The sequence below is a fragment of the Oryctolagus cuniculus genome, chromosome 1 (assembly GCF_964237555.1).
Source record: "Oryctolagus cuniculus chromosome 1, mOryCun1.1, whole genome shotgun sequence".
NCBI classification, from domain to species: Eukaryota; Metazoa; Chordata; class Mammalia; order Lagomorpha; family Leporidae; genus Oryctolagus; species Oryctolagus cuniculus.
The window spans coordinates 180,535,266-180,679,444 of NC_091432.1; the positions used below are offsets into that span (position 1 = coordinate 180,535,266).

The 144,179-nt window shown below is 41.3% G+C and overlaps 1 protein-coding gene and 1 non-coding gene across 2 annotated transcripts; one reads left to right on the forward strand and one right to left on the reverse strand.

The window, feature by feature from the left end:
* Nucleotides 1–39,409: 39,409 nt before the first annotated feature.
* On the forward strand, nucleotides 39,410–99,273 carry SH3GL2 (SH3 domain containing GRB2 like 2, endophilin A1; the record flags this gene model as incomplete). The annotated part of the gene is given in 10 exon segments (NM_001329079.1): nucleotides 39,410–39,478; nucleotides 52,362–52,434; nucleotides 89,296–89,345; nucleotides 89,347–89,394; nucleotides 89,397–89,439; nucleotides 89,993–90,126; nucleotides 91,489–91,647; nucleotides 94,555–94,658; nucleotides 97,029–97,159; nucleotides 99,074–99,273. Coding segments are annotated over 10 exon segments (1,011 nt in total), but the record flags the coding sequence as incomplete, so codon positions are not given.
* LOC127484986 (U6 spliceosomal RNA) lies at nucleotides 87,144–87,250 on the reverse strand. The gene has a single exon (XR_007912196.1). It is a non-coding gene; the product is annotated as a U6 spliceosomal RNA (small nuclear RNA).
* Nucleotides 99,274–144,179: the final 44,906 nt, after the last annotated feature.

Sequence of the window (144,179 nt, forward strand, 5' to 3'; positions counted from 1 at the left end):
GACATGCTGTTCCTCTCTTTTTAATGTCTAAAACTGATCTCATTTCATTTAAATGAATAACACTTAACAAATTAGAATTCTGCTTGTATAGGAGAGTGTGAATTTTCCAGGAGGGCTAGAGAAAACTGCCGTGGGGTTTTGCCTCAACACAGTGCTAAGGTGCTGAAAGGAAGTTAAGGCAGTGTTACTTGATAAGAGAATTGTAGCATCGTGAGGCAGTGTAGTGAATATGCATTTGACATCTGAAGTCCCTGCACTGCTAACCAGTGATCAGCCATCCCCGGCTGCACCCTGAAGACAATGTACTTAGGAGAGCAGCCTGGTGAGGCAGAGGGAACTTGCTCTTTTGAAACTGGCAAATCTCTGTGTCCTGGCTGTAACACAGGTATTGTGCGGTGTTGGGCAAGAACCTTGATTGTCTTTATCCTCTGTTTCCTTACTCTAATCTCATTCTGCTGTCATGAGAATTCAATGAGGCAGCAACAGATATTCCCATCCAACCCATCCCACTACTTACTGCTTGGAAGTTGATCTGAAATGTTATCTCCCACTGGTTCTCATCGCTTGCTTCTCAGTCCACCTGAGTGCGTCCTCTCACCAGCTATCCTGTAGTTGAGGGCATTTCGCTTCAGGTCTCAGCTGTTTGCCTAGGACTTAAACAGTCTAGGACAGTTGGTTGTCTTTTGGTGTTTCCTGTCATCTGCCTGTACTTGATGGTGTTATGCTGAGTTGTGCTACACAGTCGCATTTGTGAGCTTGATGTATTTATACAGAGAAGTTCCAATGAAATCTCAGTATTTAATTTCCATCATGATGTGGAAAATTCACTTCTGGTTTCAACAAAGGAAAATGAAACTTAACATTGTTGTCTGACATTGACTTTACAGCTGTTTACCCTCAAATTCTGCCTTCTAAGCTATAAAGCACAGGCTGTGCATAAGCCCACTGCTCTTGCTATTGATAATAAATACCCTGACCTAACACAAACAGGTAACAAAGTCACCTCACAGGCTTACATTATTTTACTCATACTCATCAGCTGCATTTACTCTTCAGATTACTCTAAAGTACAAGCCGAGAACCGGAAAGACACATTTTCATACTTGTCCTCTTGGATGCTTTTGATTTGTGCATGGCATTCCTGTGGTATGAAGTATACAGGTCCTTCTCTCTCAGCGTCCTCATTATGAATAGTCTGTGATTCCATGCTGCCCTTGCAGCCTCTGGGAGGGGTGGGGAATGCACAGTCACTGAGTGGGGACTCATACTGCTGCCTTAGCTTCTTTCTTTCCTTTCTGGTCCCTCTTGATCTACACAGCTGCTGTGCCTGATTTCTGGCGTTTATTACTCCTTCCATGCTTTTCTAATTCTTTTTTTCACCCTCATTTTTCTACCATTTCAATTTCACTTGTATTTGAGTTTGGTTTACATAGTGACTGGTGCTTCAGGTTAACCGACAGTCACATTTCAAAATAGACATTTTATATTATGTAATTTAGGAACCATAGAGTTCTGGAACAACTCCAGTTTGGAAATATAGTAACTTGGGCTCTTACATGAGGAATTTGAGGATGGAACCACAAGGGCTTGACTTCACTAGGAGTTTTTCACCAAGTGTAAGGATAGAAAATAGATACCAGCATTGTGATGCAGTGGTTAAGCTTCTACATGGGGGGCTGGCGCTGTGGCGCAGCAGGTTAATACCCTGGCCTGAAGTGCCAGCATCCCATATGGGCATCGGTTCTAGTCCCGGCTGCTCTGCTTCCAATCCAGCTCTCTGCTGTGGCCTGGGAAAGCAGTAGAAGATGGCCCAAGTCCTTGGGCCCCTGCACCCGCGTGGAAGACCCGGAAGAAGCTCCTGGCTCCTGGCTCCAGATCAGCGCAGCTCTGTCTGTTGCGGCCATCTGGGGAGTGAATCATCAGATGGAAGATCTCTTTCTCTGCTTCTCCTCTCTGTGTGTAACTCTGACTTTCAAATAAAAAAATAAATCTTTAAAAAAAGAAAATAGATACAATTATCTTGTATTCTGCTCATAAAGCAAATGTTCTTTAACTGTGAGCCTGGGGTCAGGTCTCTCTGGAGGCTTTTACAGCCTACTTAACCCCAGGTGACTTCAGATAATTCCCTTTGTTGTGCTTTAAATTCGCTATGTGAAGGAGGTCCACTTCTGAGAGCTTAGAGTAGCTATTTAGAGACTGCATGGCCTCATTTAAGAAATTCGGCTATGCAAATGAAACCTGATTACAAGATTCAGGTTTAAGGAAACCGAAGTCATTTGAGGTTCTTTGTTACCACACATCTTAGTTTTTACCTGGACTAAAATACTGAATTTTAGTCTTTTTATATTTTAGGTCAAAAGAGTTCCATTTCAGTTCTGCTTTAATTTGCTTTCCTGGGTGACCTAACTATTATTTTTTTCCATGTTCAGAAACTTTGTTGCTTTGATACACTATTATTTAACAGTTCATTTCCTGCTGTCATGATTATTACTCTTAGCAAAGCATTGGGTTTGTTTCTAATGTGAGTAAAATATTTAGCTGACAGGTCCTGATTACCTATAATGTTCCTCATTGTGCAGGTTGAGCTGTTGCAAGGGCTTGTTAATTTGGGGACCAGGCAAAATGCTTCAGGAGAAGCCTGTTTCATTTACCTGCAAGAGACAGCATTCTTTACATCCACCTGTTGTGACCTAGTGACCATTGGAGAATAAAAAGCCCAATAATAACAAATGAGAGTGTTTATCCAGCACCAGTAGAGTCTAGAAAGACAGTACATTTTTGGAAAATCTGACATTTTCTTTACTGAGAAGACTGGTGAAGTTTAAAAGAAAAGTAAAAGCTCAGCCATCACATAACTTCTACGCACGGTTAAGAGAATGCCATTAAGTTTAGTTAGCTTTCTTCCTGAAGCGTATCCATGATCTTTCATCAGGTTTGCTTGTACACTGAGGTAACCTTCCAACATCTTGTCCTTAGACAATAAAGTCATTTTTGGTTTATGTATGAGTGTAAACAGAAGCTTATTAAAAACATGTAATAAACAAGTCTTATAAAATTCATAAGCCACCTTGGAAGAACTTGTTTCTTGTGTGGCACGTCCAAAGCCCAATCCACTCACAAGTGCATGATACTCCTAAGCAGAGAGAATGCCCTTGGCATTGGCCTGTTTCTGGGACAGTGTCTGACAAGCAGATAGACTGTGTGCCTTTTGGCTTCTTTTACTCCTGTGTTCTTATCAGGTTTGATGTCTGGATATGAAAACTAACATGGGAATGACTACAGGCTACCTGTAAAGAAGAGAGGTTTTCTCTGTATCTGCACAAACACGGGCATGCACAGTCTCTCTCTACACATACCCTGCCATTGTTGTCTCCACCAGATTCCAAACTAGTGGGGTAGTCTAGTGTTATGATTGTGAACTTCCAAGCTATCAACTGAAGTAAACCTCCTTCCATCCTACATTGCTCTTCCCAGGTATTTCAGTTAAAAGTCATGAAAAGTTGACTGACAGAGACATGTCCTGTAATATGAAGACACTGTGCCTAGCAAAATCAGGCAGTCTTCATCTTTGCAGTGTGGTAGTAATAATAATAGCTACTGCATGATATGGGATGGTGGTCCTGAGTAATAAAGCAGTTAATTCTTGTAAGGTACTTTGAAAGATGCCTGGTACATGGTAACTTCTTAGTAATTGTCAGCTGCTGCTGCTCATTTGTTGTTATAAATATTATTACTATTTGAAGCAATACCTTAAGGCTATAGCATATTTTTTTCCTGATAAACATTTTATTTAAGGAATATAAACTTCATACATTTCATAATTACAACTTCAGGAACATGGTGATTCTTCCTACCTTACCTGCCCTCCCACCTACTCTCCCACCCCTCTTCCTCCTCCCTTTCCTATCCCAATTCTTATTTTTTACTAAGATCTATTTTCAATTAACTTTTACACATATGATTAACCCTATGTTAAGTAAAGAGTTCAACAAACAGTATGAAAAAGCTGTTCCTCAAAAGTTGAGATATGAGCTGTTCAAAGTTGTTGCTTCTCAAAGTGTCAATTTCACTTCTATAGATTGCCTTTTAGGTGCTCTGTTATCACAGGACAGGGAATACATACGGTATTTGTCCTTTTGGGACTGGATTATTTTACTAAGTATGATGTTTCCAAGTTTCATCCATTTTGTTGCACATGACAAGATTTCATGTTTCTTTTTCTAAACTGTTGTGTAGTATTCCATGGTGTACATATCCCATAAGTTCTTTATCCAGTTTTCAGTTCATGGGCATTTCTGTTGATTCCATATTTTAGCTATTGGGAATTGAGCTACAATAAACATGGGGGGGGGACAGATAACTCCTTAATATGCTAATTTCATTTCCTTTGGGTAAATTCCCAGGAGTAGGATGGCTGGGTCATATGGTAGATTTCTGAGGAATCTCCATACCATCTTCCATAGTGGCTTTACCAGTTTACATTCCCACCAACAGTGGATTAATATACTTTTTTCCCCACATCCTTGCCAGCATTTGTTGTTTGTTGATTTCTGTATGAAAGCCATTCTAACTGAGGTGAGGTGAAACCTCATTGTGCTTTTGATTCGCATTTGCCTGAGGGCTAGTGATCTCGAGCATTTTTTATGTGTCGGCCATTTGGATTTCTTATTTTGAAAGATGTCTATTTAAGTAAGTCCCTTGCCCATTTCTTAACTGGGTTGTTTTGTTGTTGTTGAGTTTCTTGATCTCTTTATATATTCTGGTTATTAATCTTTTTATCACTTGCATAGTTACAAAAAATTTCTCCCATTCTTTCAGTTTTCTCTTCACTTTATTGAGTGTTTCTTTTGCAGTACAGAAGCTTCTCAATTTCATGTAATCCCATTTGTCAGTTTTGGCTTTGATTGCCTGTACTTCTGGGAGTCTTTTTCTAAGAACTCTTTGCCTATGCCAATGTCTTGCAGGGTTTCCCCAATGCTGTCTAGTAATTCGATGGTATCAGATCATATATTTAAGTTTTTAAACCATTTTGAGTATAGTTTTGTGTAAGGTAGTGGTAGTGGTCTTGTTTCATACTTCTGCATATGGAGATCCAGTTTTCCCAGCACCATTTGATGAAGACACTGTCTGACTTTAGCTCCTTTGTCAAAGATAAGTTTGTTGTAGATACATGGATTGATTTCTAAAATTTCTACTCTGTTCCACTGGTGTATCCATCTGTTTTTGTATCAGTACCAGGCTGTTTTGATTATAACTGCCCAGTAGTATGTCTTAAAATCTGGTATTGTGATGCCTCTGGCTTGTTTTTGTTGTGTAAGATTGTTTTAGCTGTTTGGGTTCTCTTGTGTTTCCATATGAATTTCAGCATCATTTTTTTCTATACCCGTTAATAATGTCCAGGGTATTTTCTTTGGTATCACATTGAAACTGTAAAATGCTTTTGGTAACATGGACATTTTGATGATGTTGATTCTTCCAATTCATGAACATAGAAGATTTTTCCTTTTTTTATCTTCTTTATTTCTTTCTTTAATGTTTTGTAATTCTCATTTTAGAGATCTTTAACATCATTGGTTAATATTATTCCAAAGTATTTGATTTTTTTGGTAGCTATTGTCAATGGGATTGATCTTAGAAGTTCTTTCTCAGCCTTGGCATTGTCTGTGTATACAAAGGCTGTTGATTTTCTTGTGTTGATTTTATATCCTGCTACTTTACCAAACTCTTCTATGAGTTTCAATAGTGTCTTAGTAGAGTTCTTGGGATCCCCTGTCAAACCATATCATCTGCAAAATAAGGATAGTTTGACTTCCTCCTTCCCAAGTTGTATTCCTTTAATTTTTTTCTCTTGCCTAATGGCTCTAGCTAAAACTTTGAGGACTATATTGAATAGCTATGGTGAGATTGGGCATCCTTGTCTGTTTCTAGATCTTAGTGGGAGTGCTTCCAACTTTTTTCCATTCAATTGGATGCTAGCTGTGAGTTTATTGTACATTGCTTTGATTGCATTGGGGAATGTTCTTTCTATACCTAATTGGTTTTGAGTTTTCATCATGAAAGGGTGTTGTATTTTATCAGATACTTTCTCTGAATCTAATGAGATAAACATATGTTTTTTGTCTTTAGTTTGTTGAATGTTGAAGTGTCCCTGCATACCAAGGATAAATCCTACTTGCCTGGGTGAATGATCTCTCTGATAATTTGTATTCAGATGGCTAGTATTTTGTTGAGGATTTTTGTGTCTGTGTTCATCTGGGAAATTGATGTGTAGTTTTCTTTCTCTGTTGTATCTTTTTCAGGTTTAGGAATTAAGGTGATGCTGGCTGCATGGAAAGAGTTTCAGAGGATTCTCTCCCTTGCAATGGTTTTGAATAGCATTAGAAGTTTTGGAGTTAGTTTTTCTTATTCTTGCTTCCTTTACTTTGATGGGATGTCTTATTTTTAGCTATTTTAGGTATAGTTTTTATATGTCAGATATACCATAGTAAAGTTCATCTGCTGGTTCACTGCATCCTGGTCTCTGCAGTGTGGGTTGTGAGCATCACAAGCAGTGACTTCATTGCAACATGGTGCTGGCCACAAAACTGTGTTTCCAATAAGAAAATATTTTTGGGTCTTGGTCTGTCTGGTCTCAAAATCGCTGACCCTTAATTGTGAGTGTTTTAGATGTTTATATTTAATGGGTAATTTATGTCTTTAGGTTTAAATCTGTCATCTTGCTGTTTACTTTCAACTTAGTCCATATCTTCTTTATCTTTTCCTGTTTACCCCACCTTTTTTGCCTTGAGTATTTTGGTGAGTGATTTGTCTCAGTTGTTGTTATACTGGTCGTACTTGTTATGTTATTCTGATAATTTCTTTAGGCGATGGATAGTAAGTACCTGCAGTTTAGCACAGTCTATCTTCAAGTGATATTTACTACTTCACAGCTAGCATAAGAAACTTAGAGGAGCATACTCTGCTTCTCCCTTGGTTGGCCTTTATGTTTAGTCTTTAGATAAAGCCGCTTACTTGACACTATGGAGTTAGGACCTCTGTGAATTCTCTACTGAATTTACAGGTCAGTTATGAGGTTTTCCAATATGTCTGGAGGGAGTAGGCTCTGTTCCTTCATCTGTGGGAGTGCTGGGTACTGTTTTCTTCTTTCTGCTTGGGTGATTATGCGTTCTCTGTTAGTTTCATCGCATATGCTGATTGGTATGATGCTAGATGGCCCAGGTGCACTCTGCAGATTGCCATTGTTCTCTGTGATACTCTTCACTTTGCTTTTCTGCCCTACAGATTCTGACTCCCTTGGTCTCCTTGGATGCTAATCTCCAAGGCTTTACTTGTGTTCTTTCTTCTTGCGGCTTGGAAAATCTCTCAAAGTAGTAAGTTGGGAAAGTTGTAATCTCATTTGTTTTCTGTCATTCAGGCTTTTTTTTTTTTTTTTGACAGGCAGAGTGGACAGTGAGAGAGAGAGACAGAGAGAAAGGTCTTCCTTTGCCGTTGGTTCACCTTCCAATGGCCGCCGCGGCCAGTGCGCTGCGGCCGGCGCACTGCGCTGATCCGATGGCAGGAGCCAGGAGCCAGGTGCTTTTCCTGGTCTCCCATGGGGTGCAGGGCCCAAGCACCTGGGCCATCCTCCACTGCACTCCCTGGCCACAGCAGAGGACTGGCCTGGAAGAGAGGCAACCGGGACAGAATCCGGCGCCCCGACCGGGACTAGAACCCGGTGTGCCGGCGCCGCTAGGCGGAGGATTAGCCTAGTGAGCCGCGGCGCCGGCTCTCTGCTACACAATCTTGAAAGTGGTTGCTTGCGTGCTCTCTCTCTCTCTCTCTCGCGCACGCGCTCACACATTCTCTCTCTCACACACACACACACCCACCTTATTTGTTGATTTCAGGCAGGAAGATAAATCCAGTTACTCTCTGTCTTGCCTTGGCGTGAAGTCTGATGACATGCTTTTGAATCATTAGAACCTGTTAGCTAAGTGATCCTCTGATGTATCGATTGTGATCCAAAAGGAATCACCATTAAGGCTGAAAGTCTCATGCTGTGTACATCAGTTTCCAGCAGTGTAGGCTCTCTCGAGAGACAGATTCAGAAATGGTTTCATAAGTTCTTTCATAGAAAGAACCTTTTAAGTCATATGGCAGATTATTAACACGGCATGCAATTCTGTGCAGTTTCTCTTCTACTTTCTCATGTTGGGCAGTTCTCTCTTTTGAAGAATACATTTGCTATTTTAGATGTTTCTCATGGTTAGAAACTTCATTTCTTATATTAGTTGAAATCAGTCTTTCACTGACTTCCATTCAAATTTGTCTAGTGAAGTCAAGTGAAATTAGCCTAATCCCCTCCCCAAACAGAATCCCCACTCATATCTCATACTTTATCCTACCCCTTGATTCTTTTGAGTCCTGTCTCTCTCTAGAATTTGATGTTTATTGGAAAGCAATTTCTGTATCTGTGACATCTTTAGTGAATCATTCACCATGCTGGAGACCAAAGAACTAGTGTCTGCCTTCCAGAAATTCACATATGCACTGAAGGAAAAAAATTCAATGATGCAGCTCCGAGACAAAAATGCTAATAAAATTTCACAGAGCATGCTGGGCACTTCACAGGATTTTAGAGAAGATCAATTAATGCAGGTACACTCTGTATGCAATAAAGAACTATCAGAGGGTTTCATATTATTATTAGTTTTAGTCAAACTGTGTCAGTAGCTGAACCATTGTTATATTTTCTGAAGCTTGTTAGGCTTCTGACCTTTTCAGGTTTAAGGTTTTGTTTGAAACCACTGGGTTCCACATAATTAATGAGTTCAGCATGTGATGGTTTCCACAAGAGTGGAAACAGGCCAATAAGTTCATTTTCCCTCCTGTTTTTGCAGGTTATCTGGACTTGCTGTTGTAGGAGGCAATTTAAGACCCAGTAAATTTTTACATGAATGCAAATCTTGTAAGCTCGGGGCACTGTAAATCTCTCCTGATGCTTTGTTGCTTAATGCTGTACAGCTACAGATGGCAATGGTAAAATTTTAGTATTTACCATATGGAGAAATAGAAAACAACTTTCAAAAGGAAGTAGCCACAAAATTCAGATATCATATTTTTTTTTAATAACAGTAGCTCATGCTCTGCCTTCCTCACAGGACGTTAGAGCTTTGTCCTGTTTTTTTTAACATCTTGTTGCATTGTCAACAGTATAATAAATGAAGGAGAAAGGAGTGTGTATTCTTATGATGTTCTACTACTGAGGTCTGGCTTTGGGAGGACACGGCATGGTAGCATTTCTTACGCTTAGGGACCATGGAAAAATACACGTTCCCAGACCCCATCAACCAAATATTTTTATTTAGAAGTTCAGCATGGTGGGAGCCACAGTGAACATTTAAGGAGTTTCTGGATGATTCTGGTACATGTGAATCCCACTTTGAAAAATGCTGGTCTTGTATTTAGTGGTACTGACATGTATTAGGCTGCGATGTGGGAGCCACATTGGCTTTCTTGTTCTACTTGGGACTCTATATCTGTCCTTCCTTATAACTCTGGGGGGTCTGCTTTTTTTGCCAGTTATTTAAATCTTGAGGCATGAAAAAGATGTGTTAGACATTTTGCTTCTCAGTTTTTAATATTGCCTCTCTGGTTTAGCTATACGACCTAGAGTGTTAATCTTAAATCCTGGGTGTAGTTGACCAAATACATCTTACATATTCATTGGGATTATCAGGAAAACCAAATGCTTTCCCACAGTTATGGAAAATATTGCCTTAAATCTTCTCTAGCAGGATTTGTGCCAAATAGTTACTTTCTTTCAAAGTGATAAAGCTAAATAAGTAAGATTATAAACTCTAAAAATGAAAACATTACACATATAACTTTACTATTTCTAGACTGCCTCTAGAAATTGTCTCAGGCTAATTCTACTCATTATTTTCATGATTTGTCTAATTCAGGGTTTTATATATATGTATATGTTTATATATATATATATGATCAGAATCTTACCTTTGTTATAAAATTATACCTTTGGAATCAGACACATCATGTATTTCTTAGTCATTTGAAAGTTTCTATGTTTTTGTCATCATGAATATATTAGGTATAGTACATTGAGTATTCCTTCCTTAACTGAAATGCTTAGAATAAAAAATATTTCAGATTTTGTAACATTCACATAGACTTTACCTATTAAACATCTGTAAACCAAAAACCAAATCTGAAATATTCCAAAATCCAAACGTTTTTGAGCATGTTGATGTTTAATCTCTGTGAAGAATCATTTCCACATTTGATGTTGTGTTTCACCTGCATATAATAAACTATAAATTATCTTTTTTTGATATGTAGAATTCTTATTTCCATTTACTTGTGTACAAATGCTATCATATATTTTTGATACTTTGAGTACCCTGTTTGTAGATTTGTAGTTGGCCAAAACAAATGTACAAATGCACAAAACTATCAATGACAATTTGTAATATTGTAGTTTATCAATAGAAAAAAGTTTTAATTCTGTTTTCATTTCAATAGCGTCTCCTCTCACAAAGAAACTAAGTGGATACCAGGACAAAATACAGCAAAGAAATTACCCTGAAAGTGAATTTACTGTGTGCTCATCTGTCTCTTTAAAGGGCAAAAGGAGCAATTTAGTTGCCTGCATGCTTTTTATACTTTAGGTGAATTAAGATAGGAGAAATGGGAGGAATTAAGGGTGTACTGCCCAGTTTTCCAGATGTAGCTTTTGAAAAGAGGAATCGTCTCAGGGATTTAAGATGCACAGCTTTGTAAATGGGCAGTTCTTGGCTAGAGAACCTTGGTGTGCTTTGTACCATGGCCTCCTCAGAGACGAAGTATCGTTATGATTAGCAGGTACAGTAGGGGGTATTATCATCACTGCACTCTCCAGAAGAAGCATGTTGAACAGATTGAGTGGCAGTGTGTTGTGGACCAGGGTACAATTTATGGCAAATAAAAGAGGGGATACTTTGTTGGGGGATCAGCCTGATAAAAAAGGGCATCTGTATTTCAGGTAGTATCTGCTCTCTTTTTCGGAACCCTTTTGGTCCTGTGTGGCCCTTTCTTGCTAATGTGCTGAGTTTCCAAGTCTCTGTGTGACCTTCTGAGATTGAAAGTTGGTTCAGTTCACTGCGTTACCTTTCATGTTTGGGTTTGCTTGATGCAAGCCCACCCACCCCCTTACCTGGCTTAGGAAATTAATATGGAAATGACCATGTCCAGGGGTTCCCATGAAATATGATCTTTTCAGGATAAGTTTTAGGATTATGAAAGTAATATATGTTTATTATGAAAGAAAAGCAAGCCAAAGAAGAATATTTAAATAATAATTATCAGCAGAGGTAGTTTTGATATATTGAGAACTTACTGTTTTAATATATATTTTTTAACAGGGCTGTACTATTTTAAGGCTGATTTCTTCTTACTTTAAAACATAATAATGGCCGGCGCCGCGGCTTAATAGGCTAATCCTCCGCCTGCGTTGCTGGCACACCGGGTTCTAGTCCCGGTCGGGGCGCCAGATTCTGTCCCGGTTGCTCTTCTTCCTGTCCAGCTCTCTGCAGTGGCCTGGGAGTGCAGTGGAGGATGGCCCAGGTCCTTGGGCCCTGCACCCACATGGGAGACCAGGAGAAGCAACTGGCTCCTGGCTTCGGATCAGCATGGTGCGCCGGCCGCAGCAGCCATTGGAAGGTGAACCAACGGCAAAGGAAGACCTTTCTCTCTGTCTCTACCTCTCTCACTGTCCACTCTGCCTGTCAATAAATACCTTTTTTCTATGTGTTCCAATATGTGAATGAATCAGATTTGCTTAACCATTCTGTTTGTTGTTTTGTTATGTGTTGGTTTTTTGTTTGCTTATTTAATTTTTTAATAGCAGGGATTAGTGGATAACTGGTTTTCTCCCAAGAGCCATTTGAATATTTATAACATTGTTCACAGACTACACAAATTTATCAACTTAAAAATTCACCTGCCTAAATACTTGGGCCATCTTCTGCTGCCTTCCTAGGTGCATTATCAGCCAGCTGGATGGGAAACAGAGCAGCTGGGACTCAAAACAGTGGTCTGATTTGGGACTCTCATGTTGAAAATAGTGGCTTAACCCATTGTGTCCATTGTTTACAATGATACATTCTACTGTGCACAAAAGAATATTTGCGTGAGAGGTTGAAACTAATAAACTCATTATCTTACTGTTAAAAAAAATTAGCCTGCTACAGATTTATTGAATTTTGAGTCCTACCTATAGTAACCTTGGCAGGGCCAGACCACATGATTTGGCCAGCCTCGTACAACCTGCTGGCTGGACTTTGCCCATGCCTGGTTTATTGGGAAAGTTACTCTTAAATTATTACCATTCTAGCTGAACTGAAAAAAAAGGAGGCATATCTTCATGGGTTATTACATGCACCTTCATTCAACATACATGTTCCTTGGTGTATTTTGGTAGCTTTGACCAGTGTGGTAGTGAACCTCAGGTGTCAGCTGGACTGGATTGAGGGTTACCGGGAGAGTCGGGATGGGTGTGCCTGTTAGCTTGTTTCGGGAGAGATTCCTATTTGATCAGTAGACTGAGTGGAGAAGGCCTGCACTCACCAGTCATGGTCATGAGTGTGACCACTGTTCACTTGCCTCAAGGCCCAGATCAAAGAGAAAGGCAAAGGAGAAAAGTAAAACTGTGTCTTCTCGCTCTGTTCTGGAGCTGGAGTATCCATCTTCTCCTGCCTTTAGACGTCAGAGCCTCGGGTTCATGGGCCTTGGGATTGTTGTCTTGCACCAGAAGTTCCTCAAGTTCTCAGGCTTTTAGCCTTAGATTGAAAACTACACCATTGGCTCCCTAGTCCTGAGGCCTTTGAACTTGGACTTAGCCATGTTAATGGCTTACCTGGTTCTCTAGTTCTCAGATGGCCTAATGTGGGGGCTCAATCTCCATTTCCCCTAATAAGTCCCCTGTCATATTTTTCTCTGTGACTTAGTATCTCCTGTTGTTTCTGTCTGTAATACCCTGACTCATATAACCAGTAATAAGGAAAATTAGTACAGTGAGATTGGGGTAGTCCTGGAGAGAATCCAGTAGTGATGTCAGTAGTAATGATGGTACTTCCTGCATATCCCAGACGGTGTCTTACCAGAGAAAGAAGGAACTCTGCAGGCTAAGAGCCAGAGACTCTTCACTGTGTCTTTCTGCATTAATAAAATAAGGTGATTACAACAATGATATTAAATAATATGATAAATAATGGTATTATCACAATTGTAACAACTATATAAAGCATGTTTTGCGACCCAGGCACTATTCAAAGCATTTTTGTATTACCTTATTTGATCTAATGAAGGCATGGATCCTCAAATGTAGCAATATAAATTATATTTAGAATTACTAAACCATAAGTCAGTCTTGGGAAAAGACAAGGCAAAATTTTACACATTTTAAAAGTGTATACTATTAAAAAATGAAGATATCCTGAGTTAGTAGACATTTCTGCATTGGTCTATCTTAGCACTAATTATTACATCAGTGAACCCAGCAGTGAGGTAAGCAGTAGAGGCAACAACTAGAAGAAAGTACTGGGAAGTAGAAATGCCTCACTAATAGTTATTTTTAAATGTCCTCTTCAAGGAGAGCAAGATTTCCCAACTCTTTAAAGAGTAGCATCAAAGTTCCTATCCACTTGGAAGTGCAATCTGTAGACTGTATTTTTTTTTTTTTTTTTGACAGGCAGAGTGAACAGTGAGAGAGACAGAGAGAAAGGTCTTCCTTTTTCCGTTGGTTCACCCAACAATGGCCGCTATGGCCAGTGTGCTGCAACCGGCGCACCGCACTGATCCGAAGCCAGGAGCCAGGTGCTTCTCCTGGTCTCCCATGCGAGTGCAGAGCCCAAGCACTTGGGTCATCCTCCACTGTCCCCCTGGCCACAGCAGAGAGCTGGACAGGAAGAGGAGCAGACAGAATCCGGCGCCCTGACCGGAACTAGAACCTGGGGTGCTGGTGGAGTATTAGCCTATTGAGCCGTGGTGCCAGCCAGTGTAAACTGTATCTTACAGATGAGGAATCAGAGGTATTGAGAAAGAAAAATGCCTGCCCAACATAAACAGGAAGAGGCAGGATTAGTACCCATGGTGTGTGACTTTTGGGGCTTACTTTTTAAATTCAAGCTGTCTTCAGAGCTGGTATGTACTTGCAGAGAAAAAACAAACATGAACATGAAAATCTCTTTTGTGAGGTTTATTAGTCTCCACTTTTAGATTAAATGTTATTTTTTCATGTATGCAGTTCCAACTCATGGCTTCTCAAGGGTATGTGCCTGTTATTTCCTTGTTGAATCTAGTTAACATCCCAGTACTCAAGAGAAAACATTTCCTCAATGCAATCATGAAAATTCATTTACTCTTGAAGACATTCACTGCATATTTGTAATCAAACCCTTTGGCTACTGAGTATGCAGTAAATGTTAATTTACAAAAATTTCTGTTTAGCAAATGCCTCATTAGCATCTACACACCTCTGGGTCACTTCCCTTTACGAATGGACAGGACTGCTACCATTACCACCTGTTCTCTTTGTAAATTAGCCATGATCTTCTGTCAGTAATTATGTCCATATCCAACCATAAAGATTAGGATTCCAGTAGGATGTGGCAGGTGGGGGAGCAGTGCTTATCCAGGGCACTCTAAATAGAACAAGCTGGTTCTTTGTGTTAGCTTGACATGTCAGCTTCCAGAGGCACTGTGCCCCTTGCTCTCACAGATGTCTGTTCTCTAAATCACTAGTGCATGGTAATGTAATTTTGCTTAAGTAGTAACACATAAACATACTCTATAGTTAAGGCACCCTTAAAACATGCTCACAGCAAGCAAGACAAAAAAAAAATTGTTTCCTGGGATGTCAAGGCAAGCTTATTTGTTTAAACAAACAATCTCTGTGGATTTTGTATTATTTCTAAATCAGAGTTTCATAACATACCTTCCAATTCTCACCTTATAAATTTTTTATATTCTTTAGTGCTCAAGGAACCTTTTTTTTTTAAAGAAAAGATTATTTATTTGAAACACACAGTTACAGGAAGAGAGAGAGGGAGAGGGAGGGAAAGAGAGAGGTGGGGGCAGGAGAGAGAGAGAGAGAGAGAGAGAGAGAGAGAGAGAGAGGAACCAGCACTCATATGGGATGCTGGCATTGTAGGGAGTGGTTTAACCCACTGTGCCATAGTACCAGTCCCTCAGGGAGCCATCTCACATTTCTTTTCTGTTTACTATTTTTACCAAACTTTGATATATTTTTCAATAATACAGAACATTTAAATGAATTAATTTTTTGGGGATTTCTTATATAATTAGTATCACTTAAATTCTACTTTCAATATCACCTACATGCTACATGCTTATAAGCCTTTATTAATGATATATTAACCTTTTTTTTGCAAAAACAGCATGATATTGTGCATCAACTGGAGTATAGGATGATTTACTGGCAAATCAGTTTGAGAAATATATTGCAACAGTCTGTTGAGTTGAAAGAGCTGTTAAATCCTCATAGCATTCAAACACTGTATGTGAGGCATTTTCTCTGATTAACCTGTAATAGAAATACAGGGTTCAAATGAAATCTTTAGGCAAGGGACATTGTCTTTTCCCTCATTATGCTGTCTCAACATTTCCTTGCTGCCACTTTGCTATCCTTTCTCTCTTTGCCTAAGAATTCCTACTATTCACAAAGACTCCTCTCAGATATTTTTTCCGATATATTTTTCCAATAATAAAAGTTGATGTTCTTCCCTGATGTCCTCAGCACTTTAAATATGTCACCCACTCCCTGATAGCTCCCATTGTTTTTGACGAGAAACCAGCTGTTACTCTTATTTTGATTCCATTGAACCATAATGAATAAATAATTTTTCTCTTGTTGGTTTCAGTAGTTGTCAACATTTTGATATGCCTGTTGTGATTCTCTTTGTGTTTTTCCTAGTTCTGGCTTCTTGGAAATGTAAATTAGTATTTTTCATAACTTGCCAAGTATCCAAGTATGATTTATTTGAATAAGTCTTTCTTTGCTTTTCAAAACTATCTTTCCTCTACTTGTACTTTCATTATGAATGTATCGATATGCTAATTGGTGCCCCATATTTCTCAGGCCCTGGGTTTTTTTCTGTCTCTGTTCTTTGAATTGCTTAATCTTCACCCTTCTGTTTATTATTAGTTTCACTGATTTTTCTTCTGCTACTTCAAGTCAACTGTTCACCACTGTAGTAAATTTTTCATTTTGGTGATTGTGCTTTTCAAATTCAGATTTTTCCATTTGGTTCTTTTTTTATAATTTGTCTCTACTCATGCTCTCTATTTGATGAAACATGGTCATCGTGCTTTACTGCTGTTAGTATGGTTTTCCCTTAGTTCTTAGAAGATATTTATAATGGATATTTAAGTCTTTCTTAGCTAATTTCAATGCCTAAGTCCTGCAAATAAGTATATGTTGCCTACTTATTCCCTGTTTCTGTGTGGATCACATTTTCTTGGTGTTCTGTGTAGGCATCTGTGTGTATTTACATATCTCATATTTTTTACTGAAAATTGTATCTCTAGATTATGTAATATCTCTGAATACTGATCTCCTTTCTCTTCTGGAAGAAGTTCATTGAAGATGTTCAGTAATTTGCTTACTTGTTTAGTGACCTTACTAAATATTTGGAGTCTATTTTTCCCTTTAGTATGTAGCCTGTCTTCCCTGCCCAGTTATTTTTGTTCTTATTTTTATCTGTTAGTTTTACATCCTGAAAGTGACCCGCAGGTCTGCCTAAGCTATGTATTGGCCAAAATTTGTACTTGAGCTGCCTTATGCAGTTGGATATGCAGTCTTTTTCATAGTTCAGTTTGTCCTGAGTTCAGCCAGGGTCTGGTAGCTTTGAGGTTCTCTCTGTAGTCTTCCGTGGGAGGGGGGGCGTGTGAGTGGGCATAATATCTTCCAGACCACAAGAGATGAATTTGATTTTATTTTTAAGCCTGACATCGTAGGAGTCACCCCTGTGTTAGAGTAGCTTAGTGTTCTGCCAGTGTTGTCAGAAGTTGTGCTTAAGCCCTGAGGGTCTGTAAGGCTTCTGCATTTTGCTGATGGGTCTGTGTATAGCTTAGGGAATAATTTCAGGTCTGCCCTATTTCACACTCGTTTACTCCTGAATAAAAAACCAAAGGGATGCACCTTCTAGGGCAAGTGCTCAGTCTTCTGAACCCCTGGGGTGAATGTGATCCCAGGAGCACCTTCCTTGGATGTCTTTCAGGTAATCTGTGTTAAATTTATAGCTGGGCCACCTTTTAGCTTCCTGGTACTGATAACACGAAGCTGGCTACCAATCCCTTCATAATTGCTTCACATCAAAATCTCCCTCGTGTTTGATAGTCCCTGCTGACGTGATCTTCTTGCCTGTCTATTCTGAATAAAGTCAGTCCTCTCCCGTGCAAATGGAGCTCGCTGTGTTTCTGGTGTGCAGTCCTCCTGGACAGAACTTCATGCCACTGGACCAGAAAGAACAGAGACCTGTGTCACCCATAGTGTCAACTATATGGCATGCTCAGATGCTGGGGAGAGGGCAGATGGTGGCTTTGGTCTTTACAGCCTGCCTTTCTACGTAGAGCGAGCCAGAGTTGGGATGACCAGGAACTCACTATCCTCGGCCTTTGTTTCCAGGGCAAAACCTCTTTCTGCAGATGGGACCTGAGTGGAGAAAGGGAAATGGAGTCTTCCTAGTGGCACCCAGCAATAATGGTGCTTCTGTGGTACACAGTTGGCAGTGCGCGGCAGTGGCAGCCTTCCCCACTCAGGTGACTCTCTAGCCCTAGACTAGGAGCTGGGAGCGCAGGTGCCCCTGTGTCCTTCCAGCATCTGCTCCTGTCAACAGAGTCAGCAGGGGCATGGGAGAAGTCCTGGCTCCCATGCTACAGCCTCACCATTCCTACCATGGTTTAGTACATTATTTGAAGAGATGTTCTCCGGTTGCTGTTTCTTACTAAGAAAATTTCCAGAAACTTTTTTTTTTTACTTCCCCAGTTAAATATATATTTTGTGCCAGAAAGAGTGTATGCTAACATCTTCACACAGCTTTCTAGAAGATCGTGATTCTTAGATTTTCAATGCTGTTCTCCAGGCTAAGTGACGTTTAGCCTTTCAAGTATACTAATCATGGTACCAGAATGTGCTCATAGGGTTGTGAAACCCCTTTACCGTGATTCCCTGTCGCTAATATTGGAAGCAGGTAGCTAGAATCGGGAACCAATGCCAGGAGTCAAACACAAGCATTTTGTGATATGGGTTGTAAGTGTCCTAACTGGTGTATGAACCAATAGGTGAAATGCCTACTCCGGATACCATGGTTTCCAAGTAATGCGTTCATTTTTACTTACAGGGAGCGATACAAACGGGGGCTTTCACATGCAGTGGGGTTTTGCCAGATTTTTCAATATAAAAGAACTATGAAGAAGTACTACACGAGAAACAAATAGGAAAAAATAGCCCATGGTAGAGAAAACAGCAGTGGCAGTAACAAAAACTAGGCACTTGATCTGCATAGGCAACTTGTCTAAGGGTGACGGAAGGTCATCTAGCATGAAAAGAGACTCAGGCTCTTGAGGAGTATGACACATAAAGCAATGATATCATATGGATGAACAGCCATCAGCTTTGCAAACATTAACAAGTAGGACCAAATTAAGTGTTGGGGAATATGTGCAGACACAGGAATTTTGGTATACTGCAAGTGGGGCTATGAATTGGCTTAACAGCTTGGAAGAGTAATGTGACAGTAATGAGGTAAGTTGAAGATTACGTCCTCATGTACTTTACAACACTTTGCTTTGAAGCATGTACTTTTAGCAGAAACTCCCTTTTCCACACAGCAGGAGACAATTGTGGAAGCATGCTTATTGCTGAAATTTTTGTAAATCAAAGATGTAAAACAATGCAGATGACATCAGTAAGGGAATGGAGAGCCAGTGCAGTGCCACACACAAGCTAAAATGAATGGTTTATCCCTATGTATAGCAGCATGTGCAGGTTTGTGTGACAAGTTACAGAAAGGTATATACAGTGTAGTACTGTTTGTGTAGATTGACAAACAGAAAGTAAATCTTGGTTGTTTATATTCTGTAGCACAAGTATCAGCAACTACCTCTGCACCAAAATCTGACGCATGGGCTGTTTTTGACTTGCTTATGATATTTACTTTAAAAAAAAAAGATTTCTTTATTTGAAAGGCAGAGTTACAGAGATGCAGAGGCAGAGAGAGAGAGAGGTCTTCCATCCTCTGGTTCACTCCTCAGATGACCGCAATGGCCAGAGCTGAACAGATCTGAAGCCAGGAGCCTTTTCTGGGTCTCCCACTCGGGTGCAAGGGCCCAAGCATTTGGGCCACCCTCTACTGCTTTCTCAGGCCACAGCAGAGAGCTGGTTCAGAAATAGAGCACCTGGAGTCGAACCAGCACCCACATGGGATGCCAACACTGCAAGTGGTGGCTCCACCTGCCCTGCCACAGTACCAGTCCCAGTAGTTACATTTTTAAAAGATTTATTTCTTTATTTGAAAGGCATAGGTACAGAGACAAAGGGAAAGACAAAAATCTTCCATCTGCTTGTTCTATCCCTAAAATGGCCACAACAGCCTGGCCCTGCCCTGGTTGAATCCCAGAGCCTGAAACTCTACCTGGATCTCCCACATGGGGGTAGTCGCCCAAGAATTTTGGCCATCTTCCACTGCTTTCCCAGGCACATTTGCAGGGAACTGGATTGAAAGTGGAATATCCAGGACTTGAACCAGTGCTCCTAGCTGATGCCGGCATCCAGTGAAGGTGGCTGCACCACAACTCTGATCCCAAAACTTGTATTTCTTTAGTAGTTAAAAACACACACACACACAAAAAGAACATGTGAAATGAGCTGCATCTGACCATCAGATCCTGAAATATTTTTGTCTGTCCTTTTGCCATCCCCTGCTGTGATGCCAGCATCCCATCCGAGTTTGTGTCCCAGCTGCTCCCCTTCCGATGCAGCTCTCTGCTAGTGGCCTGGGAGAGCAATGGAAGATGGCCCAAGTGTTTGGGCCCCTGCCACCCATGTGGGAGACTGGGAGAAGCTCCTGGCCTTGGCCTGACCCAGCCCTGGCCATTGTGGCCATCTGGGGAGTGACCAATGGATGGGAAATCTCTCTCTCTCTACCACATCCTACCTCTCTCTCTGTATCTTTGACTTCAAATAAAGTAAAAAAAAAAAGTCTTACAAAGATACAGAATGCCTGGATTTGCTGCCTGGCTCTCCTCATGCCTCTTGCTTTCTACTGATGTGCATTCTGGAAAGTGGCAGTGATATCTCAAGTAATTGGGTTCCTGCTACCCACGTGCGAGAACTTGGTTGTATCCCAGGGCCTGATTCAGTAAAAACAAAAAACAAAAAACAAAAACAAAAAAAACTGCTGCAGGTGTTTGAGGATGAACCATCAGAGTTCTGTACCCATCCCTGTCCCTATCCCTATCCCTATCCATATCCTTATCTCCATCTCTCTCAGTACCCCCATCTCTGTCCCTATCCCTATCCTTATCCCTCTCTCTGTATCCCCATCCCTATCCCAATCCCACTCTATCTGTATCCCATCGCTATCTGTATCCCGTCCCTATCTCTCATCTCTCATCTCTATCCCTGTCCCTGTCACTCTATCCTATCATCTCTATCTCTGTCATCTCTATCTCTGTCTCTATCATCTCTCTCTCTATCTCTATCTCTCCCCCTCCCCCTCCCCATCCCTACCCCTATCCCCATCCCCATTCCTATCCCTATCCCTATCCCTTTCCCTCTCCCTCTCTATCTGCATCCCATCTCTATCTCTATCCTTATCCTTATCACTCTCTCTCTGTACCACCCCCTCTCTCTCTGTATCCCCATCCCCATCCTTATCCCTATCTCTATCTGTGTCCCCGTCCCTATCTCTCATCTCTCTGTTTCTATCTCTCCCCCTCTCCCTCCCCATCCCTATCCCCATCCATCTTCCTCTCTATCTGTATCCCCATCTCTATCCCTATCCTTATCCCTATCCCTGTCTCTCTGTTTGTATCTCTCTCTGTCAAAGGAAATCTGTAACATATAAACTTAGCTTTTTGAATTTGAAATAATGTGTCAGGTTTCTTTGTGACACTTCTCCCTGCTTGATTTCTACCGCTTCTTGAGGAACCTGATTCTTGTGAATAAAGTTTGTTTTCTGTCTTTATATGCTTATCATAACTTTAATAAAATTAATAAGAATAAAAATGCTTGTATTTAACTAGAAGAACAGGTAGTACACCACAGTATTCTAAAAGAGGCGTTTCTTCTATTTTATTTTTGTACTTCACAGTGTAACTTTCTCTTCTAGCAGTCTTGTGGTACTTAAAACTTTGTACTTTAGCAAGCATATTCTCCTGGGTTTTAAAAGACAGGTTAAGCATACTGATCCTTGGGAAATATTGCCTAAGAATAGATGATAATTCACTCAAGAAACACATTTTGCTGGGAACCATAAAATAATTTGCTGAGAAAATTTCTCTTAAATTATAGAAAATTAAATCCCATTGAGATATTTCATATGCTGTATAAGAAGGGGAACCAAATCAAAAAGGAAAAAAATAAAGTTAAAAAAAAAACAAAGGACAATGGCAATAAAAAAATGTTCACTGAACTTCCTTAGAGAACAGGATGTTTTTATTAGCAAATTTGGGACTTGAGGCATGCACGATTTTTTACAGAAAGAAGCCATATGTTCTTTCGTGCCTGCCAGCCCTGTGACAGTCACGACTCTGTGGTCCTGCAAGTGAAAGTAGGTGTGAGTAGCCCTTGTGGTGGGAGGGAAACCTTTTCTGAGAGCAGCCTCCTGCTGTGATGCCAGGCTCTCTGTTAGCCCAGTGGCTTTGCACTAAGTGTATCCAGAGTGATGTTGCAAAATTACAAATCCTAGGGTGTTTCTCCCTGCGGTGCACTGAGTGTTGTACACCCTGAAAGTCATACCCCGCAGTGTGAGGGCAATTGGGGAGGTGGTCAGGCTAGATGAGGTCGTATGGGTGGAGCCCTTGTGATCAGGAAGACGGAGGTAGTCGAGTTGTATGCTGGTGCTTGTATGGGTGAGCGGGATGGAGAGATGGATCTGCATCTCCACACCAGCACAGAGCAAAGGCTGTATATGGATGTGGTGAGAAGATAATCTATTTATAAATACAGGGCAGGAAGAGAGCTGCCGTCTTGGACTTTGAGCCTCCGTGATGGCGAGACCTGCATTTCTGTTGTTTAAGCCACCTGGTGTATGCTTTGTGAAGTGGCATCCTGAGCTGACTATCACACTCCCTCACTGCTCCTAGGATGGAGGGCTTTATGAACTTCAGAAGGGCTTGTAGGTTCTGACTCCTGCCAGCATGCCCAGCTTCATTTTGAGGGTTCTCCTGCTCCCTCTCTGAACTTCATCCATCATGGCTCCTTTGTGGAGCTATGCTACCCTCATGTGCCTCAGGGCCTTTGCACATCCTCCTCATAGTATCTTCAGAACCTGGAACAGAAAAAGGCATTCAGTAAACATTTTTTAAGTGAGTGAATCGCAGAGACTAGAAGGCAGTCAGGTTCTAACATGCTGGTGGTGGAGGAAGAGGAAGGGGAAGGGAGGTTGTGGTAAGGAAATGAGCATATAAAAAAGGCAACATAAGGTGGGCCACCGCCGTATCTGATTGTTGCTGTTTCAACTGGGTGCTGAGTGGGTATTCTTGCATTCACCCCTCCTTCTCTTAACTTCTTTTCATTGTATTCCTAATGATAGCCCTGCCAACATATTTTCCTTTCAAAAGAAAAAAAAAAGATACTACTATTAGAGAATGTGACCAGAAGGGCTGCTAATTACTCAATTTTCTGTAAAGGACTTTTGGTTATTGATGGAAAATAAGAGGCAGGTGCAGTGATGTTCAGTGGAGCACAATCAGATAGAATTGAGTAGAAAAAGGAAGTCGAAGGAAAAATAAGAAGACCAAATTAGTGCAGAGGTTCCTATACTGTTCCGTCTCTGCCTTGTCTGTGCACACACTGCAGGCTAACCACGCACCAGGGGTTACACTGGGCCTTGGGAATTAGGGAGGACCAAGGTTGAAACCACTGCCTTCCAGGAGCTCAGAAGAGCTGGAGAGGCCGGCCTTCAGATAAACCATGTATTACAGAGCACAGTCTAACAAGTGCTGAACACAGGTAGGCCCAAGGACTGTGGGAGTGGAAATCTTCACAGGGAATGGTACGATTGACTTACTGACAGGTGATCCAGGAGACATATAGGCAGTAGAAGGGAGCTGTGGGTTTATTATGAAGGATAGAATGACTTAATTGATACTAATCAATTCTTGTTCGTTACTAAGAAAATGTTTGCCAACAACTTGTAGCAGTATAAACTGTGTAGTTATGGAGAGCAAGTTAAAGAAACTTGAATTTTTGCATATTAAAGGTTTATGTTGGTTATAGCCAAACCAAAGGGTCCTTTTCCTGGGTAACATGGGATTTTATTGGGTGTGGACTCGGGGCCCTAGGTTTCAGTCCTGTGGTACTGACCATCACACATCTGTAAGACATCACGCATCTCACCCTCTTAGTGCTGCTCATCCTGCCTGCTCTTCCCATTCTCAGCACACACAGGCACCCATGCAATGGTGCATTTCCGTCAGAAATACAAATTCACTTTGGCAGTAATTCTCCTTGATGGGTGGCCTGATTCCTTCCTTCCGATAACCCCCACCAGAAATCAGAATTGGAATCCTCCTTTTGGTTAAACAGAGAACCTGTAGTGTATAGTTTACTACATCCATGAGCCTCTCATTTTCTCCTATTTAACCTCCATTTTTTCACCCAGTGAACCAGTATAACAGAATTCTGGTAATATGAGATATTTTTATAAGAAAATTTAATAAACCACTTCTGAAAAATGCACCGTCAGTGTAGCATTGCATTCTGAAATGGTAATCTTTAACAACTGTCTGTAGATACATCATTTTGTTCTTCAAGGTTCTCGTTTGGAATGGTGTCATACAGATTCATAGCTCTGACACCTTTAATTACCATGGATTTTGGGAAATGTCTATATATTTTTCTTCAACCACAGGTTAGTCCTGGATGAAAGAATTTTGGAAGCTTACAAACACCCTATTCTTGAGTTTCCCTATGATTTCACCTGCTTACTTTCAGATAACTGGGCATGTCTTGGGGCCCATAGGTTAATGACACTAATCTCTTACACTGGTGATAATGTTGCAATTGACAAAGCACTTTATTATCTTATATAATCTTCCTATAATTTAATATATAATTTCCATGTGTGAGGTAGCTTTTAATTATTTACATGTCAGGAAGTTTAGAATATAATTGCCCTGTGTGAGTTAGCTCTTAATTATTTACATGTCAGGAAGTTTAAAATGTACAGTAACTTGCCTGAGGTTCCCAACCTAATAAGTAGCACAGAATATCCATCAATTTATGAATGGATAATCAAAGCATGCTATATCCATATAATGTAATATAAAATAATATAATGTTTTGGTGTGATGAATCTTGCAAATATGCTAGGTGAAACAAGCCAGAAATAGAAGATCACATAATTATATGAGGTACCTATAATAGGTAGATCCATAGAGACAGTGGTGGCCAGGGGTGGAACATAGAGTGGAGTTGAGGGCAGAGGACTGGGAAGTGGATATTAATGGGTTTAAAGTTTCCTTGTGGTGTGATAAAAACTGTTTTAAACCTGTTAACTGGTGATGGTTTAAAGTAGAAGCTTGGTGCTTCCCAAATGCACTTTTCCTCTGGGTAGCTGCTCCAGAGGTCCTTGTTTCCTCCTAAGAAAGAATTTAGAAGAGAGACAGGATGGTGGTGAGCAAGCTGGTAAAATTTAATGAACGTGTGCTGGTGCTGTGGCATAGTGGGTAAAGCCACAGTCTACAGCACCAGCAGCCTATATGGGTGCAGATTCGAATCCTGACTGTTCCACTTCTAATCTACCTCCTTGTCAATGCTCCTAGAAAAGAAGCACAGAGCCGTGAGCCCCTGAATCCACATGGGAGACCTGGAAGAAGCTCCTGGCTCCTAGCTTCGGCCTGACCCAGTCCCAGTCACTGCAGACATTTAGCGAGTAAACCAGCAGATGGAAGATCTTTTTCCCTCTCTGTAACTCTGCATTTCAAATAAATAAATAAATAAATAAAGATAAATAAGTAAATCTTTTTTAAAAAACAGAAATTTAATGAGAATACACTGGACAGGCCAGGTGGGCAGCTTAGCAAAGAACCGAGTGCCCTATGTGTGCATAGACTGGAGTTTTCATGGGTACGGAGCCAACGTGTTCCCATTGTTCCCTCTCCCCACCGCCAGTGTTACTGGACAGAAAACTTCCTTGTGTGAGATGCCCTCTGGGTGTTAGGTTGTTACAAGGTAGAAAGCTTCTGGTAGCTAGACTCCCTACATTTCTTATAAGGTCATTGGACAGGACCTTGGATCTGCAAATGCTGGGTTGTTTAGGGTTTTTTCTACTTCTCATGCATGTAGGCTAACATCTGTCTTATTAACAGAATGGTGATGATCGTACAATTCTGTAAATATACTAGAACTCAGTGAATTATATACTTTAAGTGGGTGAACGTTGTGATATGGAAAGTACATCTTAATGGAGTTTAGGAAGAATCATTTCATTCTTTTCCCTACATCATAGAGCTTACAGACAGAAAATTAAAAGCAGTTGCCCGGGGGCCCCCTCTTGGTACGTATTCAGCATCACTGGCTGTATCATGGAAAAGGTCATTTGTTTCTAAACGTGCTGTCCCTTCCTCATACCCAGCTGCAGCACATAAGAAGACAGCATCATAGACTTCTGTACTCACTACTGACTGCTCGCTGGCAGAAGATGATGTTAGCACATTAGTAAGTTTGAGGAGCATTAAAAGAATATCCTCCCCTATGTGCTTTTAGCAGTCTCTGTTAATCCCTAGGAGATCTGTTCCAGGGTCCCCAGTGCGTGCCTGAACCAGGGGATAGTATGGAACACACTAAACACTGCTTTTTCTGTAAACCTGCATACATGCACACACACAAATTTAATGTCTCTTCCCCTCTTCATTAAGCCCCATCACACATGGTGGAAGTATGACAGGTGTATTGACCTTCTTCACAATTTTATGGGTAGAGCATTCCTGTTTACCATAGATAGCGTCCTCGGCATATGATATTTTTTCTTTCACTAATTCAGGAACTTTGACCTTTTCACTTTAAGGAAGTGGTTCATGGCTTCTCTCTGGCATCTCTGAATGGCCAGCATCACTAGTCTTGCACTTTGGGATCATCTCTACCTTAAAGAAAGGTTCCTTAAGCAGACCTATAAGCAATAGCTTGACAGTTGGTCTGATCTGATAATTCAGATGGCTAAATGACTAACGGGCAGGTAATATACACAGCATGGGTATGCTGGAAAAAGAGATGATTCACGATTTGAGTGGGACAGCGTGAGATTTCATCAGAAGTGGAAACTAGCTGAAAACTTAAGAATTGTATATTTCTGAAATTTTCCATTTAATACCTTCAGACCACAGATGATTAAAAGCATAGAAAGTGAAAACACAGATAAGGGGGAGGGGCTACTGGATGTTTTCTTTGGGAGCATAATTTCATCAGAGCTCTGCAAGTGATCATTTCAAGATCAAGCCTTCAATAAGAAGATTCATCAGAATCTTAAAAGCCACGGGGGCCATTAGAGCCAGTTTAGAATTCTAGAAAAGTATTTGTCATCTGCTCCCAAAGTTTAAATTAATTTTTGATTAAAATTTTTTTTGAGAGGTAGAGACCGAGAACAAGCTCTCATCAACTGTTTCACTCTCTTCAGTGGCTGGGGCTGCGCCAGGCCAAAGCTGGGGTCTAGGAACTCAGTCTGGGTCTCTAATGTGGGTGGCAGGTTCCAAGTAGAAAGAGCTTACCTGCTGCTTCCCAGTATGCTCCTAAAGAGGAAACCGGAATTGGGAACAGAAGCAGGACTCAAACCCAAGCACATTCTCATGTGACCCTTTCCCAAATTAAAGTAGGACTTTGAGCAACTCTGGCTCTACAGAAATGCCAGACATGTCACTGTTGTTTATAAAACACTATAAATGAAACATAAATATTGGTACCTGCTAGATGGAGGCAGTAGGAACTGGGGAGTTAAAGCTGGTAGCTTCCTTCTTTGCATTGCAAGCCTATTGGGAAAAAGCAGTCAACTTAGCTCCTTGGTGGTGAGAGATGCAGTGACACTACTCTGAATATTTATATTCCTTCTATTGCAGCAGCCTTTTCTGTCACATACATGTGCCACACAGGGGCAGAGGATACCTCATACCAGAGACTGGGTAAAAAACAAACCAGGAATTTCTGTGACCAAGGAGCTATACCATTTCTCTTTGTCTGATTCCACTGAGCCTGCAGAGTGTGATTCTGCACAGTTTGTCTTCTACAGTGTAGGCAGCAGAAATTGGAGCATGAGTAGAAGCTGAATGGCACACCTGTAGTACATAGCCTTATCAGGCAGGGGAGGGCTGTTTGGCATTTAAAAGTTCTATCAACAGTTATAAGCTTATAAGTTATATATATGTACATATATATATTATATATATATATATATATACATATGATTGACTACCCTGTCATTTGTTATACATATGAGTGTGTGTGTGTGTGTATGATGTGACTATCCTGCCAGTAAGATGCCTTTTGATTTCTAACTTCTTCAAATTTATGTATTGAAAGAGACAGAACAGATATGAGCTATCAAATTTGATGCCTTAGGGACTCCACATTTTGAGTTTTTTGGGTTAATCTTTTTGTCCCATATTCCGTTGTCAGTGAATAGAGCTTTTATGTCCTCCATGATAAGGTCAGTGTTTTTTTTTTTTTAATGAGGAGTGGGTCGGGGGTCTGTTTCTTGCATGCAGATTTGTTGTCCTTTCACTTTCATGACTATCTCTGAAGTCTCTTCGTATCTCTTCCTTATTAGTAGTTAAGGTAAAGCTTATGTTTATTACTGCAGCTCTGAGCACCGTGCTAGCTTCCTTTGGCTTAGGAAGAGAAGAACGCATATTCATAGCAGCATTCTCCTAAGAGCCCCATACTGGAAGCAATATAAATATCTGAACCGGCAAAGGGATAAGCACAGTGTGGCACAATCGGCAATAGAATCCTATTCAGACATAAAAAGGAACTGAGCTACTGAAACAGGTAACAGTACAGATGAATCTCCATTGCATTATGCCGAGTGAAAGAAGCCAGATGCTTGAAACTGTAGATTGGATGATTCTACTTCAGGGATAAGTCTAGAAAACCTAAAACTATGTATAAGGCTGGAAAGCAGATCAGTGCTTACCTGAAGGTAGTAGCGGGCATTGACTACAAATGGGCTCAAGAAGGAAACAAGAGCCTAAGGATTTTACTCTATCACAGAAGGCCTTTCTCGGCCAGCAGCCTCCGTCCTCACCATTGTCTGCCTTCTGTTCTGAGCTTGGTCACCACTGGAAGATACACACTTCCAGATGCGCGCATTGTGTTTGGTGCATGTTTGCTTTTCGTCGTGGGAAGGCTTCAGTCTAATCTTCCTATACCCTGTGGTTATTCTTCTAGCTCACTCCTTTAAGAATCAGCCCCGCCTACTAGAAGCTTTCTTCAACTTTGTCTTCTCGTCCAGTGCAAATCAAATTGTCCATCCTAGGTTCTGGAGGTGCTCTCTACTTCTTTTTCAAGATTTATTCATTTATTTCAAAGTCAAAACTACCGAGAGAGGGAGAGAGACAAAAGGGAGGGAGGAAGCGGGGGAGGTGGAGAGTGTGAGCAAGAGAGGTGTCTTCTATCCCCTGGTTCACTCTCAAAATGGCTGCAACTGCCAGTACAAAGACAGGAGCCAGGAGCTTCCTCCGGGTCTCCCACCTGCGTGGAAGAGGCCCAAGAACTTGAGCCATCTTCAGCTGCCTTTCCCAGGCCATTAGCAGGCAGCTGGATTGGAAGTAGAGCAACTGGGACATGTATTGGGATGCTGGCATGGCTGGCAGTGGCTATAGCTGCTATTCCATAACACCAGTGACGACTCTGCACTTCTAAAACTGTGCTTTCCTCATTGTACTTCAGTGGTTTGATGGTGTGTTCTTCTATCCTACCAAAGTCTTATTTGCGTGTGAAACTTCTAGGAGTAACAAAGTCTGTGGTACCTTAGTAGGCCTTCAGTTTTTGTTCCATTGTAATTGTCCCACTTTATGAATTTCATCTAAAGATGCTTTGTTGTCCTTTTTTGTTTAAGAATGACATTCATACCAAAATAAACCTAATCTGAACAAAAGTGCTATAGGATTTTCCTTTCAAGCACTTTGCATAATATTTTCTATTTTTCTCTCTTTCTTAATTTATGGCCTGCCTTTGTTGTACTATAAATAGCACTGCAGAAGGTAGGAATTGTACTATTAGTATTGTGCTTAGAAATAGAACCTTTAGGTTATTGATAGCTCTCAATGGCAGGGGGAGAGGAGAGAGGAGGTAGGAGGGGAATGAGGGAGCCTTATTTTAAGGAACTGACTGAGTGTGATTGTGATTGTGGACCTGACAAATCCACACCTTGTGGAACAGGCCAGTGGGCCCAGGAACTCAGGCAGAACATGACGGTATGGATTGCAGCAGAATTCTTCCTCAGATGAACCTCAGGTTTGCTCTTACGGCTTTTCCACTGGTTGAATAAAACCCACCCTTGATAGCAAGGCTAGTTTCTTTCAGTCAGCTAATCATAGATGTTAACCTTATCTACAGAATACCTTCATCAGAGCACCTAAGTGTTTAACGTTATAATTGAGTGCTTGGTAAAGTTGACATAAAAACAGTTAGTGGAAAAGAAATTTCCAAGAAGTTTTCTCTTTAATAAAGGAAAGCCCGGATCACACTCCTTATTACTTCATCAACCAAGTCATCAGATATTCGGATCTAAACCATTTGTTGACCAGGTCTGAAATTTCAGTTATTATCATATCCCTCCCCCTCCTTGCCTCAACTCAACTTCGTAAGTTCTGTTGTTTTACTAAATGATGCCATTTATGTCTGTACATTTTTTAAAAGTGTTTTTTTATCTATTTATTTGAGAAAGTTACTGACAGTGAGAGGGAGAGACAGAGAGAAAGGTCTTCCTTCTGTTGGTTCATCCCACAAATGGCCACAATGGTCGGAGCTGTGCCGATCCGAAGACTGGAGCTAGGTGCTTCTTCCTGGTCTCCCATGTGGGTGCAGGGCCCAAGGACTTGGGCCATCTTCTACTGCTTTCCCAGACCACAGCAGAGAGCTGGATTGGAAGAGGTGCAGCCGGGAACCAGTGCCCATATGGGATGCTGGTGCCCAGGCAGAGGATTAACCTACTGTGCCATGGCGCCGGCCCCTATGTCTGTAGTTTTGATAGAATTTTAAAAACTTCTACATGACATAAATCTAGCCTCAGTAGATACTGCCTTCTTGTATTTTCTTTATCCTGAGTGACTTATTGCAGTAGGCTATGAAAAAATATAAATTTTTCATATTTCCAGATATGGGAAACTGCATGGAAATATCAGCCCCTTAGCTAATCCACCCTCTTAAGTCACCCCTTATTTGATGTGTAACTTGATTATTTCAAGGTGTCAAAATATAGAAGAGTATTATTTTTTATTCTGAGCAATATACATCTAAAATTTTTCCATGAGACAAAAATAAGATCACTTTCAAATGAATGAATAGGTTAGTTATAAACAATCTTTCCAGGAAGGAAACGAAAGCAATGCATGGTGCTTCTGTAATAGATTTTACCAACTCCATTGAGGTGTGTATTTAAGCAGTTAACACATAGTCTATAGGAAATTCTCACTTCAGTGAGACAGAGCTTAGAAAGTTTTGACTATTAACCATAATTAACCACATCAGGAACAATTGGATTACCATACAAATGTATTTTTTTTTCATGTAAAAAGGGAGGAAGAATGCCTGGAAGATAGGATAAATGCCAAATTCTTAGCTCACCAGACTCATTTTAAAATTTTTAGCTCTAGATATACAAAAAACCAAGTCTTCATCCTGTTGAATTCTTGGTATGTGCTGGGGGTGGGGAGGAAATTACTGATTTTTATATTATATAAGAGGATCCTTTCCAACTTCCTTCAACATGCAATTTCTACTTGATAGTGAATTAGCTGAATTTACATAGCCAAACTAGGTTCACTCATTTTATAAGAAAATCTTAAGTTCTGGATGGGAAAAAATAAGTGTATTTTTTTTTTAGATCCATTTTTCAAAACATCATGACATTTAAGGTTTCCAATTTAATGACAGCTGAGAAAAGCTGGTGTGAGACTTGTATCCCATAAAGTAAATCCATCCTTTCTTTCATACATGGGAATACCACCATCTGGAAAAACAAGATCTACATGTATTTAGACAAAATGCAAGAAAATACTGCAGAAATTCTGACTCTGGTGTTATCTCTAAGTATTTGATACAGGATCAAGTATTTTACATTTTTTTAGTATTTCATTAATGAATAATAATTAAAGAACTTGAAGAATCAGAGGATGAGCTTCTATTGTTGATTGATAGAGATAATACCTTTATAAATATGAGGAAACAGTAAAATGTTATGCAGGAGCAGTTATTACAACTTCTTTCTAAAGAGCTTGTACATTAAGTTGTTAACAATGTATTTAAATTAAAAATTTGCTGAATGTAAGACACCAGCTTAAAATTCCACCTTTCATGTAAGTAATACTTCCTGATAAGACGTAATAATTTTTATTTATTTGTAAGCATATATTTTTTGAAAGGCAGAGAGGGAGAGACATGTTCCCCAAATGCCTGCCATGGGGGTGGCAGCAGCCAAAGTACTTGGGCCATCATCTGTTGCCTTACAGAAAGGTGGATTAGAAGTGGAGGCAGGACTCAATCCCAGGCACTCAGATACAGGATGCAGGCATCCCAACAGAAAGGTGGATTAGAAGTGCAGGCAGGACTCAATCCCAGGCACTCAGATACAGGATGCAGGCATCGCAACTAGTGTCTTAACCTGCTGGGCCTCAATGTCCACCCCAGTCTGTTTACAAAGTCCTCTTACACGTATTTTTTTTTTTTCTTGACAGAGTGGACAGTGAGAGAGAGACAGAGAGAAAGGTCTTCCTTTGCTGTTGGTTCACCCTCCATTGGCCGCCCTGGCCAGCGTGCTGCTGCTGGCGCACCGTGCTGATCCGATGGCAGGAGCCAGGTGTTTCTCCTGGTCTCCCATGGGGTGAAGGGCCCAAGTACTTGGGCCATCCTCCACTGCACTCCCTGGCCACAGCAGAGAGCTGGCCTGGAAGAGGGGCAACCGGGAAAGAATCCGGCTCCCCGACCGGGACTAGAACCCGGTGTGCCGGCACCGCAAGGCGGAGGATTAGCCTAGTGAGCCGCGACGCCGGACCCTCTTACATGTATTTTACAAAGCAATTCTCAGATGGAGAAATTGAGGCACTATGAGGTTATGTATTTTCTCTTTCATACAGCGATTCACTAACACTATCAGGACTGGAATTCGTGTCTAACTCTTCAATTTTTTAAAAACCTGGCCTCAAATGGCTCTCATTTACTAAATAAATTGTTAATAAGACTTCTTTTTACATGTAAAAGTATTTTTGGACTTTGCCATAATGCAAATTGGGCCTTTGCTGCAGTTTGTTCCCTGAAGATTTGTGAGTTGGAATCTTGGTCCCCAGTTGTGATCATGTTAAGAGGCGATGTGACCATGATGGGGCCCAATGGGAGTTGGTATGGTCATTAGAGGCACTGCCCCCCAGTTAGTGCTCATGAGGGCACTTTATTATAGAAATGCAAGACTGGCCCTTCCCTCTCTGATTTCCTTACTCCCCTCCCGTGGACACACCCACCATTGTGATGATAGCTGCCATGAGACCTTCACCAGGGCTGAGCTCCTGCCCTTGAACCATCAGAATTGTAAGCTAAGGAAACTTCTTTTCTATATGAAGTTCTCTTGCCCCAGGTGTAGTATTATAGTAACAGAAAATGGACTTATATGGGTAGGCTAATGTATGCATTCTGATTTTTGGTCTTAAAAGGTGACTATACTTTATGGAATGTTTTATTTTAGTATGAGTAAACATGTAGTGCAGTGCCTGATAATTATGTTTTTTTAAAAGAAAGCATTTTGAAAAGGAATACTTAGATTCTGTCATGTGTATAAGTATATCCACAAATACAGTTGCCGATACATGTGTGTATGTACACACATACATGCATATACATCCAAACTAAAACTTAGATGGTACCAAGATTAAAGAATGCATATCATTGGCCAGCGCTGCGGCTCGCTAGGCGAATCCTCTGCCTGCAGCACCGGCACCCTGGGTTCTAGTCCCGGTCGGGGCGCCGGGTTCTGTCCCGGTTGCTCCCCTTCCAGTCCAGCTCTCCGCTGTCGTCCGGGACTGCAGTGGAGGATGGCCCAGGTCCTTGGGCCCTGCACCCCATGGGAGACCAGGAGAAGCACCTGGCTCATGGCTTCGTATCAGTGCAGCATGCCGGCCGCAGCGTGCCAGCTGTAGCGGCCATTAGGGGGGTGAACCAACAGAAAGGAAGACCTTTCTCTCTGTCTCTCTCTTTCTCTCACTGTCTAACTCTGCCTGTCAAAAAAAAAATGCATATTATTAATACTAATAGTACCAAAAGTAATATTTGGATGAATGTGGAATAGTTACAATAAAGGTAGTTGAATTGTTTCTAGCCATAACTATAAATAAAATACCATATATCATATAGTTTACTGAGTTTTCTAAATTTTACCTATTGCTAATAGACAAAAAGATAAAATTTAGAAGACAGACTAAATTCTCAGCAAGGGGATCTAAAACCAGTGCTAACTCATAGTCAAGGGTCTTCTTTTCACCTATGTGCAGTTTTTGGTCTCGTTAAGTTGTTGATATAATTTTCTTTCTGCAAGCACAATGTTGGGCACCTCAGTTTCACACATTCAAAAAAGAGAGCTTGCAATATGATTTCTGCCTTTCTCATCTAACAGTGTAGAAGAACAAAGATCCTCAGCAGTTTACTCATCAAGTACTTGGTTTCAGGTAGTCCAACGGATGAGTATCATTAAGGGTGCTCAGTAAGGCTGATAATTTTCAGCTAGGATAAGCAGTCACGGATGGTGGAGAAGGTGAAATCTGGGTGGGCATTATAAATAATTCACTCAACTGGAAGAGTACACAAGGAAACTAGGTCCAGGTACAAAGCAGAGGAAATAAACAGCACATTTAGTGGATGGTAAAGAAACCTGACTCTGTATTATAAATAGTGGGTGATAAAGCTGAGCAACACCAAAAAAGTCAGGAGGTAAAGAGCTTTATTGGTGCAGGAGTGTGAATGAATTTGGTCTTAAGTGTATTGAATTTCACTGATGATGGAATTTTCAAGGAGACCTTTCGTTAGAGATATGTTGTTGGCTCTGTAAGTGTGCAGTAAATGAAATGCAATGCTGGGAAGCATCAGAGCTGCAGCCAGGATGAAGTGTCTTCTGGCTGGAGGTGACAGTTAGCCTGGGGGTGGATGAGTCATTGGGAAGCAGGCAAGCATCCTTTGGGCTGGAAACAGTGGTCATTTATTTAAGCTGTCTCTTGCTGCTGGTTCCCTTTGACATTTTTCTCATTTGGTATATGGAGAAAAATTGCATGAGGCAGACATTACTGCAGACTCTCAAACTTTATGTTGCTAGTTGATTGTATTGTTTATTTTCTTTTTAATGAAGTAGTGCTTTTTGAAAGAACACCCCAGAATCAGGTGTCAGTCTTATTTGCCTTAGTTTATGCCACCTCTCACTCATCTTAACCTTGATAATCACAAAAGTACATTGCACCTCTGTCTCTTCATCAAGTTTTTACCAAGTATCTATTGTGAAGAACACAATGAAGAATAATGTAGGGGAAGGCGAGATTTTTGTTTTTTTTTTTTGGATACAGAAGGTTGGAAGGATAATGGCAGATGAGAAGTATAAGCGTTCAGTGTTGTTCTCAATGGTCACTCACTGTAGGGCTTTGTACCCTTAGTGATTTTATGTTTCAGATGGTATAGGAGGGCTGTTTGTAGATTTCTAGATGGTATGGAGGACATAATGTCTAACTTTTACTATATTCCATTTGGTTCATGTAGCATTTGCTGGTTTGTTTCAATAAGTGATCAGTTTCTCAAGTGGGAAGCATTTAGTTAAAGTATGCTAAACAGTATCAGAAAGTATTCAATACTCTGAAATCTCACTAGGAAATAATAGCACAAAATAAATGGTACCAGTTAAGAAAGCAAAACTCTTCATTATTGGCCAGGTGGACTTGTGGGGCCTGTATTCCTCATGTTGATTCTTATGCATCAAACAAAAGGAAGTTCTAGTCATGCTATTTGAAAACAAGGAGAGGGGAATTTTGCCATATTCTAAGGAATGACTCAGTTGTTGTTTAGCTTACTATTTAATTCAGTTTCTTGATATATTTAGTTCCTTTGTGACTTAGAAAAATATATCAGAGAACAGTGTAGATGTCATTATGAACATTATTATCCATAAGAATCTAATTAGAATAAAATTTTTATATCAACCAATCAGGCCCATGTCATTAACTGCTAGCATTGTTCACTGTGTTTGGTGAATGTTTGTCTCAGCAGCTCTAACGTGATCTTTTGTATAGAAGAGAGTTCTCTTTTTCTGTCATTGATGCATCCTCTCTCACCTCGCAGTAATCAATCTCTCTCTCTCTCTCTCTCTGTCTCTCTGTCTCATGCACATTGCAAGCTTGAAAACCAAATATTTAAGGCCAGTGGACTGATGAATTGGTCTCAGTATTATTTATCAGGTATCAGGGCTAGTTCTAAGTTATTAATGGCCAGTGTGATTCCGTCTAGTATCCCATGTGCTTCAAGAGTCAGACACAAGAGGCCACTGTCTTGTGAGAGGGAAGGTATCAGTGTGACAGACTAACAAACTGTTCAGTTACAAGGAAAATTTGAAATTAGTAACCTATGAGACCCTTATTTCTAATTTCATGTAACTTAAACCTGAACATGCAGGTCAAATCACCTGCATTTGGAATTTTATTAGGAGCTACTCAACCAAATTTTATTTATCAACTCTTCCAATTTTTGTTTGGATAATAGTCAGTAAAAATGCAGGTAAGGGAGCTGACAGGTCATGGTATACACTTTGGATTAGGTGGTATTGATGCGAGGCAAAGCCTGGATCGGTGAAGATTGCTTAAGGGCACATGAGTGATAGCATCACTCAGAGCACAGGATAAATGAGAGCGCTGCTGTCAAAGATCAAGAGTTTATGCAGTGAATTCACCCTAAGACAGCTGAATTTAATGGCTCTACAGGCAGAGATGGCCAGCACCATGGACAGCTCCTGAAAACTTGGTTGCCCCTGCAAAGCCTGGGGGTTGGCTTTCAGGTATTTGTTTCACCTCTTCCTAGTTAAATGTGTCTACTATGGACAGGTAATTTAATATATGGAACCCTCAGTTTTCTCATCTACAACATAGTAATATCTGTTCTACATAGTTCTCAGCATACCCTATTGAATGATAATTTGCAAGTGAAAGTATGTCAGTGATAAAAATTAAAGATGTTAATATTGTTTTGTTTTATCAGCATTTCACTTTACAGTGTTGGTCTTTATCTACCTAAGATTATATTATGTAAAGGAAAGTTGGCAGCCACTTTTTAATTATGAAAGTACACTTAAATGGATGGGAGGATATAGGCTACTCAAAGTAGTTGCATGCTTTATTGATAAGAGAAGGGAGTGTTTTAGTTCTTTTTGTGTTGTAAGATTGCCTAATGCTGGTTAATGTGTAAATAAAATAGTTTATTTGGTGCACATTGCTGGTGACTGTAAAGTACAAAAACCATATGGCATTGTAGTGAGGCCTCCCGGCTGCATCATAACATGGGAAGTGGCATGCATCACTTGGCAGGAGCCTGCAGGAGGGCGATGATATCATGGTGAGAAGGTGGCAAGAGAGACCAGGATGGCTCCTTTGTAACAATCTGCTCTTGTGGGAGGTGATCTACTCCTGTGAGACCAGCATTAATTACTTCACTAGTGTAGCCATGACCCTGTCACCTCCTCTTTTCCCACCACTTATATGTCCTGCTACTCTTAATGCTGTTATATTGGGGATAAAGCTGCAACATGAGTTTTGGGAAGGATAGATCATATCCAAACCATAGCAGGGAACCAGGATTTGTTGCCTCCTTTGTAAATTCCTTTCCCCTGTAATTTTTGTAATGGCTCTTTGTACCTGGCCAAGAGTACAAGAATCAATACATGCCATGCTCTTCCACTGTTATTCTGTTCCTTCTGTAATGACTGATGGGTTGCACTGGATGACATGTAGTATGGTGGGCCAGAGTGGTGATAACAATCTGACTCTTGGCTTTTCTGGGTGTCAGAAAACAAGAGTAAAGAACAGAGAGAAAGAGAGGGTTGGGAACACAGGTCAGGACCTAGCAAGGAAGTAGCAGCGCTTCCATGGCCAGGAGACAGAGCAAGGTCTCCAGGGCCCCTTTAGCGTGAAGTGCACTAAGCCACTCAGGATGACACGGGTCATTGCAGAGATCGCTGTGAGTTCGCCGTGCTGCTGCTCCTCCGTGAATATTTTCAACCCAGCAGCTAGTGAGGGGAACTAAAATTATACATTGGTATTTTGAGATAATTCTAATGTGCCATGGTATATCTTAGGGAAAAGACTCTATCTATCTTAGCAGTTAGGGCATTTTAAGGGAACGAAAGTCTTGTGTCAGTAACACTTAGCCTTCCTGTCATTGATGAAATCAGAGCATTTTTGTGTGATCCCTTCATCTTATGTTTTAGTGCTTGTGTTTGAGTCTCCGCTTTTGTCCTGATTCTTGCTTCCTGCTAATGCAGATCCTGGGAGGCAGTGGTGAAGGCCAAAGTAGTTGAGTTACTGTCACCCATGTGGGAGACCTGATTAATTTCCTGGCTCCTGACTTCAGCCCTTTTCCCAGCCCAGCCCCAAGCATTGCAGGTATTTGTGGAATGAATCAATGGATCAATGGATGGAGCTCTGCTTGTCTGTCTCTCTCTGTACCCCTGCCTATTATAAATAAATAACTATTTTTTTTTCAAAAAAGAATGGAAGCATTCATGCATTTTCATTAGACTTAAATTTGAATCTGTTTCAAAATGAAATAGGATCTCTAATTTCTTATGAACATCAATTTTACATGTGAAAAATGATAATTGAGAATACTTTTTAAAGTTTGTGGATAATTGAATTTAAAGATGTTTATTTTTAGTGCAAAAGTTTTTGAAAGCCACACAGTTTTTTTTTTTTAAGATTTATGTATTTATTTGAAAGTCAGAATTACACAGAGAGAGAAGGAGAGGCAGAGAGAGAGAGAGGTCTTCCATCCATTGGTTCACTCCCCAGTTGGCTGCAATGGCCAGAGCTGAGCTGATCCAAAGCCAAGAGCCAGGAGCTTCTTCTGGGTCTCCTACGTGGGTGAAGAGGCCCAAAGACTTGGGACATCTTCTACTGCTTTCCCAAGCCATAGCAGAGAGCTGGATCGAAAGTGGAGCAGTCAGGACTCGAACCGGCACCCATATGGGATGCTGGCACTGCAGGAGGCAGCTTTACCCACTACACCACAGCGCTGGCCTCCATACATAGGTTTTTTTTTTTTTTTTAAAGTACACATTTTCTGTGTACTTCTTGAAGACCCTCTCATATATGTTAATTGATAAATACAAAATGCATGGTCATGGAATTGATTGGGTAGCAAAGAACTGCCCTGCAGATCTTTTCATTTGGTTTGTCACACATCTGCAGGGAACTTTGTAAGACCCAAATCGTTTCAGCTAAAGATCAGCTTGGCTGCTTTTTTTCTTAGCAAGTTTGATAGATGCTTGTGATTATCTGTTCAATAACCCATTGAGGAATAAATAGGTTGATGAAGTAGCAATCTTCTAGCTAGGTAGCATTTTAGATCCATTATCAACGGGAAATGATTATTGTGTGATGTTATTGTCCCTTAGAACTTTCAAAAGGAAAATGTTAGTGATTGGGTAGTTATAAAATGATTTATATAATAGAAAAAGCACTGAGGTTGAAATTAGATTGGATTCTTGCATCAGTACTCCCCAGGTACATGGCCTTTGGTAAGTTGTCTGACTCTTCTGAGCCACAATTTCTCCTTTGAAAATGAGACCCTACATGTCAGAGAATGAATATGAAATTACATTAGATGATTGTGAAAATGCTTAGAACCTGTAATAGACCTTTTTAAAGGAAGCTATAATAATTCTGCCTTTGTGGTTATTTTCTGCAGAAAGTGAGTGAGAAGGTTGGAGGAGCAGAAGGAACCAAGCTAGATGACGACTTCAAGGAGATGGAGAGGGTGAGTCCTCACTGCTTTGAACTTCACTGTGATGTAACACCGCACTGTAAGAAGACAACAGGGAGGGAGGGGGCATGGGAATTCCCCACTGGCATTTGGGACTATGTTTTGTTACTTTAAAAAGTGGTCTCCATTTATATTTATATATATATATATATACACACACACACACACACACACACGTATAATATGCAGATATAATATGCATCTTTTTGTGAAAAAGCTATATAGATAGATAGAGCTTAAAATAGCAAATGGAAAATGTCCTATCTTTCCTTTTTGCTATTGTGAAAATGAAGACTCTGGATGAATTGCCGTTATGCATTTTTCCTGGGGCTTTTAACCCAGTTCTCCAAAGAAGGGAAGCCTAGAGCTCTTGGACTTGAAGTAAGGTGGAAAGAAAGAGGAGAAGTTAGACAATGATGTCCTGAATTTTTTCTGGAGAGTTGGAGTCACTGTCTGGCTTTGGAGGGCATGCTGACAGGACAGTGCCAACCAGAGGCAAAAGCTATTGAGAAAAGAATGCCATTTTGGAGCCTAACTCTAGCCCAAACTCCTCTTTTACCACTTGTTGCCCAAGTCCATTTATTTCATGGGATTGGCGCTGTGGCATGGTAGGCTAAGACTCTGCTTGTGGCACCACTATCCCATATAATCATCGTGTCCTGGCTGCTCCTCTTCCAATCCACACCTCTGCTGTTGCCTGGGAAAGCAGTGGAAGATGGACCAAGTGCTTAGGCCCCTGAATTCATATGACCTGGAAGAAGCTCCTGGCTTCAGATTGGCTCAGCTCCAGCCATTGCAGCCATATGGGGAGTGAACCAGAGGATGGAGGATCTCTCTCTCTGTCTCTTCCTCTCTCTCTCTCTCTAATGCTACCTCTCAAATAAATAAATAAAATATTTCTTAAAACCAGTCCATTTATTTCTTAGAGACTGACTTTTTTAAATGTAAAATAATTATATTAATACTTGGGAAATTTTTTTATCAGGGCTTACAAATAATGTAAATCTAATATTCAGCTATGAAGAGTAAAGATTTTTAACAAGAGTGGAAGTGATGAACAAAATATCTTGTTTCATTTCTCTTGAGACAGAAGCAATTTCTCTTTTGCTTTTCTTTCACTTTGAGGCTGTAGGCTTATGATGAAGAATGTGCACTGAGTTGTGCAGAGAAATATTTTAGGTGTCAAATTGCTGGTGGGTAATGGATTTGGAGTTGAAATCCTACACTTGAATAGAAGGAGCTGTTGTGAACCTAGAAAACATATTTAAGCATTAATAAGAGTGTTGCTTTTTATATGTAATTATTCAATGCAATTTCTTCTTTATATTTTGATTTGGTACCACCAGAAATTTTTTAGGGACCTTATATTTTTGCTTGGTCCATAGCCATTCCTATGGGCTGCCTCCTTTTTGCTATGACAGTGTGAAAAGCCAAACAAAGAAAATTCCTAGATGTTTTCTGCCTTGTTTAAAATTTTTTTCTTCTACTGAGTTTGTTGATGAATAAATATTTGCTCTGTGCCTTCTATGAGTCAGGCATGTAGGATTCAAGCAAGTTTCCTGAGTATGTGAAGTTCTGGTCTAATGGGGATGACAGGGTGGCAGAGCTAACCAAGAATGATGCCTGGAGCAAAGGGAGATTAACACCCCTCTCCCCTGCCACCACACACACCATACACCAGCACCACCATCAGGGTAGCCAGGGAAAACCTTCCTGGTATTTAAGTGCAGATGTGGAGGAACAATAACAGCAGAAAATGGTTGGTTTCTGTTCCAGGAAACAGCATGCAAGCAGGCTACAGAAAATACTTGAGCCCCTGAGAAAAAAGATGAGTTGCCAGGAAGCAGGGGTCTTGTGAAATGAGACTGCGTAACATTGATCAAGGTGGTCACTGGTTAAGTTCTTGATGTTAGCCTTGCCGCGATTCTCAGTGGTGAGGAGATTTGATACTGGAGCCCTGAGTCCCAGCCAGAAATCTTAGAAGCCAGCCTATTACAACCTAATGCCCAACAGCCACTTGCCCCAGCCGGACTGAAATGTATGTTGGTCCTTAACTTCTCATCTCTGAATGTTTCTGAGTGCCACCTGATCTTCAGCCAAAACTGGTATCCACTGATCATGATTGTGAAAGTAATATTCGGCCCATCTGTCTTCTATAGCGTCGGCATCTGAGTCTCCAGACTTGGTGCTGACAACCACAGTCCTCATGATACTGCAGCTCCTCACTCCTCATTACCAGCAGCCCTATGGGGCTGTTAATTTGTACCAGCTGCTGTCTATGCCCAGGCCACCTTGGTCCTCGCTCATCCTTTGATGTCACCTGTCCCTTCCGCTTGTCCTCAGGGGCATGTATAGTGTGCTGTCCAGCCATTGCCATGTCAGTGATGATAGGTTAGGCAGGTATTAGGAATTTGAAACTGAGTACGAGGAGTCAGAATTTTCAACTTGCTTTTAACGTCCATGGGTTTTAAAGCAATAAGCTAGGAAGCTTACTGTCTAAGCAAAGACAAACTATGTTTCTTAAATGAGACTTTAAAAGTAGGAATTTCATAGAACATAGAATTTATCAGTGAGCAGCTAATTAGAACTTTGGAGACCCATTTCACTATAAAATCCATGTTAATCTCATTTTGCAGAATGATTGAAATAAAAGAGGATCTTGCATCTACTCTGCTTTGAGGAAATGGCCACAAACATCCCCCTGAGCCTTAAGCTAGAGCTTATTTTTCCTGTTTTGTAAAACAGTTTTCCGCAGTTGAATTCTGATTGTTTGAAGAGCATATTCATGATTCTGTATTTGGGTTTATATCTAAGTAAATTGAGAGATTTCAGTGCAATGTGGAAATTGTTTTATTCCATACATCTTTTTTTTTTATCTGTGTCTCTACTGCCAATTTTACTCTCTCCACCTGTGCTAAATTTTCATGAAAGGTCAGAGATTTCTGTGGTGTTTGCAAACTACTTTCTCTGGGTTTAGAATTGCAAATACTTTGTTTCCTGTTAATTTGTTGATATTTGTGTTCAGTTTCCTAATCCTGTAGAATAATCACCTTCATAGTTGTCTTTCTGTTCATCTGGTGTTTAGTGAAGACAGATCTTTGTTCAGCTGGAGTCTCATGGATGCAAGTAGACAACAAAATGAAATCAAGTAGTGTTTTTCCTCAAGCAGGAGACTGAAAGAGAGCGGTAGTTTCCTCTGGGGATTCCGAGTCAGCCAGTCTCCTGCTGAGCGACAGGGAAATTGTGTCTGCCTCCTGGCCCTCAGAGCCCACCTCTCTCAAAGCAGATTTGGTAGAATTCTGTGGCTGTAGGGTCCCTGGAGGAACCCTGCCCATGATGACATCTCTCCTTCTCTTAAGTGCCTTGCGTAGAATGGTTTTTGGTTTTATTTATTTGTTTGTTTATTTGTCTGTTTATTTCAAGAGGCAGAAACACAGAGAGAGCTCCCATCTACTAGCTCATTCCCAAAATATCCTCAACAGCCAACAGTGAGGCTGGTCAGAGCTGGGAGCGGCAAACTCAATCCAGGTCTCCCATGTAGCTGGTTGGGATCCAGCTATTTGAGCCATCATTGCAACCTCCCAGGTTGTGCGTTATTAGGAAACTGTTGTCAAGAGATGGAGCTGGGAATTGATCTCAGGTATTGTGATGTGGGACATGGACACCCTCACATGTATCTTAACTGCTGGACTAAATGCCATTGCTGGTTTTAGTTTTAGATGCTATTGCCTGGCTTATGGACTTCATTAAACATGGGCTAAATATCTTACAGACGGTGCAGACACTGGGTGAATTTGTTATTTTAAAAGTAAAGTTTGTTTGCTTTTTTTTTAATTAATAAGAAGTTCTGGAATTTAAGGGATATCTGGTTTCTTTTGAAATTTTTTCAGTTGCTGAAATGATTGTGTATAAACACACATACACACACAGAGAAACTGTGTATTTTCCTGGTGTGTGTATAGTGATTATTCATTCATTCACTTGGTAAACTTGTAAATGCTTCCAGTTCCAGGCTCTGTGCTGGTATCGGGAATGCAAGGTTGATTAAGTCCCAGTACCTGGATCATGGGGCTTCTGGAAGTCCCTGTTCCTGCCTCCAAGGAGCTTCTCTTTTTGATGGAAAAAACAGGCACATAAATGAACTTATAGGAAATGGTGCTTGGTGCCCTGGGGAGGATTCTTGCAGAGTACCTGGAAGAGATGCCTAACTCAGGCTGGGCAGATCATCAGTGAAGCCTCCTAGAGGAGAAAGTGCCTGAACTGAATCCTGAAATCTTCTCTCATCCCTGTGTTCATGGATAATCTGGAATTCAAGTTAAGGCGTACAGGATCTCTTTTTGCAGGCCAAAAAGTATCCCGAGAAATCTCTGTGTGTATAAGAAGGGGTCTTAGTTTCTAGAAGAAAGGGTCCATGGAAACATGCATATAGGCTTTTTAATGAAAACAGAATTATTCTCAAGGAACAGCATACAGTTTTAAGAAAAGTAAGATGTTAAGAGGACAGAATGACGGTCCACGTGAAAGTGAGAGAGAACATCGCTGGCACAGTCAGGTGTGGGAAAGCGTCCATGGTGTTGTTATTGTCATGTGCCTGATTAGTCATTGGTGGACAGGATTCATCCTTCTATCCAACCCCAAGTGTTTGATCCAGAATTAATAGTAGAAACCACGGAGAGAGAGATTGCAGCTCAGTATAAGAAGGAACATCAGGCTGTCAGAGTTTGTGTGTGTGTGTGTGTGTGTGTGTGTGTGTGTGTGTTTAAACATCAGGAATAATTGAATTCCCTGTCAGTGCTCACGTTCAGATGGAGGCTAAACGTCACATGAAGTCTGCTAGTTGTCTTATTTCCTGGCACGTACTTTGTTACTAATGATGTTGCTTTTTAGTGATGTCACTCTTTCCTGGGTTCCAGTGATCTCCCTGGGGAGAAGAGTACATTTCCAGCCTGCATGCTCGGAGTAACACACATACAGTGTGTGCCCAAGGATGTCTGCTATGTCTGTGGATGTCTTCTTCATGGTGTGGTGGTGAAGGAGATGTGGGTCACTGTGCTGAGACCCTTACCTGCTGGGTAGAGCAGTTAGAAGAGCCAGAGTCCCAGACAAGATGAGCTTTAAAGATATCTTTCTGCTTGGCTTCAGATCCTGTGAAGCCACACTTTCTCTTAGTTAAATGCTTATAGTGTGTTTCCCCAAATGGGCAGTGGCCGGAACTGAGCCAGATTGAAGTCAGGAGCCAGGAGGTTCTTCCAGGTCTCCCACGTGGGCCCAGCCCCTTGGGCAATCTTCAGCTGCTTTCCGAGGCACATTAACAGAGAGCTGGATCAGAACTGGAGCAGCCAGGAATCAAACTGGCACCCATATGGGATGCTGGCGCTCCAGGCAGTGGCTTAACCCACTGTGCCACAGCTCCAGCACTCAGGTGTGCATTCTTTTTTTTTTTCTTTCTTTTACAGGCAGAGTGGACAGTGAGAGAGAGAGACAGAGAGAAAGGTCTTCCTTTGGCATTGGTTCACCCTCCAGTGGCCACCACAGCCGGCACACTGTGGCCGGCACACCGCGCTGATCCGCAGCCAGGAGCCAGGTGCTTCTCTTGGTCTCCCATGGGGTGCAGGGCCCAAGCAGTTGGGCCATCCTCCACTGCACTCCCTGGCCACAGCAGAGAGCTGGCCTGGAAGAGGGGCAACCGGGACAGAATCTGGCGCCCCGACCGGACTAGAACCTGGTGTGCTGACGCCGCAGGCGGAGGATTAGCCTATTGAGCCGTGGCGCCGGCCAGGTGTGCATTCTTAATAGTTATATTTACTTAACTTTGGTGGTAGAAAGATTAAGAATTAGCAAGGAGTTTAGACATACGATATTTTAGTACATTTTTGTCATGTAACTACTAGGAGTTACTCCAGATCCAAGTAAACGATTCATTAATGTACCATTGACTACTCAGTCTGTAAACTGTGTTCCCTTTGTGGTATCTAATGTGTTCTTAAACTTATTCTATTTTCCCATGACAGCATATGTACAGGAGGTATATAGTGCAGTATCAGATAGAAATACACTGTTCAGCCCTGTCGCTACTGCACAAAGCGTGCCATGTGGCTTACATGCGCTTCCACCTAAGTTCAGGAAACACTGACTTAGACCTTCTCTAGTTCAGGTGCCTCTGGGACACTCACTCCCTTTCTGGTCTATTCACTGCCTTGGGATTCTCCAGTACATTTTCTCTGGAGAATGAGACAGTTGGTAACCCAAAGAGTATCATTTGTGGATTCAGCCTGGAACACCTTACAAAGCTAGCACCTTAGCACAGACATAGACACACTTTTCGGTCAGTATTTTGGGCTTTTAATGACTGAGGGCCTCTGAGGTTTTTGTTTCAACTCCTTGCCCATGCTGTTGAATCAAAAAAGCAACCACTGACGTTGCTTAAATGAATGAACATGGCTGTATTCCAATTAAACTTAAGGAAAATGAGTTTCATATAATTTGTATGTGTTATGAAACAGTAAAATTTTTGTGGACATTTTCAAGCACTTAAAAATGTAAGGCCGGCGCCGCGGCTCACTAGGCTAATCCTCCGCCTAGCGGCACCGGCACACCGGGTTCTAGTCCCGGTCGGGGCGCTGGATTCTGTCCCGGTTGCCTCTCTTCCAGGCCAGTCCTCTGCTGTGGCCAGGGAGTGCAGTGGAGGATGGCCCAGGTGCTTGGGCCCTGCACCCCATGGGAGACCAGGAAAAGCACATGGCTCCTGTCTCCTGCTATCAGATCAGCGCCTTGCATGGGCCGCAGCGCGCCGGCTGTGGTGGCCATTGGAGGGTGAACCAACGGCAAAGGAAGACCTTTCTCTCTGTCTCTCTCTCACTGTCCACTCTGCCTGTAAAAAAAAAAAATGTAAAAGTAGGTAGTGGCCCAGAATTGGTCTATAGTTTGCCAACTTCTGACTTAGCATGAAGGGAAAAATGTTACAAGTAAAGCAGGTTGAATAAGCTGCTTTTCTCCCATACAAAGAGATACATTTGACCAAATTCCTCTGACTCTAAAGTATTGAGAGCTATTAAAATCTTGGTATTGAGAAAATTGAAGCAAAATGATGAGCATATGTGCTTAAATTTTTTTCTCAATGCCGAGGCAGAGCAATAGAGTTGGGCTTAGTGGTGAAGTGAGAGATCTTCCAACTGCTGATTCAGTCCCCTTATGGCCACAGCAGCCAGGACTGGGCCAGGAACTGCATCTGGGTCTCCCACCTGTGTAGCAAGGACGTAAGCACTTTGGTCATCATCTGCTGCCTTCACAGGCAGTTTTCAGGAAGCTGGATGGGAAGCAGGGCATCTAGGACAAGAGTCAGATTTCTGATAAAAGATGCCAGCATCTCTTCTCGCAGCTTAACCTGCTGCATCACAACTCCAGCTCCTACAATTTTGCTTTCAGAAAAATTGTTAATTCTCATGGAAATGTTTATTTCCTAAACAATGGCTGTATTTATGTACAAGGTGTGTTAGCCAACTTTTTGTTACTTTAACAAATACACCAAGAGGATCCTCTTGGGAAGGAAAAGATATATTTTGGCTTGCAGATGAGAGATTCACAGTTCAAGGTTGGTGGCCCAGTCATAAGGGCATTTGGTGGAGGCTGACAGTTGCAGACCGTGTGCAGAGGAACAACACATGTTAAGCCAAGTAGCAGGACACACAGGAAAATGCCTTCGAAGGGCAGACCCTTCCAGAGGCCATAATTAGATCAAGTCTTCACCTTTAATTTTTCCACCCTTAACATAGACTGCATGGTTTAACATGTGCATGAGCTTGTGGAACCATGTCCTATTCAATCATAACATCAAATAGTTCATTCAAAATTCATATTATTAACAAAAAGTAGGGGTAGTTTTTTTTTTTTTTTAAGTTGCCAAAATATGGGGCGGGGTGGGATGGACGAAAGATAGTGGATTAGGAAGTGGCATGCTTTGCTGGGTTAGGGATAAACAGTGAAGAGAAAAGCATATGAGGTGCATTCTCAGTGGAGAATTGGAAAGAAAACTGCCTGGAAAGCCCCACAGGAGGTGGTGTAATGGCGTGAAGCTGTGTGGAGGGTGCAGACACATGCAGAACAAGGGCCAGTGCAGGGGGCAGAGAGTCAGAGTGGGAAGCAGTTTGGAGATGAAGGTGAAGCCAGACTGTAACAACGTGTGGTGATAGAGCCAGAGGGAGAGCATGGTGTGGGTCTGGACTGGAGCTCTGGAGGCTGGTGGTTGCTGGTGGTTGCCCATGGACCCAGCAGAAGTTAAAGCTTGATGTTTGATTCCCCCAGTCTCTCTAAAACAGAGCCCACTGTCTGGCTGAGAGAGGGTGGCTACCATTTTGGAGTAGGGCAGCGGCTATGGAAGCCTCTGGGCATGTGCATAGCAGTTGACTGAGATGGGAAACCTGATTGGCAATTGGCAGTGGTGAGCAGGCAGCAATGTTCTGCTAGTAGCATTAGCTCTAGCTTTAGTGTGTGTGTGTGTGTGTGTGTGCACGCGTGCGCGTGCCTATGTGAGATCCAGAGATTCTAGAGGAGGAAACGGTCTGTAGTCTCCACTGACTTTGAGCTTGGCTGGGAGGTGGCTGGATAGCTACATGGGATGGAGGGGCAACTGCACCCGAAGCCTCTCAGAGTCAAAACACCTAGGCGAAGCTGTCTCAGGGGATATCCACCTCTCTGTTGATGGACAGACTGGCAGGGTGAAAAGAAACTTCTAGATCTGGTGACTGTGGGAGCCTTGTGTGCTGAGACCTTGGGAATCAGTGGTTACATGAGAAAGTGTAGGTGAAGCTGGGTATTGAATTCTACCATACCCAACTTGGGTGTTACCCTGGAAACTTGCCCCACCCTAGACATTGACTAAAGATCCCTGGCCACACCCATCACATACCTCTTGGTATTCACTTAAAGAGCAGACATTCCACTAAGCCACAGAAAACATAGCCCAAAGACAAAAGCCATCAGAAGAAAAAAAAAATCTATTCCACAAATGTCTACAAATAAGTGCAGAAATTCAAGAACCAAGAATAAGGAAGACACTATGACCCCCCTCCCAAAGGAACACAACAAAATTTTAATGTTAGAATGTAAAGATGAAGAGATTGAGGAAATGCCAGAAATAGAATTCAAAAAATTAATCATAGGATTACTGAAAAGCAGTCAGAAGCAAATCCACAAACTAAAGGAAACCATATAAGACATGAATTAAATTTTTGCCATGAAATTGAGATTTTAAAGAAAAATCAAAAGGAAATATTAGAAATGAAGAATTCAATACATCGAATAAAAAATGCAGTGAAAAGTCTACACAGCAGCCTTGGTGAAGCAGAAGAAAGAATAACTTAACTAGAAGACAAATCTTTGGAAATCTTAGACAGAAAAAAAAAGGCAAGAAGAAAATACAAAACTTAAAAACAGTGTTGGAGATCTATAGGACACTATCAACACAACATGAGGATCTTAGGAGTTCCTCAAGGTGTGGAAATAGAGAATAGACTAGAAAGCCTACTTAGTGAAATAATTACAGAAAACTTTTCTAATTTGGAGAAAGAAAGGGACATCCAAGTATAGGAAGCACATAAAACTCCTATTAGACATGACCAGAAAAGATGTTCACCATGACACATTGTTGTTAAACTTTGCACAGTTAAACATAAAGAAAAGATTCTAAAATGTTAACAAGAGAAATGCCAGATTACTTTCAGAGAATCTGCAATCAGAATCACAGCAGACTTCTCATCAGAAACCTTACAGGCTAGAAGGGAATGGTGAGATATAGTCCAAGTCTTTAAAGTTGCTAAAAGGGCCGGCACTGTGGCGTAGTGGGTAAAGCCACTTCGTGCAGTGCCAGCATCCCATGTTGGTGCCGGTTCGAGTCCCAGTTGCGCCACTTCCTATCCAGCGTTCTGCTAGAGCTTGGGAAAGCAGTGGAAGATGGACCAAGTCTTTGGGCCCCTGCACCCATGTGGGAGACCTGGAAGAAGCTCCTGGCTCCGGATCAGCGCAGCTCTAGCCATTGCAGTCATTTGGGGAGTGAACCAGTCCATGAAAGACCTCTCTCTCTCTGCCTCTCCTTCTCTCTGTGTGTAACTTTGACTTTCAAATAAATCTTTAAAAAAGGTTGCTAAAATAACCATTAATTCCATTTTTTTCTCAACTTTTTTGTACCCATGTATATTTTTAGTTTTTGTCTCCTCTAGACAGCTTTCTCTGAGGGTTCCCATCCCAACACCAAGCGAGTTTAGTTGAAGATGGATGCCCAGGAATGCACAGAAATAGAATTTGTAATTTAGGATGCATCAAAAATTTGTTTTCAAGTTATTAGAAAATTTGAGCATTGAGGAAATCAACAGCTATGTGTTGTAAGTTTAATCTTAAACTGTTCTCAAATTGGAATAACCTTTTGCCGGGTATAATAAATTATTTCGGTGGAAATCATCTTCATGTTAATTTTACCAGTCCTGTTAATAAGAGAATATGTACTTGGATACTTCCAGGTTAGGTATATATACAATTTTCCTAGGAAGTGCCCAACAAGAGGCATTAAGGGTCCTCAGAGCACGACAGAGCATAGTTTAATAAGGAGCATCCTGGACATTGTTACTGAGGACAAAGATGGAGAGAAATGGAGACATTGATCAGTCTCTCACTGGCATGTGACTTCAGAGTGACAAATGGTCTGGGACAATGCAAATTGTTCCTCTGGCACTCTTTCCTAGAAACCCTTTGATCTGTGACCTTAGTTCAAAACTCAGTTATCTGATTTCAGGGAGCTCATTTTCCTTTTCATATTCCTTAATCCCTGTAACACAGTCAGCATGAGACCCGTGCCATCCTCTTGTCACACACAGACAATGGATTTTCACAGTGTTTGTTCTGTGCAAAACTCTAAATCCATTTCCCATGACTTGAGTGCATAGTGGTTGACTGACATTTTGATAATATAGGAGAATCTCCATTATCCACAGGAGATATATTCCATGACTCACCGTGGATGTCTGAGACCATGGATAGCACCAAACTCCATATGTACTGTTTTATTCCTAAGCATAAATACCTACTGTAAATTTTTCTTTATAAATAGGCACAGTAAAAGATTAACAACAATAACTAATAATTAAATGGAACCATTATAACAAGTGCTATAATAAAAATTATGTGAATATTATCTCTAGCAAAAATATCTTAATACACTATGTTCACCCATCCTCTTGTGATTATGTGAGATGACACAATACCTGTCTGATGATATGAAGGGAACTGAGTGATGTAGGCATTGTGACATGACATAATGACCTTTTAACAGTTGAGTTAGAATGAGCTGTAGGGGCAGGCATTGTTCTGCAGCTTGGGAAGCTTGTGTCCCACATCAGAGTGCCAGTTCAAGTCCCAGCTGCTCTACTTCCAGTCAAGCTTCCTGCTAAGGTGCCTGGGAAGGCGGTATATGATGGCCCAAGTAATTGTGTCCCTGCCACCCATGTTGGAGAACTGAATGCAATTCTGTGCCCTTAACTTTGATCTCGCCCAGCCCTGGCTGTTGTGGCTGCTTGGGGAGTGAACCAGGATAGAAGATCTCAGTGTATCTTCCTCACCCTCTCGTTGTCAGTCTTTAAAATAAATAAATAACTGTTATTAAAGAAATAACAAAGTGAAACTGTGGAAAGCAAAACCAAGTATGAGGGAGGACTACTGTACTGTGAGAATCGCATGAGTGGCTCCACACGTTGTGCATTGTACAGCACCAGGAGGCCATTATCTAGTGCATATTCAAATCTAAAAGACCTTCAAACTTTGAGTCAGTCCACAGGATGTGATACAGCACTCATGTGTAGGTAGGCACATATGAAAGAACATGCTTTTTAGGGTAATTTTCAACCATGATAACCTCATAAAAATGTACTTTCCTCTTTTTATTCCAGCAATAACAAACATACACAGATATGACTGATGGAAATTATTAAATATTAAAAACAAAACTGCAAGATAAAATCAGCTAAGTGTAGATTATAGAAGAGAAGGAAACTTATTCCATGCAAGGCTGATTTTATTTGCAGGTGTGGTAGGTTATGGAAAAATTTCTCAGATTAAGGGAGGAGCCTTTGCACTACAGTAAGAAAGTAATTTTGAAACATTCTCTGAGACTTCTATGATACCTGAATTTCCACCACTAAAATTTATTTGTATTGTACATTATGTGCACATATTGTAGCACATATGTTGATGGGAAAGGGATTGCATTGGGGAAAACAGAGGGGACCTGACCGCCCAGAGCGCCTTCCACCACTTCTCCCTGTGGGGACAGGGGCCTGACGGAGCATGGTGAACTGCCGAAAGCCAACACTGACCTTTAGAATTTTTCCAAAATAGACTCTAGCCCTAGATTTTAGAGTTAACTGAACATTCAGTGGCTAACTGGAAGAGTTTGCTTGAGATCTTCATATCCTTAAAGTTACATAAAAATGTTACCTCTCTTGACTAAACAGAGTTGATGTTGCATGATTTTTTTTTTTCTTCAGGGCAGTGAAACCTGCCACCATGCCTGGTTCCCTCTGGGTGCCTCTGGAGCAAATATCTGAGTCATTGTCTACATCTCATTGTTGCCAGAGGAGCGTGAAGTAAATTTTCAAAGAAATTTTAGAAAGTTACCAGCTTCTTCTTTGTCATTCAATAGCTAGACTTGGCAGCTCATGATAGAACACTGCAGAGTGCAAGGTCATTACCTCTTTGGCAGCTCCCCGAGGCCCTCACCTCGCAGGGGCTGTCATTACTCGCTTGTGCCACTGATGGCATAGACTCAAGAGAAAATTGAGGGCCCAAAGCTAATGACTTACATCACTTAGAATATTTATTTTTTTCATTTCAGAAAGTGGATGTCACCAGCAGGGCCGTGATGGAGATAATGACTAAAACAATTGAATATCTTCAACCTAACCCAGGTAAGGAGTTGTCTAATGTGTTCAGAATGCCCTCAGAATAACTTGTAGTTTGATGGACATTTTAGGTTTGGGCTTCTGCTTCCTCAGTTCACTTTTCTGGAGGTTCATTTTGTCTGGAGAGGGGCTTTTTATGGTTCCCAGCTGTGATGTTTTATCTGACTGTAGTATATTTTTTTTAACTTTTATTTAATGAATATAAATTTCCAAAGTACGATTTATGGATTACAATGGCTTCCCCCACATACCGTCCCTCCCACCCACTACCCTCCCCTTTCCCACTCCCTCTCCCCTCCATTCACATCAAGATTCATTTTCGATTATCTTAATATACAGAAGATCAGCTTAGTATACATTAAGTAAGGGTTTCAACAGTTTGCTAACAGTTTGCTCCCACACAGAAACATAAAGTGAAAAATAATAGATGATTTTTTTTAAATGATGATGAAATCAGATCAGACCTATTGTCATGTTTAATCCCAGTGAGAGTCAAGTTGGGAGTCGATAATAATTTCTTTCTTTCTTTCTTTTTTTTTTTTTTTTTTTTTTTTTTTTTTTTTTTTTTTTTACAGAGGATCAGTTTAGTATACATTAAGTAAAGATTTCAACAGTTTGCACCCCCATAGAAACACAAAGTGAAATATATTGTTTGAGTACTCGTTATAGCATTAAATCTCAATACACAGCACATTAAGGACAGAGATCCTACATGAGGAGTAAGTGCACAGTGACTCCTGTTGTTGACTTTACCAATTGACACTCCTGTCTATGGCATCAGTAGTCTCCCTATGCTCCAGTCATGAGTTTCCAAGGCTATGGAAGCCCTCTGAGTTCTCTGATTCTTATCTTGTTTAGACAAGGTCATAGTCAAAGTGGAGGTTCTCTCCTCCCTTCAGAGAAAGGTACCTCCTTCTTTGAAGACCTGTTCTTTCCACTGGGATCTCACTCGCAGAGATCTTTTGCCAGAGTGTCTTGGCTTTCCATGCCTGAAATACTCTCATGGGCTTTTCAGCCAGATCAGAATGCCTTTAGGGCTGATTCTGAGGCCAGAGTGCTATTTAGGACATCTGCCATTCTATGAGTCTGCTGAGTATCTCACTTCCCATGTTGGATCGCTCTCCCCTTTATTTATTCCATCGGTTAGTGTTAGCAGGTACTAGACTTGTTTATGTGCTCCCTTTGACTCTTAGTCCTTTCATTATGATCAATTGTGAACTGAAATTGATCCCTTGGAATAGTGAGATGGCATTGGTACATGCCACCTCGATGGGATTGAATTGGAATCCCCTGGTATGTATTTAACTCTACCATTTGGGGCAAGTCAGCTTGAGCATGTCCCAAATTATACATCTCTTCCCTCTCTTATTCCCACTCTTATGTTTAACAGGGATCACATTTCAGTTAATTTTTAACACTTAAGAATAACTGTGTATTAATTACAGAATTAAACCAGTCGTATTAAGTAGAACAGACAAAAAAACTACTAAGAGGGATAATGTATTAAGTTGTTCATTAACAGTCAGGGCTATGCTGATCAAGTCACCGTTTCCCATAGTGTCCATTTCACTTCAGGAGGTTTCCTTTTTGGTGTTCAGTCAGTTGTCACCGATCAGGGAGAACATATGGTATTTGTCCCTTTGGGACTGGCTTATTTCACTCAGCATGATGTGTTCCAGATTCCTCCATTTTGTTGCAAATGACTGGATTTCGTTGTTTCTTACTGCGGTATAGTATTCTAAAGAGTACATATCCCATAATTTCTTTATCCAGTCTACCGTTGATGGGCATTTAGGTCGGTTCCAGGTCTTAGCTATTGTGAATTGAGCTGCAATAAACATTAGGCTGCAGACCGCTTTTTTGTTTGCCAATTTAAATTCCTTTGGGTAAATTCCAAGGAGTGGGATGGCTGGGTCGAATGGTAGGGTTATCTTCAGGTTTCTGAGGAATCTCCAGACTGACTTCCATAGTGGCTTGACCAGTTTGCATTCCCACCAACAGTGGGTTAGTGTCCCTTTTTCCCCACATCCTCACCAGCATCTGTTGTTGGTAGATTTCTGCATGTGAGCCATTCTAACCGGGGTGAGGTGAAACCTCATTGTGGTTTTGATTTGCATTTCCCTGATTGCTAGTGACCTTGAATATTTTTTCATGTGCCTGTTGGCCATTTGGATTTCCTCTTTTGAAAAATGTCTATTGAGGTCCTTGGCCCATCTCTTAATTGGATTGTTGGTTTTGTTTTTGTGGAGTTTCTTGATCTCTTTGTAGATTCTGGTTATTAACCCTTTATCTGTTGCATAGTTTGCAAATATTTTTTCCCATTCTGTCGGTTGTCTCTTCACTCTCCTGACTGTTTCTTTTGCAGTACAGAAACTTCTCAATTTGATGCAATCCCAAATGTTAATTTTGGCTTTGACTGCCTGTGCCTCCCGGGTCTTTTCCAGAAACTCTTTGCCTGTGCCAATATCTTGAAGGGTTTCTCCAATGTTCTCTAGTAACTTGATGGTGTCAGGTCGTAGATTTAGGTTTTTAATCCATGTTGAGTGGATTTTTGTGTAAGGCGTAAGGTAGGGGTCTTGCTTCATGCTTCTGCACGTGGAAATCCAGTTTTCCCAGCACCATTTATTGAATAGACTGTCCTTGCTCCAGGAATTGGTTTTAGATCCTTGATCAAATATAAGTTGGCTGTAGATGTTTGGGTTGATTTCTGGTGTTTCAATTCTGTTCCATTGGTCTATCCATCTGTTTCTGTACCAGTACCATGCTGTTTTGATTACAACTGCCCTGTAGTATGTCCTGAAATCTGGTATTGTGATGCCTCCAGCTTTGTTTTTGTTGTACAAGATTGCTTTAGCTATTCGAGGTCTCTTGTGCCTCCATATAAATTTCAGCACCAATTTTTCCAGATCTGAGAAGAATGTCTTTGGTATCTTGATTGGTATTGCATTGAATCTATAAATTGCTTTTGGGAGAATGGACATTTTGATGATATTGATTCTTCCAATCCATGAGCATGGAAGATTTTTCCATTTCTTGGTATCCTCTTCTATTTCTTTCTTTAAGGTTTTGTAATTTTCATCGTAGAGATCTTTAACGTCCTTGGTTAAGTTTATTCCAAGGTATTTGATTGTTTTTGTAGCTATTGTGAATGGGATTGATCTTAGAAGTTCTTCCTCAGCCATGGCATTGTCTGTGTATACAAAGGCTGTTGATTTTTGTGCATTGATTTTATACCCTGCTACTTTGCCAAAATCTTCTATGAGTTCCAATACTCTCTTAGTAGAGTTCTTTGTGTCCCCTAAATAAAGAATCATGTCATCTGCAAAGAGGGATAGTTTGAGTTCTTCCTTCCCAATTTGTATCCCTTTAATTTCTTTTTCTTGCCTAATAGCTCTGGCTAGAACCTCCAGAACTATATTGAATAGCAGTGGTGAGAGTGGGCATCCCTGTCTGGTACCAGATCTCAGTGGAAATGCTTCCAACTTTTCCCCATTCAATAGGATGTTGGCTGTGGGTTTTTCATAGATTGCTTTGATTGTATTGAGGAATGTTCCTTCCAAACCCAGTTTGCTTAGAGTTTTCATCATGAACGGGTGTTGTATTTTATCAAATGCTTTCTCGGCATCTATTGAGATAATCATATGGTTTTTCTTCTGCAGTCTGTTAATGTGGTGTATCACATTGATTGTCTTGCGCATATTAAACCATCCCTGCATACCAGGGATAAATCCCACTTGGTCTGGGTGGATGATCTTTCTGACGTGTTGTTGCATTCTATTGGCGAGAATTTTATTGAGGATTTTTGCTTCTATGTTCATCAGGGATATTGGTCTGTAATTCTCTTTCAGTGCTGCATCTTTTTCCGGCTTAGGAATTAAGGTGATGCTGGCTTCATAGAAAGAATTTGGGAGGATTCCCTCTTCTTCAATTGTTCTGAATAGTTTGAGAAGAATTGGAGTTAGTTCTTCTTTAAATGTCTGGTAGAATTCAGCAGTGAATCCATCTGGTCCTGCGCTTTTCTTTGTTGGGAGGGCCTTTATTACTGTTTCAATTTCTGTCTCAGTTATGGGTCTGTTTAGGTTTTTGATGTCTTCCTGGTTCAATTTAGGTAGGTTGCATGTGTCCAGGAATCTATTCATTTCTGATAGGTTTCCCTGTTTGCTGGCATACAAGTCCTTGTAGTAATTTCTGATGATTCTTTTTATTTCTGTGGTGTGTGTTGTTACGTTTCCTTTTTCATCTCTGATTTTATTGATTTGGGTCTTTTACCTTCTTTTTTTAGTTAGTTGGGCCAATGGGGTGTCAATTTTGTTTATTTTTTGAAAAAACCAGCTCCTCGTTTGGCTGATTTTTTGTAATGTTTTTCTTGATTCAATCCTGTTGATTTCTTCTCTGATTTTAATTATTTCTCTTCTCCTACTAGATTTGGGTCTGGTTTGCTGTAGGTTTTCTAGATCCTTGAGGTGAATTGAAAGCTCATCTATTTGGTGCCTTTCCAATTTCTTGATGTAGGCACCTATTGATATAAACTTTCCTCTTAACACTGCTTTTGCTGCGTCCCATAAGTTTTGGTATGTTGTGCTGTTATCTTCATTTACTTCCAGAAAGTTTTTGATTTCTCTTTTGATTTCTTCTATGACCCATTGTTCATTCAGGAGCATGTTGTTCAATCTCCATGTGTTTGCGTATGCTCTAGGGATTCCTGAGTCGCTAATTTCCAACTTCATTCCTTTATGGTCTGAGAAGCTGCATGGTATGATTCTAATTCTTTTGAATTTGCTGAGACTTGCTTTATGGCCTAGTATGTGGTCAGTCCTAGAGAAGGTTCCATGTACTGCTGAGAAGAATATAAAGTCTTTAGCTGTAGGATTGAAAGTTCTGTATATATCTGTTAGATCCATTTGGGCTATAGTGTCATTTAAATCTACTGTATCCTTGTTGATCTTCTGTCCTATTGATCTGTCTATTTCTGAGAGTGGAGTATTGAAGTCCCCCAGTACTATTGTATTGGGGTCTAAGTCTCCCTTTAAGTCCGTTAACAAATCTTTTAGATAAACCGGTGCCCTGTAGTTAGGTGCATATACATTGATAATTGTTATATCTTTCTGTTGAATTGATCCCTTAATCATTATGTAGTGTCCCTCTTTGTCTTTCTTAACGGTTTTTGTGGTAAAGTTTATGTTGTCTGAAATTAAGATGGCTACGCCCGCTCTTTTTTCATTTCTGTTGGCATGGTATATCTTTTTCCAGCCTTTCACTTTCAGTCTGTATGGATCTTTGTTGGAAAGATGTGTTTCTTGTAAGCAGCAAATAGATGGGTTTTGTTCCTTAACCCAATCAGCCAATCGGTGTCTTTTAACTGGACAGTTCAGGCCATTTACGTTCAATGTGACTAATGATAAGTGGTAACTTCGCCCTGCCATTTGCCAAAGATAAGTTCTAATATATGCTTTGAATTCCCTGTGATCTTTTGCTGTGAGCTTTCCTTCCTTGGTTTCCTTCCTTTACTTTCTTTCATATTGATGACCATGTTTCTTTGTTTCTGTGTGTAACACATCTTTAAGCATCTTTTGCAGGGCTGGACGAGTGGCAACAAATTCTTTCAATTTCTGTTTGCTATGAAAAGTCTTTATTTCACCTTCATTCACAAATGATAGCTTTGCAGGATATAATATTCTGGGCTGGCAGTTTTTCTCTCTTAGTACCTGGGGTATATCTCGCCATTCCCTCCTAGCTTGTAGAGTTTCTGATGAGAAGTCAGCTGTGAGTCTGATTGGAGATCCTCTGAGAGTAATCTGACGTTTCTCTCTTGCACATTTTAGGATCTTTTCTTTATGTTTCACTGTGGAGAGTTTAATTACAACGTGTCGTGGTGAGGATCTCTTTTGGTCGTGTTTATTAGGGGTTCTGTGGGCTTCCTGTACTAGGATTTCTCTGTCTTTCTCCAAACCTGGGAAATTTTCTGCTAATATCTCACTAAAAAGGCCTTCTAATCCTTTCTCCCTCTCCATGCCTTCAGGAACTCCTAGAACCCGAATGTTGGGTTTTTTAATAGTATCCTGAAGATTCCCGACAATATGTTTTAGATTCCTAATTTCCTCTTCTTTTCTTTGGTCTGACTGTATCCTTTCCTGTTCTCTGTCTTCTAAGTCCGATATTCTCTCTTCTGCTTCACCCATTCTGTTTGTAAGGCTCTCTATTGTGTTTTTCATTTGATCTATTGAATTCTTCACTTCAGTCACTATCACAGTTTCCTGTTGTACTAGTTGTTTCATTTCATTTTGATTCCTCCTTAATATTTCATTTTCACGAGAGAGATTTTCTATCTTGTCCATTAAGGATTTCTGTAGTTCAAGAATTTGTTTTTGAGAACTTCTTAATGTTCTTATCAATTTTTTGAGATCTGCTTCTTGCATTTCTTCTATATCATCATCCTCATAATCTTGAATTGGGGTGTCTTTTTCATTTGAGGGCTTCATGGTGACTTCCTTGTTTTTATTACCTTGGTTTTTGCGTTTGTTATTTGGCATATTGGAGGTATTTGGTTTCTTCACTGTGGTGCTTTTTCTTGTTATACTATGACTCTAGATTAAGTGGACTATCTGTTTTTGATGGAGCCTTAGGGCTTGAGATGGGTGTGGCCTGAGAGCTCTGTTTGGTGTGCCAAAGGTGACACTCCCAGGTTAGGCGTGGTAAACCTCTCTCTCTCTCTTTCTTTTTTTTTTTTTTTTTTTTTTTTGATTCAAAAGGGAAGTTATTCTGCACAGCTGAAAGAAGTTGGAGGTAGTTAGCAGGCAAATGATATACCCACAGGAGCCAGAGATCAGAAGCTCTTTCCCAAGGACCACACAGGGAATCTGTTCGGCCCTCAGAGTGGGCTCAAATTCTCCTTCAGTCTCCCACTGGGTTGCCAAAGTTACGGAATTGTAGCGTCTCTGGAGAGTGCTCACGTGAATTCCGTGAGTTCTCTCCCCCACCGTCTCTTTTTTTCAGAGTCTTAGTTCAGTAGCACCACAAATTTACTAGGTCCTAATCTCCTGTTAATTTGCCCTGCCCAGAGTCAGGTTTTTCTGCTAGGCTCAGGGCCGGTGCAGCCCTGAGGTCGCTGTGCTTCTGAAGTATGTCCAAGATGGCGCCTGCTCTTTGTCTTGCTCGCCCTTGAGAGGTGAGCGGAGAGAGAGAAACCCGTGTCCGTACCAGTCACCTTTTTTTTTTTTTTTCCTCTCCCCCCCCCCCCCCCCCGCCCCGGGGTCGTTCCCTCTAGTCTCCTCTCTCCGCTTGCCTGCCGGTGTCTCGGGCTATTGAGGTTCGGCTCACCTCGCGTTCCAGCGCTGGTGTGTTGAGTCTGCCGCTGGTGTCCCAAACTGTGGGCTCCCACGCTCTCCACGCAGGTCCGCTCCCCTTCCAGCGCCGATGTGTGGACTCGGAGCCCTGGACGTCCCACGTCTCCCCGCTGTTGTCTGTGTGGCACGCACTCCCCTTCGAGCACTGGCGCGCAGAGCCTGCAGCTTGCGCAGCTCGGTCCCGCTGCTCGGCTTCCGCGGCTCGGTCCCGTGGCTCGGCTTCCGCGCGGTGGGCGACCTTGTTCTCCCTGTAGGTCCTCCGATTCACGACCACTCAATCCAGAAGGGTTTCCTCTGCAATATTTTCCTGGTTCTTTTTTCTGAGGCTACCGTAACTCCCCTTTTATTAAACTAAATTTTCCCGGACTATCGGTGCGCGCCCTCACTATTCCACCATCTTGGCTCCGCCCCTGACTGTAGTGTATTTAACAAGCACCATGTATGAACAACTTGGGTGACAGTTCAGGGTAGCTATACATTGTTACCACTTAATCTTTAATTTTCAAGAGGTAGTTAAGAAATAAAGTTGAGATAGCTTTAAGGTGAGGAATAATAATTCACAGAAGAAGTGCAGAAGTAGGAAGCTGAGTATTTCCTGTAAAGTAAAGAGGGTTTCTGGCCATCTAGTGCCACTGAAGTCTCTGGAGGAGGATTGTTCTTGATTCTGATTGTTCTGGGAGCATATCACAGATGAACACTTGTTCCTGCTAACTCTGAGCTCTAAGAGAAATGAGTTGAAATAGAGATAATGGAACTGTGCCTTGTAAAGAGAACCAGATAGATTTTGGGCAGAGCAACCTACGTCATAGACCTTGTTACTCTTCCTGTATATCAGTTACTACCTGCAGAGTGAAGGAACTTGAAGCCAGCCCCAGGGTGTGTTATTTAAGTGAGATGCTTGGGTATTTGGAAAACTGCTTACTCTTGAAACTGGTTTCTTTGATGGTCCTGGGGAAGACAGTCCAGGCAACTGCTTCTGCTCCGTCAGGTTTGGATACTGAGCATTTAGTGGGCAAGAGACAAGCAAAGGCAGAGTGTGGGATAAAAGAAAGCAGGAGAGTGCAATAATAATGCTAGCTAGCTGACTCTGCTGCCCCCTGCTGTTGGCTGTTTCTTTCATTCAATCTTTATGACAGCAGAGCTGTCATAACAAATTATGGAGGAATAGCATCCTGTTCCCCTCCCCCCTTCTTAAAATACATACATTATATGAGGGAAGAAAATATGGTAAGCTGTCAAAATAGGAATTTGACAGATAAATTATCAGATAAGTTATCAAATGGTTAGCAAATTAGGTAAAGAACAGTAGAAATCAAGTTTCCAAGTTTTACTCAGAGCCTTCTTCATAACCTGTATATTCCACAAGGGTACAGAGATCTCTAGGAGGCCCATTTATCTCTTAGTTTTAAACTAACTATAATTGAAGGTCAAATTTTGAAACAACTACGTACCTGCCTTGCTAACCACAGAAGTCCTTGTATAAGGGCAAGGAATTTTCATCTGTGTTTGTACGGGTCCTTGATGTGCCTTTGATTTGCAGGGGCTCACACATGAATTGTGCTGTTACCTCGTTCTTGTCAGCTAAGAAAAGCATAGGGGAACAGGAGGTTAAATATAGTATGTTTTGAACATTTTCAGTATAGAGCAAGTTGTATACACTGTATCACTTTAAAAATAAATTTATTCTTAATATAAAAATGAAACACAGTTGAAAACTTCAGAGTATAAAAAATAGTCTAAAAATCCTTTGTAACCCAGATTCTCAGTGGGCACCTGTCAGTTTTTATGAGCATAATGTCATTGTGCTGTGTCGTAAGTGGAAGGGGGTTGTGTTCCCCCAAACTCAGATCCACCTGGAACCTTAGAATGTGAAGTTTGGAAATGTGATCCCTACAGATGTATTCAGTTAAGGATCTGGTCGTACACTCATCCTGGACTTGAGGTGGGTCCTTCCTCTAGTGACAGGTATCCTTGCTGAAAGAGGAGAAGACACAGAGGCTCACAGGAGAGACTGTGGGAAGATGAGCGGGGTTCAGTGCTGTGTTGTCACAAGTGAGGAATGCCAGGAGCCACCACGTGCTGCAAGAGCCAAGGAAACCTTCCCCCACAGACCCTCCAGGAGCTGCGAACCCTGCTGATAACTTCAATTTCTTTCCTGAGCTGTGAGAGAAGAATTTAGTTCTCAAAGCCAATTAGTTTGTGAACTTGAAATGGTAGCCCTAGAAAATGAGCAGGTTAGCCTCATGTGATGCAGCACAAAACAAGGGCTGGGGAATTTAAGAAACAGTCCCAGTCACACACGTGGCAAGGACAGAAGCCAGGACTGGAACCCAGGTCTGACTGCCTCCCAAGGCTGCCCCTGAGAAGGATGGGTACAGAGGGCCCTTCATTTTCAGAATGGGCACGATATTAAGAAAGGAAACAAAATAGATTGAGCTTGATTTTTATTTTAATAAAAATTATTAAAGGAGGATGTAATTTGGGGACATTTGAGTTTTTAGAAGTGTGTTTTTAACAAAACGCTGAATGTTTTCACTGTTCTCAAACATAATGGTTTTATGACTCTGAGAATTGGATGGACATTTGCCATCAAGGAGAGCAATGAATGCCATTACCAGGCAAACCCAGTTTTGTTTCAGAAAAGCAGTCACATGGGGCAGACAATGTGACACATGATTAAGCCTCCATTTGGTATGCCCACATCCTTATCACAGTGCTGGTCAAGTTCTGGCTACTCTGCTTCCAGTGCTTCTTCCTGTGAATGCAGGGAGAAGCAGCAGATGGTGGTTCAAGTCCTTGAGTTTTTGCCGCCACCCACATGGGAGGTGTGGGTGGAGTTCCAGGCTCCTGGCTTCAGCTTGGCCCAGCTTCAGCTGATGCAGGCGTTTGGGAGTGAACCAGCAGAAGGAACAGAAAGAAGATATTTCTCTCTCTCATATATAAATATATATTTTATATACATATATATAATTGCCTTTTAAATAAATAAATATTTAAAAAGAAAAGCAAAGCAGTCACATATGAGCAGGATATAGGTCCCCCTCCAATATTCCTTTCTTGATCCCAGCTGCCTTTCAGTGGTGTCACATGACACACTTCTTGAAATTGTGTAGCCTTTTTTTTTTTTTTTTTCCCCTCTACAGGGACAGGACTACACTTGCCTTTTCAGTTCTGTACCCCCAGTCCCCAGCTCAGTAAATAGGCATTTTGGATGTCTGAATAAATGAGTTATGAAGTACAGTTGATACTGGCTAATGTAGTAAAACTACTCGATCAAGAAGGAGAGGAGGAAAAAGGGCTTCCTTTTCCCTTAACCATCAGGTTCACGCTTGTAACCCATACTTACCAGAGGTGTTTGTTTTCATGAAAAGACTAGTAGTAGCAGCTCTTAGAGAAACAAGACCAAGACCAAGACCAAGACCCTGCCCCCTGGAACCACCCATGTGTTGCTCTGAGTGGCGCAGAGGGCCTCACAGCCAATTCCTTCTGGAAATTCCAGCTCACTGATGAGGTAAGGAAGAGAGTTGTGGGGCCACAGACCTGAAGATCTGCCCCAGGAATCTGGACTTTTGAGAACAGGAGACAGAGAGCTATACAGTCTCTCAGCTTGAATTGACTGTGACATTTTTTGACAGACTTCCAAGCTATATAAACAGGAAATAAAAGGGTACTTCAGAATTTTTGTGGAAAATGGAATATGTTTATTTAGGCACAAAATTTTTTTTGAAATCTCTGTATATCAGTTATCTTCAGGAAATTCATGGAAGATGCATATTCTGAAAAAAATTATGCATGGATGTCAATATTCTTGAACCAAAATAATATCTTTTAATTTCAATTTCCAGGAACTTTTTGAAGTACACTGGTAATTTGAATGCCACACTGTGCATGAATTCTATTCAGCTTGTTTAAAACTCCTATCTTCAGGGTATCTAATAGCAAAGACCATCAGAGAAGTTATAAATCAGTTTTCTTATTACTGATGCCTTGTAGGGAAGAAAAAGACAATAAATCAAGATTATCAGTAGAAATATGATGCAAACCACAGAGGAAATTTTGAATTTTCTAAGCACTACATTAAGAAGGCAAAAGGGGTAAAATTGATGTTAATAACATAGATTATTTGGCCGGCGCCGCGGCTCACTAGGCTAATCCTCCGCCTTGCGGCGCCGGTACACCGGGTTCTAGTCCCGGTCAGGGCGCCGGATTCTGTCCCGGTTGCCCCTCTTCCAGGCCAGCTCTCTGCTGTGGCCCGGGAGTGCAGTGGAGGATGGCCCAGGTGCTTGGGCCCTGCACCCCATGGGAGACCAGGAGAAGTACCTGGCTCCTGCCATCAGATCAGCGAGGTGCGCTGGCTGCAGCGCGCCGGCCGCGGCGGCCATTGGAGGGTGAACCAACGGCAAAGGAAGACCTTTCTCTCTGTCTCTCTCTCTCATTGTCCACTCTGCCTGTCAAAAAAAAAAATTAAAAAAAAAATAATAATATAGATTATTTAACTCAGTATATCAAGTTATTAATCAGCATTAAAGTGTTGCAGTCTCTATTTTTCTCATGCTAAGTCTTCTCAGCCCATATCATTTGGACCAGCCATGTTTCAAGTGCTTACCAGTCCCATATGGCCAGCAGTTCTCATAATGAACAGCATGGCCCTGGGGAGTTTGCAATTCAAGTTATTTATGACAGTTTGATGTATGCTTAATGTTTAACTCTATATCAGAGAGAGAGAGAGACAGAGAGAGAGCAGGTTTTTTTTTTTTTATTATTCAGCAGAGATGGATTCTTGATTTTACGACCAATATAGATTTAAGTTTGATTTTTTAAAAAATCTCCTGAAAATATATTTCATGACACTACAGGGGAGATTTTTCCGAAATAGAATAATAGACAAGACCAAATTGGCTTATGGATCCATTCCAGGTTTTGCATCTTTGTTATGACAGAGACCTTTACTACGTGCACTGAGAAGGTATGCTGACCCTGATGTCCTAATCGAGTGCAAATCACCAAGCTGCTTCTATCAAAAGCACTTTGAACATGGAAAATCCAGTGCACAATAGGGGTCTGGTTCTCTACAGAAAGGCTTTTCTCTTGAATGCATACATGATCTATGTTTCTCCAGCATCACAGTCATTAGATGTCTATTTAGAATTTTTTAACAATAATTTCAAATCTCATTTGTAGAATATTGCCTGTGAAAATAAAAGTTGACTGTTTTTGTTTTAAAATGTCTGATTTGTCCCTAGAATGCCAGTACTTCAAAGTTATACTTCTTTCCCAAAGACTGAATAAATGCAGTGATTATGAGCTATATGGTGATAGTGGAAATGAAATTAATACACATATTACTTGGCATTCATTTATCCAATTCTTGGTTCCACAACACAATGTCTGCTATATTTCCTAGAAGGCAGGACCTGAATTACATTGTTCTTTATGTCTTTGAGAGAGGGTCCTTAGCATTGTGCCTGGCATCTTCTTTGCCTTCAGTATGTCTACTAAGTAGATGTATGCATTAATACCCACCCTTCATTGGAAGATTAAGGGTTATGTATTGAGTCTGGAAGCCGCATCTTTAACTTTCCAAATCCTGACACCAAAAAATAATCATAACACAGTTTACAAAAGCAATTGTGAAGAAACTGTTGCACGGCAGATGAGTGGTATCTTTCAGAGATAAAAATATTAAAGAAGAAAATAGGTTGGTGATAGGTGGTATCATTTATGTGCTATATGTATTGAGAAGGTTAGAGTTTTCCTGTTTTAGCCACATCTTTGGAAAAATATTGACAATCAATAGGTTCCTTAATGTATCTGAGACCCCTCTAGTAATCTAGAGTAAATCAGCTGGAACTGGTAGATAAGGATGTTCATTCCTTGTGTCTGTAAAGATAGCTAAAGCTAGAGATTATTTAAGACATTGATTGTAATATGTAGTCTCCTTTGAAAGTCCTGATGTACCTCTCCACTGCCAAGTATAAATCCTCAGCCTGACCCTTGTGGTGGCCATGTCTCCTGCTCTTCCAAGTTTGTTCTCCCTTTTACCTCCCTTCAGCCTCATTGGCCTCTTAGATTCTCTACTGCTTTAGCACTTTTCCTGGAGCAGGGCTTTGTAGTGGCCGTTCCTCCTCCTGGCACACCCCAGCGACCTCTTAGGGTACGCCAGTCATCTTACTCAACCTTCTTGTCTCAGCTTAACATCACCTGCTCTGAGAGGCGTCTCTTGAGCTCCTGTTCTATATCAGATCCACTCCAATTATGCATCCCCAGACATCTTCACGTCATTTGAGTCCCTTCCGCAGATCTCTTGAGTGGTTCCTCATTTAGAACAAAATTGGAAGTGCAAGGTCTTGATGATCTCATTCCTAACCATCTCCTTCTAGCTCCTTCGGCATCAGTCTCACCGGCCTTCCTCATTCACACCTGCCTTCCCAGTCCTCCTCCTTGAGTCAACTTCCTCTCCAGGTCTTTTCAACATTTGCATGCAGTTTTCTGCCTGAATGTTGTGTTATTTGGGCAACTTCTATGGCCATCTTGTTTTAAACATCAACCCCGTGTCTCCTTAAGTCTGGTGGATTCCATTGAACTGACATAATCTCAGCCTTGTCCCTACTCCAGGGTTGTTGCACAGGAAGTTCTTCCGTGTGGAACACTATTCTCCCAGCACCCAGCATGGCTGCTGCTTCTCACCACGCCACCTTCTATAAATACCATTTACCTATGCAATCTTTCCCTGGCCTCTCCCTACCCCTGCATGTTTGAAATTGACTTCTGTTTTCTATTTTTACTATTGTCTGCTCATTTCCCATGTAGGATATAATCTTTACAGGGTAGGAATTTGTCTCATTTATTAAGCCTAATTACGAAGAGTGCCATCAGTAAGTCCTTGATGAATGCCTTCTCTTCCCCTATGTCATAAGCTCATCAAAATTAAATACTATACTTGCTGGTACATGCATTCACACACACACACATTTATCTGGTGCTTAGCACCACATTTGGTGTGTAGCAGTTGTTTAATTTGCTGAATGAATGAATTAAATCATGTTAACTATATATAAGCTCCATCTTACAGCAGTGGCTAACCTTTCAAATAGTGATCAGAAGACTTGGACAGGTTATCATCAAAGCTGTTACTCTATATAATACGTATTTAGTGTCAACAATCAATATATTTCACCGGTGCTTTGGACAATGTGTGAATGTGCACACTCTCATTTATAAGATCCTTGCGCTAGTTGGTGACAGACCATTTTTATTTATAGCCCTTGATAAGATTTGATCCTGTTGTCAGCAGAGAAGCCTGAAGCTGCAAGGCAGATTGAATAATTTGCTCAAGTTCTTACAGCAGAACCAGAATCCACATTCAGGCATGACTTTCCCTTTTGTTTTCACTGTATTATGTGCAATGTATTTTGATAGCCTCAGTCTTGGTATGTGTGGCAAACACACTCTAGTCACTTTTATAATCTCTTCTCTTTGAGTGTGGGTGAAGCTCATGACTTCTAACCTATAGATATGCAAATATCAACCATTCACCCCTGTCTTGATTGGGTTGCATGGGATGTCATTGCTGATGGAGTGTCATTCCATGATCACATTCTGTGTCAGACTGTCCTAGTTTAATGGGAGGGAAAGCTCCTGCTGACCTAGAAGCAGCAAACTGCCATGTTGTGACTATGTAAGGAGCGGATCCTGTGCGAGGGAATTGGGTGTGGTCTGATGGTCAGTGGGAAGCCAGGGACTTCCATCACACTGCTACAAGGAAGTACATTTTGTCAAAAACCCGAATGAGCCTGGAGACAGTTGTAACCCCCACTCAAGCTTCTGGAGGCAAGGTAGCCTGACTGGAACTTAGTTTGCAGCCTTGTGAGACCTTGAGCAGAGGCCTTGGTTAAGTCCTGCCTGGACTTCTACCCCACAGAAACCATCCCATAACAGATCTGTTGTTTGAACCATTACGGTGTGGTATTTTATTATGTAGTGTAGAAAACTCATATAGGATGGCTTTTTCCTGGCCGGAGCGCCTGTGTGAAGTGTATCACTCCCTGCTAAGTCCTTCAGGCTATTTGCTCCTGTTGATTTTGGCTCCCTGGATACTTTACATTGAGGCATGGGTAGATTCAGAATACTCTCTCTCTCATATAAAGTGTGTGTGTGTGTGTGTGTGTGTAATTTTGCAATTTAAGATGAAGTGTCTTGAACCCCCTAGGATGAAGTGTGGCAACCCACTGTATTCTAAGAAGAAGACAGTTTTGTGTTTCCAAACAGGCTAGCACAAAGCAGTAGGCATAGTGCCTGATACTTTGTAGGTGCTCATGAAATCTTACTTTCTTTTCCCAGATGGGAGCAGCTTTACCTGAGGGTATCTCAGGTGCTTACGCAGCAACTTGTCCCTGGGCACCCCCTCTAGGGAAAAGTCCCCTGGAGGGTACTCCCAATAACAGTGTCTTAGTGTTCAGCAGCTCCGTCTGTTTGCTCTGAAAACCTAAAAGAAGCAGAGGTTGGTTTGCAATAGCAGTACACTGGAGGCCTGCTTCTCAGATTGCAGGACTGTTCTGGGCCCCTGGAGTGCAACCACCTGCTTTCCCATAGCATGCTGTGAGGCCTGAGCTGGCGTCTTGCAACACCCCACCCTGAGGTGGGAGATTTTTGCCATCCCGTGTCACAAGTCCTTGGGGCTGCTGACTGCATACCACAGCACAGCGTCTTAAAATATCTCTCCACTGCTTCCCACCCAAGGCATAAAAGAGCTCTGTTGCTTTGGAGAGAAGTGTTACATAAATACCATTATTTGGCTTGAAAGTAGCATGATCTGGTGCTAGAGTTACTTAATTGTACAAGTCAGCAGACACATCTTTCATTTCTTTTTCCTCAGTCCCTCCTCATAGTGAAATTCAAAAGAAACTGCGTGAGTTTGGGGAGATTCACCTATTTTCTCGTTACCATGAAAGTCTTCTGTATCCTAAGCATCTGTGAGCGTGCAAGCTGGGGAGCCCATGCTCTCAGTGCATGGAGCCTGGGAGTTCCGCGTGTTAGACTCTGAGATGTTCTGAGATTGCACCGAGAGAGGCCAGGCCTGCATACACAATCATCCCATGTTACCAGCATGAAATATTTGCTGCAGTGCTGTTTGTGGCATCCGTTTTGTTGCAGCGAGCCCTGAATCTAATTTAATGTGATTTTAGTATCCATACTCATATTAATACTCAATTGGCATGTATTTGTACTGCATTTTACAAACTTAAAATCACAATTGAGTTTTTCCCCTTTTTATTGTGGCAAAATATATATAACATAAACTTCACCATCTTCACTACTTTTAAGTACGTTTCAGTGGTATTAATTACATTCATATATGTCACTACCGCCATCCATCTCTGAAACTCTTTTCATTCTTACAGGAGTGAAATTCTGTTTTCATTGAACATAAACTACCCAGCCCCCCCCCCATTAATCACCATCTGTTTTTATCTTAATGACTTTGACCAAGTACCTCATACATAGTGGAATCACTGTGTGTGTGTGTGAAAGAGAGAGGGAGGGAGATAGATAGATAGATAGATAGATAGATAGATAGATAGATAGATACTGGGTTATTTCACTCAGCATAATGTCTTAAGGTTTTATTCATATGACAGCATATGTCTGAACTCCCTTCGTTTTAAAGGCTGAGCAATATTCCAATTCATGTGTATTTATGTATGTGTTCATCTGTTGAACACTTGTGTGGCTTCTGCATTTTTGCTGTTACGAATAAACTGCTATGAACATTAATGCAAAAATGTCTCTGAGGCCCTGCCTTCAATTCGTTTGGGTATATAACCAGCAGTGGAGTTGTTGAATCATAAATTAATTCTGTTTTTAATCTTATGAGGAACAGCCATACTGCTTTGTATAGTAGCTGTGCCATTTTACATTGTCACCAGCAGTACACATTGTTTCTGATTATCTCCTCACCACACTTGTTCCTTTCTGATGTTCTGGCAGTCATTTTATTTTGTTTTACTGCTATTTCTAGATTTGCTTGCTTGCTTGCTTGCCTATTTATTTATTTGAAGGGCAGGGTGACAGAGAGATATCTTCCATCCACTGGTTCACTCCCCACATGGCCACTGTAACTGAGGCTGCGCCAGGCTGAAGCCAGGAGCCAAGAACTCTATCCTAGCAGGGACACATGTACTAGAGCCGTCACCTGCTGCTTCCCAGTCACATCAGCAGGCAGCTGGATCAGAAGCAGAGGAGCTGGAACATGAACTGGCACTTAGGTGTAGGCTGTGGGCAACCCAAGTGGCAGCTTACTGCACTGCACCACATTGCCCACTCCTGTGATAGCCATTTTAGTGCATGTGGGATAGGTTATGGTGCTTTTGGTTTGCACTTCCCTAACGACTAGCGATGTTGTGTCTCTCCATGTGCTTATTAATCATTCATATGTCTTCTATGGAGAAGGTTGTATTGAAGTCCTTTGCCCATTTTTGAATCAGTTTTTTTTTTTTTTTATTTTGACAGGTAGAGTTATAGACAGAGAGAAAGGTCTTCCTTCCTTTGGTTCACTCCTCATATGGCTGCTACGGCCGGTGCTATGCTACTCTGAAGCCAGGAGCCAGGTGCTTCTTCCTGGTCTCCCATGCAGGTTCAGGGGCCCAAGCACTTTTGCCATCCTCCACTGCCCTCCTGGGCCACAACAGAGAGCTGGACTGGAAGAGGAGCAACCGGGACTAGAACCCGGTGCCTATGTGGGGTGCCGGCGCCACAGGCGGAGGATTAACCAAGTGAACCAAGGGCGCCAGCCCCAGTTTTTGTTGTCTTATTGTTGTTGAGTTTTAGGAATTTTCAGTATATTTTAGATATTAACCTCTTAACAAGATTTGCAAATATTTCCTCCCAACATATGTGTTGCCTTTTTAGTGTTTGTGGTTTGTTTTGATGCATATTAAAAAATTCTTTTAATTCAAAATTTTTGGTGTCATAGTCACGAAATCACTGCCAGATCCAGTGCCATGAAGCACCCTGCACGTTTTCTTCTTAGGGATTTATAGTTTTAGATCTTAATTTAGGTCTTTGATCCATTTGGAATTAATTATTAGGTGTTGGAGAAATACCATTTCTTTTATATGTAGATACACAGTTTTCCCAGCACCATTTGTTGAAAAGACTACCATTACTTTGAAGGGTCTTGGAGATCTTGCCAAAAATCACTTTGTGCAAGAGTTTATTTCTGGGTCCTCAATCCTATTCCATTTGTGTTTATTTCTGTGTTTATTCCACTGTCATCCTGTGTTGACTACTGCAGTTTTATAATAAGTTTTGAAATAAAAAAACTAGTAGTCTTTCAGTCTTTCAGCTTTGTTCTTTTTCAAGATTGTTTTTGCTGCTGAGAATCCCTTGAGGTTCCTTACAGAGTTTAAGGTGGGTTTTCTGTTTCTGCTGAAGAATATCAATGTGGCTTCAGTGGGGTTTGTATTTAATCTGTAGGTCATTATGCAGTACTGACATCTTAATAATACTAAGTCTTCTGATCTATGAGTATGGGATTATTTTCATTTACTTGTGTCTTAATTTTTCAGCACTTTTTTGTGGTTTTCATTGTACAGTTTTTTTTTTCATTTAATGATTAAATCCTAAGTATTTTATCCTTTTAGATGCTCTTGTACATTAAATTCTTTTCTTAACTTCCATTTCAGAGTGTTCATTGTCAGTATGTAAAAATGAAACATTCTTAATGTGTTGACTTTCTGTACTACTACTTTGCTCAGTCTTTTTTTTTAAACAGGTTTTGTGTATGTGTACGTGTGTGTATGTGTTTTCTACTTATAAAAGCATATCATTTGCAAACAGATCATTTTACTTATCCATTTCTAATGTGGGTTCCTTTTTTCTTGCCAAGTTGCCCTGCTTAGGTATTCTAGTACTTTGTTGAATAGAAGTGGCAAAAGTAGATATCTTGGCCTCATTTTACTCTGGGAGGAAAAGCTTTTACTATTTCCCCATTGAGTGTGAAGTTTGTTGTGGAGTTTTTGGATATAACTTATTTACTAGGCTAAGGTAGTTTTCTTTTCTTCCTAGTTCTTTAATGGTTTTTTATCATGAAAAATGTTAACTTTTAGTCATGCTCTTTCTGCTTCAGTTGGGATGATTGTGTGGTATTTAAACTTTCTTCTGTTAACACAGTGTATTAAACTGATCAGTAAGTCTCACTTGGTCATGATGCATATTCTTTTTAATATTCTACTGCATTTGACTTGCTAATATGCGACTGAGAACTTTTTCATCAGTGTTCATGTAGGATCTGCAGTTGTCTTTGGCTTTGATAGCATGGTAATGCTGGCCACATATGAGTTAAGAAGTATTCCTTCCTCTTTAATTTTCTTGAGAAGTTTAAAGAAGATTGGTACTTTTTTCTGTAAATCTTTGGTGGAGTTCAGTAATGATGTTATTAGATCCACAGCTTGTCTTTTTCAAAGCTTTGATTATTGATTTAATCTCCTACTGGTTATAGGTCTGTTCATATTTTCTATTTCTTTTATTATAATAATATTATTATTTTAAAGATTTATTTATTTGAGTGGCAGAGTTACAGAGAGAGGGAGAGGTCTTCCTTCCATTGGCTTGTTGCTCAAATGGCTACAATGGCTGGAGCTGGACCAATCCAAAGCCACGTGTCAGGAGGTTCTTTGAATCCCACGTGAGTGCAGATGCCCAAGCACCTGGCCATCTTCCACTGCTTCTCTAGCCTTTAGGATGGAGTTGGATCAGAAATGGTGTAGCCAGGACCCAAACCAGCACCCATATGGGATGCTGACCCCACAGGCAGAAGCTTAACCTACTACACCACAGCACCGGCCCCAGATTTTCTATTTCTCTGTGAGTTAATCTCGGTAGGTTGTGTGCTTCTAAGTGTTCTCTGTTTCATCTAGGTTATCCAAAATGTTGATGTACAATATTTGAAGAGTCAGTAGTAATATCTCTGCTGTAATTTCTGATTTTAGTAATTTAAATCTTCTCCCTCTCTTTTTTGTGTACCTACCTAAATGTTTATCAATTTTATGATTTTCCTAAGAACAAAATATTAATTTTCTCTCAATTAAAGGCATCATTGTACCTTGATATATGATAAAGCAGTGAGTAGATTTTTAAGTAAACGAAAATTTTTTCCAAGCAAAAGCAGGAGAAGAGAGAAAAAAACTATCTTTTTAGTTTCTATTTTGATTACTTACATCATCTTATTTTACCATCACAACATTTTTGGGCACTATCCTTTGTTATTTCTGTGATACTGTGGATCTTTGCATTAATTGAATAGGAAATGATTATCAAGTAAGTAACAGGAGTATACAGTGCTAATTTTTTCATCTTGAAAAAGAGGTTTTATTTTCAACTTTAAATTTCACTTTTGTCCTGCAAATTTTAACAGTATTAGTTGCATGTAGGAATTAGTTATCCCTAACAAAATTTTACATTTTCCTTGAAAATGTCCATTTGATCTTTCAAAAACATACTTATTTTGCCAAGATCTAACACGGAAATCAAATCATTAGAAAATTATTTGGTTCTAGGCCGGCGCCGCGGCTCACTAGGCTAATCCTCTGCCTAGCGGCGCCGGCACACCAGGTTCTAGTCCCGGTTGGGGCGCCGGATTCTGTCCCGGTTGCCCCTCTTCCAGGCCAGCTCTCTGCTGTGGCCAGGGAGTGCAGTGGAGGATGGCCCAGGTGCTTGGGCCCTGCACCCCATGGGAGACCAGGAAAAGCACCTGGCTCCTGGCTCCTGCCATCGGATCAGCGAGGTGCGCCGGCCGCAGCGCGCTGGCCGCGGTGGCCATTGGAGGGTGAACCAACGGCAAAGGAAGACCTTTCTCTCTGTCTCTTTCTCTCACTGTCCACTCTGCCTGTCAAAAAATAAAAAAAAATAAAAAATAAAAAAAAAGAAAATTATTTGGTTCTAGTATATATTCTTATTAGAAAATTCTAGTTCAACTTAAAGTATATATTCTTAATAGAAAATTTAAAAAACAAAGACTTGAAAAAAATAGCAATTAAATTCTTTTATTGAAGTCATAATGTAAGACATAATGGTTTTGATCTCCATAATGGTTTTATAAAGGAATACATTTCTTTGGTTTTGAAAATTTAAACTGAAATGCTATATATATTGGTATTGATGCCATTTGCTTATTTGCAAATGTTCTAGTCCACTTATCCTGGTAAGAAATTTTAAGTTTTAAAAATTATTTTATTTAAGTGTTTTTTTTTTGTTTTTTTTTTTTTTTAATTTGAGAGAGAAACAGAGGTCTCCCATCCCCTGGTTCATTCCTCAAATGCTCACAATGGCCCCTGGATGGGACTGCAGTTGGGAGCCAGGATCTCAGTACAGATCTCCTACATGGCAGGGCCCAATTACTTGAACCATCACCTGCTGCCTCCCAGGGTTTCCACTATCAGGAAGCTGGAGTCAGACCTAGAACTGGGAATTGAACCTAAGGACTCACATGTAGGATGGCGATGTCTCAGCTGACAAATTAACCTCTAGGCTAAACACTTCCCCATGTCAGGGATTTCTAGAATTACAGAAATTGGGTAAACCAGTCCTCTTATGTTGAATAAGGAAGGAGAAATCTGAGAGGTTAGACAGTTCACCCCTCTCCCAGGGACACACCGATGGAAAGACCACCAGCCTGTTAACCACCATGGAGTCCTCATGTGGCTGCCTGAGTGATCACACTTTGTCCTCTCTGCATTTTTAATCACTCAACAAGTGTGGAGATCGCTAAGATTTCACATTTTGCTGCTAACAAGTCTTAACCGGACCTGCCTGAATGAAGATTTGATAAAGCAGTCAGAGAAGGTGTAGCATTTTGTGGAGAGAACTGGCTGTTGAGTCACAAATGGGATTCAGATTCTGGCTCAGCCTCCTGTTGGTCTGCATCCTTGGACAAGTTACATGGTTTTTCTGTACGTCATTTTCCTTATCTGTGAAATGGAAAAACCTGTCTCTTATTACTGTAGGACTAAAGTGATGATGTATGTGTAGTAGATACTTAAGACATGGTAGCTGAGGATTGAAATGTGGGCCCTGTGTTCAGGTTTTCAAGGTACTCTGGGGCTTTTTCTGTTTTTAGACAAAATAGTAGCATTTGTGGATAGTAGTACGGGCCATTCAGCATTGTCCTGCTAAAGACCTCTGCTCTTTGGGGCAGTGAGGTTTGGTTTCTAAAAAGTAGATAGTGATGATGAAGGGGTTAGTCCCTACCAGCTCTGAGTGACTTCCAGAGAGCTTGTTGTGTGACTCTGATTGTCACTGATGGGGCCACAGTCCATTTGGTTTCTCCCTTAGAGTCAGAACAGGAAGATGTGATGTGGAATTTGGTGGCCCCCTGTTCTGCCTGAGTTCGTCATCTGTGTTCATCCTCACAGGCCGAGGGCGGGGGTTGGGTTTTCTTCTCCCCTTTTGTGACAGACAGATGCCCTGTCAATATGTTTTCTTACTTGAAATTTCACAGTTGAAGAGGGAAGGAGGCCATGCTTTAAAGTGTAACATAGCAGTTTAGGGCAGGTTGTAATTTTCCTTTTTTATTTACTAAAGGTCTCTCCCCATACACTTCTGTCATATAATGTGGGGTGGGATGAAAGCTTGAGTAGAAAAGAGCAGGCTCAGCCCTCATCTCTGCCCTCTCCCGCAGTTAACACCGGTATCCACCACCCCCAGGCTCCTCCATCTCCTACCATGTGCTCAGATTCATGCTGGGCATCTGTATCTGAGCATCCTGTTCCAAAAGGCTGCTGGTTCCTAGAGCTTCACTCCTATTTGTTACAAATCTTGATTTTGGGTTATACTAAAAGAAACTAAAAAAAAAAAAAAAAAAAAAAAAAATTTCAGTGCCGTTAGAACTCCTGATTTGGGGACTAGCATTTGGGCTAACAGTTAAAATGCTGCTTCAGATGCCCACATACTATGATCAGAGTGCCTAGGTTCCTAGTCCTGGAACTTCTGATTCTAGCTTCCTGCTGATGTACTCCCTGGGAGGCAGCAGGTCATGATTCAGGAAGTTGGATCTATGGAGCCAGCGCTGTGATCTGCAGCACTGGCATCCCATATGGGCACTGGTTTGAGTCCCAGCTGCTCCACATTTGATCTGCCTGGGAAAGCAGCCAAGGATGGCCCAAGTCTTTGGGCCCCTGTACGCATGAAGAAAACCCAGAGAATGCTCCTGGCTCCTGGCTTCAGGCTGGCCCAGCTCCAGCCATTGAAGATTCTCTCTCTCCCCCGCTCCATCTTCCTCATCCTGTCCCTCCTATCTCCCTCCCCCTCCCAATCCTCCTCCCCTCTCCCTCCCCTCTCCTCCGCCTCCCCCTCCCCTCTCCCTCTTCCTCTTCCTCTCCTTCTCCCTCTCCCTCCCCCTCCCCTTGTGTATCCTGCTGTATATCCCACTTCCCATGTTGGATCATTCTCTCCTTTTTAATTCTATCAGTTAGTATTAGCAGACACTAGTCTTGTTTATGTGATCCCTTTGAGTCCTAATCCTATCATTTTGATCAATTGTGAACTGAAATTGATCCCTTGGACTAGTGAGATGGCATTGGTACATGCCACCTTGACGGGATTGAATTGGAATCCCCTGGCATGTTTCTAACTCTACCGTTTGGGGCAAGTCTGACTGAGCATGTGCAAAACTGTACATATCCTCCCTCTCTTATTCCCACTCATATTTAACAGGGATCACATTTCAGGTAAATTTAAACACCTAAGAATTGTTGTATGTTAATTAGAGTTAAACCAATAGTATTAAGATTTTTTTAAGTGGAGAAGTGAAATATTACTTAGTCACCACTGATGATATTTGGAGTGCAACAAAATTCCCCATAAACTGGGAGTTTGACCAGTCAGTAGTGTGCCACTCAGAACTTCACAGCTATCTCTGGAAGAACAGTCTGAATTTGTAGCATTTACCATGTTCTGCCTCACCTTCTCTGTATAACTCTTTCAAATAAATAAATCTTTTAAAAAAAACTACAATAAGATTTCACCTGACTCTAGTTAGAATATCTTTCATACAGAAATCAACAAACAACAAATTCTGGTGAGGATGTGGGGGAAAAGCTACCCTGGTCCACTGTTGGTGGGAATGTAAACTGGTGCAGCCACTGTGGAAGACAGTATGGAGATACCTCAGAAATCTGAATATAGACCTACCATATGATCCAGCCATCCCACTCCTGGGAATCTATCCAAACCAAAAGAAATCAGTAAATGAAAGCATTATCAGTACCCCCATGTTTATTGCAGCATGATTCACAGTAGCTAAGATGTGGAATCAACCCACATGTCTATCAACTGTTGACTGGATAAAGAAATTATGGTATATATACACTATGGAGTACAACTCAGCTGTAAAAAAATATATGAAATCTTGTCTGTTGCAACAAGATGGATGCAACTGGAAACTGTTATACTTAGTGAAATAAGCCTGTCCCAAAAAGACAGATACCATATGTTTTCCCTGATCCCAGGTAGCTAATACAATACTTGAAATATATTGTATTGGGGTGAAATAAACATTTTGAGATTGGGTGATTGTTTTTAGCTCTTGTCTCTCCCATTGAGGAACTGTATTCTTTTTTCTCTCTTCATACTATTTGTTGAATAGTAGGGTTGACTCTACAATCATTAAGTATACTGAAAAAAGGGAGAGGGAGGGAGTGTCACTATGTTCCTAAATGTGTATATATGACATATATGTAACTTGTATAACTTAAATTTAAGGAAAGAGTAGAGAGTATTAGGGACCTGCCTCTTGTTTACTTATGTAAATCTTAGATTACACATTCATTGAGCTCATGTTTACTGCTTGGGGAAACAAGGCTGTCATTAATAAGATATCATTACCCAAGGACTCAATCAGTTTTACTGCCAAGAAATTTTATCTTCTGTAAAGTTTCTTTCAAAGGTAATTTCTTTCAGATGACTTTATCCAAGAAGAATAAACCCAGATGGAATGAAGCTTCAGAAATATATGTGAAATGAGACTTTAATAAATGATTTTCTCATAAATGTAAGAATTCAGCTAGTTCATAAAACTTGCTTTGATGTAAAGTTTGTTAAAATAATAAGATATAAAAAGATAATATAGTAGGCTTAATAGCAGTCCATCCACCCCAAATTCATATCCTGCCATAACCCTAGAATGTGATCTTAACCACACTGCAGTCAGGTCATGAAGTTAGCTCATGCTGCCACAATAAAATACCATAGGCTGGATTGCTACAACCACAGAAATCGTTTGCTCTCAGTTCCAAGTTCCAAGATCAGTGTACTGGCCAGTTTGATTTCTGATGAGGGCTCTCCTCCTGGCTTCCAGACAGTCACCTTCTCACAGTGTCCTCACATGACCTATTCTTGTGTGTGGAGAGGGGCTGATCTTTCTCTTCCTCTTCCGACAAGACTGTCAGTCGTATCAGATTAAGACCCTAACCTTTGACCTTACTTAACTGCAATTGCTTCATGAAAACGCTATCTCCAAATACAGTCACACTGAGAGTTAGGGTTTTTACTTGGCAGATTTGAAGGAACACAGTTTAATCCACAGTGGCCTTCTTACCTTTCCCACATTCAACGCTTACCAACTGTATTTTTTGGCCTGGATTGGGCTCTCTTGTCTTAATCCTCAGTGTTGCACTAGAGGCACCATTACATATTTGTATGTAGACCCACCAACTTTAAGAACTTTCCTCCTGTCCATGATAATCTAGGCATGCCATTTTTATTCTTTTCTTCTCTCTGTTAACCCACCTTCTTTAGCACTCAAGTCCTGTCTGTGCTTTACACATGTGGACATTCTGCCAGGCTTTGCATTTGTGAGACTGAAGCACCTACACATTTCCTCTCCAAATCTCGTCTTCTGTGTTCTTCATCTCAGATTTGCGTCATCACCTCCCAGGTGTTCAGTCTAGACACTCCAGCATGGTGGTTGCAACCTGGCTTAAACATTAAAATCACCAAGTTCCTTGAAAAACTGTCATTGTTCAGAGCGTAGGCCAAAACCGGTAACACCAGAATCTCTGAGGGCAGGACATGGCATAGCATTTATTTTTGGATTTCTAAATTGATTTTTTAAATTATTTGCATACTTTGCTTTTTGTGTACCTGTATTGCTCAATGAATTGTTAACAACGGATAGTCCTCTGTAAAGTTACCTAGTTCAAGAAGTTGAATGTTGTCATCATCCCAGAAGTCCCCTCCCAGCCACAAACTGCCCTGCCTTCTGACACTATACACATTCATCTGTTTTAGAGCTTTACTTACACAGAACCATCAACCATGTACTCTTTTGATCTGGCTTCTTTTGTTCAACTCCTGCTTTGTTGTTGTTGAGTGTGATTTTCCTTTTATTCTCAATGCTGTATAACATTCTCTAGTGAGAATTTATTTTCTCAGCAGCAAGCACTTAGGTGTTTTCATTCTCCAGCTATCTTGATTAGCACATTTGTGTGCATGCCTATTATTTATGTGTACATTTCTGATGGATCTGTCCCTTGAAGTAGAATTACTGGGTCAGAGGGTGTATTGGTGTATTTAGTTTTCATGAGTGGGCCAAATGGCTGTCCAGAATGTTCTCCCAGTCTGTCCTCCCACCAGCAGTACTTGAGGGTTCTGGTTGTTCCGCACCCTCTGAACACTCGATACATTCTTTTTTAATGTGCCTTTGCTGGAATCCTCCAGATGCCCAGAATGGTCTTCCTCACCTTCTCCCTGAGCCTCCACAGTTTACCCTTCCAGTAAACTTGCATTTCAGTGACTTTCCCAGCCTGCCTGTTCTGGTAGAATTTGCAGCTGTCTGTGGTCTAAGTACACTGAAAGCTTGCACACAGTGTGGCCCACATTCTGCCTCACCTCAGGGAGCAGGGTGCCCTTGTCTGTCCACCCAGGCGATAACCTCCTCGAGAGCAGGAGCTGGGGTTTTCCTCAGAATCTCCCCGCTGTTGTCTGGTTAGACTATCTGGGCAGGGGCACCCTAGTCTTTGTACTTTGCAAAATGAAGTCAGGAGAAAGGAAAAGGCTAAGCAGCTTTGGGATCCTTGACATCTAATGTTGGTAGGGGAAAAGCAGGCCAAGCTGCCGGCAGTGCAACCTGCTCAAACCGGCCTGTCAGACCACAGAGTTGATGGTGTGAGCCGATTTTATCAATAGCCTCTAGTTCCATTTTGGAGCCCATTAAGAGGTCATGGTGCTTTTGAAAAGGGAAATATTTTCTAAGGTTTAGAAGAGTATGATGCAGAAGAATTTTATCTAAAATTAAGATTTAAAGAAATTTTTTTGATGGAGGGAAAGAGGGAATTCCCCCATCTATTAGTTCACTCCTCAGCTACCCACAACAGCCAGGACAGGACTGAAGGCCAAAGCTAGGAGCCAGCAACCCAATCCAGGTCTCCCGTGTAGGTGACAGAAACCCAGTTACTTGAGCCATCACCACTGCCTCCCTAGGTCTGCATTAGCAGAGAGCTGGAATCTGGAGCCGGAGCTGGGTATCAAACCTAGGCACTCTGACATGGAATTATGAGAGTCTTAACTGCTGACCCAAACCTCCAACCCCCAAATTTACAATTTTAAATAAAATAATTCAGCCTGCAATAGGAAAGAGTGAGGACAAATTGGGTCCTATTGGCACTTGTGCCTCTGATCTCCTCTACCCAGTGCCAGCCTTCCAAGTCTTGAGATCCCTGCCTCACTTGTACAAGCTCACTTTGGCCCAATTCTCCTTGGTCCATGGAAACATACAGGGAAGGGAGTCTGGGAAATGTAGTTCCCTGCATGACCACATTGTCAGTAGAACAAGCACCCTGGCATGTACACGCATAGAAGGCAAGCCTGGGAAAGAAAAGAAGGGAGCACTTGCCTTGTGTCCAGTGCCCATCCTGAGGTCTGTACTGGTTACTGGTTCTGCTGTTTATCATTGCATCCTGATGACCACTGTGTGAATGCGATCCTTTTCATAGATCCATGGGCAGCAGGATTTACAGCCTGGATTCTTACCTGGGTTCTGTATGATCTCACAACTAATGTTTACTTGACTGTACTTGTTTCTGGGAAAGGCAAGATCTAATGGTTTGTTTTCCTGTTTGTTCAGTTTGATTAAGAATGAATAATATTTATATGACATAGCCAAAGTACTGAGATTTCAGCATTGCCTACTCATTGCCACACTAGATAGGCAACTTTAGCAGAGACTGAGTGGTGACTCATCCGAATACCACTTTTAGGTCAGAGGGAGGTAACTCAGGCAGGGTAAGCAGAGCTTCTGTTGTAATCTTACCAGAGCTTGTACATCCTCAGCTGTTCCCAGAATTAGAAAGCACATCATGGATGCTACAGATCTTGCTGTGGAGTCGGGAGGTGATTAAGAGTGAGCCTCATAATCCTCCGCCTTGTGGCGCCAGCACACTGGGTTCTAGTCCCGGTCGGGGCGCCGGATTCTGTCCCGGTTGCCCCTCTTCCAGGCCAGCTCTCTGCTGTGGCCAGGGAGTGCAGTGGAGGATGGCCCAAGTGCTTGGGCCCTGCACCCCATGGGAGACCAGGATAAGTACCTGGCTCCTGCCATCAGATCAGCATGGTGCGCTGGCCGCAGCGCGCCAGCCGCGGTGACCATTGGAGGGTGAACCAATGGCAAAGGAAGACCTTTCTCTCTCTCTCTCTCACTGTCCACTCTGCCTGTCAACAACAACAACAACAACAACAACAACAACAACAAAAAAAAAGAGTGAGCCTCAGCTAACCCCATTCGTTAGCTTTTAAGATCTTGAGGTCAAGAAGCTGAGGACAAAAGCAAGAGTCCTCTTAGGGGAACAGGTCAGCCTTTTACAGCTATCCTGATTTTACTTCCTGCTGTTCCAGTTCACCCAGTAAATTGCCTTTCAGAAATCACCCCGATGTAAATTCATGTTCTTTCCTTTGATGGTATTTTATGATATCATTTCACCTGCTAAACAACATTAACTTTTGCCTTCCTGGCAAGTTGTCCTGATAGCAATGGACACATTTTTTCAGTGTAAATTTTTGCCAAAATACCCAAGGTCAGGTGCTGGTGCTGTGAGTGACATAGTAGGCCTAGCCTCTGTGTGTGGCACTGGCATCCCATATGGGCACCAGTTCATGTCCTGACTGCTCCTCTTCCAATCCAGCTCTCTGCTTATGGCCTGGGAAAGCAGTGGAAGATGGCCCAACTGCTTGGGCCCCTGTACCCACGTGGGAGACATGGAGGAAGCTCCTGGCTCCTGGCTTCAAATAGGCCCTGCTCCAGCCATTGCAGCCATCTGGGGAGTGAACCAGTAGATGGAAGACCTTCATCTCTCTCTCTCTCTCTCTCTCTCTCTTCCTCTCTTCCTCTCTCTGTAACTCTGCCTCTCAAAGAAATAAATAAAATCTTAAAAACAAAAAGACCCAAGGTCAGAGCAGTGCCCAGGCTTTCGGGGTCTCAAGTCCGAGGCTGGCCCCTGACCAGCAGGGGCCAGTACAGACACTCCCCAACAAGGCAAACGGGAAGGGTAAGGTCGACGGGTGATGAACACACCACAAGCACCTGTGAGTTCTGTAGAAGCAGGAGCCGCTTTATTGAGGACGTGTGCAGGCTTATAAAGCTTACGAAGGACATGCGCAGTAGGGGAGCCAGTCAACGAAAAGGTCACGCAGGCATGGGTGGACCACACAGGGGCACCTTAAGTAAAGTATAGGGATCACGCACTGTCCATGTGTCCGGAACTAAAGCCGACCTATCCCTGCCATTGGTCTGATCTTACGTAGCTTAACCGCAGACACACCCCTGGAACATCTGACAGGCGCTGTATTGTAATGGAGATTTTAGGCAATGCCCAACACAGGCTGTGAAGACACTATGAATATGAATATTGTTTATATTTAGTTTTATTTATTTTCTCTTTTATTTGAGAGAGAGAGAGAGAGAGTGTGTGTGTGTGTGTGTGTGTGTATGTGCGTGTGTGTGCGTGCTGGTTCAGCACTCAAATGTCCACAACAGCCAGGCCAAAGTCAGGAGCTGGGAACTTCATATGGGTCTCACAAATGAGTAGCAGTGACTCAAATAATTGAGCCATTACCTGTTGCCTCCCAGGGAGCGCATAACCAGGAAACTGGACTCTAAAAAGTGGAGCTGCTTGGCACTTGAACCCAGGCAAGATACAAACATATTATTTAAAAAGGAAAAAAACAAGAACAAAAACCTGAAGCTTCCAGTTCTACAAAATGCGGTCTCCATGGAATTTCAGGCCTGCCTTCATTTCCACTCCCCACAAGCGGTGCTTTTGAGACTGTTCAGGCCGTTCCTGTGGTTTTTGGTTTCAGTCTTAAAACTCCTCACATGACTCCCGGTTTTAGGTGTTTTCTGTCTGATTGTCTTAGTTTAGAGTATAGGGATTGCTCTTTTCCCGTGTTCCACATGCTTCCCTTCTCTCATTTTCCCCCCAGTGTATTTGTAGCTTGATATTGTAGAATAGTTTTCATTATTAAGTACTTAAATTTTTATTTAAATTTTATTCCCTGACAGTTTTGTCCAAAGCTAAGTAGAACAATATGATTGTATTTCCCTTCTTGTACAACCTTTTTATTTTTCCGAGATTTAATCTTCACCCTATTTTTCTTGTCATTAAATTTTGTAGACCTCTGCTTAATTGCTCCCTCTGCCGTGCATATGAATGTCCTCTCCTCTCCGTACCTGGAAACATGCCAGGTGTTCTTCCTTTTTGAGATGCCTGATGCTGCATATTGGATTGGTTGCTCTCTTAGCCTGGTTTCCTTCAGAGGCAAAGCATGAAGCCAGGATATGAGCACCTGTGGTTGGTGTGGGAGGTGATTCCAGGAAACCCTGTTAGGAGTGTAGGGATGAGGGGAGGCCCATAAATGGTGCAGTGGTGGTATACAGCTGTAACTTGGTCTCATGGGCAGAATGGGGAGCCAGGCATGCTTCAGAATGATCCCACGGAGGAAGGGAGCATGCAACTTCCTCACAGCTGACAGCTCCCTGAGCCACGCATCGGCTGTGAGTAGTGCCTGCCGCGGGTGCCCTGGATATGGGATGTACAGGGACCTTCGTGAAATTTCCCTCGGCCATCATCTTGTTGCCTGTTCTTTACATCACACCCCTGTTTTGTAGATCAGATACCCATTCCTTGTCCTGATTTATAACCTCCTTTTGGTGGAATAAGCCTCTCATTAACTTAAGAAAAAGTTAAGACCTTCCTTGTGTGTTTGAAAATGTCCTCCTTCTGCTTTTATAATCCATTGATAAATACAGACTTGTGAATTATTTTGTTAAGAAATTTGGACTCATGACTCTATTCTTTTCCAAGGAAATTTCCCATATTATTCATTTCATTTCTCATATTCAATGACCATCTGATTCTTACTATTTTGTATCATTTCCTCTCTAAAAGATTTTAGGAACTTGTCTTTGATCTCCTTGTTTTGAAGTTATTTTTTTTAGAGATGTATTTATTTATTTGAGAGGCAGAGTTAGAGAGGGAGAGACAGAGAGGTCTTCCATCTTCTGTTTCACTCCCCAATTGGCTGCAATGGCTAGAGCTGGGCCAATCCAAAGCCAGGAACTAGGAGCTTCATCTGGTCTCCCATGTGGGTACAGGGACCCAAGCACTTGGGCCATCCTCCACTACTTTGTGAGGCACATCAGAAGAGAATTGGATTGGAAGTAGAACAACCGAGACTTGAACCAGCATCCATATGGGATGCCGGTGTTGCAGACAGAAGCTTGGCCTGCTGTGCCACAGCACCAGCCCCTGAAATTTCTTATTGATAGTGCTTGGTGTGGACCTCTTTTATCCATCGTGCTGGATGTTCAGTGGGTCTTCTCACCTGTTCTTGAGTTCTGGGGAATTTTCTTGGACTTACAAAAGCTTCTGCTGAACGCTTCTGTTTCTCCCTGGAACTCCCATCACTCAGCTGCTGGACCTCCTGAGCTAATCATGATTCTAGCCTCCCTTTCCTGTTTTTCCTTGCTGTTTCTCTTTATGCTATCTGAGAATTTGCCTCAACTTTGTCATCTGATTCTGTTGGCTTCCAACTTTCATGTTTTATTTACTCTTGTATTTACATTTGAAATAAATCGCAATTTCTAAGAGTTCTCTGTTCAGATAGTGACTGTAATACAGCCCTGCCATTAGCAGGGTCAGGTGTTTTTCATATTTAAAAAGGTTTATTGGATTGCCATAGCTTTTATTTCCTAAGGAAGCAAAATTTGTAGTTGCAGTTCTCTGTTACGCTTCAGAAGCTTCCCAGTCACCTGTGCCTGCATGTGGGCAGAGACCACGTCCATCTTTTGCAAGATTTTAGTGTGCTCATTCCTTGCTCATGCCTTCAGCAGATGCACGTTAGACATGTACAGCATGCATGGCTGTGCGCCGGCCTCACTGGGAGATCCACAGATTGGTACACCAGAGGCCTGCTCTCAGGGACCAGGGCAGAAATTGCTTTTAGGAGGCTGTCTCTGCAGTAAACCGAGTGTGGGCAACTTGAACTAGGAAAGTGAGAGTGGGAGAGTAAGGACAGGAGTATATTCAGAGAGACCGTAACAATTTGTAAGAAAGAGTAAAGCTCTGGGGGAAGTCAGTTCAGAAGTGAGGAGTGAGATCACTCGTCAGAAGACAAGCATTTAGGACTATAAGGCACACACAGCTATGCTGAGACTATATAATAGGAATCTGAGTAGTATTTGTATTTTTCAGGCCTACTTTCAGTTTCTTAAAGTACTGCTTGAAACAATTTGTTAACATTTAAAAGATGGTTAATGGTTAGGTTTGATGATATTTTTCAAGAACACGGAAGTTTTACTAACTCTATTCTTAATAAAAATTTAATGAGTTTGTGAGTAAATTTAAGTGCCCACTTCTTAAAATAATGTATAAGAGTGAAACTGATACTTTGAGATGCCATGATTCTGAACAGCCCCTGTCTCGACTCTTGAGGAACAGTTTGTGTAGTGTTAATCTTACGAGTATAAAGTTAGCTGAAAATAGGTCTTTGTAAAAAATAAGAATGGGAATAGGAGAGGGAGGAGGAAGAAGGGTAGGCGTGTGGTCAGGAGGGAGGGTAGGGTGGGAAGAATCACTAATGTTCCTAAATTTGTATATATGAAATGTGTGAAGTTCATATTCCTTAAATAAACTTTAAAAAAACTGAAACAGTAAAAAAGTATTTTAGGTCACTTGAAGAAATAAAAGAATATGAGTTTTGTCCTCATGAAAATGTAGAACACATTCAAGATGTTCTGAAGTAATTGGTAAAAGATTAAGGCTCATGATAATTGAATATTCAAAATTAATTTAAAATCAGCCTCAATATATTAATTTTAAAAACAACTTACCAGAAGACAGTTAATAGAATCATAATGTAAGCACATCTCAGCAACCAACCTTATATATATATATATATGTATATTTATATATATGAATGTAGTTTAGTTCTGAAAATCCCACCAACAACTTTATGCCTCATTGCCATTATACAACAAATAAAAATAGAAGATGCTAAGGAAGAGGAAGGGCAGAAAGAAATGAAAAAACATACATTCAAATAGTTGCTATTATTAAACCTTCAAAAAAATTTTCAAATTCCTCATGAAGTCTTCCTCCTGATGCTAGCACACATTGGTCATACTCTTGGTCTCTCTCTCTCTCTTTTTTTTTTTTTTTTTTTTTTTTTTTTTGACAGGCAGAGTTAGTGAGAGAGAGAGAAACAGAAAGGTCTTCCTTTGCCATTGGTTCACTCCCCAAAGGGCTGCTACGGCCTGCGCCGTGCTGATCTGAAGCCAGGAGCCAGGCGCTTCCTCCTGGTCTCCCATGCGGGCCCAGGGGCCCAAGCACTTGGGCCATCCTCCACTGCCTTCCCAGGCCACAGCAGAGAGCTGGACTGGAAGAGGAGCGACGCGGACAGAAGCCGGTGCCCGGACCAGAACTAGATCCTGGTGTGCCAGCGCTGCAGGCAGAGGATTAGCCTAGTGAGCCGTGGCACCGGCTTCTTGGTCGTCTTAACCTTTTCTTTACTTGATGGTATATCCCTCAATTAGCTCCAGTTTAATGGTCTTCAACTGCAATCATCAGGACAATAGAATTTATTATATCTGTGCAAATAATATCTCTGTTTTACATTTGAGAGCTTTGAGCATTAACAATGCCCAGGTAGGAATTAGAGTCAGTTATCCATTACCTACATGATACTTGAATAAAGGCCACAGTCCATTTGAGATGCTGTAACAGAATACCTTAGACTAAATAATTAGTAAACAGAACTTTGTTGCTTACAGTTGTGGAGGCTAGAAAATCTAAGGTCAAGGTGCCAGAAGATTCGTTGTCTAATGAAGAAAAAATTATGGAACGCTTCACAAATTTACATGTCATCCTTGGACAGGGACCGTGCTAATCTTCTCTGTAATGTTCTAATTTTGTTACATGTGCTGCCGAGGAGAGCACACAACCAACTTTCTAACTTTTGAAAAAGTAGAATATTTAAAACAGGACTTCAAGGGATTATTGTGTATGGCTTCATTTCTCTTTTCTCTCCATTTATCTTTGTTTCTCCCCTTCATTCTGTATGTCTTAATACTGTGTGTTTGCTTCTGTTTATACTGTTATTACTTCTTCTCTAGTACCTTATGCATATTAGCCATAATGGCATTTACCATGTTTGTTGCCACCATCTGTTTTGCTGACTCCTCACTTGACTGTGAGCACTTTGAAGGTACAGACAGACTTTCTTGGGTCAGATGTGGCTTGGTGCAGAAAAGACTTTGCCAGTATATTCTAATGATATTGTTCCCTCAAAAATGAGATGTTTTCAGTTTTTGAAATTTAACATGTCTGATCACTTTTATATGAAAAACAAAGTGAATAAAAAGTGAGTAGGTTAGTAATTTCCCTCTCACCACCAGGCTTTGCGTGGCTGTCAGCCTGACTGCTACACATGATGGGTTCTGAGCTCCATGATGTTTCCCTTTAGGAATCCTTCAGAGCTCCTGCTCCCACAGGCTAAGGCAGAGCCAGATTTCTGTGACTGGCTGTAGTCCCCATCATGGCACTTTAGTTACTTTTAAAATATACTTTACCCTCAGTTATTGCAAAATTTGTAAAAGCAGAGACCATAACCATCTTGTGGACTGGTAGAGCCGGGCACAGGGTAACAGGGTTGGGGTGGGGTCCTTTCCTGATAATGCTCCTTGTGTCAGTCTGTGATTCTGAGCCCACAATTTGAGTAGAAGCCTGTTTGAAATAGTTTGAGATGTAATGCCAGCTACTGAAGGCCAGAAGGTCCTTTAACTGTGTTTCTCTCAGGGATTCCCCCACAGATGTGATCCTAGGCACAGTCCCAGCAATTGATTGATCCAGCTCTTTTAATAATGAACCTGAGGAGCTCAGGTGGCTTAGCAACAGTTAAGTCGTGGACTTTCTCTATCATTAACAAAACTAGAATAACTCTCTGAGTATCTTATTTTATAAAAATAAAAGCAAAAAGTTTAAATGCTGAGGCACAAAACTAATTTTCAGATTCATTTGTGTGCTAGAGAAGCAATTAATAAATATTCAATGAATGTAGTGTTTTTTGTTCTTTATGGATCTGTTTATGGTCAGAATCTTAGTTGAGAAGTGTTCACATAAAATGATATAGAGGCCGGCGCCGCGGCTCACTAGGCTAATCCTCCGCCTAGCGGCGCCGGCACACCAGGTTCTAGTCCTGGTTGGGGTGCCGGATTCTGTCCCAGTTGCCCCTCTTCCAGGCCAGCTCTCTGCTGTGGCCAGGGAGTGCAGTGGAGGATGGCCCAAGTGCTTGGGCCCTGCACCTCATGGGAGACCAGGATAAGTACCTGGCTCCTGCCATCAGATCAGCGTGGCGCGCCGGCTGCAGCGCGCCATCCGCGGTGGCCATTGGAGAGTGAAGCAACGGCAAAGGAAGACCTTTCTCTCTGTCTCTCTCTCTCACTGTCCACTCTGCCTGTCAAAAAAAAATTATATAGAATAGTTTTGGTATAAGATATATATGGTGTAAGCTCATGCTGCAAGTATTTACGATTGCATATTTCATTCCACAGACCCCTAGAATTGAGATGTAAGATTAAAATAAAACTTAGGGATGATTCAGGAGTTTTCAAAATGATCTCCAAAAATCACCCTGCTCTGCAGTCACCACAGGGGTCACTACATTGAAGAGGGGTCAGGCAAGGGCAAGTAGGCGTGGGGTCTGAGCCCTTAGCCTTTCACCAAGAATGGCTTTGGCCTTTCAGTGTTATTCCTCATAAGATGTTAAGGGAAAGGGAGAGGTCACTTTTTTTTTTATTTTAATGTATATATAACTGTACCCTCTACCACACATTACAAGGGAGGGTGCTGAGGCCCAGACATGTGAGGTCCAGTTTTTAGTAGTTGAGCCGGTCTGCAGGCCTCGGGAGGCCTGACTGTGTATCCAGCCCTGTTGCCGCTGTGCCACACCACCTCCTTTGAAATCCTGTTCTCTTTGTCTTCAGCTTCCCGAGCTAAGCTCAGCATGATCAACACCATGTCTAAAATCCGTGGCCAGGAGAAGGGGCCAGGCTACCCTCAAGCAGAGGCACTGCTTGCAGAGGCCATGCTCAAGTTTGGAAGAGAGCTTGGAGATGACTGCAACTTCGGTAAGGAGTGTTCTGTCATGTTTCACTTCTGTCCGTTGTCCTTGGGTGTTGTAATGCAGGAAGGAAACTGTGTAGGAAGTTAGTCAACCTCTGTTATATTTTGATTCTCAGGTTTATATCTTTATACAGGGACCAAAAATTTATTTTCAGAATTGTTGTTGTTGTTATTAGAGAGGGAGTGGGGAGAGGGAGAGAGAAAGAGAGAGAGAGAGAGAAAGACACCAGGTGTTCACTCCCATCCACTGGTTTAATCCTCAAATGCTTGCAATAGTCATTGTGGGAGTGGGAGCGAGGAACTTGACCCAACTACTTGAGCTAGCACTGCTGCTTCCCAGGGTATACGTTAGTAAGAAGCTAGAGTCAGTAGCCTACAATAAATGGTGCAAAGGGGGAAAGACACACTCTCCCCAGGGCATTATGCATCCTCTTGTCTGTGTGGTGCCCACAACACAGGTGATGGTCTCTGGGCTTTCATCTGGGAATGGACCTGTTAATGCAAATGCAATTCATCTTTGTTCTTTCATGAAAAAAGTGCTTCATTCTCCCCTTGCAGGTCCAGCTCTGGGTGAGGTAGGCGAGGCTATGCGGGAGCTTTCGGAGGTGAAAGACTCTTTGGACATGGAAGTGAAGCAGAACTTCATTGACCCCCTTCAGAATCTTCATGACAAAGATCTGAGGGAAATTCAAGTAGGTGCAACCAGGCCTCTGGGCAGTGGGCAGTTGAAACCACACAGGTGGTATGGATGCCTGTGTCCCTGGAAACCCTTTTTTGTTGTTGTTGCTTTCCATGTATGATCCTGCCTGAAACTTAGTGTTTTTTTTTTTTATTGTTTGTTTGTTTTACTGTAAAACAGTCAAAACTCACACTGATATCTCATTATTCTAGTTTAAACCTTACTCAGTCGTGCCACTTACTCAAGGTCACGTGGTTAGTGAGTGGCAGCCATACCCTGATTCCAGGGCTCCACCCAACAGCTGACTACAAGCTCAAATGATTTAAAGGACCATTCCTTCCAGAAGTTAATTTGGATCGGGGCATGGGTGGAGGCAGTGGGAGGAAAGGTCTAGGATATCATTCCTTCTTTCCTTCTTATTTCTTCACCATGCTCTACTCCGTTCTTATCTCCTTCCCTTCCACTCCACACATACCCAGGAACCAGGGAAAATCCAACATTTTCTTCTCCATGATAGCAGTGGGAGATGGCAGCTACCAGGACAAAAGTCATCTTTAGCTTTGGAAAACTGTTTTCCTCCCTGGTCACTAGAGGTTAGGAAGAGGTTGGGCAGCCACCCACTGGGGTTGATGCAAGGAGCCATTGTAGCCTTGTGTGGAACATTAGATAGCATCTCTTGAGAGTTCCCTTCCAACTTAGATTTTGTGGTTTAGTTGCATCATCTATTGAGTGGGAGGCTTAGGTTGAGTCACTGGTTCCCCAGAAACCACATGAGTCAGCTGGGGCAGGTGTTAAGATGTGGATTCGTGGGCCTTAGCCCAGGGTATTCCTATTGGCATGATCAGGAATCCATGTTTTGAATAAGCAATTTACATGATTTTAATAGATAGGACTGCTTCAAAGATAAAAGTCCATTCACAACGGACATTCTAGGACTCAGAATCTATAAGAATGCCATTCCTTCTCACGTTGCTTCAAGGAAAGTATGCTCCTCTGCCTTCTCATGAGCTACCATTTCTCTTGAAGATGGGGATGTGCGGTTCTTTTGATGACTGTAGGATGTGCACGAATACTCCCTGCTTACATCATGGGAGGGAAAGGTGTAATCCAGGTTGATTTTGGCCTGATGAGACAAGAACATGAAAGGCATTGATATTTCCCATAATTTTTTCTTGTTCTAGAATGATTTTTAAGGATGTTTCCCCCTTAGTATTTGCCTCGCAGGTACAGGTTTCTTCATTTCTATGGTGATGTGATATTTTAAAAAACATCCTGTCTTATTTTGCAAGTTAATAGGCATGATGGGGAAGTGAGTTGCAAATGGTACTTTTCCATAAATCCTTTCAAACCCTCGTCCGGCTGTTGGCTTTTTCAGCATCATCTAAAGAAGCTGGAGGGCCGACGCCTGGACTTCGACTATAAGAAGAAACGGCAAGGCAAGATTCCAGATGAAGAGCTCCGTCAGGCCCTGGAGAAGTTTGATGAGTCCAAAGAGATTGCTGAATCCAGCATGTTCAATCTCCTGGAGATGGATGTAAGTGACCTCCTGTGATTTTAATTTAATTTTATCATTAGGGTACAAGATTAAGGTGCTAAAGGGTATTTCCTTGAAAACATTAATATCTGAACACAGTATGCAATGAGGACTTCAGTGTATGTTTCTCTTAAATAATTCTGAGTGATAAAGGAGACTGAGAAATGGTAAGGACTTTATGTATTCCTGTAAGTTGATTTAACCCAGTTTTTTATTCACTAATGAATCTTAAATATTACCAGTAGTGGGAAGATTAAGAATGTTTCTGGTGATCCATACATCCAAAAATTTAAAATATGTTCTATTGAAAAATAGAGCAGATCGGCTTGAGATTCTAAAATATCAATGAACATACATTGAGTGCCCCATATAGTTTAAAATTTTCTACATTTAGAAGTAAAATTGATATTTCATTTGAAAGAGGAATTTTTTATTGATGTAGATGATTATACCATAAGATATGAAATCTGATGTATGGTTTAAAAGTTGCTTTCATATTTTCAGAGTACTGCATTTAAACATTACTTTCTGTAGAGTTCTTTTTACTTCAGAGCCATGAGAACTATCATTTCTTCCAACCGCTTGCGTAGGAAGACCTGTGAAGCCAGCTCTCTTGTCCTTGTTCATCTCCAGCTCCCACATCACCAGTGATCAGTTTCTGCCAAGATGTTTATAGAGCCTTTATATACTTTTGAATTAGTCATGGTTCTTCAGAGAAACCAAACCAATAGTATATACATGTAGATATAGATACATAAAAGAGGGTTATCAGTAGAATTGACTCACCAGATTACAGGTACTCAGATGTCCCACAATATGCTTTCTGCAAGAGGGAGAATCACAGAAGCCAATGGCGTAGCTCAGACCAAGAATGAAGCCTCAGAATCTAGGATGGTGAAGATGTACCTTTCTTTTTCTTTTTTTTTTTTTTGACAGGCAGAGCTAGACAGTGAGAGAGAGAGAGACAGAGAGAAAGGTCTTTCTTCCACTGGTTCACCCCCACAAATGGCTGCCACGGCTGGTGTGCTGCGGCCAGCACACTGTGCTGATCCAAAGACAGGAGCCAGGTGCTTCCTCCTGGTCTCCCATGCAGGTGCAGGGACCCAAGCACTTGGGCCATCCTCCACTGCCCTCCTAGGCCATATCAGAGATCTGGCCTGGAAGAGGAGCAACCGGGACAGAATGTGGCACCCCGACCGGGACTAGAACCCAGGGTGCCAGCGCCGCAGGTGGAGGATTAGCCTAGTGAGCCGCGGCGCCAGCCAGAATATGTAACTTTCAATCTGTCTTTCCTTTCCTTGCTTCCTCTCTCCCTCCCTATTTCCCTCTCTTCCCTTCTCTCTCTCCCTTCTCTTCTCCTTTCCTATTTTCCACTTTCCCTCCCTCCCACCCTCCATCCCTCTCTCCCTCCCTCACTTCCTTCCTCACACAGAGAGAGACAGAGTCAGACAGACACACAGAGTTGCCATGTGCTGATATTTACTCCCTAAACGCCCACCACGGCCGTGGCTGAGCCAGGCTGAATCTGGGAGCCAAGAACTCAACTCAGGTCTTCCACGTGGTTGTGAGAGCATCAACTACTTGAACCTGTGGCATGCTGCTCCCTAGAATATAAGTTATCAGGAAGGTGGAATTGGGAGCAGAAACAGGACTTGAACCCAGGCATTCTAATATGAACTGCAAGCATCCCAACCAGCAGCTTAACCGCTAGGCCAAATGCTCATCCCATAACTCAGTTTGAGCCTGGAAGCTTGAGAGCCTGGGGTTGGGGTATGCCACTGGTAAACTCTGAGAGTCTGAAGACGTAGGAGCTCTGATATCCAAGAGCAGGAAAAGGTGGGGACACCAGCCCCAGGAGAGGGAAAGAGAGAATGAGAATGGGCAAGAGAATTTGCCTTTTTGTTCTTTCTGGGCCCTTGCCTGATAGGCACATTGGGTTAGGGTGGATCTTCCTTACTCAGTGCACTGATTCGTGAATCTCTTCCACATACACACTCACAGAAATAACCTTTACCAGCCATATCAGTACTCCTTAGTCCAGTCAAACTGACACCTAAAATTAGCCACCACATTACTTAACTGACTTACTGCTGGTGCCAGCAGGGGAGGCATGTTGAGTTTATCCAGTCTCTTCTATCAGCTATTAACAGTATGGACTTGTATGTACTAAAGTCCTGCTAACTACTCAAGAGTACTGCTATGGTTATGAGGGATGGCCTACATCAAGGGCACCTTCCCTATACACCGGGCCCTGTCCAACCCCCACTTGGGGGGGTCACATGGCCTCCGTTGATGTGGATGGAGGCTGCTGTTCAGCTCAATCACAGCACAAGACATAAATGAAGAGTAGCCAAGGATGTTTAGAATATTAAAGCCGGAATGAACTCAAGATGTCACCTGCTCCAGTCCCCTGACAGTACAAATGGCACTCAGAAAGCACAGATTTGTCCGTCATACCATACTGCCTTTCGCAGTGCCTCATGAGAAAGTAGTTATTCACAATTTTGTTAACAGTATTAATATTAACAGTTTGAAAAGTATGCAGAGTCCTTTATTCAGTGCATCTTTTTTATAGGAAATAAACAAAGGAAGCCAAATTCTAATCAGAAGATTATAGCTAAGCATGAGACTTTTTAAACAGAGTTAAGTCATCTTGATGAGGATTCTTAGTAACATTGTTTCACCTCATGGTACTGAGTCCCAAGCATTGGTATGGTTCCAGGCGTTGGCATGTGTCCTTATCTTTAATCGATTTGGAACCTGCCAAACATTTTTTCTTAGCCTGGCTCACCACACCGTCATCAGCAAGCCCAGCATTGGGCTGTGTGTTGGAAACAGCTCTGTTGTATGTAGTACCTTACAGACAGTAACTGGTAACTGATGCATAATTGCCCTATCAATCTGCAGATTGAACAGGTGAGCCAGCTCTCTGCGCTTGTGCAAGCCCAGCTGGAGTACCACAAACAGGCAGTCCAGATCCTGCAGCAAGTCACTGTCAGACTGGAAGAAAGGTATTTTGTACTTCTGTGCTTTTCACATTTGCATTTTTGTGCTGTAAAATGATACATATGGAAATGAAAGTAGTAAAATATATTTGTAGATAAACTTCTGCCCAAATTCCTGCTGATCCTACAAAGGTACCTTTTAGGTTGTTTGTTTTGACTTACTTTATCTTGTGCTTTGTTTCATTTTGTTCCATTGAGTCTTATGATACTTGGATTTTCTGTGGCTGCCACAAATGAATCTGCAGGATGCTACTGGCAATAGTGGATAGTATCTGTAGAACATATACTCTGTGTGAATGCTGAATGTGTATCATCATCAATCTTACAACCACCATGTAAGCCAAGTATTTTTAGCCTTAACTAGTGGATGAGCCAGCTGAGGCTCACAACGTAAAGTAACTAGCCCAGGATCACACAGTGGTGCAGCTGGGGTTCACAGTCAGGCATAACCTGTTTGTAAGCCTCTATCTTATCCTACTGTGTATATCTCTCAACGGTGAAATCTTTCTTCCCCCATCAGAGAGGGTAGCCTGAGCCACTCTATGCAGTAACCCTGTACTGTAAAATGAATACAGGGTGACTTACAACGGAGTTCATCTTGTTAAACCCAAAGTCAAAAATGAATTTAATATACCTAATTTACAGAACACCATAGCTTAGCAAGACAGCACACTGTGGAGAATCAGTTGTTTTGCCATCTTGACTAAGTAGCTGGCTGGGGGCTGTGGCCTGTTGCTGCTGCCCAGTGTGACAACAGAGTAGCACAATGGCATTTCGCCAGCTCAGTAGGAGATCAGAATTTGAAGTATAGTTCCTATTGAGTGCATATCATTTTCACACCCTCATAAAGTTAGAAAATCTTGTCAAACCATCATAATTTGAGGACATGCACTATTTTATTTAGCCACATGAAGCAGGAGGATTTTGCTAAGCACACATACTTCAAAGGTTTGGCTCAGTGGCCTTTATTCTCAGATCGTGGTCAGATTAGACTTCCAGGTCTGATTAGATGGCTAAGCACACAGAGGGATGCCAGTCAGATGGTGCTGCCATGCTGAGAATGTCACCTGTTCCCCTTCCGGGCTGTCTCCTCTCCTCAGGGTCTTCTCGATTAGTGCCTTCGTTGTGGAACTCCCTTCAGTGCTCCCTTGTAGAACTGCATGTGACACTGAAGCCTCCAGTAAGGCTTACAGGCATCCCTGTCCAGACACTAAAGAAGTCTTGTGTATCCCGTGACATCTGGTGAACACGAAGGGACCACTTTCCTCTTCTTCCCCTGACAGGTGTATGTGGAGTTCACAGTCAGTATCATTCCACAGGCACCACACCCTAAACCTCTCTCACCCTCGCAGATCCTTGGGTATTTTGTTTATTGAATATCTGAAACTCTGGAAAATATTTAGGGATGTGTATGAATACATTTGTTGGCCACACCCATCCACTTCCCTTGCTGTATCACACTGAGGATGCTAAATTCCCTCCCTCTCTCTGTCTTCTCTTGTTGGACGGGGAATAGGTTTCTTCCTCATGTCCATCTGACTCTTGCATATCTTTTACCCTTCCTTAAAACTTTTCCACCTTCCTCGTGGAGCGAAGGATCCCTCCCTTTCCTTACCCTTCGTGTTCCTGTGGCCCTTGGTAGATACATATCTGTAATTACTTTAGGGTAGTCGTTTATGTTCACCCTCCCCTACAGATCATTAGATGCATGAGGGCAAGAACTGTGTCTTACTGTTTGTTCCTGGCACTAGCCTAGTGAATGTTTGCTTAAAGAGCTCTGAATAGGGGTAGGGATTGTGGTGCAGTGGGTTAAGCCACTGTGTGGGATGCCCATATTCCATGTCAGAATCCAGTTCAGGTCGCAGCTCCTCCACTTTTAATCTGGCTCTCAGCTAATGGGCCTGGGAAACAGCAGATGATGGCTCAAGGACTAGAGTTCCTGACACCCATAAGGGAGATCCTGCTGGAGCTCCTGGCTCCTGGCTTCAGCCTGGCCCAACCCTGGCTGTTGGGAGCATTTGGGGAATAGACCTATGGCTGGAAGATTCTCTCACTCTCACTCTCACTCTCACTCTCACTCTCACTCTCACTCTCACTTTCCCTTTCAAATAAATAAATCTTGTTTTTTTTTAAAAAAAAGAGAGAGAGCTCTATGTAAATATGGGAAGAAATGAGGGCTTGAGAGAAAGAATGAAGACAGTATGGCTGTGACCTCGTGAGACATCTCAGTGTCACAGACATGCTTTTTGGATTTCCTGCACCCTTTCCTGGTAGATTTGTGGGAGACTCAAACACACACTTGCTGGATGGTATTGCTTTTGTTTTCACTTCCCATTTAACTGCATCATCTCCCCCCCTGTTTTCTTTTCCATACAGAATAAGACAAGCTTCTTCTCAACCTAGGAGAGAATATCAGCCTAAACCCCGCATGAGCCTGGAATTTCCCACGGGAGACAGTACTCAGCCCAATGGGGGTCTCTCCCACACGAGCACTCCCAAGCCCGCAGGTAAGCTGCCGAGGCCTGCAGACTCCATTGCATGGGCCCTTGGCAAATCTGCTGGCACCTTTCCAGAAACCCTAGGAATAATCAAATCTGGCTGCATAAGAGATACACAGTAATCCATTTCTTACAGGGTGGTTTGTCAGGTGCACTATTAAAGGAATACCTTTCACTTTTCTTTCCCTCCCCCTCCTCCTTCTGTGTCTGTAATTTATAAAACTCCTCTTACATGTCCATTTTCTCCTCCTTGGTCACCAGCACACACTAACGTCCTAACGAACACTTTTGAGTTTGGCTGTCCTTTGCAGTCATAAGTCACCCAAACTTGTGGGCTTGTTGAGGGAGTGTCATCTTTTTTTTATTCTTGCTTTTTTACCTTTTGTGAATCCAGAATGCACCAAAATGAAAGCTTGGGCGGTGTGTGCCCATAAACATTCACATGTCACCCACAGACAGCAGCTCCAGGAACATGAGTCGGACTTCTTGAGTGGCAGGAGCATAAGGTTGAATGCATTTGCAGAGAGATACATTTCAAACCTCGACACTTGCTAGGTTCCCTTTCCCACCCCCTCATGCCTGAACAGTTTATCTTGCTGTGGTCCTGTGATTGGTATAATAATAGCTAGATTGTATTTCATCTCCCAAACATTGATTCATACCAATGATGAATTCTTTTTGTTGTCACCCTCTCCACCTTCTACACACAGATTGAACCAAAGCTTGTATTGACATTTTCAACCTTGCTTAGTTGAAGAAGTGGGAGCTGTCTTAAACTAGATAACGGTTGTTAAAGATGTGGCTTTCTCCTATTCTAGTATCCACACTGCTCTTTGTTCTACAGTAGAAAACTTTGTCTAAGATCTTCTCAGGAAACTGTTTAAAAAAAAAAAAAAAAAAAGCGAGAGAGATGCCTGACCCAGCAGGTGGCGCCCTCACCTTTGTATTCTGCTGCTCCTTGTGTGCGGTGCAAAGACTGTTAGCGGGCTCTCAGGACCAGTCATGTAAATTGACTGCACCTGTGCTTCTCCCGGCTCAGAAACCAATCACATATCTTGCTTTTCCTTTGGTGAATCATTAATATGCTGGTTTCTCTAAGCCAAAATTCATCCCTTTGTTCCCTTCTAAGTTACCTATGCATTTGTCTCAGTCTATATGCGTATATTTATGCCTACTATATAAATTTTTCATTTAAAATAAATCTCTTTTAAGGTATGATTCCACCCTTCATTATTTTACTCAAGGTAGAATATTTTATTGTTATGTGCCATGGCTCCAGTGCATGGCTCACATGCAACACTTTACCAAGTATAAATCACTTAATTTTTATTTAGTTTCATTTAATAACTGCAGAGGAATGTGAAGCAATTTCTACTCTTACTTCCAATTTTGGATGGAGTGAAGTGTCAGGGTCACACAAAATAAGAATTTGAACCCAGTGTTTTTTATTATTTTGGAGTATGAAAACTGAACTATTATTCTGAGATTGCCAAGTATTGCCCTTGTAATTAGTTGTACTATTTCAAATGTACAAAAACTTCTGGCCATGCTGTGTTACTAACCTAAATCTTGTTATGAACATTTTGAGTCACTGCGTCTCCTGTCATTCAGCATTGTCAGGAAGGCAAATGTCAGTGAATTCTGTTGTATGTATCATAAGAATAGATGGGACTGCTTTTCACACTGGGAGCAGAGACAGCCAGTTGTATGCAAAGATCTGCAAAGGCTTTGGCAAGCTGGAAGAGGACAAAGTGCCTTGGCAACTAAATTGGAGTTTAGTACTAAGAGGAAGCTTCTGCAGTAGGAGGAATGAGGAGGAAAGAGGGGATATGACAAGCTGGGGAGGGGTACAGCGGGTGGTGGACACTGTGAGTTAAATATCATTTGTGCTTCTGTGTTCTTCTCTCCTGCTCCAACTCCCAGGTGCCCCAATGGATCAGCCCTGCTGCCGAGCTCTGTACGACTTCGAACCTGAGAATGAAGGGGAGTTGGGCTTTAAGGAGGGTGATATCATCACACTCACTAATCAGATTGATGAGAACTGGTATGAAGGGATGCTTCATGGCCAGTCAGGCTTTTTCCCCATCAATTATGTGGAAATACTGGTCGCCCTGCCCCATTAGGGAGTTACATGGTTGGCTCACCTCCTCCTGACCCAGGTAGTTACGTTTAACCACTGCTTTGGTAATGCTGCTTATAACACATCTCAAGTGCAGGCTGCAGTGGTCCAAGTCATCAAGCCCTGCCAAGTTTCTGGTTGACTTGTGTGCTCTGACAAGAGGCATGGTGATGGGTGGTATCTTCCTCGCCTGGTGGGCATGGCATGTGCTGTTTCTAAATGCCACCTGAGACCAGCCAGTAGTCTGTTTACAGTTCACACAGTTCTCAGGAGGCTGTGGTTCCTTAGAATATGACCACGAGCCACATTCACAGAAAAAACATCCTACTGAAGATATTGTCTATCACCCGGGGCCTTCTCTAGGTCTCAAGTTCTCCTTTTGAAGAGGGGAAAGGTCTTGCTTTCACATCGTCCCTTCCCAAACAAATATGTGAGTCACAGAGTTGTCAAAGAAAGCCTCCCTCACCAGCAAATTGTCTTCTGGTCTGAATGAGTAGAACGTGTTTGTTGTGGGTTCAAAAAATTCTCTGAAAATAGTCACCTTTATTCCTCCCACTTCTGCCTACTTTTGAGGTACAGCCAGGTTTCTCCCCAACCCTGTCCTAGTAAAGCCAGAGAGGGCATTTCCATTTTGCAGTCAGCATATTGTGGGAGAGGCTGAAAAGAGAGGCGTTGGGAAGAGATCTGCTTTCCAAGCTCACATTTCTTGCTGTACAGAAATCTTGTATATATATCTAGGCCACGTCTGCAGGGTACAGGAGAGGGGGAACAGCTATCTTCACTTCGGTTTTGTTTAGGAGTCATGTGTTTTGTGAATCCGTTTGGCACAGAGACTTAAGGAGAAGGACACTAATAACCGTTTCCCACTGCTCCATAGATAAAGAGACACTTGATGTCTTTCCTTTCCACTTCAACCTTGTGTTCTTTGAACATCATTTGTGCGTATTCTGCCCTCAATGAGGACCAAATAAGGATGATCTTTGTGCTTAGCAGTTTAAGGTATGTGGCTGCATATGCAAAACTCTTTCCCAGGTCAGTCTTTGCTTTTACATCCGTCCTTCCTATTCCACCCCCATTTTGTGTGTACAGTGCTGTGTGTAAGCTTACCAGTGTTTTTCCCCTGTATCAGCCATGAAAGTCCTGTTAGAAATCCAGAGTTCTATTTATCTAGCTGTACAGACTCTGACTTCAGAGGTTTAATGTGCTGCTTCCGATGTGCCACCTGCGGTAGTGGATCATGTGGAGTGAAAGGCAAATCTTACTGCTTAATGTATAAACTCTCGCCATGGGAAGCGTTACTGTTTCCAATAAATATTGCTGAAGACAGAACCAAAGACTCTGCTCCTTCATTTTGTGTCAGTTCTTTGGGTCCAACAATGGGTGGATTAGGGCTTGTCTTCGTTGCTCTCTGATGTAACCAAACCAGACCTAGTTCTACTTCAAATCTGCCTCTCTGTGAGCAGGGGAAGTTCCAACAGCAAGAAATGAGCTAGCCTGGACACTGGTAACTTCTAGGAAATCCAAGGAAGAAGAAGAATTTGGAAGACCTGATAAGAAATGAGATGATTGTCAATGGTGATATCAGAAGAATGTCAGGGACAAATAAAATATGCTATGTCAACCTGTTCTCTGTTTTGTTTTGTTCTTGGAGAGAAAGAAATAGACATGGAAATACAGTTTAGTCAAGGTGTAACAGGCATTCTTTGTTCTTCATGTACATGTGTGGTGCAGGAGTAGGTGGGTGGAACAGAGGAGTGGTGCACACAGAATACGTCCATGTATTTACTGAGCTCCTGAGATAATGAGCATGTTCTTGATGTATTTGTTAAGTGCCCTTTCTAGTCTTCTGTATGAAGGCCAATGATTCGTATTTTCTAATCTAGCATGAACGGCTTTAATCTAATCTACTAAATTCTATATGTGAACTAGTCTAGCATGAAAATATTTTTGCTAGCTCTATGAGTTTTAGTGTGTTTCGAAGTCATTGTTTAAGTCAAGAAAAGAAGTTACCAATGACCTTATGCATGTAGAAAACAGAAGAATCCAGTGATAAACTGTTAGAATAGATACCTGAACATAATAGTTTTACTGGATTTAAGATGTGTTTAAAATATTTTATTGTTATATACTAATAACTAATTAGAAAAAAACAATTTAGAAAATATCTACAAATCAAAAAACCCATTGATAGACATTGACCTAGATTATCCAAGATCTTTACGTAGAAATCTATGAACATTTGTGAAAGGCATTCTGTGTTCATGGATTAGAAAAGTCAGTAACATAAAGTATTTTTTCTCCCTAAACTTATCTGTGAATTCAGTGCAGTTTTAGTCAAAATCTCAGGAAGCTGGTTTCTTTGTGTTTGAAAATTAACAAATTGAATCTTAAACCTGTTGTAAAATTTATCTGAAAAAGCATTATTTGCCTTGCCACACTCAAGATGCCCTATCTCGTCAGACCTAAAACATTTTAAAGTTATAGTAATTAAGATAGTGTGATATTGATGTAATAATATGTAATCTGAATGATATACCAAGTCAACAAAGAGATATACATGCATCTGGCCATATTTGGACTAATAATGCATTCTGTTATCTTTCATGTGATACACTGATTTCAGCTATGCCTGTTTAATACTATCTGCATGACCCCAAAGGGAAGCTAACAGCAAGACCCTACATCAGATGAAATAATCTTATTCGGAGCCAATGTGAAATGAAAAAAAAAAAAAAATCCTTTGGCTGCAGAATCCAAAGGACTCAATCTTTCTTTGAGGGAGTCTTGGAGATCAGTAGGGGTATGTGTAGCAAATTCAGAACTGTTTGATTTCCTTGTTTTTATGGAAGTGTAGTGAGTATCTTTTCACAAAGCTTTAAGTATAGAAAACAATTAAGTAACTGAAATACAGCTTGAAGTTTAATTTTTCCTAACGTTCTTCATCTGATTACAGGATAAACTAATTAAAGTGGAGCTAAATTAAAATGGCAAACAAGTTTCAGTGTAGCTGTTGTCTCTATTTTTCTAATAGGTTTGATAGAACTTAAAGCTGGAAAATACTTAGTTTCCCTTATAAATCAGTAGAGTGTAAGAATTATGTGACCAAGAGTGGAGGTTTCCGCGAGCCGGCGCCGTGGCTCAATAGGCTAATCCTCCACCTTGCGGCGCCGGCACACCGGGTTCTAGTCCCGGTCGGGGCGCCGGATTCTGTCCCAGTTGCCCCTCTTCCAGGCCAGCTCTCTGCTGTGGCCAGGGAGTGCAGTGGAGGATGGCCCAGGTGCTTGGGCCCTGCACCCCATGGGAGACCAGGAAAAAGCACCTGGATCCTGGCTCCTGCCATCGGATCAGCGCGGTGCGCCGGCTGCAGCGGCGGCCATTGGAGGGTGAACCAACGGCAAAGGAAGACCTTTCTCTCTCTGTCTCTCTCTCTGTCCACTCTGCCTATCAAAAAAAAAAAAAAAAAAAAAAAAGAGTGGAGGTTTCCGCGGAACACTGCAGCATATGTCCTGGGATGTGCCAAGTCCTCTGCTGTGTATGCTTTGTAGGAAATCAGGATTACCTCAAGGGTGTACTTTGAGTGTTCTGGATGGAACCACGTGGACAGTTTTAAAGCACTTCCATTAGCCAGTTAATGACTACAATATGACTTTCTCCTGGGGTTGGTAAGGTGATGTTGGAAGGATTTGTGCTGAAGAAGGATACTGCGGAAACCATTGGGAGTTCTGGATGATGGTTGGTGAAGAAGAATTAACAATCCTACAAGGCCATGCCAGCAATTTCAAGCCTGGTTGTTGGGGACCAGTTATGACCCCTAGGTCAAAGGAGCTGTCAGGCAAGGAACATAACAGATCTATTTTAACAGCCCATTGAATGCTAACCACTGATGGCCATGCTGTGGAATTCATGGCCAGCTGTTTGCCTGCCACTGGGGCAGGAGAGAACTGTGGCTCCTGACAGGAGTGGAGCCAGTTGTGGGGTTTGGAAACAAAAGAATGGAGAGCAGCCATCTCAATACCATGTTCTCAAAAAGGAAGGTGAACACAGTGACTCACTCGAATTTGGGAAAAGGCCAGAGAATCCATTTTTAACAATTCCGCCCAGCGATTGTTAAGTGCATCTGTTATCAACATAGCTAACTCCATCTGGACTGGTGGAGATAAGAAACCAGAAAGGCACCTAGGGTCTCCTAAAGTTACCTGATGATGAGAATCACCTCGGGGTAATTGTGGTGCAGACTGAATTTCCAGATTCTCATACCAGATGCTCAGAATCACCCACAGGGGTGTGGGGAGTTCCTACCATCAGAAAAGTTTAGGAAGAAAACACAGTGCATCTAAAGCACTGATGTGCATCAGAATCAGCCCAGTCTAGGGCTTTGTATTTTTTCCTCCTTGAAGTCTTTATTTAGTGGAGCATAAAAGCTTTAACTAAAACTAAAAACAGGGAGGGGGGGAATTCTTAGAATTGTAACCATGAACTACATTGAATCTGTCCTCTTTGTGTTAATATCACATTAATATGAGAATTGATACGAATTTTGTTGTAGTAATTATGCATTTGCCGTGACCCTTAGAATCTAATGGATTAATAAATTCCTTTAAAAAATGTTCAAGAAAACAGCTAAACACAGTGAACTGTAAAAAAGACTTCCATACAGAAAAAATGATCTGAGTCTTGTTAAAATCCGTGCTCAGACTGTATTCCTAGATACTCTTAATTCAGTACATCTGGACAGCATTCTCAAGAATGGGCATTTCCTACAAGCTCCGTGGTGGTGCTTCGCCAGTCTCTGGCCCCACTTGGGGTAGTACCACCCGGGAAGAGCCAGCTGTTACCTGGTATTTAGGCCCTGACTTGGAGGTTGAGAGGGATGAGCAGATACAGACACACTATTGTGTAATTGCCTACCCCATCCCCACTAAATTGTTCTTTGTGCTCACACACCAAATGAGCTTTCTGAGGAGGATGTTGGCTGGGAAAGTCGAGGCCTGCTTTGCAGACCTGAGTGCTCCCACTTCAATCAAGCTCTGATGGCTGCTTCAGCATAGCTTGGAAAATCTGGTCAGTCTTTATAGCATCTTCCCAAGGGGTGAGATACAGGCGAGTGTGAGATGCTCCTAGTCCATGTGAAACTGCTTTAAACTAGCAGCCAACTACTCACAAACCTCTTAATTACTATTTTTTACTTCATTTGAGACATTCACGATTGATTGATTCGGTAACATCTAGTGCATGAATTTCCACCCCCCCTCAGAGCGATCTTGCAAATGTAGGACTTCTGGTGTTTCTTCAAACTTTGCTGATGACAGAAGAGATGCACTGGATCTGGAATCCCACCTTTGTCCAAGCCATGCCTTTGTGCTTTGCCACACTTTTCCTATGTCTCCGGAGGGAATCAGAGAGAGGTATGTCTACAGTTAGACTTCAGCTCCTCAGGTGATGTTGCTCTTGTTCTCATTTTGATCCAAGGGTCACACGTTTCAGTTGATAGCGACAGCAGAATCACGATAAGCATGTGGTAAAATGCAGGTTCCAAGGTCCTGACACTAGAGGTCCTGATTCAGTTAGAGTTGGACCAAGAGCTGCATATTTAACGAGCATCTGGCCACACCCCCATAGTTCTTACACAGGTGGTCTTCAAGGCCACACCCAAGGGTACCTTGGCTCAGACAGGGGAGTTCTTTGTTTTCTGAGAATACCAAAGAGGGTCAGTGAATAGATGTGGATTTGCAACCCAGAAGGGGGAAGAGTAGCCAGGTTCCTTTCACCTTATAATGCAGGTGCTTCCCAAGAACAGATAGTTGAAGGTATTTCAGAGACATAATCCCTGACATCAGCAGTAACATCTTTTTCTCAATTTATGTTTTTAGGAACAGCAGAAGCTCTGCAATCTTACATAGGAAATAGAGATGGAAAGGAGAAAAGGGGTTCAGGAGTCCGAGGAGACCAGGACTAGCTGACTTAACATGCCCAGTCATAAGTTTTGGTGCCTTCTGATGATTTTATATTGTTTTTTACACTATTTCCTTTAAAAAAAATCTACTAAGTAGTTTCAGGGAACATAGATTGCCCTCTGCTGGCCAAAAACAATTTAATTAGTTAAAAATCTAACAAATTTACTTAATGGTTTTATAAACATCCAGAGCATAAGATGTCCCTTTTCCTGCATGCCATGCTGCTTAAACTATTGGTCCTTGAACCGCTCAGTCATTTTTAGCAGGGCTAATTGTCAGATTGACATCTAGTCAAGTAATACCTGCTCTTCAGGAAGAGGGTTGGTCTAGCCCTTGCTTTTCTAACAAAGAAACCATGATTTTTCATCAGTTAGCATAGTTACTCAGTTAAGACGAAGTGACTCGCAGCTTCCAATGGCTTCATGTTTGTAGTGTAAGAATAACCCAAACCTGAAACTGCCTGATGCTTTGTAGCTAGCACTGTGGTCTCACCCCAGCTTTCTGAAACTAAACTGAAAAAGACATTCTGGGTCACAGTATTTCACCTTGGATAGCAACCTTAAAAACTGTAATCTCCAGAGATAGTAATACAAGTTAGGGTATCAATCATGTTCTTAGAAAAAGTAGTATCAAAGTCAACTCTATTGTACAATTTACATATGAAATTGACTTACCTAAAATGTACAGTGTAGTGATTTTCTGTTAAGTCATAGACTCATGCAACCATCTCTAAATTCCAATTTTGAAACATTCTCATCACCTTGGAATAATCTTTGCCCATGAACAGCTAATTTGTGCTTGTACCCCATACCCCATCACTTGACAACCACTAATATGTGAATAATATGTAGTTTTTTTAAAAGATATATTTATTTATTTGAAAGGCAGAGTGACAGAGGTGGAGAGAGAGAGAGACTCACATGACTGGCAGGAATCCAAGTACCTCAGCTATCTACTGCCTCCCATGTGCATTAGCAGGAAATTATATTGGAAGTGGAGGTGAGACTTGATCCCAAGCACTCTGATAAGTAATGCAAGTGTTCCAAGCAGCGACTTAACCTGCACCATAGTGCACCCACCCCAGAATGTTCTAAAGTACAAAAAGTGAGACATTCTAGTTAAATGGAAAAAAAGGCTTCATTATCAAATAGTTCCAGTATGATTAGCTACCATCCCATGTAATGTGCTTAGCTCCATAAATCTTCTCCCTTATCCACTATGCAAGGTAGCTCCATCATCTCTACCCTGTTTACTGCAGGTTGTTATCATGTCCAAGTTTCAAGGAGCTATCCCAGAAGCACATTAAGACTGGCTACAAGAGTGAATGCTGAAAAACAGATGAGACACCCCATGCCCTTCAGTCTTCCCACTTCAGCTTTGTATTCCCTATAACCCATCCCCAGTACACCACTCTCAGCGCCACTCTCAGGTATCTTCCTGTGGCTCCTACCAGTATGTCATAGACCACTCTTCCTTCAATGGGTAGGTCCTTTCTCCCAGAGCAGGGATTATATTCCCCTGTTCCTGCTGTACTGAACTGTAATACTTGATCGGCCTACAGGCAGCAGGAGCAGAGCTTGCAAAGCTCCAGACTCAGGATTTCTAAAAATGGAGGGAAAGATTGCCTCTGATAGGATTATTCAAGCCTAGACCTAGACAACTCCATCACAGCTTTCTGGACCCCACTTCTGGCTCGGCTATAAAAGAACTGCTGAGACTGTACCTTCCGTTTTCTTCATAGCTATGCCTCTTGGAGAGGTTCTGAACTGATTCCTATAGTCTACCCTGTACTGCATGGAATGAGGCCTCCTAAGAGCTTTCCTGAGGATCTCTGTTTTCACTTTATGGTTGCCTGACCCATAGCCATAATTTAGTTTTTCAAGATCCTCAAGATAGCTATCAAAGCCAATCAATCCCACAATTCCTGTAACAGCCATTGTCCTGTACTATTCAAGTCCCATGTTTAACTCTTCACTTTCCACTTGTACCCAAACCTGAGCCTCACAGGTAGAAGTCAGTAATTGTGGTGCTGTGTCCTTCAAAGAAATATTTGCCATCTGGCAGGTGGGTAATGTGCTCCAATATTCCATTCTGAGCATTTGCTTTATAGGGCCATTTCTGATGCTAACTTTTGAGGCCAGGAGTCAGAAGCTTCATCCAGGTCTCCCATGTGGGTGCAGAGGCCCAAGCCCTTGGGCCACTTTTTGCTGCTTTTATCAGGCCATTAGCAGGGAGCTGGATTGGAAGTGGAGCAGCTGGGACATGAACCGGCACCCATATGGGATGACAGTGTGGTAGGGGGAGGCTTTAACAGCTGTACCACAATGCCAGTCCTGGTAAAATGGTTTTGAAGTAATGCACACTGTACACTATACCACACGACATGCAGCTTCTGCTCAGTCCATTTCTGCCCTTCTCTCTCCAGGTTTTGCAACTCTTGTTATATATAGGGATAATTACCTGTCACATCAGGGGAAGCTCCTTACTTGGCGGAAGGGTATTGCTGACATCTCCTGAGCCCCTGAGCAGGCTCACTAAGCATTCCCCTGCACCCACCCAATTTGGCTCCTTTGGACAGGTCTTCCATGTTTTTGACTTTGAGGATTATAGCTGTCTCCTAGCTTTGCTCAAAATAGCATTACTCCTATCAACTTTGTTTCTATCCTGATGTATGACCTCCTGGAGGAAAACTGGGGCATTTGCATCTCATGCAGCCGTGTGTATGCGTGGATGGTGATGCATCATAGAATTCCTACTCAGATTCTTTTTGTCATGAGATGGAGGTGTCATCTCTGTGGGTGGAAGAGAAGTGAGAAGCTTTCACCGTCTTCTGTGTTTATCCAAACACTGTTCAGACACTGACATTGCTGATATAGCTCCCAGCTGAAGCCATGATGTTTCAATTGTCTTCAAGGTCTTGACCCCTGAGCTGGCACAACTCATTTGGTGATACTGGAATATACAGAGGTTCTGTCTACACACAAGGCTGAGCCTCTGTGGTGGCCACTTGGTGAGTATTTCCTGGAGAGGGGAGTATATGGTTCAATCCACTTTTTCCTCAGGGTAGAAACCATACACCTGGTCATCTCTAATGGCAACTCTCTTACCTCACTTGTGGCGAGTATATCTTTCTGTCCTAGGAAAGGATTCAAATGCTTCAAGTATTTTACTTAAAAATCTATAGACAATAGTCTCTTAATCCAATTTGCTTTGAGTGTCCGGCCTAAAAGTCTTGCTCTGTTAATTCTATCTGCTTCACCAGAGGAGGGGTTTTCCAAAGCCTTTCATAGGTACTTGACATATGTTATTTCATTTCATCCACACCACAAACCCAAGAGAAAGGTGTTGTCAACCTTGCATGTGAAGGAACTGCAGCTCAGAATTCAAGACCAAATTCTCCTGATTCCAAAGCCTCTGCTTTTCTTGCAACATTGCACACAGCATTTCAAATAATTCATATTTTATGGATGAGGGACACATGTCCCCAAATTCAAAACACATGACTGCCCCTTGTCCCCAGCATTTACTAACCCTGTTATGTTTGGAAGATTATTTAAGCTTTCTGTGCCTCAGTTTCTTTATTTATCAAATGGGGATTTAATAGCACTGGCCTAATTGTTATAGATTATTAAGGATTAAATGAGTTATTTTATGTGAAATGTTTAAAATAGGTCAAGACACAGAGTAAGCGTGCCACATGATTTAATCAAACCAAGCCAAGGCTCATGGGTTCAGGCATGTTCTTCTGACTCCTGCCTCAGAGTCTTCCTCTGTAAAACATTTCTTAAGTGGTAATTTAAATCAGTGGGAAAATGGGTGCATTTAAAAATACTATTTATGCACCTTTTCTCAACAAATATAACATTAAACCATGACAGTTTGTGGCTTTGGTTATTTGGAGACTGTATGCAGTATAGAATAATACAAAATCACTCAGTAAGAAGCTATTTATTCTTCATGCTAGGGAGAAAGCAGGAGCTATATGATTAAAGCCAATGAGTTTTAAAGAATGGTGGTGGCAAACTGGGGAAACCAAATAAGTGGACAAACTGGACAAGCCATTGCCTGTGAGGGTCTTGAATGGAGACAGTTAATACCTGTCCTACACATTGTTCAGTGAAAGTCTTGGTGGCAAATGACAGTAACCTAACACACACTAAAGCATAAATAAGGAATGACTTGGCACATGTAATTGGTAAGCTTAATGATGGGGCTTACTTTGGGTGACTAGATCTCATGGCATAAGTCATGTCCCTGGAGTTTATTGTCCTCATTTTAAAAGAAGAGTTTCACAGCTCTGCATATTTCTCCTGCTCTTAATGTGCTTGTTAAAGTGTCTCCTGCCACAGACAACTCTTTGCACATCATGGGCAAGATGATTGCTGACAGATGTATGTCTTTACCCTTACAGAAAGAGGTGCCCTTTCTCTCTCATATCCAAATTTAATGGAAGAACTCTGGTTGGCCTGTCAAGGATCTGTGTCTATCCTTGGACCAGTCACTATGGTCCTTTCACTGTGATTAGGTGCGTATGGCCCCTTGATGGTCTCGGCATTGCACATTGCCATCCCTTGTGGAGGAGGAGGGGCAAGGCTTTCATTTGGAGGGAAGTAGCTCCCTAATTGAAAGGAGAATGCTGGACAAACAAAAATCAATCAATGTCCACCCTGCCCCTTGTATCCAATTAAGCTCTCAGTTTTTCTCTTCTTCTTTCTCCTCCAATCTGGGTCCTAATTGGTTTTTGGCTCTTAATTTTATTTATAATATCTTCTTCCCTTTGATTTGATGTTTATATTTGATCTCCCTGCATCTTGACTCTTGGCTGCATGTTAAGGATTGTGGCTCGGATGTGCTCTACCGTTCTTTATTCTTGGACAACTACTTTGAATCAGAGTCCCTTTTGACCAGCACTTCTAGCACAAGTGACATCTTTCCAATCCCCTTGATCTTCCCACAACCAGAAATCTTGGGTAAAATCAGTGCTGTGGCATATTTAGATCAAACGGGGCTGATAATATGTAAGTAATAAGGCTTCAGTTTATGTAAATGAACTGAAGAAGATGAGGGATGGGATCTCAAGAACATTGGGGCAGGAGGAAGGATCTGAGGACTAATACTGTGTCAGAGTAAGAGCATTGCCATAGCTCAGGTCGTGGGAAAACTGTGACTTTGAGTTTGAAGGGGGTCAGGACCACTCTGAGGTCAATAAAAAAGCATGAAGGAATCCAGAGTTTCCTTTTAATATGAAGGAGGGTCGGTATGTCACTGAAGACAATCTATCAGTTTCCTCTCCCTTTTTAAATTTATTGCAATTTATTCAGGATATAAGCACAGCCTGTATGTTCATTCAATGGTGTTTCACACTATCCTCTTTGTCCGCAGTAATTTGGTACACAGAACTAGAGAAGTGCTTGGGTTTTTAGCAAGGCTATCTTTTGTTGTGTTTGTCCACAAGAATTTTAATTTTTGATGATTTAACTTTTTGTGACTTTGACAGCCATTGATTCCTTAGGTAAATTAATTCTTGAGGAGTTGTAAAGTTAATATTCTAATCTCATCATTCCTTCATTTTTACTAGAATATTTCTGTAAAGAGAAACTGCTTTTTATCTGCTGCTTGTTTCTCTGGTGTATAATCATTATAGAATAGGCAGTATAAAATTTGTGTTTTTTTCCCCTTCTATTTTCCTGTTTTCAAAATAGTGAATTAATTCACCTTTGGTGGTGACCAAATGATTATGATGAATCATTATGAGTGTGTGGATGTAAAGATACTAAGATGTATCAACCTACTAGAGTCATCCTTACTGATACTCAAACTACCCCTATGTTGGCCAGTGGGAGTCCATTCAAGTTGAATTCTGAATATTTTTGATACAACCTTAATTGTCTCTCCTGGCTTCCTTGTTTTCTAGGAGACTCATGTGGTAAGGTTCTTGCCCCAGATTCAGAGTTGACCATTTCCTGATTCCATTGAACAGGATGTAAAGTCTCAGGAGCATAGCCCAAGTGTTTAGAGGATTGTTTTATTTTTTGAATGAACAAGAATGCTATGTTATTCAGTAACAGCATATATAAGTAATACGCAAGCTCTGACTCTACTAATTCCATTGTCAAGACCTAATAGATTGTCGGGAATTTTGCAGGGAATGTTTGACAGTATGGGTTTTCTTAAATACATCTGTGGAATGCCACCCCAATTAGTTTTGGAAGTCCTTTTGAGCTTCTCAGAGATACAGGCTGTTATCCTCCAGCAGAGCTGAAGCTGAGGTCTGATGAGAGGCCTGTGGGACTGCTGATTATGTGAGAGATGCTAAATGAACACAGCAATCAAGCCATGCTTTCAAATGTAAGCCTAAAATTGAAGTCACTAGGCCAGATGCTTCAAATTTCAAGGATTGATTTGTGTGAGCAAGCTGTTTCTCACATGGGCAGTCCTATGTAATAGGTCTCAGAAGGACTAGCAGCAAGGATTTATTTATTTAACAATAGTTAAACATTCACTCAAGCAATGTGGGATGCCAGCTGGTGGGAAAACTATCACATAGGCTAAAAAGACTGCATCATCCAATCTGCCTCGTCTGTGTAGGTGAGCTGTACAGAATGCTAAATTTTAATCTTGGTGTGCTTAATCTGAGTTCAGCTGGTTGGTAGTGGCAATGTTCAGCTTCACTGTGCTCTGATAGCCCTGATGCAATTATTTCTACCAGGAGGTCCTTCCTGCCGGGAGGTCTGGAATGCACCTTCCACTAGTCCGGCTCCCCTTCACTGGACATTGTTGGAGACTGTTCAGATTGTGTGAAGAGCAAGACTCCTCTTCAGAAATAAGTTAATGCCACTTCCTCTTCTCTCTCTTAAAATATGGTATTTCATGTGTTTTAGGATGCAGGCCCAAGAATCTTTAAGCTGGGGAAATTCTAGAACTTGCTCTCTGTGTTTTTTAAAAATACATAAATACTTTGGAACTTAAAAAAATTATTTATTTATTGGAAAGCAGAGTGATGGGGCAAAGAGGGAGAGACAGGGAGAGATGTTCCATCCTCTTGTTCACTCCTCAAATGGCCTCAAGAGCTGGGGGTGAGCCAAGATAAAGCCGGGCCTTCCAATGGACAGCAGGGTCCCAAGTACTTGGGCCATCATACACTTTTTTACTGCATTAGCAGGGAGCTGGATGGGAGGAAGAACAGGTGAGACTCAAACTGGTACTCCTGTATGGGTTGCTGTCATCGAAAGGAGCAGCTTAATCCACAGGACTGTAACACCAACCCCTTTGGGTGATCCTTGTCCACGTATCTGAAGAGGGCCATTGGCCTTGATTTCCAGCATTGATTCACTTCCTTCTAGCTAGTGAAGTCTTCAGAAGGAACATCTGGACTCATGGAACTGACTGATTTCAGAGTGTTCTGCATGTTACAGTGCATGTTTGGGGCTGTTACCAGGTAAGATAAAGGATGTTGGGAGATGGTGGTCAAGTCCTGAGATAATGTGAGTTTATACTGTCCTGCAGCTATCATCAGAAGCATGCAAAGCTTCCTTTGTGCTGTGCCACCTATTGAGTGGTAGCACGGGAGGGCGTATCCCTCTGATCCCTGATATTTTGCTTGAGATTGTTTCCATGACTTTATCGGGGGGACACAAGGCTGTGTTTCATCTTTACCCCAGCTTCTTTCACCTCCTCTGTGGAAGAGAAGCTTATTTGGACCAAACATGACATAGACCACCATCTGTAGGAGTGGAATGGTTTCCTACATATTAAGAGGAAGCTAGAGGTAGAGGGGGAATTCTGATCATAATGGGGATTCAGTAGCAGTGCCCTGGGGGATGCTGGGCCTTCTAAATCTGATGATGCTGATTCCCCAGGCCTGCAGGCTCCCAGATTCCCCCAAGCAGATTGGGCCCTTGAAAGGTGAGTATACCCATGATAACCAGTGTAGTTAACAGCTGGAGTGTCTACCCAGATGTTTTGATGCTGTGCCAAGACCCTTGTTTGCATTATTCCTGGAATAGGGAAGAGACCCAGTAATTAACTTGCAAATGAGTTTTCTACCAAGGTGTTGGATTTAAGTAGCTTTAGAAGGAACTATCATCTGAATTTTTTTTTTTCAAGGTTCATGCCTACACCATTGCTTGAAACCTCAGGGATCTTACCTCATCAGTTACAACCTGACTCACGCTCTTGTCTGCTTCTTTGCCCTTGGAGCCGCATTATTCTCTTTGCTTTCACACTTTGCTGTTTTGCAGTCTCATGTGACTCTTTTCCTGTCTGTCTGTCCCTGACCCTCTGCTCTTGTCTGCCTCTCTATATAGGTGCTCCCAACAGAGTAACTAGATCTACTTTCAGGACTTCAGTTACCATGGACATGTCGATAATGTTGGAAGTCTCTAAGTACAGATTTTCTGAGTTCCATATGTAAAATACAGCCTCCCACTGGAAATCTCCACTTGGATCCTCAAATCCAGTGTCCCAAACAGAAAACATAATTTCTATTCCATCTTTGTTCCTTTCTGTAAATTCTACACATTAAGAGGTGAATTCATTAACCTACCTCATCATCCAAACTTCAAACTTAGAATTTATTCTTGTCTCTTCATCTCATCTTCTAGTTCCCTTAGGAACAACCGAGTCCTGTACATTTTACTTATCAATGTTTTTTTCTTTTTATCTCTTCTGTTTCATTCTGGGAGTTCAGAAGCTCTGTCCCCTTCTCTGTATCCCTACTTCCTCTATTGTGTATCCTATTTGTTTTCTTCTGGTTTTGCCCTCCAGTTTTTACTTGGCTTGATCAGAGGGATCTTTCTAAAATGCAAATTTCATTGTGTTACAGCATTTCTTAAAAGTCTTCTACTGGTTGCTTATGCCATAGACTGTGAACATATCAATAAGTATTCTTATGGCTACAGATAGGTAAATACCTAACCAGGAGTCCCTCAGACTCCTCATGTTCTCTCATAAAGAGAAGTCAAAGGATAGGTAGTTTCAAGGGTTTTTTTTACCCACTCTATTGGAATGGCCATCCTCATAATCTTGATATTTTTACTTGGAGTCACCGGATGGCTGCAGTAGTGTCAAGGATTACAACTTCAACAAGAAGATTGAAAGTGATGGCCAGCGCCATGGCTCACTTGGCTAGTCATCTGCCTGTAGCGCCAGCACCTGGGGTTCTAGGGGTTCTAGCATCTGGGGCACCAGATTCTGTCCTGGATGCTCCTCTTCCAGTCTAGCTCTCTGCTGTGGCCCGGGAAGGCCAGTGGAGGATGGCCCAAGTTCTTGGGTCCTGCAACTGCATGGGAGACCAGGAAGAAGCACTTGGCTCCTGGCTTCAGATCAGTGCAGCAACCAGATCATGCTGTAGCAACCATCTGGGGGGTGAACCAACAGAAGGAAGACCTTTCTCTCTCTCTCTCTCTCTCTCTCTCTCTCTCACTAACTCTGCCTGTCAAAAAAAAAGTGGTAGGCTCCATTTGTGGGTGCATTTTTTTAATCAGGAAAGAAATTATATTTCAGCCACCCCTCAAACAAATGTCTCTGTGCGATGGGCCAAGGACCTCAATAGACATTTTTCAAAAGAGGAAATCCAAATGGCCAACAGGCACATGAAAAAATGTTCAAGGTCACTAGCAATCAGGGAAATGCAAATCAAAACCACAATGAGGTTTCACCTCACCCCGGTTAGAATGGCTCACATACAGAAATCTACCAACAACAGATGCTGGCGAGGATGTGGGGAAAAAGGGACACTAACCCACTGTTGGTGGGAATACAAACTGGTCAAGCCACTATGGAAGTCAGTCTGGAGATTCCTCAGAAACCTGAATATAACCCTACCGTTCGACCCAGCCATCCCACTCCTTGGAATTTACCCAAAGGAGTTTAAATTGGCAAACAAAAAAGCGGTCTGCACCCTAATGTTTATCGCAGCACAATTCACAATAGCCAAGACCTGGAACCAACCTAAATGCCCATCAACGGTAGATTGGATAAAGAAATTATGGGATATGTATTCTTTAGAATACTATACCGCAGTAAGAAACAGCGAAATCCAGTCATTTGCAACAAAATGGAGGAATCTGGAACACATCATGCTGAGTGAATTAAGCCAGTCCAAAAGGGACAAATACCATATGTTCTCCCTGATCGGTGACAACTGACTGAACACCAAAAAGGAAACCTCCTGAAGTGAAATGGACACTATGAGAAACGGTGACTTGATCAGCATAGCCTGTGGGGAGCAACTCGGACTAGACTAAGTTACTGGAATTAAGACTTATTCTATGCATCTGATCTCCCACAATATGGCGCTGAGAAGGGAGAAACAGCTTCTACACAGCTGCCTCCAGTTCAACCAATAAACTGTAGGACCTGCTCCTGATTGGAGGAGAGCAGCATACTCGGCGTGTGGGTAGCAGAGTTGGGATTGGTGGAAGAGGACTATAAAGGAGGAGAGAGACAACATGCACGAGGAACATCTAAGGGGAACATCTGAGGGAACACCTGTGCAGCCCCTGAGAGAGCCGGCCGGCGGTGTGCTGCTCCCCTGCGGAAGTGGGGAAAGTGGCCAGGGGGAACCGCCCTTCCACGGAGGTGGAAGGGACAGCAGCCAACTCGGGAAGAACCAGCAGCAAACCCGGGGAGGGCCGAGCAGACAAAAGAACAGCGCAGGGTCCTGTGTCGTTCCTCTGTGAAGAGGGGGAGCGACAATAGCCCTGTTAATGAACAACTTAATACATTATCCCTCTTTGTATTTTTTTTGTTTGTTCTACTTAATATGACTGGTTTAATTCTGTAATTATCACACAGTTATTCTTAAGTGTTGAAAATTAACTGAAATGTGATCCCTGTTAAACATAAGGGTGGGAATAAGAGAGGGAAGAGATGTATAATTTGGGACATGCTCAAGCTGACTTGCCCCAAATGGTAGAGTTAGAAACATACCAGGGGATTCCAATTCAATCCCATCAAGGTGGCATGTACCAATGCCATCTCACTATTCCAAGGGATCAATTTCAGTTCACAATTGATCATAATGAAAGGACTAAGAGTCAAAGGGAGCACATAAACAAGTCTAGTACCTGCTAACACTAACCGATAGAATAAATAAAGGGGAGAGTGATCCAGCATGGGAAGCAAGATACTCAGCAGACTTATAGAATGGCAGATGTCCTAAATAGCACTCTTGCCTCAGAATCAGCCCTAAAGCCATTCGGATCTGGCTGAAAAGCCCATGAGAGTATTTCAGGCATGGAAAGCCAAGACACTCTGGCAAAAATATCTCTGTGAGTGAGATCCCAGTGGAAAGAACAGGTCATCAAAGAAGGAGGTACCTTTCTCTGAAGGGAGGACAGAACCTCCACTTTGACTATGACCTTGTCTAAACAAGATAAGAGTCGGAGAACTCAGAGGGCTTCCATAGCCTTGGAAACTCATGACTGGAGCATAGGGAGATTACTGATGCCATAGACAGGAGTGTCAATTGGTAAAGTCAACAACAGGAGTCACTGTGCACTTATTCCTCATGTAGGATCTCTGTCCTTAATGTGCTGTACATTGAGATTTAATGCTATAACGAGTACTCAAACAGTGTGTTTCACTTTGTGTTTCTATGGGGGTGCAAACTGTTGAAATCTTTACTTAATGCATACTAAACTGATCTTCTGTAAAAAAAAAAAAGAAAGAAAAAAAAGAAAAAAAGAAATTATCAATTCCCAACTTGACTGTCACTGGGATTAAACATAACAATAGGTCTGATCTGATTTCATCATCATTTAAAAAAATCATCTATTATTTTTCACTTTATGTTTCAGTGTGGGAGCAATCTGTTGAAATCCTTACTTAATGTATACTAAGCTGATCTTCTGTATATTAAGATAATCGAAAATGAATCTTGATGTGAATGGAAGGGGAGAGGGAGTGGGAAAGGGGAGGGTTGTGGGTGGGAGGGACGGTATGGGGGGGAAGCCATTGTAATCCATAAGTCGTACTTTGGAAATTTATATTCATTAAATAAAAGTTAAAAAAAAAAAACAACAAATGTCTCTGTGCATCTCATTGACCAGGATTGGGTAACATGTCCAGGAGAATCAGTGTTTGGTAATTTTGACTACAGAGGAAAGAAGATAAGCAAGGAGGACAAGCCAGGGCATGAGTCGTGGGTGAGCAACCAGAAATAATTGTCACAACTTTCAGATTCTGGAGTCCCTGAACACGTTCTTGCTCAGTCTGATGCCTCTGCATCTGAGGATTCATCACTGGAAATACAGCTCCCCATGGGCTTATGGCTCACTTCACTTGGCCAACTCCTACTCCCCTTTCAAACCTAATTTTAAAGTTAAGTTTAAACTTTTGAGTTACTTAATCAAAAGACTGAAATCATGCACTACCTCTTTAAAATTAGCTCAGGCATCACCCCACACCCCTACAAGCCAGAGTAAATGTCTCGTGCATCATTCATCCTAGTCTATTGTGTTTCCACATTTTTGTTCCTCATACTAATACTCAAACCCCTTGGAAACTGAAGCTGAGTCTTTTCCCCTATTATAGCCACATTTAATTTTATTTTAAGGGACTGAAATATTTTTAAATCATTTCTGTACTGGATTTGAATATAAAGCTGTTTCCTGTTGGTGATTTTCACTGTGATTTTGTTAACTACCCATGACCAGTAGAGGGCATTCTGGCCTTTAGTTACAGTGCTTTTAGTGGCAGTTTAATTCCTGCAGTATTATACCTGCTTTTATTTTTATTTAAGAAAAATGCTGACTTTTGAGTTGCTTAATCAAAAGACTGAAATCATGTGCTAGCTCTTTAAAATTAGACTTTGCATAATGCATCCATGGAATATATTGAGACCTTCACTCAGCCTTCTGAAGTTTATTGCTAAAGTGAAGCACACTTCACATTCCCCTCCTTAGGCAGAGTGGGTGCAGCTGTTGAGTTCCTGGGAGTAACTGAAATATTTGCAGAACATAATCTGGTACCTTGAAAATTAACTAGTTTGTCACTTGTTCCATTTCCTGACTTTGTGGGTAATCAATTGGCCCAGGTTAGCCTAGGATTCTGTGAGGCCAAAAGTGAGTGCTGTTTCACAGCTTGGGGGTGATGAGTTTTTTTTTTTTTTTTTTTTTTTTTTTTTTTTTGACAGGCAGAGTGGACAGAGAGAGAGAGAGAGAGAGAGAGAAAGGTCTTCCTTTGCCATTGGTTCACCCTCCAATGGCCATTGCGGCCGGGGTGCTGCGGCCGGCGCACCGCGCTGATCCGATGGCAGGAGCCAGGAGCCAGGTGCTTTTCCTGGTCTCCCATGGGGTGCAGGGCCCAAGCACTTGGGCCATCCTCCACTGCACTCCCTGGCCACAGCAGAGAGCTGGCCTGGAAGAGGGGCAACCGGGACAGAATTTGGCGCCCCGACTGGGACTAGAACCCGGTGTGCCGGCGCCGCAAGGCGGAGGATTAGCCTAGTGAGCGTGGCGCCGGCCGGTGATGAGTCTTGATTAGGAAATGAGGATAGCGTGTCAATCACCCAGTCTTTCATGCACTGAATAAATATATGAGAACCCACTATGTACCGGTTGTTGTTTGAGGAACTGGAAAACAGTGGTTAAAACAGACTGAGTCCTTAACTTCATGGAGCATACACTCCAGAGAGTGAGAGAGGACAATTGGATAAGCAAATGTGTAAAAGAATATCAGGAAAACGCCTATGGGGTGGAACATAAAATACAGCAAAGGGATGAGGAGGGAGGGTGCTCTTTATGGTGTGTGCTACAGAGGCTTCAGCAAGTACAAAACGCCAGAGTAGGAAAGCACCTGACAGCGTTATCCAAGAGGCCATAGGATCTGGAGCAGGACAGTGGGGTGAGAGGGGTGGAGGCAAAGTTAGAGAAGTAGTAGGGGTGAATAAGGTGGGCCTAGAAGGTCCTGGTAGAGTGAGAGTTCTAGCTCAGTGTGGGAAGCCTTGGGCAGAGATCAGACTTGATCAGAGATCAAGCTTGGGTAGCTGGGGAGAGGTGCTCATCAGTGGAAGCAGAGAGGCAAACCAGGTGGCAATTCAGAGTCCAGGCAAGAGGGGCAGAGGTGGGACCATGGTGGCAGGTCCCAGATAGTGGCCAATATTGAGCTGCATTCAAAATATTTTAAGGGTAGAGTTGCCACTATTTGCAATGGATGGATTATATGAGAGGCATGAAAGAAACAGAGTTGCCAAATCAAAGTCCTGGTTTTGTTCTCCTTTCTTTATTGAAGGTGCAATTTAAGCAAAGGCCAGCGTAGTCGTCTTTCTTAAACTCTTGCTGCCATAATGCCAAATACCCCTAGTACAAAACAACTGGTTATCCTGTTCTTAGCAGTGAGGATTTCTGATTTCAGATGACTAGGCTGCACAGTGGGGGAATCTACCTTGCTCTGTGATTGATAACAGTCCATTAGTCATGTTTAGATGATCTGTGGAACTTAACACGAGACCTGGAGACCTGCCCTTACTCTTAGTGTCCTCCTTTTTTATGCTCTTTTATTTGGAAGCATTTCATTTTGGTAACTAAAGCAAGCTACCTTTTAATGTCAAGTCCTCTAACCCAAGAAGCAAGGGCTATCACCTGTGAGAAAATGCCATAATCCTCAGTGTGGCGTTTGTCATTACTTAGGGCAGGTTTGCAAAACTACTTTGGTCAGGCCTGACTATAATACTTTTGGGTACTTTGCCTGTAAGTGAGTGGACTACTACCAACTTGCACTTGCAAAGCATAGGAAGACGGCATCCTCAGGTATGGAATGCAGCTAGTAGAAATAGAGGACAAAATCTAGACACTTCTATTTTTATTAAGATTTATTTATTGAAAAACAGTGTTAGAGAGAGAGAGAGAGAGATCTTGCATCTGCTGGCTCACTCTGCAAATGTCCACAATGGCCACATTGAAGCCAAGAGATTCACCCTAGTCTCCCATAGGAGTGGCAGGTGCCCAAACAGTGGAACTGTTTCTACTGCTTTCCTAGGCACATTAGCACGGAGCTGCATTGAAAGTGGAGCAGCCAGGAGTTGAACTGGTGCTCTTGTGGGATACTGACATTACAGGCAGCAGCTTAATCTGCTGAGCCTCAATGCCAGCCCCCAGTAACCTCTTTTATTAAAAAACAACTGGGAGTTCATATAAATTAATCTCATTAAAAATTATACCTAACAACTTGGAAACAACATTTGCATAGTAATTCATAATGAAAAACACTGCCTTTTCAGTGTTTCCTGAGACTCATTTTCTCTGCTTATATCTCCCCCATTTCCACAAGAACCTCCTAATTGCAGTCTCCACCCCATACTTCTCTCCCACTCAGCACTCCCTTTCTTCACTACCACTCCTACAGTGATCTTTCTAAATCACAGGTTGATCACATTACTCCCACCTCAAAATTTTTGTCCTCATTGTCTACAGAATATAACCTGAACTTTAGTGTCCTTCATAGTTTGGATTCAATGTACAATTTATATCTTTTTTTTTTTTTACCTATCCTATCAGTATTGTGTTCTATTGGCACTGCACACACTATTCAATTTCTTTACTATAGATGTACATTCAATAATCTCTTAATGGAATATTTTGTTTCCCCTATTTATAGAATCATATCTGTCACCAGGGATAATTTGACTTCCACTTTTCCCATTTGTTTTTTTTATTTTTTTAACTTTTATTTAGTAAATATAAATTTCCAAAGTACAGTTTATGGATTACAATGGCTCCCCCCCCCATAACTTCCCTCCTACTCACACCCCTCCCATCTCCCACTCCCTCTCCCATTCCATTCACATCAAGATTCATTTTCAATTATCTTTCTATACAGAAGATCGATTTAGTGTATAGTAAGTAAAGATTTCATCAGTTTTCACCCACACAGAGTGTAAAATACTGTTTCAGTACAAGTTATAGCATTACTTCACATTGGACAACACATTACTTGTATCCCTTTTATTTATTTTTCTTGCCTAATGACTCTGGCCATAACTTCCAGAACTATATTGAATGGTGAGAGTGGGCATCTTTGTTTGGTTCTGGATCTTAGTGGAACTGTTTCTAGCATTCGCCTATTCAATATGATGCTAGCTGTGGGCTTGTCATATATTGCCTTGATTGTTTTGAGATATGTTCCTTCCAAACCTGGTTTTCTTAAGGTTTTTTATCGTGAAAGGATGTTGTGTTTTATCAGATGCTTTCTTTGCTTCTATTGAGATCATCATGTGGTTTTTATTATTTTATTTGTTAATGTATATATATTGCAATTATTGATTTGTGTATGTTGAAACTTCCATGTATACCAGGGATAAATCTCACTTGGTCCTGGTTAGTGATCTTTCTGATGTGCTGATGGATTTGATTAGCTAGTATTATCTTTAGAATTTTTAATCTAGGTTTATCAGGTATGTTGGTCTACAGTTCTCTTTCTTTGTTATATCTTTTTCTGGTTTTGGAATTAAGGTGATGTCGGTCTCATAGAAAGACTTTGGGAAGATTTCCTCCCTTTTAATTGTTTTGAATAGTTTAAGAATTGGGATTAGTTCTTTAAACATTTGGTAGAATTTGGCAGTGAAGCCATCTGGTCCTGGGCTTTTCTTTGTTGGGAGGATCTTTGTTAGTGATTCCATCTCTTGGTGATTTGTCTATTTTGACTTTCTATGTCTTCAGGACTCAATTTTGGTAGATTGCATGTGTCCAGAAATCTATCCATTTCTTGGAACTTAGAGTTGAAGGATATAAAATCAACACTTGGAGATCAAGAGCCTTTATATACACAAACAATGCCATGGTGGAGAAAGAACTTGTAAGATCAATCACATTCTCAATAGCTAAAAAAAAATCCCTGTAAATAAATACTTTGGGATAAATTTAACCAAGAATTTGGAAAATCTTTACAATGAAAATTACCAAAGCATTAAGGAAAGAAATAGAAGATGATACCCCCCCAAAATGGAAAAATCTTCGATGTTCATGGATTGGGAGAATTAATACCATCAAAATGTCCATGCTACCCAATGCAATTTACAGATTCACTGTAACATTATTTTCAATTTTATATAAAATGACCCTAAAATTCATATGGAATCACAAGAGACTCTGAATAGCTAACGCAATCCTAAACAATAAAAATAAATCTGGAGGCATCACAATACCTGATTTCAAGACATATTACAGGGCAGTTTTGATCAAAACAGTTTGGCAGTGGCATAAGAATAGACACATCAACCAATGGAACTGACTGGAGACTCCAGAAATTAATCCATGCGTGTACAACCAACTAATCTTTGACAAATGAGTTACAGTCATTCCATGATGAAAGAATGGTCTCTTTAACAAATGATGATGAGAGAATTGCATCTCTGCATGCAGAAGTATGAAATAAAACACCTACCATACATATTATACAAAAACGATCTCACAATGGACCAGGGATCTAAATCTAAGACCAAAAACCATCAAATTACTGAGGAAACCTTAGGGAAAACAGTGTGAAACGTTGGCATAGACAAAGACTTCTTGGATAAGACTTCAGCACACGCAATAAAGGCAAAAATAGACAAATGGAATTACCTCAAGCTAAGAAGCTTCTTAACAACAAAGGAAACATTTAAGAAAGTAAAGAGGCAATGAACAGAATGGGACATCATTAGCCATCAGGAAAATGCAGATAAAAAACTACAATGGGATTTCACCTCACCCCAGTTAAAATGGCTATTAAACAAAAATCAAAAAAATAACAAATGCTGTGTCAATGTAGGGGAAAAGGTACCCTAATGCACTGTTGGTGGCAGTGTAAACTAGTATGATCATTATGGAAGAATGGAAGACAGTATAGAGATTCCTTTGAAATCTGAAAATAGATCTACCATATGATCCAACCATTCCACTCCTGAGAATTTACCCATAGGAAATTAAATCAGCATATGAAATAGTTATGTGTACTCCCATGTTTATAGTAGCTCAACTCACAATAGCTAAGATATGGAACCAAGTCAGATGTCTATCAACTGATGACTGGATAAAGAAACAGTGGGAAATATACACAATGGAATACTACTCACATGTGAAAAAGAATGAGATCCTGCATTCATAACAAAATGGATGCAACATGAGACCATTAGGCTTAGTGAAATAAGCCAGTCCACAAAAAGACATATTTTCCCTGATTTATGATAACTACTATACAGTGTACAAAAATGTAATGTACATGTGTGAAATTGACATTATAAGATTTGAGTATTGTTCATAGCCCGTGTCTATACTCTTGAGAAACAGTGTTTTTTCTACTTCCTGATTGTTGAATTTTTTATTTAGTCAAGTGTTAAGCTTGTGATTATAAAGAAAATTGAGTTTGTTATTGTAAAAATTAAATGACAAACAAGAAAAGGAAGGATGGTGGAAGGGAGGATATGGTGGGAAGTATCATTATGCTCTTAACACTGTATAAGTGAAATACATGAAGTTTGTTCCCTTCTTATAAAAAAAAATTTTAAAATGTATATTCAAGCCTTTACATTTATCTGTGCTGTTCCTTTTGCCTGGAATGCACTTTCCTTTTTGTTGCGAAACACTTACTCCACAGTGCTTTGCTCAAAACATCTCCTCTGAAATCTTGCACCCACTCCAAGATCAGTCTTCTCTGTGCTGCCTTAGCAAGCTTTAAAGCTGCAGGTATCTCTGTCACACTGCACAAGCTACCACCAAAGCCAATTGTTTATGTTAAGGAGTTTCTATGTGCCAGGGTCTCCTATGGGCTTCTCCTGTTTACTACAGATATATGTTATCTTACAAGACTTTTTGAGCAACAAGTTTTGTTTCTATTCTCTAATTTTTCAGGGCTTAGTAATGTGCCCAAGGTGTGTTTATGCCCATTGAATTGCCTATTGAAGCAAAAGCTTTGTTTTTGACTTTGTTGGTTCTCAATCACCTCCTGATGATTGTTAAAGTCCTGCTGAGTTTCCCTATAAGAATTAAGAGATGATGGGAGGGAAAAGCCCCTTTTTGCTGGAATACAATTTGGAGAGTGTTTCACTTTATAAACCAGACATGCCTCAATTAACCACAGAAGTAAACCAAATCACCCCTGTTTTCTATAAAGAGCATTTCTGACTTTCTGGCATTGATTGTAGATTTAAAGTGTTTTGGATGAATAGAGGAAATCTAATGAAATTACCCAGTGTCATAAAGTTTCATTCACATTTGGGCTAAATAAATAACTCAGTTTCCCCTTCTCCTTTGTACAATTTAAAATACTATAGGAGCTCTGGTATTAAAAATACAGAGCAGAAAAATATGAGGGGAAAAATTAGCAGATGAGGGAGCAGCACGCTACACAGGGCTAGGAAGAAAAGTGCAGAGAAGAGGGTAGGAGGTACACGGTTGGCATAGAAGAGAAGAGGAAACCACCTGGGAAGCCCCACAGGAGGAGAAATGGCTAGAAACTGTGTGGTGAGTACTAATGTGCACACAGAGGGCCACAGCTGTGGACAGCCTCAGCTGGCAGTGTTATTGAGCCTGCAGAGGGAGGTTGGCCTGCACCAATTATGGAGATAGAGCCAGAGAGATCATGGTGCGGTTCTGACTGCAGCCCAGGGAGCTGGCAGTGGAGGGGGATGGCTGATTCAAACCAATCTCTCCAAAACAAAATCTGAAACCCAGCCCAGAGAGAGGGAAGGTGCCATTTTAAACCACGGCTATAACTCAGAAGACTGCAGGCGTATACCTAACAGATCACAGAGACAGGGCACCTGAACCCAGCACTGCCAGCAGCAGCAGCAGGCATGCATTAGACCAGGGACTCTAGTGTGCATGCATAATCCAGAGCTACCAATGGAGGGAACAGCCAACAGCACCCACTGCCTCAGAGCTCAGTAGGAAGGTGGGCAACCACAAGAGACAGAGCAGTGCCCTCTGGTCTCGGTGTCTGTGGGAGCCCTATATGCTAAGAGCTTGGGACCTTCTGTAACTGGCTTTGGAGTTCCACCATGTCCAACAAGGGCATTACCCTGGAAACTAGCCCCACCCTAGATCATTAAGCAGAGCCCCCAGGCCACATCCACCACACATCTCCTTGTATTCACTGAAAGGGCAGACACACCATGAAGCCACAAAAGTATAACCCCAGACAAAAACCAACAGAAGAAAAAATTAAAATCAACTCCACAAATGCTCAAAAATAAGAGTTGAAATTCAAGAAACAAGAATAAGGAAGTCAACACAATCCCCCAAGAGGAGCACAACATTTCAGTATTGGAATGTGAAGATTAAGAAATCAAGGAAATGCTAGAAATGGAATTTTAAAAATTAGTCATAAGATTACTCAAAAAATCAGAAGCAAACCCACGATCTAGAGAATACCATACATGACATGAATGAAAATTTTTCCCAGGAAATTGAGAATATAAAGAGAAATCAAAATGAAATTTTAGAAAAGAATAATTTAATGGATCAAATAAAAATGCAATGAAAAGTCTTAACAGCACACTTGATAAAGCAGAAGAAAGAATATCAGAACTAGAAGACAAATATTTGTAAACCTTAAAGTTAGACCAAAAAAAGAAAATAAAAAACTTAAAAACAATGTTGCAGATCTATGGGATACTATCAGACGACCCAACATATGTGTCTTAGGAGTTCCTGAAGGAGTGGAAGAAGAGAAGGGAATAGAAAGCCTATTTAGTGAAATAATTAAAGAAAATTTCCCCAATTTGGAGAAAGGGATGTTCAAGTAGAGGAAGCACATAGAACTCCCTACAGACATGACTAGAAAAGACCCTCAGCCAGTGCTGTGGCTCAATAGGCTCATCCTCCGCCTGCAGCACCGGCACTCCGGGTTCTAGTCTCGGTCGGGGTGCCGGATTCTGTCCTGGCTGCTCCTCTTCCAGGCAGCTCTCTACTGTGGCCAGGGAGTGCAGTGGAGGATGGCCCAAGTCCTTGTGCCCTGCACCTGCATGGGAGACCAGGAGAAGCACCTGGCTCCTGGCTTCGGATCAGCGCGGTGCGCTGGCCGCAGCGCGCCAGCCGTGGTGGCCATTGGAGGGTGAACCAACGGCAAAGGAAGACCTTTCTCTCTCTCTCTCTCTCTCACTGTCCACTCTGCCTGTCAAAAAAAAAAAAAAAAAGACCCTCACCATGACATGTTGTAGTCAAACTTTCAGCAGTAAAACATAAAGAAAAGATTCTAAAATGGGTATGAGAGAAATGCCAGATCACTTTCAGAGGCTTGCCAATTAGACTCACAGCTGACTTCTCATCAGAAACCCTATAGGTCAGAGGGAGTGGCAAGATATAGTCCAAGTCTTAAAAAAAAAAAACAAAAAAAAAAACAAACCTGTCAACCCAGAATAGTGTATCCCACAAAGCTTGCATTTATGAATGAAGGCAAAATAAAGACCTTCCATAACAAATAGAAATTTGTTGACACTCATTCAGCCCTACAGAAGATGCTTAAGGATGTTCTACACACGGAAACACAGAAAGGTAGCCATCATTATGAAAGAATGAGAAGGCAAAAAAACCACCAATAAAAATACAAAAGAAATCCAAAGTAAACAATAGGAATATTTATGAAAAAATGGCAAGGTTAGGTCATTACTTATCAGTAGTCACCTTGAATGTAAATGGCCTCAATTCTCCAGTTAAAAGATACAGACTGGCTGATTGGATTGAAAAACAAACCCATCTATTTGCTGCTTACAAGAAGCACATCTCAACAACAAAGATACATGTAGACTGAAAGTGAAATGTTAACAGAAACCAGAAAAGAGCTGGTGCTGCCATCCTAATATCAGACAAAATACTTTAATGTAACAACTGTTAAAAGAGACAAGGAAACTATGCAATCATTACAGGATCAATCCAATAAGATGTGACTATAATAAATGTATATGGACCCAATTGCAGGGCACCTGCTACTTAAAAATTTTAATAGACCTAAAGGAAGACATAGACTCCAATACAATAGTAACAGGGGACTTCAGTGCCCTACTTTCATCAATATACAGATCAATAATGCAGGAAATCAACCAGGAAACAACACAGTTAATCAACACTATAGACCAAATGGACCTAATGGATATCTACGGAACCTTTCACCCCACATAGGCAGAATACACATTCTTCTCATCAGTACATGGAATATTGTCTAGGATGCACCATATGCTAGACCACAAAGCAAGTCTCAGTAAATTCAAAAAATTGAAATCATTCCATGCACCTTCTCAGACCACAATGGAATGAAGCTAGAAGTCAACAACTCAAGAATTTCTAGAACATATGTAAACACATGGAGACTGAACAACACACTCCTGAATGAACAGTGGGTCATAGAATAAATCAAAAGATAAATCAAAAACTTTCTGGAAACAAGTGAAGATGACAATACATCATACCAAAACTTAATGGGATACATGGGGCCAGTGCCATGGCTCACTTGGTTAATTCTCTGTGGCACTGGCATCCCATGTGGGCACCGGGTTCTGGTCCAAGTTGCTCCTCTTCCAGTCCAGCTCTCTGCTGTGGCCCGGGAGGGCAGTGGAGGATGGCCCAAGTGCTTGGGCCCTGCACCCGCATGGGAGGCCAGGAGGGAACACCTGGCTCCTGGCTTCTGACCGGTGCAGTGCTGGTTGTAGAGGCCATTTGGGGAGTGAACCAACAGAGGGATGACTTTTCTCTCTCTGTCTCTCTCACTGTCTATAACTCTACCTGTCAAAAAAAAAAAAAACTTATGGGATACAGCAAAAGCAGTGTTAAAAGGGAATTTCATAGCAATCAGAGCCTACGTGAAGAAACTGGAAAGGTACCAATTAAATGAGTTATTGATGCATCTCAAGGACCTAGAACATCAACAACAAGTCAAACCCAAAACCAGTAGGAAGATATAAATACATAAAATTAGAAAAGAATAAACAAAATTGTAACAAAAAATACAGAAAATCAGTGAAATGAAAAGCTGGCTTTTGAGAAAATAAATGAAATTGATATACCGTTAGTGCAACTAACCAAAAAAGAAGGAAAAGACACAAATCAATAAAATCAGAGATGAAAAAGGAAATGTAACACCAAATACCATAGAAATAAAAAGAATCATCAGAAGTTATTACAAAGAGCTGTATGCCAACAAGCTAGGAAACCTAGAAGAAATGGATAGATTCCCAGAAAGATACAATCTACCAAAATTAAGTCATAAAGATACAAAAAATCTAAGTAGACCAATAACCAAGATGGAGGTTAAACCAATAATAAAGACCCTCCCAAAACAGAAACTGGCTTCATTGCTGAATTCTACCAGACATTTAAAGAAGAACTAATTCTTTTTCTTTTTAATTTATTTAAAACAATTGTAAAGCAGGGGATCCTCCCAAATTCTTTCTATGAAGCCTGCATCACCATAATACCCAAACCTGGAAAAAGATGCAAAAGAGAAAGAGAACTATAGACCAATATCCCTGATGAACATAGATGCAAAAATCCTCAACAAAATATTAGCCAATTGAATCTAACAACACATCAGAAAGATCATCCATCCTGACCAAATGGGATATATCCCCAGAATGCAGGGATGGTTCAACATTTGGAAATCAATCAATGTGATACACCACATTAACAAATTGAAGAAAAAAACATATAATTATTTCAATAGATGCAGAGAAAACATTTGATAAAATACAACACCCTTTCATGATGGAGACACTTAAGCATACTGGGTATAGAAGGAACATTCCTCAATACAATCAAGGCAATTTATGACAAACTCAAGGCCAGAAACCTATTAATGGGGAAAAGTTGGAAGGATTCCCACTGAGATCTGGAACCAGACAATGATGCCCACTCTCACCATTGCTATTCAGTGTACTCCTGTAACTTGTAGGCAGAACCATTAGGCAAGAAAAAGAAGTCAAAGGGATACAAATTGGGAAGGAGGAAATCAACCTTTCTGTATTTGCAAATGATATGATTCTATATATAGGGGATCCAAAGGACTCCACTAAGAGACTATTGGAACTCATAAAAGAGTCTAGTAAAGCAGCAAGGTAAAGTAGCAGGATGTAAAATCAACACACAAAAGTCAAGATTTGCTGTGTATACAGAAAATGCCATGGCTGAGAAAAAACTTCTAAGATTAATCCCATTCACAATAGTTACCAAAAAAATCAAATACCTTGAAACAAATTTAACCAAGGATGTCAAGGATCTCTACAATGAGAATTATAAAACCTTGAAGAAAGAATAAGATACAAAACAATGGAAAAATCTCCCATGTTCATGGGTTGGAAGAATCAATATCATCAAAATGTCCATACTACCAGAAGCAATTTATAGATTCAATATGATACCAATGAAAATACCATGGACATCCTTCTCAAATATAGAAAAATGATACTGAAATTCATTTGGAAACACAGGTGACCCCAAATAGCTAAAGCAATCTTATACAACTTAAACAAAGCTGGAGGCATCACAATACCAGACTTCAAGATACTACAGGACAGTTATAATCAAAACAGCCTGATAGTAGTACAAAAACAGGTGGATAGACAAATGGAACAGAAAAGAAACTCCAGAAATAAACCAACATCTACAATCAACTTATCTTTGACAAAGGGGCTAAAATCCTGGGAGCGAGGACAGGCTGTTCAGCAAATGGCGCTAGGAAAACTAGATCACCACATGCAGAAGTATGAAGCAAGATCCTACCTTACACCCTTACACTCAAAATTGATTAAAGACCTAAATCTATGACACAACACCATCATATTATTAAAGAACATTGGAAAAACACTGCAAGAAATTTGAATAGGCAGAGTTCTTGGAAAGGCCTCCAGAAGCACAGGCAATCAAAGACAAAATTGACAAATGGGATTGCATCAAATTGAGAAGCTTCTGTACTTCAAAAGAAACACTCAGGAAAGTGAAGAGGTAACTGAAAGAACTGGATAAAATATTTGCAAACCATACAACTGATAAAGGATTAATACAACATTCTGGCCTCAGAATCAGCCCTTAAGGCACTCGGATCTGGCTGAAGAGCCCATGAGAGTATTATAGGCATGGAAACCCAAGACACACTGGCAAAAAAAAAAAAAATCTAAATGAAAGATCTCTGCAAGTGAGATCCCAGTGGAAAGAACGGGGCCATCAAAGAAGGAGGTACCTTTCTCTGAAGGGAGGAGAGAACTTCCACTTTGACTATGACTTTGTCTAAATAAGATCAGAGTTGGTGAACTCAAAAGGCTTCCATAGCCTTGGCAACTCATGACAAGAGCCTAGGGTGATTACTGATGCCATAAATGAGTGTCAATTTGTTAAGTCAACAACAGGAGTCACTGTGCACTTATTCCCCATGTAGGATCTCTGTCCTTAATGTGTTGTAATATGTGAATTAATGCTATAACTAGTACTGAAACAATATTTTACACTTTGTGTTTCTGTGTGGGTACAAACTGATGAAATCTTTACATAATATATACTAAATTGATCTTCTGTATATAAAGATAATTGAAAATGAATCTGATGTGAATGGAATGGGAGAGGGAGTGGGAAATGGGAAGGTTGCGGGTGGGAGGGAAGTTATGGGGGAGAAAAAGCCACTGTAATCCAAAAGCTGTACTTTGGAAATTTATATTTATTAAATAAAAGTTTTTTTAAAAAAATGAATCATGATGAAGAATGAGATGAGAGAGGGAGTGGGAGATGGGATGGTCGCGGGTGGGAGGGAGGTTATTGGGGGAAAAGCTGCTATAATTCAAAAGTTGTACTTTGGAAATTTATATTTATTAAATAAAAGTTGAAAAAAGAAGAAACTCAACAGCAACAAAACAATCCAGTTAAGAAATGGGCAAAGGACTTAAACAGACACTTTTCAAAAGAATAAATCCAAATTGCCACCAGATACATGAAAAAATGCTCAGGATCACTAGCCATCAGGGAAATGCAAATCAAAACCACAATGAGGTTTCACCTCATCTCTGTTAGAATGGTTTTCAAACAGAAATCGACAGGAGCTGGTGCCATGGCTCACTTGGCTAATCCTCTGCCTGCGGCACCGGCATCCCATATGGGTGCCAAGTTCTAGTCCTGGTTGCTCCTCTTTCAGTCCAGCTCTCTGCTGTGGTCTGGGAGGACAGTGGAAGATGGCCCAAGTGCTTGGGCCTCTGCACCCACATCGGAGACCAGGAGGAGGCACCTGGCTCCTGGCTTCGGATTGGCACAGTGCCGGTCGTAGCAGCCATTTGGGGGGTGAACCAGCGGAGGGAAGACCTTTCTCTCTGTCTCTCTCACTGTCTATAACTCTGCCTGTCAAAAAAAATTAAAAATTAAAAAAAAAACAAATCAACAAACAACAAATGCTGGTGAGAATGTGGGGAAAAAGGTACGCTAATCCACTGTCAGTGGGAATGTAAACTAGTAAAACCACTATGGAAGACAGCACAAATACACCTCAGAAATCTGAATATATACCTACCTCATCAATCCCACTCCTGGGAATTTACCCAAAGGAAATGAAATTAGTCTATGAAAGAGCTATCTGTGCTCCCACGTTTATTGCAGTTCAGTTCACAATAGCTGAGACATAAAATCAACCCAAGTGCCCATCAACTGAAGACTGGATAAAGAAATTATGGGGGCCGGCTCCGCAGCTCAATAGGCTAATCCTCCACCTTGCGGCCCCAGCACACAGGGTTCTAGTCCCAGTCGGGGCGCCAAATTCTGTCCCAGTTGCCCCTCTTCCAGTCCAGCTCTCTGCTGTGACCCGGGAGTGCAGAGGAGGATGGCCCAAGTCCTTGGGCCCTACACCTGCATGGGAGACCAGGAGAAGCACCTGGCTCCTGGCCTCGGATCAGCGTGGTATGCTGGCCGCAGTGCGCCAGCTGCAGCGGCCATTGGAGGGTGAACCAATGGTAAAGGAAGACCTTTCTCTCTCTCTCTCTCACTGTCCACTCTGCCTGTCAAAAAATAAGTAAATAAAATAAAAAAAGAAATTATGGAATATATACAGCATGAAATACTTCACAGCAGTAAACTCACACTCACACACACCCACACAACAAAACAGCAACAACAAAAACCCTGAAATCTGGTCATTTGCAACCAAATGGATGAACTTTGAAAACATCATACTTAGTGAAATAAGCCAGTTCCAAAGGTACAACTACTGTATGTTCTCCCTGATCCATGATAACTAATAGAGCACATACAAGACAATCTACAGAAGTAAAATTGACAAATTGAGAAGTAATGACTCTGAATAGCTTTTGTCCTGATTGTTGAGGAACTTTTTTTTCTTGCTATTTGTTGAACTCTTTACTTAACATAGCATTATTCATATTCTTAGAAAGTTCATTGAAAATAAATCCTAGTAAAAAATAAGTGTGAAACCGAGAGGGAGGAGGAAGAGGGGTAGGAGTATGAGTGGGAGGGCAGACATGTTGGGAAGAATCACCATGTTCCTAAAGTTGTAATTAGGAAGTGTATGAAATTTGTAACTATAAAGCTGTATAGTTCTATATATATGCCTACAGACTTACTTCTAAGCATAAATTTTAAAAACTTGCCATGAGACCCCAAATCCTCTTAAGCTGGATGGTAAAAATAGCATTTTAAGTGTTAAAGTGATAATTTGGATAAGATTAAGTGTTAAAATGATCAGATAGAGGGCCGGCGCCGCGGCTCACTAGGCTAATCCTCCGCCTAGCGGCGCCGGCACACCGGGTTCTAGTCCCGGTCGGGGCGCCGGATTCTGTCCCGGTTGCCCCTCTTCCAGGCCAGCCCTCTGCTGTGGCCCGGGAGTGCAGTGGAGGATGGCCCAGGTGCTTGGGCCCTGCACCCCATGGGAGACCAGGAAAAGCACCTGGCTCCTGGCTCCTGCCATCGGATCAGCGCGGTGCGCCGGCCGCAGCGCGCCGGCCGCGGCGGCCATTGGAGGGTGAACCAACGGCAAAGGAAGACCTTTCTCTCTGTCTCTCTCTCTCACTGTCCACTCTGCCTGTCAAAAAAAAATTAAAAAAAAAAAAAAAAAAAAAAAAAAAAAAAAAAAAAAAAAATGATCAGATAGATAGGATCAAGTGTTAAAGTGATCATATAAAAAGGATTAAGAGTTCGGTAATAATCATGTATAGAATTTAAAAGGAGCGAATGCTCCAACATGGGAAGCAGTCCCTACAGCAGACTCATAGAATGACAATTGCTTTACCTAGCACTCTGACCTCAGAATCAGCCCTTAAGGCTTTCTGGTCTGGCTGGAAAGCCCATGAGAGCACTTCAGGCACAGAAAGCCAAGGCACAGTGCCAAAGAATTGTCCTACATGAATCCTTTATGGATGAAACCCCAGTGGAAAGAAGTGGTCATCAAAGAAGGATGTACTTTTCTCTAAAGGGAGGAGAGAACTTCCGCTTTGCTTATGGCCTTGTCTAAATACATGGAGTTCATGGATTCAAAGGCTTCTATAGCCTAGGCAGCTCATGTTAAGAGCTTCGGGTGATCACTGATGTCCTACATAAGAGTATTAACTGTTAAATCAACAACAGGAGTCACTGTGCACTAACTTCCAATGCAGGACCTCTGCCCTCAAAGAGATGCATTAGAAGAGCTATCGATAAAACTTGTTTTTAAAGATTCATTCCATTTTAGAGTATTGAATGGAGGATATACTTATGTCTCATAAGTTTTAGTTATGCCAAAGTGTCCAACTCTATTGCTTGTTTTCTTAAATGCTTCTTTCATTAATGATAAAACTTGTTCCCAAATATTTACTTTCTTTTAATGTATTAAGTGGAGGATATTCTTATGTCTCATAAGCTCCAGTTATATCTAAGTGCTTGAAAAAATTACATCATTCTTAACTACTTATTTAAAGTTAATTTTCTCCAAAAAAAGTGAAAATTGCTTTGAGATGTATTGATTTTGAACAGCCCTTGTCTCTACTGTTGCAAAAGTTTTTTCTTTTTTTTTAAATTGTATTTATTTTTCTTCTTTTTTCATACAAATTGATGAAATCTTTACTTACTATACACTTACTCTTCTGTGTATAAATTTAATTGAAAATAGATCTTACTGTAAAATAAGACTGGGAATAGGAGAGGGAGGAAGAAGAGGGGTAGGAGTGTGGGTGAGAGGGTGGGCACAGTGTAAAGAATCACTATATTCCTAAAGTTGTACTTTTGAAATGCATGAAGTTTGTATTCATTAAATAAAAGGTTTCTCTGGAAAAACTGAAAAAAAAATTATATGATGTGAATACCTACTTCACAGGATTTTCTGCCTATTGCTTGCTAGAGAATAAAAATTATATTTAAAGAAATTAAAACACAGAGCAAGAAGGCCTTTTCCCTTTTCTCTGAAAAGTTTCAAGGATTACTAAGATTTTCTATGCCCTTTTCTGGAATCTAGAAAGTTGCACATTTGTTCAGTTCAGCTTCCTTCTCCTGCTGCTTTGGACCCAAAAGGATGGAACATCTGGAAACACCTGCTTGGTGCTTCCACAGAGTAAAGAGATGAGTCTCAGTGTTACTATGGGAACTCTGGGGTGTGAAGGAAAATTCTTCAGGAAGGAAGTGAAGGCCAAAAGAAATGTAGATAGAAATAAAGAAATGTATATAGCCAGGCCTCTAATACCTGGATTATCACTGTTAGATGATGTGGGGAGACCATTAACTCAGCCTGCACCTGGGCTGGATGCCCTGAATTGACAGACACATACCACTGAAAAACAAATTAGTGAGCTCTATTTCATGGTCCATAAAAAGTTACTTTTAATGTAAAACTAGGTAGCACCATTCAAATGTCTTCCAAGTGAACCTCAGGAAACTTGGTCCTAAATTCCTCAAGACAAGGGACAAACATAGCTGAAGGGGCACATTCTTGTCCTGAAGCCAAGAAAGGAGCTACAGGTACAGATATGAAAGGAAGTCTTCCTGGTCAGCTGCAGGATAGGAGGACAATGGTGGAGACAATCAGCAGCAGCTATCAAAGAAGGCCTTCAGTAGGCAAGCAGAAAATTACATCAGTGGCTTTGGGAGAAGTCAAAGAGAGGAGCTTCAGGGGGCTGGAGTTGTACCCATTTTCTTGGGTGTCCAAGAGAAGCCAGAGTTAGATTTCTCATGTAAGTATTAAGGAAGTGTAGGAAATGCAGAAAAACACAAAATACTGAAAACCTGATCTGCGAGGCATGATGCCCAGCTCTTATTCTCAGACTTGGTTTGTCCTGGCTAGTCTGGGGAGGCATTGCAGAAGCATTTACTATTGTGTTGTACTATGACGTCTTGTTCATGGATCTGTCCCCATGGTCAGATTGTGAACTCTGTAACAAAACAGCATGTGTTATTCATTTCTGTACCTCTGGAACCCAAGTTAAAACTTGGACTGCTGGTTTATTATCAAATCCTGGTGAAGAAATCAGTTAATGTATGAAATCAGTGGATGAACAGGTCAAGACTTTGCCCCTGATGCCTAATGTGGGACTCCACGTGTTGCTTTCGATGGAGTGTTTCAGTGATCTTGGAAAAAGTTTGCTGCTGGCATAATCCTCTGCATTTTAAAGGTGAAGAATCAAGAATAATTGATTATTTATGCAGGCTGGGCAAGAAAGAATTAATCCTTGGTTGACCAGCCTCTTCGGTGGGCATGAGATTGAGGCTGCTTTTTGCCTTGTGCTTCCAAATATGCCTTATAGATTGCCCAGCCTCCCACAGCCTTGAGATTATACAAAAACATCACCCACCTCTAATTCGGTTTATTCGTCCAATAGTTCAAATGAGTTTCAAAGTCCAGGAGTAGGTAGGACAAAAGGAGTGTGAAGGAATGTACGTTTGAAGATCAGGCAACCACTGCTTGTGTCGGTGGCTAAATGAAATTCAGAATAGATTAAGCAAATTGTTAGTGTTTTTAATTGTTGTTTTGCTTTGTTTTATTATAGCCTTGTTATGATCAACGTTAAAACATTTGAGAGTGCAAATTGTTTTCGAATAAGTAAATCCAAAATACAGGCAAATTGGTAAGAGGATCCAAGAAAAAGAAAGCTGGTGGAGTTCATTTATACACTCAGACCCAAACTCCATGTGGCTGAAAGCTGATGGAGAAAACTTGGGGAAAGTGTCTTTTCATTATGAGTAATGTTGCATCTCCTGAGTAACTGGGAGATAAGTTACGCTTATGGGTGGGTTATCGAGAATCCTTGAATGAGGCCTCTGTTGGCCATAAAATAAAATAAAGAGTACCACTCTTATTTCTAGAATAATTGTAAATTATTTGACAAGGTTTTCTGATTCCAAAATGATGAGAACATCTTATGCTGTAGTTATTTTAGCATGTGTTAGGATGAAATTGTTTTGGTCCACAGCTTTTTCAAGCATACCACAATTACCCTACTATGCTAAATGCTTCAAAAGTAATTAGATTTAAATGATTTAATTATGATGGTTAAGATTTTTATAAAATTTGCTCTTCTCTAACATCTATTCATCTGCAAGACTCTGTGAGACTTGCATCTTGTGGAGAGAGATTTATAGGTGATTAGATGACCCACAAACTTCAGATCCCATATGACTCCAACTTAATCCCCTTGGAGCCAAGGAAGGAGAGAAAAAGGACAAGTAAAGGACCTGTTGGTACTTATTCTGGTGTCTGACTCTACCTCTCTCATGGATTCTCTCTCACCTGGAGTGCGCTGGTTGGAGGTCTAGTTCCACAGCAGATGGGGAGATGTCACGGGGTCCTCTTCCCTGGGTCACACTGAAATCTCAGATCTCAGAAGCTTCTCTGTAAAGGGGAAGAAGGACAAGCCCAAGGAAAAGGATTCCAAGAAAGAAAAGGGGCACAATACTGTGTGAGGCTTTGTAATCGAGATTTTCCATTTATCCAAAGAAGACCTAGAATGAGTCTACAGTCTCAAAAGTCCTCAGGGATACCAGGGTTGGGGGAGCCAGTGGAAGCTGCCACTTGACAACAAACAAAACTATGTCTTCGTGTAAGATTTTTTCATTAATATATTCTTGTCCCTGGTATTGCTTTACATGGGAGAAACAATATCATTTAATCAATTGTTTCAATACTTAGTAGTGTATTCATAACAGATTTTATAGTTTTTGACTAAATCTGTTTTATAGAAATCAAATAATTACATGGAAATAGCCAAATGTTGTTCCACAGTTACTGAATTGTGCTAAATAGTTTCTATACTATGGCTACGCAAACCTGATTAATCACTGGGAACAACTGAGGGACTTTCTGGTTGACCCTTAGAAATCTGCATTTTTCCAGGCCTTTCTCATGATAAATCAGTGTTAAGAGCTTTGTTTGAACTCTGTAATTAACACACAATTATTCTTAGGTGTTTAAATTTTAACTGAAAAGTGATCCCTGTTAGGAATTTGGAGAATATTATGCTGAGTGAAATAAGCCAATCCCAAAGAGACAGATACCACTTGTTCTCCCTGGTAGGTGACAACTAACTGAGCACCAAAAAGGAAACCTGTTAAAGTGAAATGAATGCTATGAGAAACGGTGACTTGATCAGCCCTCACCCTGACTGTTGATGAGCAACTTAATATGTTATCCCTCTTAGTATTTTTGTTTGTTTGTTCTACTTAATACTTTTGGTTGAATACTGTAATAAATACACAATTCTTCTTAAGTGCTGAAACTTAACTGAAAAGTGATCGCTGTTAAATATAAGAGTGGGAATAAGAGAGGGAAGAGATGTGCAATTCGGGACATGTTCAAGCTGACTTACCTCAAACGGTAGAGTTAGAAACATACCAGGGGATTCCAATTCAATCCCATCAAGGTGGCATGTACCAATGCCATCTCACTGGTCCCAGTGATCAATTCCTGTTCACAATTGATCATAATGATAGGACTAAAAACCAAAGGGATCACATAAACAAAAATAGTGTCTGCAAATACTAGCTGATAGAATAAATAAAGGGAGAGAACGATCCAACATGGGAAGTGAGATACACAGCAGACCCATAGAACGGCAGATGTCCTAAACAGCACTCTGGCCTCAGAATCAGCCCTTAAGGCATGCGGATCCGGCTGAAAAGCCCATGAGAGTATTTCAGGCATGGAAAGCCAAGACACTCTGGGGGAAAAAAAAACCTAAATGTAAGATCTCGTGAATGAGATCCCAGTGGAAAGAACAGGTCTTCAAAGAAGGAGGTACCTTTCTCTGAAGGGAGGAGAGAACTTCCACTTTGACCATGGCCTTTTCTAAATATGATCAGAGTTGGTGAACTCAGGGGGCTTCCATAGCCTTGGCAGCTCATGACAAGAGCCTAGGGTGATTACTGATGCCATAAACAAGAATGTCAAATTGTTAAGTCAACCACAGGAGTCACTGTGCACTTACTCCTCATGTAGGATCTTTGTCCTTAGTGTGCTGTACATTGAGATTTAATGCTCTAACTAGTACTGAAACAGTATTTTTCACTTTATGTTTCTGTGTGGGAGCAAACTGTTGAAATCTTTACTTAATGTATGCTAAACTGATCGTCTGTATATAAAGAGAATTAAAAATGAATCTTGATGTGAATGGAAGGGGAGAGGGAGTGGGAAAGGGGAGACTTGTGGGTGGGAGGGACATTATGGGGGGGGGAAGCCATTGTAATCAATATTCTGTACTTTGGAAATTTATATTCATTAAATAAAAGTAAAAAAAAAAGAGCTGCACTGTGCCATGCCATGCTTCCTTTGCAAATAGATACTCTCTTTTTTAATTAATTAATTATATAAATGGACTAGGTTTCATATATACAGTTTTGAGAACATATGAATACTTCCCACCCTCCATCCTCTTTCCTTTCTTATTTTTCTTTTACTTTTTGTGTTGACATACTTTTAATTTAGTTTATGATCATAATCTTAACCCTCCACTAACTGAAGAATTCAACAAGTAGTAAGTAGAAAGACCACTGTTCCTATAGACAAGGACTAGATATAATAATCAAATCTCAAGATGTCAATTTGACTCATACACTACTTTTTTGTACTATGTATATTAGTTATCACAAATCAGAGAAAAAATGTGACATGTCTTTTGGGGACTGACTTATTTCACTAAGCATAATGGTCTCCAATTGTATCCATTTTGTTGTGAAAGACAGGATTTCATTTTTTATGGATGTGTATATATCCCACAATTTTTTTATTCAGTCCACTGCATTTCTCCATGTTCACCTGCTGAAACTCAACTATTCCTTAGACTCACTCCCTGTATTTTATCTTTGATGGAAACTTCTCTGGACCTGATCAAGCAAGTATTCTCTACTTTCTGAATACTTAGCTATCTCTTTATCACCTTATTGAGAGTGTTTCAAAAACACTGAGGAAAATAGAATCAAAACATATTTGTTTTGTTGCAAAATTTTAAAATCCATGGGTAGTTCTTTTCAAAATACACACTTCCATGAACTTTTTGAAGACAACTAATATTTGTAGTCTTCTTTTGAGGTCTATCAATCTGGTTTCTCCAGACATAGAGGCAATCAGGGAAATAACTCTTTAGTTCTTCAGGAGATTAATATCATCACAGACAGGTTGTCAAGATACATTTTGTTTTATAAAAAATAAATACCAGAATTGTAAGCCTATGTAAGTCAGTTTAAGTCCTTCAACTTTGAGGCTACTTAGAAATTTGTATATTGCTAACGATAATATATTTTTGCAAATATCTAGATGTTACAGTCTACTGTTGTCAGTTACAGTGAATTGTAGAAAGCTTAGTTCACTTTACATCTTTTTATCTACTTCCATTTCACATTGTCCTAAAGAAATATACAATTAAAAATTCTTCTACATCTTTTGGGAAACAAATCAGAGAATGTTATATTTTTGCTTCAATTGTCAAGCATAATCAGATAACAAAGAGGAAAAGTGAAGTTTCTTTTATCTGAATTCTCACTCTTGCTATTCTTTTTTCCTGATGTTCCAAGATTCCTCTGTTCTATCATTATTTTCTGTTTAGAGAACTTCTTTTACCCAGTCTTTTAATGTAGGTGCACTGGTAACATATTCCCTTGGTTTTCCTACAGCTGAGAGTGTCTTGATTTCTTATTCATTGCTAGAAGATATTTTTACTGGATATAGTGTTCTTGGCTGACAGCAACTTTTTCTTTCATCACTTGAAAATTTTGTGTCATTCCTGCTGGCTTCTGTGGTTTTAATGGGAAATCCACTGTCCTTTGAATTGTTTTCTCAAAATTGGTGAAGTAGTATTTCTTTTTAACTGCTTTCAAGAATTTCTCTTTCCCTTTGCTTTACAGAAGTTTGACTGTGATGTGAATTGCCTTAGAATTCTTTGGATTCATCATACTTTATACTCATTGACCTTTTTAGATTAGTGGAACTTTGGATCGGATGAATTGAAAACCAATATTTCCTTGAATACCTTTTCAGCCCCACCATCTTTCTCCTTTCCTTCCGAGACCCAGTGACATGAATATTACATCTTTTGGTAAAGTATCACACATTTGCCAAGGCTTTGATCACTATTTTTTGTTTTTCCTTGTTGTTCAGATTCGTTAATTTTATCCTTCCGTATTTTTAAAAATAATTAGTTTGTGAATGATTCAGTGTGATTTGTAAATACAGTTCTAACAATATGATAATATTCCCTTCTTCCGTAACTCCCTCCCTCCCCCTTCCCTCCCACCCTTCCTTTATCTCCCTTTCTTTCCTTTTCTAGGTTTTGTGATAGCATGTTTTAAATTCACATTACAGTAAAAAGGCTAAATACTTCACCAAATAAGAAGTTTATCATCCCTTGTCCTGACTGTTGATGTACAATTTAATACTTTATCCCTTTTAGTATTTTTTTGGTTCTAGTTAATATTATTGGTTGAACTCTGTAATCAACACACATTTATTCTTAGGTGTTGAAATTTAACTGAAAAGTGATCCCTGTTAAATATGAGTGGGAATAAGAGTGGGAGGAGATGTACAATTTGGGACATGCTCAGTTGGACTTGCCCCAAATGGTGGAGTTAGCAATGTACCAGGGGATTCAAATACAATCTTATCAAGATTGCATGTATCAATGCCATCTCACTAGTCCAAGTGATAAATTTCAATTCACAATTGATCACACTGATAGGTCTAAGAGTCAAAGGGATCACACAAACAAGACTAGAGTCTGCAAATACTAAATGATAGAATAAAAAAGGGAGAGAACGATCCAACATGGGAAGTGGGATACACAGCAGACTCGTAGAATGGCAGATGTCCTAAACAGCACTCTGGCCTCAGAATCAGCCCTTAAGGCACTCGGATCTGGCTGAAGAGCCTATGAGAGTATTATAGGCATGGAAAGCCAAGACACTTTGGGGAAAAAAAAAAAACCTAAATGAAAGGTCTCTGTGGAAAGAACAGGTCATCAAAGAAGGAGGTACCTTTCTCTGAAGGGAGGAGAGAACTTCCACTTTGACTATGACCTTGTCTAAATAAGATCGGAGTCAGTGAACTCAAGAGGCTTCCATAGCCTTGGCAACTCATGACAAGAGCCTAGGGAGATTTCTGACGCCATAAACAAGAGTGTCAAATTGTTAAGTCAACCACAGGAGTCACTGTGTACTTACTCCTTATGTAGGATCTCTGTCCTTAATGTGTTGTCCAATGTGAATTAATGCTATAACTAGTACTGAAACAGTATTTTACACTTTATGTTCTGTGTGGGTGCAAACTGATGAAATCTTTACTTAATAAATACTACATCAATCTTCTGTATATAAAGATAATTGAAAATGAATCTTGATGTGAATGGAATGGGAGAGGGAGCAGGAGATGGGAAGGGTGGGGATGGGAGGGAAGTTATGGGGGGGAAAAAGCCATTGTAACCCATGAACTGTACTTTGGAAAATTATATTTACTAAATAAAAGTTTAAAAAATTAAAAAAGAAGTTTAACTAGTAAAAAAGAAATAGACCCTAGATTAGTTGGACTGTAAGTGATGTCCATAAACATTAATTGAATGGAAAAATGACCATTTCATCCATTTTCAGTTCATTTTAAGGTAATCACAGATCATCAGAAATATAGTAGTATAACATTCCTAACCATTAGCTTGAAAAGGTATAAAGCAAAGTTTTAAAAAAATATTTCCAGCAATACTGATACACACAGACTTTATTTTGCTTTTTTCAAATTCTAGCTTCTATATATAAGGGAGAATATGCAGTATTTTTCTTTCTGGGTCTGGCTTACTTCACTCATCCTGATGTCCTCCACTCGTGTCAATTTTGCTGCAGATAGTGGAATTTCATTCTTTTTTATAGCTGAATAATATTTCGTTGTGTACATATACAAATTTTCTTTATTCAGTCATCTGTTGATGGACATTCCAATTCATTCTATATTGTGAACAGCGGTGCTATAAGCATGGTGGTGCAGGTATCTCTTTGATACATTATGTTCAAGTCTTTTGGGTATATACTCAGTAATGGGATTGCTGGATCATATGACAAGCCTGTTTCTAGTTTTTAAAGAAATGGCTAGGAGCTGGCACTGTGGAGTAATGGTGAAGTTGCCACCTGCAGTGCCAGTATCCCATCTGGGTGCCAGTTTGAGTCCCAGCTGCTCCACTTCTGATCCATCTCTTTTCAATGGCCCAGGAAAGCAGTAGAAGATGGTCCAAGTCTTGGGTCCATGCACCCACGTGGGAGTCCCGGAGGAAGCTCCTGGCTCATGGATTCAGATCAGTCCAGCTCCGGCCATTCTAGCCAGTTGGGGAAATGAACCAGCCTCTTTGTAACTCTGCATTTCAAATAAATAAATAAATCTTTTTTAAAAAAGAAATGGCTACACTTCTTTCTACAGTGGATGTACTAATTTATATTCCCACCAACAGTGAATGAGTGTTCACCTTTCTCCACATCCTCCCCTGCATTTGTTACTCTCTGTGTTTTCCATTTTGGCCATTCTGACAGAGGTGAGATGATACCTCACTGTGATTTTGATTTGTATTTGATGACTGATGATGTTGAGCACTTTTTCATATATTTGTTGGCCATTTGTATTTATTCTTTTGAGAACTATCTATTCAAAGTCCTATGCCTATTTCTCAACTGGATTGCTTATTGTTTTGTTGTTTAGTTTTTTTTTAAATTATTTAAGTTATAGAAGTTTTATGTAGTTCATATATACCAATTTAGGAACATAGTGATACTTGCCATCCTACCCTGATATATCTGGGATATTAACCTTTTGTCAGATAGGTGGTTTGCATATATTTTTCCATTCTGTTGGATATCGTCACTCTATTGATGGTTTCTTTGTTGTGCAAAAGCTTCTGTGCTTTGGGAATCTTGTCCAAGAAGTTGTCCCCTACACCAGTGTCTTGGAGTGTTTCCCCTACATTTTCTTCCAGCAACTTGACAGTCTCAGGTCTTAAATTTATGTCTTTGATCTATCCAGAGTTGATTTTTGTATATGGTGAGAAATACAGATCTAATTTCATTCTTCTACACATATATATCCAGTTTTGCCAGCACCAATTGTCCAAGAGATTATTCTTACTCCACTGTGTTTTCTGAGCAATTTTGTCAAAAGTCAGTAGGCTGTATGTATGTGGATTAATTTCTGAGCACTCTATTCTGTTCCATTTATCTCTGTATCGGTTTTTATGCCACTACTATGTTGTTTTAATTACTGTAGCTTTGTAGTATGCTTTTTTTTTTTTTTTTTTTGGACAGGCAGAGTGGACAGTGAGAGAGAGAGACAGAGAGAAAGGCCTTCCTTTTGCCGTTGGTTCACCCTCCAATGGCCGCCGCGGCCAGCAAGCTGCGGCCGGCGCACCGCGCTGATCCGATGGCAGGAGCCAGGAGCCAGGTGCTTTTCCTGGTCTCCCATGGGGTGCAGGGCCCAAGCACTTGGGCCATCCTCCACTGCACTCCCTGGCCACAGCAGAGGGCTGGCCTGGAAGAGGGGCAACTGGGACAGAATCCGGCGCCCCGACCGGGACTAGAACCCGGTG